Below are 144,179 nucleotides of genomic sequence, written 5' to 3' on the forward strand. Positions count from 1 at the left end.
ATGATAAGCCACAGGCCAGACTCAGGTATTCGATTTTTTGACAGGCCAGACTTAGGCTTGACAAAGTCTAGCTCGGCCTAGTCTATTCCCACCTATACCAATAAGCTACTAGACAAAAAAAATCAAATTAGATTTTATGAATAGTATACAATCAAACAGCGACACTTATCTTGGAACGGAATGAGTACACCAATCATAAAAATAAAATAAAAAATAAAAAAAGGAAAAGAAAAATAAAGAAAAGAAAGAAAACCAAGATGCTTTTATACATCTATTATAAAAGAAAAAAAGCCTCGTATGTACATCATGTAAACATATTAAAGGAAGATACTAATGTAATACCCTTTCTACCCTTCTTTATTTCTTCAATTTTTTCTCAAAAAACTAAATCTAAGGGCATAATTGTATATTTATAACATTTTATTTCAATATTATTTATGACATTTCATTTCAATATTAAAATTTAAAACAAGATACTAATACATTAAATTAAGATTATTTTTACTATTTATATGAAACTTATGTTTTTACTCATATATGAATAAGGTTGTCTATATTTTGATAATTTCTTCGAAACCTACATTTATACTCATATTAATATGAGGACATTTTTTTTTTTTGTGATTTCTATGAGACCTGATAGAAATTTAGCAAGTGTACTAAATTGCCGTCAAGTAGTTTCATGTAATTACTATTTCTCTTGATAATTTCATGTATGATAACAAATTACTCAAATTAGTTTCATGATTAGATTTAACATGATTGATTATGCCCAATGTCTTGGTAACATAATCCTCTCCCTTGATCATTAATCCCTAATTTCTTAGGATGATCGATGATCAATTGAGGAATATAAACTTTAATCCTTTAAATCTCAATTAACAATCCAAAATGTCTTAAGTGAAAGTCAATTGATCAATTATTCCTAGATCGATGATTCATTCACATTTTCATAGTAAAACAAATAATTGAAATCATCATACAATTGACCAAATCATATAAAGCATTAAGCATAAGTAATAATCAATAGAAACTAACTTCGTAATTCATTCGTCATATCAAATGACAATCACATTGTTCAAATCAAAAGTAATTAGAATCCCCTAAGGATCAATCATAAAGATTTTGCCAAACATGTTCAAATAAGAAATTACATTAACATGAGTGAAAGAAATCATCATTACAAGAAGGAATTAGATGTGTTTCTGTTGTAAAAATTGGACCTAATCACAATATTCATAATAATAAACAACATATTAATTTATGTAATTAAACAAATATGAATGATAATAAAATAAAATAGATATTATAGAACTAATCTATGATTGTTGTATATCGTTGTCGGCACTACCGCGAAGTAAGCAACCACCGAGTCTCAAATAGGGAGAATAGTAAACTATGAAATAATACCTGAGGCGTGCTGATCGCACAGTCCTTAAGGATTTATCCGCCTCATAAGCGCAAATCCCCCATGATTCAACAGGTCCTTCCCGAATATGAATCATATCCGAGGTGACAGAACTAGCAAGAAATAATTAAACACCGGTGATGTAATCCAGGAAGATAACTCAATTGTATGTGAAGAAGAAAATAATTTTCTAATTTTGTACTATACAATATTCACAGTGGCGGAGTTAGCCCAAAAAATTGAGGAGGGCTGCTATACATATAAATCGAATATCCTGAAAAAAAATTATTAAAAAAATAGCATATCATATTGAGAGTGTGTCTAATATGAATATCTCAAAATAGTCCAAAGATGGCCCATTACCAATTTTAATAATTAAATTTTTATAATATATTTTATGTCAATGTGTAAACTTGATACGTCTTGTATTTATATTTATAATATTATATGAAATCTCTCTAACAGAAAAATTAAAATTCTTTAACAAACGATTGATCAAACATGAATTTTTATACACTAAAACTTTATTTTCAATAAAAATTTGAGTATTTTTTTCTCAAAAAAAAAATTATTCGAATACTTTGACAAAATAAATTGTACATTTTAAAACATCTATAAATTATTAAACAACAAAACATTTGAAGGTAACCTTCAAAAAGTAAATGAGAAAGGATATTTGACTTATTAATAATAGAGAAAAAAATTCAGAACAATTTAAAAAAGATTAACAACCCTCTAAATAAGAATGTACACTTCCAAAAAGAGGGACCGAAAAGCTGTTACAGAATTGCGGGTCGTCTAACTAGCGGCGGTTAGAAACCCCCGCAAACCAGTAAGCAGAAAAACTACACAGTATTTGGACTAAAAGGTCTAGAGAAGATTTAACTTCAAATATAACAATAGTTTATGTCTTATAACTTATAAGTTAAAAGATCTGTTTGGTAATAGTTTTTTTAAGAAGAACTTATAGCTTATTTTTCAGACGTTATTTCAAGTAATTTATGGACTTATAGCCTATCATTTTTTCTTCCAATTTTAACCTTATAATTAAATATTAAATTCATTTTTATCCTTTAAAGTTTATTACAAATTAAAACAAAATTCGTATGTGGTGAGCTGCTTATGTGGTGGCGTTTGGATCTAGCACCGCCAGTGTATGGTTGATGCCGCGTGTGCATAGTTGAGATTTGTAGGATTCTTTTTGAGTCTCTGTTGGTGTCCAAATCTGTTGAAATTTGCGGGTTTCTTGTGTATCTGGTGACCTCTTCAGCGTCGGTGTTGACTGTTTGGAGGTGGTCTGCGAGCTGACACCTATCTACCTAGTTCTCATTCTACCGTTGTCCCATCAACTTTGCCTCACAGAGCTACAATATTTTTTGAATTTTGATGGTCTGATCACTTTTGATTCGAGATAAGGAGTTAGTGTCTAGTACGACTCTCTAGGTCGGGTTGATGTATTATATGGTGGTCTGAAAACTGAAGAGTGTCTTTCTAAGAATGATATTAGAAGTGAATCTCTTTTAGGTGATGTTTGTTTTGATATTTTCATTGCTATCCCGCTTATATACGACACATTTATTTTTATAATCTCTTTTATCGGTCTCCATTTATTTTGTACAGAGACCTGATTTTTTGTTAATAATATATTTAGCGTTGAAAAAAAAATCTCTGTGACTCATGTGCTACAATAATCTTTGCTATCCATTCATAGTTTTTTTCCCTCTCTTCAAAAGTATTTCTTTTAATTAATTTTTTTTCTTATAAATTATCAACTTTTGGATGAAGAATAGAAGAGGTGATTGAAAGGATGATACAATAGAGTATCTAATTTCTATAGTATATACCGTAGAGGGTAGAGACTATTTATGAGTAAATACTCTATTTGGTCCTAAATATAAAAAAAAATTATTTTTTAAATTCATTAAAAATTTAATGTATCTGATTCATAATAACATCTAAATATATTAGATCCATCTCACTTATATTTAGGACTGGAGGGAGTATACGAAACTCATAACAAGTTCTTTTAAAAAAAACATTTAAAAAGAATTTAAAAAGGTGTGGCAATTTATTTATGCTAAAAAAAGAATTACACAGGCCGATTTCTTTTGAGAAAAAGACAAATAAAGAAAAAAAGTATTTTTCTCGTTTAAAAAAGGTATAATTTGCAAAAGAGAGTCATGAGTCTAAACTTACAAGGCTATAAATACACACACAAACACCTTTTGCAATAAAACAAACAGTCTCAACACTCTTTCAATCTATTCCATCTCTCTCATTTTCAATCTCTTTCTCTTGAAGATCATGGAAGAAACCAAATCAAAGTTCAAGAGGATTTGTGTTTACTGTGGTAGCAGTTCAGGAAATAAACCTACTTACCAAGAAGCTGCTGTTGAACTAGGAAAAGAGCTGGTATATATATATGACTCAATTTTTTCTTCTTAATTATTGTCTTCTTTTTTTTTTCTTTCTTGAACTTGTTATTTTTGTGAGTTATACAACACTAACACTTTCATCAATAATTTTTTTCTTTCAAAAATTTCTTTTTCACACTTTTTTTTTGTGTGTGTGGTCAAATGCTGCATTCTCTCTATTTTTGATCATTTTTTTATATATATATTTTTTTTGCCTTTCCTTCTTGTTAGGCCCTTTTTGTTGTATTTCTTATTTATTTAATTTTTCTTGAAATAAAATTCTATAAAGTCTCAAATCTAGGTTAAGATTGTTGAAGAATGAGAAGATTGTTGTGTTTGTCATGAAAGAGAGAAATTGCTAGCTGGAATCTGTCTGTCACAGACAGTTGATCAGACTTCTTGCATGATCTAATTTTTTTTCTTATACCAGTAGTATAATCTATACATTTATTTTTAATATTCATACCATTTTTAATTTTTTTTATAATTTGTTGAAAATTAATAAAAAATCAAGAAATGCTTTGTGCACTTTTCTAGGAAAATGAACGTGCAAAGCTTTGTATCATTACACTATAAGGAGCGTGCTCTTAGGCTTTTACCATTTCCCACAATCTTCCATGATTTTTCCCTATAGCCAAGGAAGGGCTACCTATTTTGCAATATTAATCCCAAAATTTTAATTTTATTTTCCATTGACTACTACACTAAATCAATCAATCTACTTTTATATCAATATAAAAAGTAATTTTTTGTTTTTACTTTTTATTTTTTTTATGTAACCTAGTGGCTATCTGGGTTCGAGAACTGAGTATGCAATGTCTCTGCCAACGGAGCATGAACTATGCTCACGGCGACATTTTTTATTTTAATTTTAATTAATATTGTTTTTGGTTTTTATGTCATGATTATGATAGTGACACGTGTGAATTGGTTTGTGTGAAGGTTGAGAGAAGGATTGATTTGGTGTATGGAGGTGGTAGCGTAGGTCTGATGGGTCTTGTTTCTCAGGCAGTTCATGATGGTGGGCGCCATGTTCTTGGGTAATTACTTACTTCCTTCTCTCTCCTTAACCCATTATTTTTTTTTATCTTATTTTGATATTGATGTTGATGTTCATTATTTTTATCTATGTTAATAATTTTATCTTCTACTATAATTTATACACACATAAAAAAAAATTAAGTTAAAAAATATAGCTTCTTTGTTTTTGGCTAATATATGTTTTTCAACTATAAATTATTAGTCGTTACTATATTATTATAATGTTACGGTGGTTTTTCTTTTTGTTAAGACTTGAACTTGGAACATTTAGTTCAACTAAATTAACCAATTGAGCTACTCATCCTTACGGTTTTTGTCTATATCTATGTGTGTCACTGTCTATTGGAAGAACAAAGTTAATCATCTCATTGAATGCTATGTAGTGGGTAAAATCTTTCTATATGTTACCTATTGTCCCATGCCTGTTCCCTATGAAATTAATCATTTCAATGTAAGACATTATGGGGGATGGATCATAAAATATTGGAAGTGTGTGGGACAATTTTCAATTTAATTAACCCCATCAATAGAAGCTTCTAATGTAGGATGAAAGGGAGCATTATATTTTGGAGCGTAATAGAATATGTACATTATAGATTTGTTAAATAGGTGAGGTTTGATTTCTGACTTCTACGTATAGAAAAAAATTTGATTTGAAGGAGAAAATCCATCTTAATTGCCTAACACATTCTTCGACGAAAATTAATCACAAATAAACTCTGGTGGAAATTCTTTACTTATGACAAATAGTACTGTCTAATGTAGTTAATTTGGCCTTTTGTTACATTGTTAAGTTTTTAAAAAAGGGATGAAATTAAAAGTAATTATGCGTAACCTTTACTTATGGTTAGAAGCTTTTTGAGGACAATTGGATAAAAGGTGAATACCTTTTGGCTAATTTTTTTTTACAGAAAGGGACAGTAGAAAGTTCTTGCGCAGGAATTGGAGCCAATGTTAATTTTTGGCTTTTGCTTTTCACTTACATGTACTTTTTTTTGGTTACAGTAGAGAAAAACACTTGCATGTACTTTGAAAAATAGATAGACATATTTATAGTAACTCTTCTCTTTCATGTATCTTGTCTAACATTTGTTTTTTTGTTTAAATTAAACTTATTTTTTATCCATTAATTTAATTTTTTGTGAAATCACAATCATTATCTATTAAAAAAATATTGTTATCTTTTGTAATGTTTGACTAATGATGTATATTATGGACTTTGTTTATGCAGTGTTATCCCAAGAAGTCTCATGCCAAGAGAGGTAAAAAATTAAATCATTGTGTTAATGTGTCTCTTGCTTTTTATTATCAAATATAATGTGTCTCTTGCTAGTTGCTATTGGCTTGTCTTTTATGATGTACATTAAAGACATGCATTATTAATTTTATGAAGATTAATTAGTATCAATTGTCAGTGCTAAATAATTTCAAATGGCTTATGATATGTGTTAATTATAAATTATATAAATTATTAATTATATGATGGAAATTAATGTAGATAACTGGTGACCCTATTGGGGAAGTAAGAGCTGTATCTGATATGCACCAAAGGAAAGCTGAGATGGCTAGGCAAGCTGATGCCTTCATTGCCCTTCCTGGTATGAAATCTAGCCACACTATAGTAAAACACTATTTTTTATTTTTTATTTTTTAAATAACAATAGAAATTAGAGACAGAAAAAATAAATTTGGTTTGGACCTCAAAAATATTCAAAAGTGGACCCTTGAATTTTTAAAAGTGATTTCTAATTTTAGTAAATTATAATAAAATATTATTTTTGTCATCCATTTTAATTATTAAATTCATTTTTTATTTTTTATTAAAAGTTCTAAAGGTTTATCTTTGAACCATTTTGAACATCTATATTAGATACACCCTATTTTTTATATCATACATCAATGTTTTCTTAAAATAGTATTCCTTTTAATTTTTTGAGGTCCATATAGAATTCCCTAAAAGAAAGGGCATTATCATGTGAAGTGGGATATTCTCATGTGAAGTGGGATTCATAATTTGTTTAGATATGAAGGTTAATACTAAAATGTCTTATTATTTTGGAACATCAGGTGGATATGGAACCCTTGAAGAATTGCTGGAAATTATTACATGGGCTCAACTTGGAATCCACAGCAAACCGGTTAGAACTCATTTTCATTTTTTATTTTAACAATTTTTTTCTTAGAAAAAATAATACTCAATTTCACCATGACACTATTTTTGTAGCTTATTTTACCATATATTTTTATAATAAATAAAAATAAATATCAGTATGTAAAATAATGTTAGAATTATTTCGGTAAATATTTTTAAAATATACCAGCTTTTTATAATTTTAATAATTAAAGTTATGCATTATCATCTATTGCGGCACTTATTGCGAGACGGAAGAAATAGTAATTTTAAGTTTAAATTGTCTCTTTTTTTTGGTCAAATTACATGAGGCCGTTTTTCCTTCTAGTTATATTTTAGTAGTTAAGTGAGATCCTAATGACATCAATTAGTTACAAACTAATTAAGTTGACCCAAGTTTATAATAGACACACTATTTTTTTTAAAGTAAGTAATTAACTAGAGACATGCCTGAAAGGTGGGAATGAATAAAGTATCTTACTTAACTATTTATCTTTTTATAATCAAAACAAAAATTAACAAGCTTAACTTGCCTCTTGTGAACTCTCTGGAATCGAATTTATGTTACTTTATAAAATAGTATGAACAAGTCATATTCCATTTAATTAATGTTTGTCTTTTTAATTATTTAGACAGCACTTGCCTTAACCAACTTTGCCTCCTATCTATGATGCATAATATACGTATTTTATTCGTTGTTTCCATGTTTAAATATCATTGTTTTACGTAGGATGACATGTTGCTTACAAGTGCCTTTTTTATTTTGTGGTTAATTTTCTTAAATAATTAATTAATTATTGATGTTTTAATTTTCAGCATGATACATACATAACACTAGGAAGGAAGCTTCGTATATAATTGAACCGAAATATTGAGATTTAATTAATTTAAATTCACATGAGAAGATAGTACTTCAATTAAGATTTTGTTTAGTTTATCGTTGTCACATTACATTATGATGATTCTCCATTTGAATGGGAGAAAGATATGTCACAATAAAATAATTTAAAGAAATTAATTAAGCAACAACACAACAAATAAATTAACCGGTCAATGGAAGACCACAAGAAATAAGGATTTGGATATTCTTCTGTTAGCAACGTTTATAGGTAGATGTTAGATAAAGATTAGACGAATTTAAATTTAAATTTTCCGATTTTAATCACACGATCATAGTCATAGACAATGTGATGGTATCAAATGTATGTAATTATTTTTTTTTTTTGTCAAGAATTTCATTTTATAAGATAAATTAGTGCGAGTATCATAATTCGAACATAATTTCTGTATAATATATGGAATGTTCTTATCAACCGAGTTATATTTATGTAGACATAGTTTTTATAATTGTGATATTATTATATATAAAAAGTTATGTAATTTTTTTTTTTTTTTATAATTGTGACATTAGTGATTGATTGTTAATATTTTTTATATTTTATTTATGGTGTAGGTGGGCCTATTGAATGTGGATGGATTTTACAATTCATTGTTGTCTTTCATTGACAAGGCCGTTGATGAAGGCTTTATTTCACCAAAGGCACGTCGCATTATCGTGTCAGCATCCACAGCCAAAGAATTGGTTAGGGAATTAGAGGTGAGTGTTCAATTTCAATTTCATTCATTCCTTCCTCTATCTTATAACTAGCTCTTTCCTTCTTCATTATCACTTTAATAATTTTATTAAATTAATTAACAACTAACTTTCTTTCTTGCTTTAAAAGATACTAATAATAATGATGATGATAGTACTAGTAGTATTAGTTAATTAATTAATATTACATATTGCTAAAACAAGTGGGTCATTATGATGATGAACATTTAATGTTTTGTGAAGCAGGAACATGTACATGAACAAGATGAAGTTGTATCCAAGTTGGTGTGGGAAGAAAGACTAAATTACGTGCCCGAATCAGAAGTTGCCATGTGACTATGATCTATTTATATATATATATAACACTACTAGTGGGCATGCATGAATTAATTGATGGAAAATTAGTTTTTTTGGGTCCTTGTCTTTTTTTTGGGGTCTATTTTGAATGTATTTTGGGTACATAAAATAGTCATATATATGGGCATAGGAATCGTAGATAGTTGATACACTATCTTTTTGTTTTTCAAATTAATGTTGATGCCCCTAGTATACACTAAATTAGGGTAGTTGCAAATTATCAAGAAGAAAAATTCAATCACCAAGTTATGTTATATTATTGCTTTTGCAATTAAATGTGAATTATTCCTCCCTTCCTAGCTTAATATATACACTATTATTTGGAAAAATATCAACATTATTTGTTTCGATTTTTATCTTCCTTTGATTATTTATTTATTAAGATATTTTGGTGCAACACGTAGAATTGCCTGTTGGAAGGAAAAAAATCGTAACTAATAAAAAAAAAGTGGATTGATTTAGTTTTTACAACTTTTACGGGAAAAATTCGAATTAAATAGATGAGAATAGGTCAATAAATTCTAGCTCAACTGATAGAAATGTCGAAATTGCTAATGTCGGATGTTATGATCGGAGTTCGAACCCTTATTTCTCCACTTTGTGTGTGTGAATTTTTAACGACTTTGTCATTTCGTCTATCAATAACAAAAAAATCGTAATAAATATATAGCAATGTCACGTATATTTTAACTTGCTTAACTTAGATTTACAATTAAGGTCGAATGTGACTCATCCATATACTATGAAACATGTACACCTCTATGATTAGGCGTGTCGCGATGACCGACACGTGTGAGATAGTTCAGACTGGTGTCCAAAAACATAATTTTTTATTTACTTCGACATTTCTTTGATCGATGTCCGACACATGTAAGATATTTGTACAACACGTGTCGGATAATTTTTCCAAAAAAAAAATATATTTTTCTTTGCTTATATTCTCCTTAGGCACATATCAAACATATTTACAAGAGTTAAAGATGTATTGAAACAACAATATTGATCAATGATGGATTGAAGACATTACATTTTAATCAGTATTTTTAGTTTTTTCGATAGTAGATAGATAATAAAGGTAAAATACTATCATATCTTGATTTAATTTTTTTTAAGAAATAACTTTCTTAACTTAGATTTACACGTATATATTTTAATTTTTAATTTATATCTTTTATAAATATATAGCAATATCAATGTCCTATATTTTTTACATTAACAGTGTCTCGATGTCCTTGTTTGTGTCGCAGTGTCCGTGACGAAGTTCGTACTTCATAGTTCATATCCAATTAAATGCTCGTCACTCCTTATGCTACACCACCCTTAGTGGATAAATGAGCCCTTGCATGTGATGTACTATCCTCATTTTCACTAATGCACATCTTCGTGCATTCTCATGCCTACATATATGCATATGCACCCACTCTCAAGGTACATACATTCGATTCATACACACTCATGTATGGTAAAAAATTGTTGATATGTCAAATTTTAAGTAGAGAATATGACAAAAAAATGTATTATACTTGACCTAAGTTTTTTCCTATTATTTATTGGGAAAATAAAAAAAAAACTAATTGAAAAAAAAAAAAAGAGAAAAATCAAACTCAATTATGCAGACGGTTGTTTTAAGTTTTAAGACACGTGATCGGCAAGCCAAATCCATGATTTTAGTCCTTCTTCTGCTCCGTGAGGCAGGCAACTAATGTGATTGGCTCCTCCTGCCTGCTTGCAATCAAAAAGCTATTCTTTGAGATGTCAACTCGATCGAGCCTGCACTGCACCATATCCTGCCCTGATCAAAATCTTCATTGGCAGTTGTCAAATTTTACTGCTCCTAGTGGATTTTGTCAATGTGAGCGGAAATTGAAGAGTATAAATGTATAATTAATTTTAAAACAAATATATTTTGCAGGCTAATTTATTTATTTATAACTAGATGTTTGATGCATGCTTTCAAAAAAAAAATGTTTGGTCCATATTATCGTACGATTCTTTTAAAATTGGAGACATGATATTTTAATTTAATTGATCTTTTTTTTGTTAACATGTTAAGTTATATTAATTAACATTTAATTTGTAATAAAATTATAAATGTTACCCCTCCGATCTTTTTTATAAAAAATACTCAATTTTTTAGATTCATTAAGACCAAATATATTCATTATTGAATGAATACAATATCCTTTTACATAATACTACATTCGTCCCTAATTATAAGATTCTGTTTGACTACTTCACGTACGCCAATGCACAATATTGATGGCTAATATCTTTAATTGTTTATTAGTAAAAATTATAAAAAATTAATATTTTAAAAATACTAATCAAAATAAATTGAACAAGATCTTATATACTAATATTTACATTTATACTCCTATATTATTAAAAAAATACGGTCAAAACAAGATAAATGAATAATACATTTTTGTCAAACAGTGTCTTATAATTAGGGACGGAGGTAGTATACTTTTTTCTCCCCCTCAACCATAAACCATCTCTAAGAGTCGAAGACCAATGTTTTTTATCAATTGTTCAAAAGTTCTACTTAGGAGTGCATTTGCGAAAAGGTCTAGTAAATTATCACACGAACGAATTTGCTAAATTTTTATATCACCATTCTTCTGAAGATCACGAGTTAAAAAGAATTTAGGAGAAATATGTTTTGTTCGATCTCCTGTGTGGTAGCCCTCTTTATTCAATGAGCAATGCATGCAATATTATCTTCATAAATTATTGTTGCATTAATTCTTCCGGCCGGTAAACCACATGTGTTGAACTATAGATCTCAACCAAACACATTCTCGACTCTCCTCATGTAATGCTAAGAGTTCAGCATGATTTGATGATGTTGTTGTTATGGTTTGTTTTACATATCTCCATGAAATGACACCTGTTTGTGATCTACCATTATGAAGATCTAACAAATAACTTGCATTTGCATGACTTGTTAATTCTAATTTCAGCACATCTGAATAAAACAAACTCATATCCATTGTACCTCTAAGGTAACAAAGTATATGCTTAGCTCTGTTCCAATGTCTTCGTGTAGGTGAAGAACTATATCTTGCTAATAGATTGACAACAAAATGAAATATCAAGACGTGTATAATTAACAAGGTACATTAGTGCTCCAATTGCACTTAGATAAAGTACTTCAGGACCAAATATTTCTTCATCATCTTTTTGAGGTTTGAAAGGATTTTTCTCTATATCTAGTGATCGAACAATCACTAGAGTAGACAATGAATGAAATTTGTACATATAGAAACATTTTAACACTTTTGCAATATATGCGTCTTGATGCAAAAACATTCAATCATTCAAATGCTCAATTTGTAATTCTAGACATAACTTTGTCTTTCTCAATTCTTTCATCTCAAACTCTTTTTTTAAACAATTTATAGCTTTTGGAACACTACAAGAAAACATGTTATTCTTGACCAAACTTATTGAGGGCTAAAGGCCCTCAGTAATGTATTTGTGAGTTATTGGAGGCTCCCAGCCGTCAATAATGTATAAGGGCCGCCAGTAATGCATCTTGGAGGACGTAAAAATTCAAAACGGTCAAAATGAGCATTTGTGGCGGTCAAGGGCCGTCGGTAATGCGTCTTGAAGGACGGAAAATGTGTCAGCATTTACGACGGATGCAGGCCGTCAGTAATGCAAGGACCGTTGGAAATTTGTGGCGGTCAGGGGCCGTCAGTAATGCGTCTTGAAGGACGGAAAATGTGTCATACTTTACGACGGCTTCAGACCGTCAGTAATGGAAGGCCATTGGATATTTATGGCGGTCTGGGGCCGTCAGTAATGCTTGAATTATTCGAAAATTCAAATTTGACCGTTGGAAACATAACATTAATTCACTTCTCCTATTTATAACTCTTCAACAAATCCATTCTACTTCACTTCATTTTTACATTTCTATTCTCTCTCTAAATTTTCTCTAACTTCTCTCTTAAATTTCATACTTTCAACTTTCATATCTTCATCCAAAAAGTGGTAAGTGTTGTGTTTTACTTTTACAAAGTTAAAATTTTTGCTTTGTTATTTAAATGTATATGTTCTAATATTTGTTGTTTACCATTTTTATTAGCAAGTCTTATTCTCGTGGTCGTCGAAGGTTGTGGGTTAGGAGCGGAGTTCGTGGGCTAGGAGCGCGCCAATTAAGAATCTACTCGGCACCCAAGTAAGTAACGTAATTTTAATTTATAATACTTAGTGATAGTTTTTTTTTACCGTATACTTAGTAATAGTTATTAATTAGTATTTTGTAATTTGTTACTAACATTTTCTTATCACTATGTATAAAAATTATTGTTTTTGTAAAAAAAAATAAAACAAATATATTTAAATTTGATTATTTCGAAAATAGTAAAAAAAAAATTTAAAAAAGTTTTTTTTTTCTTTTAAAAAAACAGTATATTTATATTCTTTTTTTTAAAACCGAAATTTTTAAAAAATTCTTTTTTAAAAAAAAAATCTTAACAGTTAGTAATAGTTATTAATTAGTACTTGGTAATTTGTTACTAACATTTTATTATTACTATGTATAAAAATTATTGTTTTTGTAAAAAAAAATAAAAAAAGTATATTTAAATTTGAAAATTTCGAAAACAGCAAATATTTTTTTAAAAAAAAGAATTTATTTATTTTTTCAAAAAAATAGTATTTTGTGAAATAATAATCCATAAAAGAAAAATATTACATTTAAAAAAAGATAATATGTTAAAAGTCGGTAGTTTTGTCAACTAAAAAACTTAGTATTTTTTAGATTTAATAAACCATAAACATTAAAAATAAAATGTTAAAAGTTTATATTTGCGTCAAAAAATAAAAATAAAAAGTTAGTATTCTTTGAAATAATAAACAACACAACGGTAAATATGTAATATGTTATTGTTGAGTAGACATATATATGTCCAAAATACTTTTGAAAAATAAAGTACATTTAATACATTGATCTAATTATATATTAATTAAACTACGCAGATATGGATTTTACCAATCGTAATTGGATGTACGATAGACATAATCCTGGAAAGAGAGGACGAGTTAAAGAGGAATTTAAAATAGTGGTCGAAATGTTTATCAATACAGTAAAATATAATGACATTGTGATACGTGAAGGGAGAATTAGATGTCCGTGTGTACTTTGTCGATGTACAAGAATACGTAGCGAAGATGAAATTAGGTCTCATTTATATAAAAAGGGATTCCAACCTAATTATTGGGTTTGGTCAAGTCATGGCGAGGGATGTTCCACGAGTGTTCCCGTGAATCAAAATCGTGCTTCAAGCAGTGTTTTTCAGCCCGTTGTTGTTCCCGAATATTATCATCAGCATTATGATCCGTTAAATGAGATGGACAATATGATAACTAATGCCCTTGGGTTTAATACGACGATTTATGTGCCAAATGACGTCGACGACCCTGCTGATGATGAATATGACGCTGATGTTAACGTCGAGCGACCAAATGAGGAAGCCCAGCTATTTTTTTATCTTTTGAAAGAGACAAATACACCGTTGTGTGAAGGCTCTCGAGACTCAAAGTTAACGGTGTGTATTAGACTTTTGGGTATCAAGTCTGAATGTCTTGTTTCAGAATACACCATGGACTTGATAACGAAACTGATGTTGTATATAACAATAGACCACCCTCTTGATTTGCCAAAAAATTATTATGAAGCAAGACAATTGGTTGCAAAGTTAGGACTTGGAGCGAAGAGAATTGACTGTTGTGTTAACGGGTGTATGTTGTACTATAACAACGAATTTGGTGTAGCTGACGGTGCATTACTTGAATGTAAATTTTGTCAAGAACCAAGATATCGTGTAACAAGAAATTCACGGTCAGTCAGAAGGAAGCCAATCCCAAGAAAGGCGATGTTCTATTTACCCATAATACCAAGGTTACAAAGGTTGTATGCATCGATGCAAACTGCAGTAAAATGACATGGAATCGTGAAAACTATGAAAGGAGAAAAATGTCAAGTGAGTTGCGACATCCTTCTGATGGAATGGCTTGGAAGCATTTTGATCAAGTTTATCCCGAATTTGCTTCGGAGCCACGGAATGTCCGACTTGGGTTATGCTCAGATGGATTTACACCATATACTCAAGTATCAGCCACTCCATATTCATGTTGGCCTGTTCTGGTTACCCCGTACAATCTTCCTCCTGACATGTGCATGTCAAAACCTTACATGTTTTTAGCCGCTGTAATAGCGGACCCATCTAGTCCAACTGTTGGTATTGATATCTATTTACAACCTTTGATTGATGATTTGAAGAGATTGTGGAACGGTGTTGCGACGTATGATATCAATCAAAAACGAAATTTCAACAATGCATTGAAGGCCATCAACAATGCATTGAAATCCAAATTTCAAGCTCCATATCTAAATTGGACGGAGGTCAGAGCAGATGAACGTGGATATCAACAATTTTGGAATGGCTTCAGAGTATGTTATTATTTATAATTACTTTTTTATTGAATCAATTTTGTTACTAAACATATATATATATATATATATATATATATATGTGGGGGCTGCTAATTTAGACCCAGTTGGGTCTAAATTAGCAAGGTGCACCTTTTGAGTTGGACAAAAATATCCATTTTTTTAATTTTTGAAACAATAAAGCAAAAGGGGCACTTCTGTAATTTTCCTCTATTTCACACGCACCCCCATTTCTTTTCCCACCCCCAGGACACGTGGCAAGCTGTAAGCCACAAAAAACAGGCGCGTGCAACACACGCGCGGGGGGAGTGAGAATTTTTTTTGCATTGCATGGGACACGTGTCACTTCCTGGTGGCTCGCCTATTTTTTTCCATTTTATACTTTAAACTCGATTATTTCGTCGTAAATTAATTTTTTATTTTTTAATTTTTATACCAAAATTCATAATTTTTTTTTCTCTACAAATAGAGACTTGGTTTGTTTGATTTGGACACCGAAAAAAAAACACAATTTTTCACTACTTTAAACTCGATTATTTCGTCGTAAATTAATTTTTTATTTTTTATTTTTTATACCAAAATTCATAATTTTTTTTTCTCTTCAAATAGAGACTTGGTTCGTTTGATTTGGACACAGAAACAAAAAACTCAATTTTTCACTACCTTAATCTCATCAAATAACTAATAATCAACTTACTGAAACCATTTTACCAGCAAAATGGTTTCAGTTTACAACTCTCTGAAACCATTCTACCAGATAAATGGTTTCAGAAGCAAACACAATTAAATAATTACTCACTGAAACCATTCTACCAGTAAAATGGTTTCAGAATACAACTATGTGCAACCATTCTACAAGGTAAATGGTTTCAGAAGCAAATAACTAATAATCTACTTACTGAAACCATTCTACCAGCAAAATGGTTTCAGATTACAACTCTCTGAAACCATTGTACCAGATAAATGGTTTCAGAAGCAAACACAATTAATAAATTACTCACTGAAACCATTCTACCAGTAAAATGGTTTCAGAATACAACTATGTGCAACCATTCTACAAGCTAAATGGTTTCAGAAGCAAATAACTAATAATCAACTTACTGAAACCATTCTACCAGCAAAATGGTTTCAGATTACAACTCTCTGAAACCATTGTACCAGATAAATGGTTTCAGAAGCAAACATTAGTTTTTAATTATCGTTTTATCTCATTTAATTAACTAAAAATAGTTTCAGGTCTCCAAAAATTTCATAAAATATACCAAAAGTTCCAGAATATTATCTACTATTTTCCTGGTATAATGGTTTCAGTGGGTTGGTTGAGTTTAGAACACACACGTAACGTATTTAGTAAACAATAAAATGAGATTAAGGTAGTGAAAAATTGCGTTTTTTTTTTCGGTGTCCAAATCGAACGAACCAAATCTCTATTTGTAGGAAAAAAAAATTATGAATTTTGGTATAAAAAATAAAAAAAAAAAATTAATTTACGACGAAATAATCGAGTTTAAAGTAGTGAAAAATTGCGTTTTTTTTTCGGTGTCCAAATCAAACAAACCAAGTCTCTATTTGTAGAGAAAAAAAAATTATGAATTTTGGTATAAAATTAAAAAATAAAAAATTAATTTACGACGAAATAATCGAGTTTAAAGCATAAAATGGAAAAAATCAGGCAGACCCAGTCATATGCTGACACGTGGCTGCCTTTTTCAAAAGTAAAATTTTCTCTCTCCAGCTTATAATCTAGTGTGGCGCAGACAGGATGGTAGGATGATCTGGGCTGTCTGATCAATCAGACAGCCTTAATGAGATCACATCTTGGCTGTCTGATGGAAATCAACGGTCTGTAACCATGGTCCTTCCGTACGCGCGCGACACTGGATCCACGTCTATTAATTTTTAAGAAGGTGGGGGCGCGTGTCATTATTTTTTTTTATGTAAAATTACAGAAATGCCCCTGTTGCTCTATTCTTTCAAAAATTAAAAGAATGGTATTTTGGTCCAATTGAAAAGGTGCACCTTGCTAACTTAGACCTAACTAGGGTCTAAGTTAGAAAACCCCTATATATATATATATATATATATATATATATATATATATATATATATATATATATATATATAGGATGTATATATTATGAGAATGGTAAAGATATATGAGAATATGAGAATAAATAATAGCCATTGGATAAAAATTGAATGGGTAAGATTAAAAAACTCATTATGTGCCTCTCTTACTCTATTACAATTTCTTTTATACCCATTTTCCCTTTCAGTCTTCTTCATCGGTCACCGCAAGGATGATATCATGATATGTTGTTCACCATCACCACACCGGTGCATATCCAGGAAGGATATTCAACGCAACGATGATACGCTAGTCACCACCAGCACACCGGTGCAGATCTGGCACTAAGGACATTCTTTATCTGTTGCTAATTTATGTTATGCACCCATGTTTGTAGTTCCAGATCGGTCAGCCGCCTGAGATTGGCCGTCGACTCTTCGTTGTCCCTTTTACACCGCCACCATGTGTGGCTACTCTCTTTTTGTGTGTTAGAAATTTATTTTAATTCATTGATTTCTCATATGGTATCAAAATAGTTTGGATCTGCAATGGTTAATTTAATTTATTTTGTAATCATAGTTTGAAATTAGACAAATTGGATTGTTTCAAAACAGCTTGTAGTATTTGAGAGGGCTTGAATCAATATTTTGCATCAAAATTAAAAAAATAGAATGAGTAGTTGAGTACAAACAAGCACGCGTGAGATACCAGGAGGGAATTAATTTGCAGAAAAAAGTCAAGAGACAAGGTAAATAGAAACCGACATAGATGGAAATTGCGTTGAAGAAGACTAGGGAAGTTTTTACCATATAGGTAATATAACGTAAATAGAAACCGACTGTCTTTGTCGTACACCGCGGAACTTTTTACCGTTATTGACAATAGGAACCTTCGCCGCCTTCGCCGGCCGTTTAACAGATGATTCTCCGGCAGGTCTTTTTCTGTTGACGGTTGGTTTTACCGTGGTTTCGATTTCAATACGGTTTATAAAACGCTTTGTTCTGTTTCTGAAGAAAGGTTGTGTTTCTCTTTCATCGCCGGATGAGTCGGTTGCGTCTGGGTCGGTGACTGATATTCGTACACTGATTATAACTTTTTGGGAAAATGGATATAATTTAAAAGAAATAATAATAATAATTATTATTATAGAGTAAGAGAGGCACATAATGAGTTTTTTTAATCTTACCCGTCAATTTTTGATCCAATGGCTATTATTTCATTCTCATATTCTCATATATCTTTACCATTATCATAATATACATCCTCTATATATATATATATATATATATATATATATTTATTAACAATTTTTCTTTATTTTTCGTAGTCACAAGTAACTTGGCTAAATCACCACACAGCGACTATTGAGGCAATATTCAACAAAAAAGCCACCAAGCGTCTGTCGACCTTACTTTTTGAAGCACGAAAAAAGGTTAAAAAGGATCCTTCAAAACCACCACTCTGGCTCGCTGGTAATTCATACCCTCTGTTGCGCCTCAGATGGGAAGAGGAAGAGTATAAGACAAAATGTCAGAAGAACAAAAACAACAGAAATACTGATGAAGCCAATCGTGCATGTGTACACTCTGGAGGTTCGAAATCTGCCGGAACACTTCGCCTTGAGTTCATTCAACAATTTGGTCATCCACCCACCTTTACGGAAATGAATGAACTGATACACAAGTATGCAGAATCCGGTGAATGGACGGGGACAAGGGCGCAAGATGTTTCGATAAGTATTTATATATATTATTTATTATTTATTTCTTATAACATTATTTTTTAAACATTATAATTATATTTAAACATTATAATTAATTAATTATAATTATTTTTTAATTTATTGTAGAGGTTGACGCAAATTTTTGTTGAAGAATATAACGCCAACCAACAAAGATTACCACCTCATAGGCGAGATAGTGATGAGGTTCGTCGAAACAAGATTTCGTTGGCTTTTGTTAAGAATGCTGGTGGTGCGAATCGAGGTCACAAATTCGCTGCTGGGTCTACATCTTCTTTATATGAAAGTGACCCAAGTGGATTGAGAGATGTCAGTTACACATCTAGATCTAGTATGAGTACAAGACGCTCTCGGCCAGCTCAAAGAGAGGAAACCGATGATGAGTATCTAGCGCGAATGAGGGCCACGATTCGAGAAGAAGTTCGCGAAGAGTACGAAGCAACACTTGATGAGCGGGTGGACCAACGGGTTGAACTTCGTTTGCAGGAATTCTTTGCGCAGCAGAGGGCGGCGGGGGTTGGATCATCATCTCAGGGATCGGCACGACAAAATCAAAATGCCGGTGAACAAGAATATCGACCAGATTTGAATAACATGGTCAATTTGAATCAGCTGCCGGAGTACCGAGAGGGTGATCCAATACTGAGTATGAGCATAGAGGATATGAGTCAAATGCTTAATGATCCAGTTCATTTGTAATTTTTTGATCCTGTTGGGCAAACAAGTGGAAGCAGTAGTGGTGGAAGCGGTAGAAATAATCAACAAACTGCTTTCACCGAATATCATCGACAGAGATCATCAAATCTATATCAACAAGACTTCATAATCCCACATGACAACCCCAATCAACCCCAAGACAATTTCTTCCCGAATCAAGCCAACTTTGATCCCAATCAAGCCAGAAACTTCGTTCATAGGCCTGTGGCACGACCTCCTATGGCGCGACCGATACTCCCCCAGTAAGAATAATTGAGGGAGGTAGAGGCCGAGGCCAAGGAAGGCCGCGTGAGCCAACATACAGTGGCAAGGGGAAGCAACCACTAAATCAGCCTGACCGACCTTGATGTGTAATTTTAATTATCTGTTGATTTAATTAGTTGTATAACATAACGACAATTTATTATGTTTAATTGTTTTTTTTTGTGATGGTATGTTTAATTATGCTTGGTTGTAATGACAATATTATTGTTATGTTTAATTATGCTTATGTTAAGTATTTATATTATGCTTTTAATTAAATTTTAATATTTTTTTGTAAAAATAAAATTATATTTAATATTTTTTAATTATTTATTATGCAGTATATTTTTTTTAAAAAATTAAATTATTAAAACTAGAATTTTAAAAAAATAATTTAATAATTTAATTATTTAAAAATCAATATTATTAATATTGATTTTTTAAATAATTAAATAATTAATTTTTTATTTTTATTTTTAAATTAATACAACTTTACTGACGGCTGCAGTCCCCAGGAATTCACCCTCGAATTCCGTTATTGGCGGCTGCAGGCCGTCACAAATGTTCATTGTTTTTTGAATTTCGAATGGTCATTATAGGCGTCTCCAGGCCGTCAGTAACGTTATTGACGGTCCTGGGCCGCCAGTAATCAATACCGACGAGTTATTTGCAGAGGGCCCTTGGCCGTCAGTAATGCATGTAATTTTGACGAAAATTATGCATTATTGAGGGCTTTTGGCCGCCAGTAAAACCTTGTTTTCTAGTAGTGGAAGTTCTTTAGGAGTTCCAATAATATTTATATCATCAACATACACGAAAATTATAACAAATTCTTTTCCAATTTTTTTTATGAAGATACATGGACAAATGAAGCCATTTGTATATATCCTCTTTTAGCAAATATTCACTAAGGTGATTATATACCACATGTGTCCAGATTATTTTAGCTCGTAGAGAGACTTATTCAATTTGATGGAATAGTCTTCCCATATTCAGGACTATGTACCTCAGACAAATTAAATCCCTCGACAAGCTTCATGTAATTATCACTATTAAGTGATCCATATAAATAAGTTGTAACACCATCCATCATGTGCAATTTTGAATCCTTCATGTGCAACAAGACTAATTAAGTACCATAAAGTACTTGCATCCACTACAAGCATCATAGTTCAGATAAGTGGCGCGATACCGATACGATATCAATACGAAATTTTTTTCAAAATTCTCAATACGATACTAACATGATACGCTATTTAAAAATTAAATTTAAAATTAAATATATAAATGCACAATATATAAATATAACTAAAATTGCACATAATTAGTACTATAAAAAAAAGACATAATTAGTACTATATCTTAAGTTAATTTTCAAGAAGTAGTTTTCAACCTCTTCTCCTAGAATCTCTTTTTATACAATTTTGCACATTGAAAAAAAACTGTTTTTTATGGTTAAGAGCTTTAGTAAAAATGTGTTTGGCCCAACTTCTCATTTTAAAGAGAATAAAAAGCTAAAAAAAGTCGCTTCCAATCCCATTCCCAGCACGAATCTTCTGCAGCAAGTAGCTCTGCATGGTTAATTAATTAAACTTACACAAGTTTCAAACGTTGAAAGGTTGTTGAATACTTGAATGGTTGTTACCAAACTCAAAAACCACTATCAAACAATTCAACCATTCACTTTTCCCTTTTCCTTTTTCATTCTACAATGCAAAACACCAACACCATTTCTCAGCCTTCACATTCCACAACGAGATCTCATCGTTCGCTTCATTCTCATTCCTCTTCTCACCGTCACCATGTTCACCTCTTTCTGGCGATCCATCGATCGCTTCTCCGTTCAACACTTCAGGTAAGTTCAATCGTTAGTTAGGGTTTCATTTCAGTTTTTTATGCTCTGTTTTTTTCGTAATAAGTAATTTCTATTGCGCATTTTTAGGTTTTTCTTGTTTCTTGAGCATGAACTTTGTTTCGTGTAAATTGGATTGTTATGAATTTTTTTATGCTTATGGATTTTGGAATTTGATGTTGTTTCAGATGTGTAATTAGTGAATTGCAGAAAATCAAAGTTGTGAACGAGCATAACAGGGTAATTAATACAAGTGAATTTGTTTGTGCATTCCCTATTTTTAGAAAGAAAATCGAGGAAATCATCGAATTAGTCCATGATTATGTAAGACACTCTCAAATAGGCAACTGACTTTATGAATATTTCAAAAAGGTCGCCGACTCTATTTAACTTTCAAATTGGTCCCTATATTTAAACACTTACTATCAAACTTTCAAATTGGCCCCTATATTTAAACACTTACTATCAACTAAGTCCCTATATTTTACAACTTATCAATTTGGTCCTTAAAGGTTTTTCACTTATTCTTATTGTAGTCCCTAACATATTATTTGATGGACTAATATGAGTAAACGGTCAGAGACCTTTTTGAAATATTCATAAAGTCATACATCTATTCGAGAGTATTTTATGAAGTCAGGGACCAATTAATTGGTTTATTCAAAGAAAATTACAATGTAATTATGATTGCTGTTTTTTTTTTTGCAGGAATTTGTGGTTGATTTATTGCAGTGTATTGTGGAGATAGTAACCTATGGTGATAGACAAGATCCGTTGATTTTTGAGTATGAATTTGTCGTGGAAATTTTGTTTTTAAGATATTGTTGTTATTTTTGTGATGAAATTTCGGTAATTTGTGACTGATAGTAAACATTTAGATGTTTCATGGAGTACCAAGTGCTTGCGGAGTTTGTTCGCATGCTTAAGACCAATGAAAATTCAAAGATTGAGGCACCGCTGCTGCAGTATCTGAGCATAATGATTCAAAACATGGATAATGAACAAGCAATTTGTAAGATGGTTAATCTTTATTGATGTCTCTGGCTAAAACTCGTTAACTTCTAAGTCTTAGCTGTTTATACATAAATTGATATCCAAATGAAATATTCATTTTACAAAACAAAGTGTTACTCTGAAGGTTACTTACTATAAATTGGTATTTCATATTTGCATGTTGCAGACTATTGCTTCAGCAATGGTTATATTAACAGCATTATTTCACATCCCTACAAATTTGACGGGGGAGACTTAGCTTCGTACTATGTGTCTTTTCTAAGGTTTTGATTCTTTTTGGTTCTCATTATTTGTTGGAAGTCATTTATCTTTAATTCTTTATCGATAGAGACATGCAGTTATTAGTTCTACCTTTTTCTGCTAGTTTTCTCTTTTTTCGTTTTTACTTGGTTACCGAATAATATTCGGAAGGGTACAGATTGTGATTTTAATATTTTGCTTATGACATTTCTGTATCATAATTTAATCAGAAAGTATATTTTTTTTTTTGGTTTATTTCTTCATGCAGGGCAATTAGTGGTAAAATAAGTAAGGACACACTTTGCCTCCTTGTGAAGGTTCATGGGGTAAGCTAAAACACATAAATAGTTTTCTGGTGTATTTTAGATCAACATAGTTATCTTTTCACTCTTGAAAGGCACTTATTAGGCCACGATTTTCAACTTACATCAACGGGGATCTTACTTCATTAATCCAATATTGTCATTATCAAAGATACTTTAATAGTACATTCTAGTTGAGAAAGATATCAGTGAAAATTACATATGTGCTTCCTGCCTTGCATAGTGGTGTGTGAAACCTTTCACTTACTATTTGTGAACATGATGAAAGGGAGAAACCATTACTATTAGGTCTCTACTAGCATTAAATATATGCTAGTGAGAGAGTTTGTTAGTTTGATAGGTTAGTTGGATTGACATTGTTAGAAGAAATAAAACATGTTGTTTAAGTGGGAGATCTGTCTTGTCATTTAAGAAAATGTTGGGATCTTTAGGCTAGAGAGGTGCTGACCCTCAAAGTTCAACAATGTTGATTTAATCAGGGAGACTGTGCCTGTTCTCTCTAATAACATAACATACTAAGCTTCTATCAACCAGTAGCTGTGACCGTTGGGTAGTGCGTAACTGCGTATTGAAGGACTCAAAAAGTGTAAGGGTTAGACTTAGAAAAAATGAAGCAGCACATTCTTGGATAATTGGATAAGTAAGGAAATAGATTGCAAGTTTTAGGAGAAAATTAAAGGAAGAACATTTTGGTTCCAAGAAAAGGAAAGAGGATCTTGGGAGCTAGAATAGAAGGAAAAATGGAGGATTGAAAACCAATGACCAGGAATGCAGTGATGGAAGGGAATGGTGAAAAACAAAAACACCAGGGCTCCAGGAGACGCTGAGATGGAAATAGTTCTTGTCTTTTGAGAAATTGTTGAGGCCTTAGGTCTAGGATTGTGCAGATCTTTGTAGTTATACATTGTTGTTCTATAATAATAGAGATTATCTATGTCTTTTGTAGTTATCATCAACATTATTGTCAGTTAACTTGTGATGGAGATTTCTTTTTGTCCAGCTGAATTCAGCAAGGAATTTTTAAAGATTCTGTGTCAACATTCAACTGCAGGATGCTGTAGTCTCCTTTCCCTTGTACACAGAGGCTTTAAGATTTGCTCATCACGAGGAAAAGATGATTCAAACAGCAATACGTTCATTGGTTCTCAATATATGCAATGGTATGTGGCTGCTCTTTTACTTGGAACTTCCTATATGCATATGCTCTAGAGCAATCTGTTTCTAAATTTTACAATGCTTTTGTCTTGGTTCTACAGTTAGTGATGACATGGTATATCAATTTATATTGACTCCTCCAGTTTCCGAATATTTCTCTGACCTAGTTCATAGATTAAGAGATCTATGCTTCTGCTTAGACGTTATTCTCCATGATAAAGGGTATTTTCACTTTAACTTTTTTAAAGAGATAATTCTTGTTGCATATGCCCTTGGATACTTCTAACTTCTGAAGATCTAACTCGCTACTTTGAAGCAGGGAGATGGAGAATCAAAAAAGAAGAAATGGGCTGATTCTTCAATCTGATAAAATTGTGGACGAACTGTACTACTTCAAAGACATTCTTAGTGTTGGCAAGCCACATTTGACAGGACTGGTTACTGAAAATCTGCTGAATGGACTTGTGTTTCCTGTACTAATCTCATTACTAGTTTTGAAGAATAATGATGTAAGCTGAGAAGAATTCCTGTAAACTAGTCAACCTTTAATTTTAGTTTATCTTAGCTTTGTACCATCTCTAAATTGACTTTAATGTTCAAGTCTGTTAATGATGATCAGGTCGTTCCCGCCAAATCTTGAATATTTAATCTATAGTATATTGTATGGTAGAATGGGAATGCCTTCATTTGGTATTCAAAACTGCAGGGCTTGTTTACTTAGTGAAAACATTTTCTATCTTCATTTTCTAAAATTTGCATTAGTTTTACTTGTTAACAAGGAGAAAAGAGTCTTCAAGTGAACAATTATTTGCATTTCTGAAAACAATGAAAATGTCAAAAGGGTTATTTTCATTATTCCCTGAAGTGCATCATCCCTAACTAGTATTTATCTTCTCTCCATCACACTGACTCACTTTAAAAGTATTTTCTCTTTGCTAACAAATTAAACTAACAGAAATTTTAGGAAATGAACAAAAATCCCATAGTTCTGTTCTTGCTGGTGAAAACTCCTATATTATAGTTGCTGTTTTCACACGACTTTTATTTAAACTTTTTATCACATGATGTACTTATTCAAACATTATCTTTGCCCAGGAGTCAGGTTTATCTGCTGTCACTTCACTATATATTGTATCCCGCCTTCTTCAAGTTGTTGGTGGAAGAAGCATGATTAATAATGTGGCATGTGTCATATTCTTTTATCATTTTTTGAACTTAAATGTGAGAATTCGAAGTGATGGGAATGCTACTGATGGCCATGATGACATTAAACCTTTTGTAAAGTGCTTTAGTGAAATTGAAAGTACTATATGTTATGCTCCAGAGTTAAATGGAGCTGAGAGCATCACTGGGAACTATTTAGGTGCTCATGGGGAAGATGTCATGTCTGGTTTTAGTGCCGATGAAATTTGTTCCAAAAGGTTGGCATATTTGTTCTTCATATTTTGTCATTGTTATGTGTAAATTCCGTATAGACTTTATAGTGTTGAGATTGTTTTGTTATGTCTTCACTCTTTACAATCCATTACTTTCCTTTTGCTTGTGTATATATAATATGCCTGAAAGAAGATCCAGGGGAAAGTGTGGGAGATGAGATAAAAACTTTATTTCATATTGAAAGGGTCAGGTTACTGGAAGAATAGTGAATGTTGATAAAAGAAATTCCCAGATTAATAGTAATGCTGCAGAAGTAGTTGACCATTTATGTATTATGATCCTGGTAACCAAAGTGTACATATAATGAAGTTTCTATCGTTGCAGGAGAGGAATACTTGAATTTGTTTTCTCTGAGGATTGCAGCCTATTGTTGCCATCTGTATCTCTGTTGCTCATTTTGGCAGAAAGTAAAGGTATTTTTTTTTTTTTGAATTGGCAATTAATTTTATTAATCTCTAAAGCTCAAACTATGAACACAAAGAAGTATCGAAGGAAAGGCAGATACAAGATACAAAAGGAAACAAATACTACAAAACCGCAATGCACCACAAACATAAGGCACTAAGACACGAAAACACCAAATACACCAATAAACCAAACAGCAAGGTATATCAAAAGACACAAAATACAGACACACACAGCACAACAAACAGCAACAGGAGCACAACACAGCAGCAGCACAAGAACCACACAGCAGAAACTCATACCTCTGAAACCTGTACAATGACAACCCTGAATCAACATCGAGGCAAACAATTACACGGATCCCAACTTCACTCATAAAACATACTAGGGTGCAGCTTAAATTTTCCCGAGCTCCATTTCCACGACAATACTTTTATACTCTCCACCTCTAAATAATCCTTGTTACCGTTTGAAAAGCTAACATCATTCCTTGCCTTCCAAATTCCCCAAATAATCCTTGTTATTGTTATTTCCTTCAATTATGTATCCTAGCAATTGTCTTTTAGTACGTAACTGAATTATTTGTTTGTTGCTTTTTCATGCAAGTTTTGCAGATCTTGATTCTAGAATATCTCCAATGATAGGACTATATGGGACTGGGAATGTTATGGTAAGTATCCATTGAATTGAACTGAAAAGGATCATAAACTTTTAGAATGGCATACTACAGCACATTCATTTCCACACCATGTTAAGGATCATGTATATACTAGAAACGAAGTATTTTTTGCTGAATAAATGTTAGAATTCTTTAACCATGCTGAGATATCTGTAAGCAAGTACAATATTGCCTCCATACATATTCATTTATGACTTCTGTTCTTGCTTACTAACATATTTGAGGTGGACATGTTTCTCTTCAATTATCCTTTTAAAATTAGTTTTTTTTTTCCTTCCTAGTTAATAATCCTATTGTTGGGAAAATTATAAGAAAGGGGATCTTGGTAAAAATTGCATTAATTTTATTTCTTATTTTTTGTGTACAGAAATTGATTACAAAACATATATAGACTACACCAGTCCTGATTAAGGAATTAAAATATAATAAAAACTGTATAAATCATATTTAACCAAATATGTCCGAATTATTGAAACAAATCTCTACTAATTATATTACATACCACTCAACTATCTGAACAAATTTACCTATTGAATGGGTTAATTATTCACTTAATTCATTTTTACACAAATTATATTTACAGTAATTTTCCCTTGATTTTGTATATTTTTTTTGTCTACAAAGAAGTTGAGGATCGAAACCAGGACCTCTAACATACTACCCAAATCCCTCACTACTAAATATGATTTCCCTTGATTATTGAACTGAAAGCTGTTGGTGTTAGATGAACCATGCATTAAATATGATTTCTTTTTCTTTCATCTTCTTTGTCTGTTTCAGTTGCAAACTATATTTAAAGTAATTTTCCCTTGATTATTATTGAACTGAAAGCTGTTGGTGTTAAATGAACCATGCAATAAATATGATTTCTTTTTCTTTCATCTTCTTTGTCTGTTTCAGTTGCAAGCTAATGGTGCGTCAACTTCTAAGCCTGCGGATGGTAGTATCTTTAGATTTATGCCTATGGTATATGTAACAATGTTATTTTAAATCTCTTTAACAAAATTATTCTTTGTTATTATATTTGTTATGTAATTTTTATGTTGTTAAATTTGGTTCTGTATAGCGTACCAAATGATAACAAAATAACCAAGTCCTCTTAAATTTGACAGATTGTAAATGCCCTCCTGAAGGTTTTAGCTTTCCAGCAATCCCTCTCTGCAATGATGCAATGGCATGTTGGATGGTGCTTACGAAAGCTACTTAACTTCAACAGAGAGGGACTTAATAGTGATAATCTCCTCCTTTTCACTGTAAGTATTCAACAATTTCGAAAAGCCATAGTTTTGTGGCAATACATGATTTTTTTAAGGAATAACTTATCCATGCCATTATTAATTCCAAATATCAAATTGTATTTACACACTCAAAGTTTCTAAAGTTTTATAATTTCTAGTTTCCATTGGCAGACTTCATATGATCAGTCTCGTGCACGCTTTCTGAAAGAACTTGATGGAATTTGGTTTGATCATATTCCAGATGCTCTCAGAAATGAATGGGAAAGTTGTTTAAGAGGTATTTATAAGTTAGTATATGCTTAATATATGTATTGCATAACTTGATTTTTTTATCAGTTAGAAATTGCATAAATATTTTTGTAACAAAAAACAGGAAGTCAAAATTCTTGTTGAATCATTGACATGTTTATTTTTTGATTGTGTCCAATAGCATCCCTTAATTCAGGTAGCTAAGCCTGTCTGCTTGGATTAGGCGTGGTGGTTGTCGTGCTAACAAAAGATAAATTATCTTCGACAGATTATACATATTTTCCTCTAATGCTCATTCCTTATGTTGCATGCAGCTCTTGAACAATCTTCCCAATATAAAGATCCATTATTTATGTTGGAGCTTGTTCTTCACCAACAATCTACCAACGGTATTGTCATCTTTGCATGAACTATTCGTTTAATGAAATGGTATTTTCCGGTTGATATTAAACCGTATAAAGTACCGATTACGATTTCATCAAGAGTATATTGGTTGATGTCTATGACAGGAGAAACATCTTCATATTTTGCTTGGCAAAGGATGGATAATGCAATCAAGGTATTGTTATTTATTCTGTTCAATTGACTTTCATATTATTAGTTGGGTTTTTCTAACCTGTGCAATTGCACAGGATAAGCATGGGTATTTAATGCCTTGTTTTGTGAATTTTCCAAAACTCATGATGATTGAATTTTTTCTAAAAAATAGGGGGGAGAGAGAGAGAAAAAAAATTCACTCATCAATGAGTTTTGGAAAATCCACAAAACAAGGCATTAAATACTGATGCTTATCCTGTGCAATTGCACAGGTTAGAAAAACCCTTATTGGTTTTATTATTTCATCATTTCGTTACTTTCTACAAACACTGAATGGGTGCTTGTTTTCAATGCGGATAAGAAATTTAAATTGACTTTTACTTTTCACCTTTGTATTAACCATATTTACCAGGTACATCCCTGGTCTAGTGCTCAACATATGCTTTTTTGAATGGTAGATATTTTTCTAGTTGATTAGTCAAGCCATGAGAGTTCAAGTGATAGAGATCACATGTAATTACACATTGAATTCAAGCAATAAACCTATGATCAGATGAAATTGACAAATGCTTGAAATGTAATTGTAACCGGTAATCGGAAAGTACCACGAGTTCATGATTTGTGCATGTATTTTCCTGATTTTAAAGGCTGCTGTTAATTTCATATTGCATTTTAGTATCTCATCTCTAAAATTACTGAAGCAACTTCTGATATTTTATTCAGGCATTCATTCTTCACTTCCAGCTGAACACATTTATTTTCAAAAGTGTATTGGTTGAGAAGCCATTGTTGAACACTATTCCCAGTTCTACCAATGATTTTGGAGCAAACCGAACTTCAGATGTTTCATCTGCTAGCTTTGGGTCCAATGTTTCTTTGGGTGGGCATCATATATTTAAACTTGGTTGTGCCTTTGGCGTCAATTGTTATTTTTTGTTTAATTTCTAACGCTGTGTAACTTCTGCAGAATGTGGAATTCCATGTCGGATTGCATTTTCAAATTCTGAAATTAGGGATGTATATGTAATACCAATGGCATATGGAATGATCGGAAAGTTACTTCTTGCAGAGAAACACCCATTCCGCAGTCGACATGGAGTTGTGATTGCAATTGCTCCACTGGCAGGGTTATGTGTAAGTCGATGTTGTCTTAACATTTTGCTGGCCAAAGAATAGCTTCTGAAATTTTAATGTTTGATTATAATTTTGTTAAAAAGAGTGAAACTGTTTGATCTTATTGTCATGTGTTGCATTAAAGTTTATGTTGTTAAAAACCTCTACTTTTCTGTGTTTGATAGGTTCATTGAACCATCAACTGTACTAAATCAAAGGTGGAAAAACTATTACTAATACTTAATGACTTAAAATTTTGCTGCACCTCAGTTTTTTCTCTTTTAAAATTCATATATCAAGAAAAACAACCATATCATAGCTATTGATCTTTAGTTATTGAATGAGTCATGTTTTTATTTCTTCAGCATGTTTCATTTGCATTTTTTTCTTGTTTTTGATACAGCCTAAAATTGAAGTAGACCATCCCTCGTGGTTGCTTCTTCGAATAAGAAATTTTGACCCGCAGTTTTATACAATTAAAGCTAGAGAAAACAACCTGAGCATGCCTGATCAATTGAAAGATGGGAGATGGATTCTCGGTTTCCCGAATGCAAAAGCATGCGAGGAAGCTCAATTGGCGATTCTAAATGAAGTTACCAAGCAGAGATCAGCCGTGGAGTACATTCTTGATCCGTTACTTCAGAAAGATCTTGGATTAGCTGTAGACAAAGGTAGTTAAAGTTGTGGTAATGATTTACTGTGGCTTTACAATTCCCCCCCTCCCTCTTAGAATTTGTCTCTCACATTCTTCATATTGTTCCCTTTCTTAATTTTCTTATATTTGGGTTCTGTAAATAAGATAAAATTTATGCTGCATGTAATAACTGATATTTAAGTGTGCAATATTTTGTCAGATATGGGCCTTTAATTAGGGTAACAATAATAATGGGCCTTGTCGGTTCATATTAGTAGGTAGTTTTATTATTAGTAGGCAATTTTTATAGAAAATAACTTGCATATGTAACTGCAGTCTGCAGTTAGAGTAAGAATTAATTAATTAGGAGAATGAGAGGTATTGCCTATAAATAGAAGGGGTGTTTGAGAAAGGGGCCATTTTGGTATTGGGAGGCGGTGACCCTCGAAATTCTGTGATATCATTCTGTAGTTTATTTTAAATAATTGTTTATCTTATGTCATTTTACTATTTTAGCCTTGAGGGTTGTATTTAAAGGCATGATGCCTTATTTTAACGATCATTCAATATTCAACAAATTATCTTCTTCTCTAAAAAAACTCTTCCATTTAATATTATGTTTTGCATAATCTTTCTCATTTGTACCGAATTCTATTCAAACCATTGGAATTTCTACTTTGAGACTTAATTCTACCGGTTCGTCCCTAGAATCTATTTTATCGGTTACAATTGGTATCAAAGCATATTTCTTGAGCATATATGTTTCTAACAGATGTTTATCAGATTTCATGTAGAAATGTGATTGTTTGCAATACTTGAATACAAAGTTTCTGTAATTCCTTTAAATATTTGGCTGCTATCAATGGAGAAAAAAAATACTAACTTTAACAACTAATTACTAACTTTCTAACTTTGACAGTTTGAAAAATAAAATAAAATTGGCTGCTATCATTTTCACTGTCCACTGTCTAGTATTACATTTTAATGTTAGCATAGGTTTTGATTCTGTACTCTGATCTCCAGTATGTTTGCCCCTTTGGTATGCTGGATCTTAAAGTAACTCCTGTATTTACTAACCCAAAATTACATACATTCAATATTACACAGTCGAATTTAAAATAAAATAATACATTAGTCTAATTTATGGTGATATTGAAAAACAAATTGGATACCACTAATTTCCTTCCCTTCCGATCTATTGCATCTTTTATAATAGAGTTCATTTGCACCCACCGTGGAATTTTATACACTTATCAATAAATATATCCATTTGATCATGTTTTTTTGTTAACAAGGTATTTCTGCACACAATTGCGACTATCTTGAAGTAGTTGAATAATTCCATTTGGTCTTCAACTCTTGAATAATTCCAAGTAGTTGAACAATTGCGACTATCTTGAATTGCTAAATCACGTTCATCATTGCAAAGCAAATGACATGCCAACCCAAAGACCGGTATTGATACTTACACCGCTCCTTCGTCTTTAATGTTTACATCCTCTAATACCTTCACTGCATCTTTTATTACTGTCATTACGCAAGGCATTGTCTTCCTCTTGATTGAATTTGTTTGCATTATCCCTTACCGTATAACTTATACAAAAAATCATAGAGATACTACTAGGAATGTATATATTTGACAACATTTATATAATCTAACGAATTCTTTTAAATTATCCCTTGCTACAAGACTCGTCACAAAATATAGGGATACTCTATAGGAGGTTATATATACAACATTCATTAACCAAATTGAAAAATCTACCTACATTTACAGAAACACTAATTATAAAAAATTTAAACCAAAAAGATACATTCCAAATACGAACTACACATATGAACTAAATTGACAAATTTCGACCAAAAAATATTTGGTTTTTGAAGAGCAAAGTAAAAACTTTCCTTGATCCAAACTAGGTTTAGCGAGAAGAGGTTTTGTTATTGTGAACAAGGAGGGACAAAAGACTATTGTTATTTAGGAGATTTACTTTTGTCACCCTACCCCATTTCTCGTGCGCCCTATGAATTTATCAAAATACCTTTGTCCTCTACTTAGGTAGTGAATTTTATCCGCCGCTTAAGTAGAGGATGAGTAAAATTTTCATGATTTTCCAACACCTAAGATTTAACACCCTCCAAAGACACCCTACCATGAATTTTTGGCTTTCTTCATCCACCATTTAAGTAACGGACATATAGTTTCAACCTATTCGTTACTTAAGTAACCGACGGTCCTAACATATATAAGGAACACACCCACCTTCCCCCTCATTCTTGTCAGTTTCAAAAACAAAGAAAAACCTCCAAATTTTTCTTTTGAGACTTTGTATCAAGAAGCAATTTGAGCTAAGTCATTTGCCTCTTGATTTTCAATTCGAGGTACATGTTCCATGTCAACATAGTCGAAACATTTTAACAAAAAGAATTTGCAGTAACAAAATATTTCATTAAGTGTTCTTTAATGCACTTATATTCCTTTGTTAATTGTTTCACAATTAACTTTGAATCTCCTCTTATTATGATATTCTTTACCCCCAAGTCAAGCAAAATTTCAAGATATGCTATATTACGGCTTCATATTCAACCTCATTATTGGAGCAATGACCTTTGATTTTGTATTTGAACTTAGTTGGGATTTTAGATGGAGAGATAATGAAATCCCAATTTCAGTTCCATCTTTATGTATAGAACCATCAAAATATAATTTCTAAGATTCTGTATCCACATAACTTGGTGATGCTTCAAGTGCTGAATGATCAACAATAAGGTCAGCAACAATTTGGCCTTTAATGGCTTTCAAAGGCTGATAAATTAGTGAATATTCAGTAAGTGCTAAAGCCCATTTTCCAATTCGACTGTGCAATATTGGTTTCAACAACATGTGTTTAATTACGTCAAAATGAGAATAACCGTAAACATCAACAACTTTTATATAATGCTTAAGTTTTGTACAAGAGAAATACAAACAAAACAAAGCTTTTCTATTGGACTATATCTAGTTTCAGCATCATTTAGGACTCGACTAAGGTAATATATGGCCTTTTCAACGTCATTGTCATCTTCTTGAGCAAGCATGCTTCATATGGTCGAATTAGATGTTGATATATACAACTTCATCAATTTATTTCGACGGGGAAACATTAAAATATGAGACTTTGTTGAGTATTCTTTAATCTCATCGAAAGCTTTTTGGTGATCTTCATCCCCTTTGAAGTTGTCTTCCCTTTTGAGTTGAAGTAATGACGAAAAAACTTGAGTTTTGCCACTTAGGTTTGATATGAACCTCCTCAAAAATTTTATCTTCCCCAACAAAGAATGAAGTTGTTTCTTTGTCGAGGGAGGCTTGGTTTCCAATATTGCCTTTGTCTTGTTTTGGTTTATTTCAATGCATTTTTTATGCACCATAAAACCAAGGAAATCTCCTGGCAGTTCTGATGAATTTACTTTTCAGCAGACTCTCAATTTCCTCTTTGATCTTTGACATGATGTATGGTGCAAACATTCTTGGCAGTTGTTTCACTGACTTTTCCCTAGTTTAATTGTCAATTTTAATTCTACCATTTTCTACTAAACCTAGGCATCTCATTGTAATCCCAAGCAAAGCAATCCTTAAATTCTTTAACAAGTTCAATCATTTTGGTCTTTAGACCTGAATTGATCTTAGCATTAATGCATGTTAGCCTTTTTACGGAGCCATCTCCAAGATCAATATCTTGGAAAGGATATTGAGCTTTCATTTTCTTAGTCGTATTCATTGGATCTTTTTCAAATCCTAGAAGTTCGTCATCATAAATGCAATCACGCCTTAAAGTTTCCGGCATTTCTTTGCCATGATTAATATTATTGGCTTCAACAACCATTTTTTGTTTCAATTCGGCTTCGAAAGTCGCTTTAATTTTGTTTCAACCATATAAGCTGAAATCTTTGCCCAAGGATTGAGCTTAAACATACAAGTCTTCATACATCCCACCCTGTTAGTGGGATCTTGCCCTCCTTTGAGGACTCATCTTCAATTTCCTCCCTCTCCCAAATGAAACCATGGGTTTGGTGGAGAATGATTGAATGATATAACATTATCAGATGGGGCAAATACAACATTTTGTTCCTCACATGGCACAATGTTCGCCAGAGTTTTGTCAAAGGTTTGTTTGGTGATTTGGTCTACTTTTGTTAAGAAGCTCTGATCTGCTTCTATGTTTTCCACAAGACCGCTTCTCTCCGTATGGTTAATCTTTGATGGAGAGTTAAAGGCACAACACCGACTCCATGGATCCACTACCTTCTTAGAAATAAATTATAATTTGCCTTTGAAGGCACTACCAGGAATAAAGTGGGTCTAATAGTGCTAACCACAACATATTGCCTCCATGGAGAATCTAGTTTTGCCTTCATAATTTGAGAGGACAATGTTATGGGGGGACAAATCAGTGTCATATTTGCCTATATTTCTCAGTAGAGAATGAAGGCATAAGGTTTACAGTAGCACCAACATCAATCAGAACTTTATTTATCCCTACATTATTAACTTTAGCTTGGATAAATTGGGGTTTTAAGTTGTTCTTCATACCTTCGTTTGGCTTTTCAAGAAGAGCTTGTTCTCTTCGACACAACTATTGTTCATGCCATGATACCAAACTGATGATGATATTTTAGAGCCAGAAGCTGATTTCAACGACAGTTTGCTATTATGTCGAAGAGCAACAAACTCTTTTTGAAAGCCAAATGAAGGTATGGAGAACCACTTGAAACTGCTGTTTATCCAAGCTAAAGTTAATAATGTAGGGATAAAATAAGTTCTAATTGATGGTGGTGCTGCTGTACACCTTATGCCACATTCTCTACTGAGAAAAATAGGCAAATATGACACTGATTTGTCCCCCCATAACATTGTCCTCTCAAATTTATGAAGGGAAACTTGGATTTTCCATGGAGGCAACTCGGGTCAATATTGATGTGGGTAACACATCACTGTTAGACGCACTTTATTCTTGGTAGTGCCTTCAAAGGCAAATTATAACTTACTGCTAGGAAGGGAGTGAATCCATGGAGTAAGTGTTGTGCCTTCAACTCTCCATCAAAGATTAACCATATGGAGAGAAAATAGTATTGTAGAAGACATAGAAGCAGGTCAGAGCTTCTTCTTACCACAAGTAGACCAAATCACCAAACAAACCTTCGACAAAGACCCGATGAACATTGTGCCATGTGGGAAACAAAATGCAGCATTTGCCCCATCTGACAATGTATATCATTCAATCAAACTCCACCCAACCCATGGTTATCATTTGAGAGAGGGTGGAAATTGAAGACGAGTCCTCAGAGGAGGGTACGATCCCACTAACAAGGTGAGAGATGTATGAGCCCAATCATTGGGCAAATATTTCAGCTTATATGGCCGAAAACAAAATTCAAGCGGCTTTAAAAGCCAGATTGCAACAAAAAATGGCTGTCAAAGCCAATAATATTAATCATGACAAAGAAATGCTAGAAACTCAAAGACTTGATTGCATTTATGATGTCGAACCTCTATGATTTGAAAAAGATCCAATGAATTCGACTAAGAAAATGCAAGCTCAAGATCCTTTACAAGAATTTGATCTTGGAGATGGCTCGGTAAAAAGGCTAACATACATTAGTGCTAAGATCAATTCAGAAAAATGAGATGCCTGGGTTAAGCAGAAAAATGGTAGAATTAAAATTGCCAATTCGACCAAGGAAAAAGCCGGTGAACCAACTGCCAAGAAGATTTGCACTAGAGATCATGTCAAAGATCAAAGAGGAAGAGGAAATTAGGAGGCTGCTGAAAAGTGAATTCATCAGAACTGCCAGGTATGTCGAATGGTTAAATTGATGAAGTTGTATATATCAGCATATGATTCGACCATAGGAAGCATGCTTGCCCACGATGACAATGACTTTGAAAAGGGCATATATTATCTTCGTCGAGTCCTAAATGATGCTGAAACTAGATATAGTATAATAGAAAAGTTTTGTCTTTGTTTGTATTTCTCTTGTACATAACTTAAGCATTATATAAATCCTGTTGATGTTTATGTTTATTGTCATTTTAACGTAATTAAACACATGTTGAAACCGATATTGCACAATCAAATTGGAAAATGGGCTTTAGCACTTACTGAATACTCACTAACTTATTAGCCTTTGAAATCCAAAGGCCAAATTGTTGCTGATTTTGATTATTTCTCCATGATAAACATGGAACTCGAATTGGGATTTTGATTATTTCTCCATCTAAAATCCCGACTAAGTTAAAATACAAAATCCAAGGTCATTGCTCCAATAATGAGGCTGAATATATGAAGCCTTAATAGTAGGTCTTGAAATTTTTGTTGACTTGGGAGCCTCAATATGAAACCTATTTGTAGTCAATGTTTGAAGGATTTTGAGATTTACAACAAGAGGGATAGATTGCATCAAAGACCTTAAGTAGTGGTGATTGCGGTAATGGTTTGAAAAAGGAAGGTCTTAGCCTTCTTCAATCCTCATCTCTCTCCATCTTCTCATTTTGATAACATTACTATCATTAATAAACCTACTTCAACCGAGAAGCGTTGTACATGTGTCTAGATCTTATTTAGTGATGGTACTATGTAGCCCGTTGCAAAGTCATTGAGTCAAAGTTGAATTTGAATTTAGAATTTTTATTTTTCATTTAATAGAGAATAACTTTATATGATGTAGTCGTTGCAGATGATCCAAATCCAAACTCTATACCTTATCTAATTCTCTTCCCCAATATGAATTTAGGGTGCAAACCATAATTTGAAAAACTTCAAGACCTCCAACCTAAAATCTACCAACATTTCACGTCATTTTCTTTTAATATATGGTGAAACAATGTAAGAAATGGATGTTGTCTTTTAAGATTCCTATAAAGAATTTCCTTTATTACATATGGATGAACTCCATCACATTGGTTACCACAAGATTAACTCACCACAACCCCATTTTGTGCACCCAAAGTATCTGTATATACAAATAGCCCGCCATGAAGTGCCTAGATTCGATTCTTATTCTGAGGTTAAGCACAGATAACACGAGGTAGAGTAATCATTTGTATTCCTGATGATATACCCGCTTTCTTCCTAATAAATAAATCACAAGTGCATATCATATATTTAGGCATAAAATAATAAGAAACTTTTGCGGAAAAAAAGTGTTTGGTACGTAATTCCATCACCTTTACATTAACAAGGCTGTCATGTCAAAATTGGAGCAACTTTTTCTTCCTCATTCTAGCCTTTATAGCTGCCCATCCTGCCCAATACTATTAACTAATTAATCTTGTATTCCCTCTATTCCCTAGTAATATCTCATGAATATGCTCTATTTTGACACATAAATTTGATATTAATATTCAACACCAATTTAGATGGTTATTATAGTAGACATATGTTAATTACTCTTCACCATTTCTAATTATACGACCATATTTTTAAAGAGATATATTTATTACTCTTTTTTCAAATACTAATCTTATTTGTAGTAGCGGATTCAGGACCCTGGTTCAGGGGGTGCAAAAATTTTAATTTTTTTTGTATTAATCCTTTGATTTTCAGAGAAAGAGGACCCGAGTAATTCATAATTCGACCGCGAAATAAGTAAAGTCGAAGAAAAAAATTAATTTCATCATAGATTAAACTCGAGTTCTCTTGAACGATTCATTTTAGGAGCGCTCACTAATCACTTAAACTAAGTGTCTTACTTAATTTAATACTATATAATATGAGTAATTAATTAATATATATACCAATGTTGCAACTATATAAGTCTATAAGTAATACACATCTCCTTCTATATAATTTGTTGGTTAAAGTTTGCATTGTTAAGACATAGGTTCTACTTCAACCTAACAATACTTTGAAAAAGATGTAATATTAGGGAAAAATATACGAAAAATTAAAGATTGCTTGTCAATTTGTCAGCAAAAAAAGATGAAAAGACTAATGGTCAGTCTGTACAACTACAAACAGATCACTTTATTAACCAATGAGACACAAAATTGGGGCACAAAGGTAAACAATTCGGTCCACAGTGCAAAGAAAAATTTTCAGGGGGTGCAAAGTATAAACAATATAGGATATTAGGTGTAATTTCCCAAAATTCAGGGTGTGCAGGTGCACCCCCTGGTTGCACACTGGATCCGCCCCTGCTTATTTGCATTGAAATATAAAACATCAAACATTGAATACATTTACCACAAAGGGATAGTAACACCAACGAGTGCAGCTTTGCTCCTTTTCTATAAGCTCCATTTATTCAAAGTTGATTGCTCATATGATTAACATGTGGCAGAAACAAATCAAAGGGTTGAGATTAAAGCTTAGAACTAATTAATTATTAATTACTATTATTTTAAGAAACACTTGTCGTCCACTTTTTTCTCTGAACTAATTAACATTGTTCCTTCTTCTCCACTCACCGCGCCGCCGCTGCTTCCCTCTACATCCATCCTAACGGCGGTGGCGTTCTTTCTTTTTTACCTTCTGCTTTTCACTGTCTCATCACCTACCACTTCGCTACGTCGGCATCGTTCCTAAATCGCATCGAATTGGTAGACAAACAACACTAATAAGCTGTTATTTTTTTTGAAATTGGACACTAATAAGTTGTGGATCTATCTAATCCCTTCCTCTCTTCTTCTCACATTTTCTATAAAATTTGTTTGAAATCTTATTAGTTTAAGAAATTTTGCTGGAAAAAAACAGATAAAAAATTTTAGTTCCAGTGGCAGTAGCCTTGGTCTGAGAATTTTTAACAATCATTCAAGCATCTTCATATTTTCTTGAAATTTTTTTAAAAAGGTTTTATTAAAAGAATGAGACACCATAGGTGATGAAGATGAAAAGATGTATCAGAGAAACTAAAGAGAGGAAGCAGAAAGACGAACGCCACCGGACAGAGAGAACTCCGCCGTTGCGATGGACGGTGAGGGACGGGCGGAGGCGAGAGGGAGAGGAAGAAGCAGAGATGGAACGAATGAAACAAGAAGAAAGGAGGGGCGTGTTGCTTTGTTATTTTGTTTTTTATTAAACAAATACAATTAATTAATCTCAGCTTTTGATTTTGTTTTTGCCACATGTCTCTTATCAGTGCAATCAAAAGAAGTAAAAGGAGCTTATAGAAAAGGAGCAAAGCTGCACTCAACACCAACACACATTTCATACAAATTTATTATTCCAACAATTTATCCTTTTTTTTTTGACTAAATACAATTTATCTTAATACCCTTTATTATCAATGAATATAACAAAATGACACAATTTATTAACAATCTATTTTTTTTTATAAGATATAAGTAATTCACTTTTATATTATTTATTTATGGACTGTTACAGAATAAAGATGGCAAGTATATTTGGGGTTTCTACGGGTCTACTGCGATGCAGAATATTTTTTTTGCCGAGATTATGGCAATATGGTACGGTTTGAAGCTGTGTTGGGAACGTGGTTTTCGTAAGGTGCTTTGCTGCTCTGATTCATTACTCTCTGTTAATTTAATTAAGAAAGGGGTTACAACACATCATCGTTTAGCGAATGAGATTTATTGTATTCGAAAGCTGCTAGCTAATGATTGGGAGGTGATTCTTACTCATACTCTTCGTGAGGGAAATGCGTGTGCTGATGTGTTGGCTAAGTTAGGTGCTAACTCTGACTCGCCATTGGTGAATGTTCCTACTCCTCCTAGAGATCTGGTTAAGCCACTCTGGGATGATGCTTGGGGTGTAGAGTTTATTAGGGAGTGATCCTTTGTTGGCTTTTTCTTTATTTTTTCTCTTATGTAACCAAAAAATATTATTTATTTATAATCAACTTTGAAGCCACAATCAAATAGCTCCTACAATACCTCAACAAATTTTTTTTTTATGTGTATTTCACAATACTTTATCATAAGATATCTACAAAAGAAAAAATTATAGAGCCAACTTGCCCGGCAGATTGCTTCATTGAATAAAAGAGTTAAAGAAACGTTCCATAGGACTATGAAACATACTACAAAACCTCGTTGGATACTTACATATTTGCTTTCTGCCACATGGCCACGTAGAGGTCGAAGATGCTTATTTGAAGTTCAAAAAGCATAAAATGAGCGTCCCTTTTGAGTAGATAATGCCATATTTTACTTTTAATATTGCTTTATGAGAGACTACTTTACTTTAAGAAAAAGTTGAGAGCATATTAATATTTGAGCTCTAATTAAATGTGTTTGAATGGAAATCAAGAGGGGTGTGTTTTGATTGTGAAAGAAGAGAAAAGATAGTAATGTACCTTTCACATTGCCACAAATCTTATGGTGTCCAAATACATCAAGAGATCAACACTTACGTTTTTTATGGTGTTGGGTCATCACGAGGGGGCAGCCGGGGGATCATCCACATTGGGCTTAAGAACAACTCTACAAGTGAGTTGGACACCACACTCTTACCCAAAACCTTAAGGTGTTAGGTTTATGGGTCATCTCACTTATAAAGTGTTCAACCTCCACTTTTCTAAGCAATGTGGGACTTAACCACTCACACTTGCCACAACAATCTCCCCCTCAAGTGTGAGTCCATCCACTCTTGGATATGCTCCCCCTCAAGCGGAAGCTTTCTTCATCCTACACTTGTACCGCCGTAAGCCACACTGCTCCACGGGACTCGCCGCTTGACCACCTTTGTCAGGAAGACTTTCGATACAAGGAGCCAGTTCAACCCTTTGTCGAACCATCGGCTCTGATACCACTGTTGGGTCATCACGAGGGGGCAGCCGGGGGATCATCCACATTGGGCTTAAGAACAACTCTACAAGTGAGTTGGACACCACACTCTTACCCAAAACCTTAAGGTGTTAGGTTTATGGGTCATCTCACTTATAAAGTGTTCAACCTCCACTTTTCTAAGCAATGTGGGACTTAACCACTCACACTTGCCACAACATATGGATTATATAAAGGAAGCGATTTTAATATTCACTAATTTAGAGATCAAAAAGAAAATGCTATTGGATCGGGTGGGTAGCTCAACTAGTTTGAGCTAAGGATGAAAGAAATTAAAGAGTAAAGGGTTTAGGATTGCAGTCCTGACGAGGTGAAAGAAAAAAAATGTTATTATTTTATTTTATTATCATTTTTAAGAATTTAATTTATATGCGCCGTCAGTGTAAAATTATTTTACACATGCATTTAATAATATATTGACACATCATGTATGGTATTTAAAACATATGATGTGTCACATTCATTAAATGATGTGGCAATGCATTATTGGATGTATGTGTAAAGAATCTTTACACCGACAGTGCACAACAATTAAACACATTTTTAATGGCAGTATTGTTAGTTATTATGTTAGTTTTTTTACTTACCATGACTCGAACCTGAACCTCCAACTCCTTAACCCTTCGTTCAACCAACGCAACCAGTTGAGCTACCTATCCCACCCCGAAAAATGCTATTATGCTGTAAATGTAACTCAGTTGGTAGCCACCAGAGATATTATTGAGGGGTTGTGGTTCGAACTCCGGGTTCTTCACTTCTTGATACTTAGAAGTATGTGAGTTTAATCATTAGACTAGACAATATATATTTTTTATTTTGTTTATAAGTTTTTTTTTTTTTCAAAAAAAAAAAGAAGTTAATAAACTGGCCCTTAGGATAACTTTTTTATTTTCATATGCATAACAATAACCCTTTATTTCAAAAATAAAAAGTTAAACCGTTAGTATTAGTGGGGTAGAAAAAGATGGAAATATTAGGTGCTTGTAAGTGTATATATTCTTGTGTCTTTTTTGTTCAAACACTTCTTTTCTAGCTAGCATAAGAGAGTGCTATGTGTGTTCAAATAATTTGGTGCCACCCTCTTTGCAAGTCTTTTTAGGCCAACAAAGATAGAAGATACTTTTTGACTTAAAAAATGCTCCATTACTAGTTATAGCCACAGTAAATGCTTGTGCTCGTCACTCACACCCTAACCAAAAGCACAAGATACTTTATAAACAGTTTGTAGATTTGGTTTACCTGTTAACAGATTCATTTTTGGGTTGTAAATGTAAATTCTATAAGCATCTACATAATTACTTTTTGTAGTTGCTCTAGTCACGTGAATTGCAAACAATAGTCATGCCTAAAGGAACTTACCATTGAAGTTTTATACTTGGTTAATTTAGTTGCAGTAAATGGAGTTAACAAAGAATTAGTGCATGCATGGAGTTTTAGGTTCAATTCTCATCGACTTATAAACAAAAATAGAAAGAAAAAAGAATTAGTGCATGCATGATGTTTAAATTTATTGTGAGTTTCGTGAAATTAGGCATGTACATGGTTTTAGCAATACCATTGAAGTTTCGATAAAATTATAACAATATCATAAATTTTTCAAGCTCACCGTGAATTTGAACTTGCACTAAATTAAAAAAAGAAATACATACTTCTGTTATTTGGTCAATGTTGTCCACATTAGGTTTTGCAATGACAAAATTGATTTTGAATGAATTGATTATATAAAATTAATTTAGATTAAAAACGAATTGAATATATAAATTTGAGTTGAATGATTAAGCTAGTTCAACATTAAAAATTAATGTAGATGCAAAAATTCTAACTTAACACAATCAATTTTCTACAAGAATATCCAAACACATCAACATCAATTTTACAATTTATTAAATTTGTTTCGTACAAAAGTGGAACCAAACATTCACGTATTCTTATTTCTTATCATAATTTTTTACCAAATTTCAATGATAAAATGTACAATTCTATTTCAAATGGTTCAAACTGACAATTACAATGTCTTAATATTTGAGCTCCAAAATATTGAAGACATATCTAAACGTAGACATTTCCATATGTTGCTTAAGGACCTGAATCTCCTCTAGTAGGAGGAGCATACAGTTTACCGCAGTAATAGATCTCAACTGTTGATTATATAGATTGTACTGTTCAAATTAGGTATAAAAAAATTAAGTATAAAGCAATCGTAACCGTCGATTGTTAATCGGACGGTCCCAATCTATTACAGTGCAAGATGCTGTAACAACGGGAAATCTAAACCCGTTGCTTAAGTGGGTTTGTACTGTTTCTAGCATTGAGTGCTCATCAACTAGTCATCCATTATAACATCAACTATCCTATCATTGTTAGATCATTAATTGTCTTTTTTTTCCTTTCTTTCTAGTAGTGATGTTACTCAACATGTTTTCATTAACATGATGCTTTCTTTCAAAATGACATGCATGGATTGAAATTATATATAACTGACTGATTCACACATTAATGATACGTCATGGGTCATTGCACAAAACTAGTAAAAGTGAAGTACATGATTGAGGATTGAAAGGGAGGTATCTGTGTTCGAAAATATATTCTCTGATTGATTTCTTTTTCGTGAACACCTAGATAGATGGAAGAAGAGCACTTTGTGGGTGGGTGGGTGCTATATGTGCATGCTCTGCTTTCTATGTAAAAAAAGCCAATATTCAAGAATTGAAAACTTATGCCTCCAACATAAATTTGACACAACTATCCATGATATGTGCAATGCCTTTGTAATTTTTCACTCCTCTTAGGAATCTGGCTTGAGTTGTAAGATGAGCACTATCTCTACTTATAAATTTATGTTCAGACCATTTATTATCCGACATGAGACTATTGATACACTCTCTTGGTAGGTCGTCCAATAGCAGATGATTCAATAGATCAGGAAGGAGACTTTTTTTGATACCGTCTTAGAATTTTCGGTTGAACCTCAACTTAACTCTACCCTATAAAACCAACTGAAGGTGAGAACTTTCGTTTTGTAAGATTGAATTAGCCCAACCCAAATTTTAAGACAGGATACTTCTTTTGATCGGATTTTGTGGTTTAAAATTAAAAAAAATCAACTATCAATGAAATCTATGGTCCAAAATGTTGATACATTTGAAAAAAAAATATATAACTTCAAAATGAGTTTATAAGTGAGAGATATCTCACATCTAGTAAGCTGATTTTGTACTAAACACGTTTCAGAGTTAGATAATTTTGTTCATAATTCTCTATATATAAGTGCAAAAATGATGTAACTTTAAGAAATTAATGGAAAGAGAAAGAATAACAAGTGGGAATAATAGAGGCCAGGAAGAGAATGTTGGTGTTTGAATAGATCCCCATGCAACATGATGACTTATCAAAGGCGTCTGTAGTTAGTTTATAGTTACACTTACAGAGGGACGGGGACGGACATAGGGAGGGCAAGTAGGGGCTGAGCCCCCCCAACTACTGTTTGGTGTAAAACATGTACCCATAATATAGTAATTGTAACAATTTACTTTAAAATATTTTGATAATATATATTATACACTACTAAAGTCCAAATTCAACTAAGTTAGTTTTGATTGTTTGCTACAAGTGAGAGATTATTTTCTGCTATGAAGATTGTGAAAAATAGGTTGAGACCAAGATAGAAAATGAATTTCAAACTAATTATGTGATTACTTACACCGAGAGAAAAATTGCTAAAAAATTTAATACAAATTCAGTTATTGATGAATTTTATGATATAGAGCAATGTCGTGTACAATTTAGATAAACAATATGATGTATTTTTTATTTTTTATTGAGTATATTTAAATACTATTATAATTATTATTTATTTAATATTTATTATTTAGTTATTCCACCCTCCATTTTATAAATTTCTGGATCCGTCCCTACTTACAACAATTTTAATGGGTACAAAAAAAAAAAAAGTGACTTCAACCCTTTATTCCCATGTTGCCTTTGGGTCTGGAAGAAAATCGTACACATTTGGCCATTCCTTGGCTCAAATGTAAGACTACAGTGAGGCCCCATTCTCTTTTCAGACCCTCGATTTTGGCATTCTCATAGAAAAAGATGCTATTTTTCGATCATTAAGGGAACATATCATTTACATTAGGTTTAAGAATAATTATATAGGAGAGAATGGAGGATCTTCTCTATCGGGCTTATGAGCGATTAGGGGAGTCAATGTACACATTGAGCTAAATAACAATTACACAAGTGTGTTGGACACCACATCTTACCCAAAATTTTAAGACATTGAGTTTATGAGTCCATCACTTATAAAATATTCAACCTCAATTTTTTCAAGCAACATGTTTGGTAGACAACTTATAGGAGTCAATATTTCTTGGGAGAGAAAATGATGATTTGAGTATAATGTAATAGATTGGTTATGTGTATGTTTGGTTTCAATTCTGGAGCATCCAGAATTGATTCTGGACGTGTAGAATTGATTCTGACTTGTTTGGTTTCTCAAAAGTAGAATTGATTCTGCCTCCAGAATTGATTCTACTTGAAGCTAGAAATCGTAGCTTCTGATTCTAGAATTGATTTTTACACTCAAATTTTTTGTTCAACTCACTTTTTCATGAATATATCCAAACATAAACCACTTCAGCTTAAAATCAATTTTGGCCAGAATCAATTTTACAGAATCAATTCTGCCAAAATCAATTCTCTCCGCCGCAGAACCAAACACACGCTATGTAATAAGAAGATCTAAAGATAAAATGAAATGTTGAATGAGTGTCTTAGAATATGGGGTCTACACACAAAGAAATTCAAATTCAAGTATGCTAGTCTATGGAGAAAGAAGATTTTATTTTCTATGAAACGTAATTGTTTATTTACTAGGGATCAAATTCAAGTATGCACATGACCCGTCATATTTTATTTTTATCGAAACCTTATTAGGTGTACAATCAAACATCTGGGTCAGGCAGGCCTAGTATACCAAAACTTGAGTACGGCTATGAACGGCCAAGTTCAAAATTTCAAATAGAGCTCGGAATACAGGAACATGATCGTAACAAATCGCTAATAGATTTCTCCTTCCTATTTTTGCACCAACATCATGAAATTGTTCTTTAGATGGAACACATCAATCACTTTACAAAAAAAATTGCTCTACTTGAACACTTTTTCTTTAAATCTTTTATATATTGTGAAGAGAATAAAATGATTTTTGTTATAATAACTTGTAATTTTATTTTTTTTTCAATTCAAACTGAACTTTTGTTATGGTACATCTTTTATCAATTGGTGTGATTTGTTATTATTAAGTATATATTGATTGATATTGATATATATATATATATAATTCTAAATGCAAAATAGAAGAATTCTTTCATACCCATGATTAGTTGGTACTTAACTTTTTCCTCTCTTGAAAAAGAAGAAACAACTAAGTAAAACATTAAGCATATATAGAAGAGAAAGTGCCCCCACTTACAAATACCAAAAACTTTTATACAAAAAAAATTTGTTGAATGAAAGAGAGAGAAACAAGACAAAGCTAAGTTGCCTTTGATATACTTACTGGTGAAATAGTCCTACTTGTCAGCACATGCAATCCACTTTCTATAACAAAATCCACTTCGGACCCCAAATTTATTACCTCACCCACAAGTAAAGCACAATACACACACACCTCCCTTAAATTTCACACACTTAGCTTCCTCTATAACTCCTCTCCTCTTTCTCTCCTATACTCCTTTTAGACCAAACCACCATCTTTTTCATCTTTCATATTCTAATCTCAATGTTCTAAACAAACAAAGTTTCATTCAAAAACAATTAGTGATATCAAAACAAAACCTAGCTTCCTACCAAACTATCTTATTATATACCAAAAACTCCTTTTGGTTCTTCATCACCCTAAGTTTCGTCCTTCTATCCTACTTCTTAGTCTTTCTCCATATATTATCATTCTCTCAATCCAAAAATGAACACCATCTTACATGATCCAAGATATATACCAACTAGATGATTATCCCTTCAAATTTCACTATTAATTTCTAGCTTCTCTTCTCTTTTACTTTACTTACCTTATAGAAGATAAAGATGAGAACAGGAAACTGTTCTTTGCAACAAGGCCTAACTACAGAGGCTGCAAACATAGTAAAGCAAGCAATAACCCTAGCAAAGCGTCGCGGCCATGCTCAAGTAACACCACTTCATGTAGCAAACACTATGCTTAGTGTTACAAATGGTTTATTAAGAACAGCTTGTCTTCAATCTCACTCTCACCCTCTTCAATGTAAAGCTTTAGAGCTTTGCTTCAATGTCGCACTCAATCGTTTGCCTGCGACAACTTCTAACCCTATGTTAGGTTCTCATCATTCTCAATCACAGTCTCAGTATCCTTCTATCTCAAATGCTTTGGTTGCCGCTTTTAAGCGCGCTCAAGCTCATCAGCGCCGTGGATCGATTGAGAATCAACAACAACCGCTTTTGACTGTGAAGATCGAGCTTGAACAACTCATTATTTCAATTTTGGATGATCCTAGTGTTAGTAGGGTTATGAGAGAAGCTGGGTTTAATAGTACTCAAGTTAAAACCAATGTTGAACAAGCTGTTTCTTTGGAAAACACTTCTTCTCATGTGAGTGGAAAATCAAAGGAAAACAATAATCAAGACAAAGTTTCCAACAAAGCATTGGTATTGGATCCAATTAGGGTTGAGGATATCAATTGTGTTGTTGATAACTTGAAGATGAATCAAAGAAAAAGTATTGTTGTTGTTGGAGAGTGTGTAACTAATCTTGAAGGTGTAGTTAAAGGAGTGATGGAAAAATTTGATAAAGGAGATGTTGATGAATCACTTAAAGATGTCAAGTTTATTTCTCTTTCTCTTTGTGATTTTGGTAATGTTTCAAGGCTAGAGGTTGAAGAAAAAGTTGAAGAGCTTAAGGGACTTGCAAAAAAGAGTTTTCATGGAAAAGGATATGTTTTGTATCTTGGTGATCTTAAATGGTTGTTTGATTATAAGAAACAACAAGGGATTAGTGGTTATTATTGTTCTATTGATCACTTGGTAATGGAGATAGGAAAATTAGTTAATGGTGTTGGAGAATGTGGAAAGTTTTGGTTGATGTGTGTTGCAACTTTTCAAGCTTACATGAGATGTAAAAATGGACAACCATCACTTGAGACTATTTGGAATCTTCATCCTATCACTATTCCAACTGGAAGCTTGAGATTGAGTCTCATTACTCACAGGTAAAATTAACATGCAATTTGGTAAAGTTCGAAATATATGTTTTTTTTTTTGGTCTAAACCCTCCTGTTTTTAGAGTTAATTCAATCGAAAAGTAAATAAAATCTGATCGATAATTGTTTGAGTCAGGATTTAAACTCCGATGGTAAAGTTTGATATCAATAATTGTAACTGTGGTGTATGGCTTTATTTCTATCTTTACTTTTACTTGAAAAACTGTTTCCTAGCCTTCTTTGGATGAATGATTATCTATCTCAAAATGGACATTGGAAAAGGGATAAATAATTGAATTGTCTTTTGCTTTTTAAAGGTTAAAACTTCATAAACCAAAAATGTCAAGCAAAATAAGTAAAAAATGTTTTAGTTTTTTCCCTTCTATTTTACTTTTTTTTTTCTTGTATATTAGAAGGGAAAAAATGACAAAAGATATTACAAGTTTGTGCACTGAAACCAGAGACATGTCAGTCATTATAGTGTTGCTTTTTGATAGATTAGAACAAACTATGAAAGAGGCTTTTCTTTTAGATATTTATTATATAAATAATATTTTTAAAAAGATTATTTTTCACATAGCCTATATAAAGTTTTTTCACCAATAATATGAATCAAAAAATGTTTATTTAATTTTTTACACTCTTGTACCATATATACTATATCAAATTTTGAAACATGGAAAGAAATAAATTGATAATCTTATTAGTCGGTTTTTAGACTGAATATTAAGTGTTAAAAAAATTGATAATTAATCTTATGATATCATTATTTCTCCTTTTGTTCTTAGTGGTTTAGAAAATGAGTCAACAAACGAGAATGCTGAGAATAGAACAAGCTGGCTATTACATGAAGGAGTGGGAGATGATCAAATAATTCAAAAGCAACAACAACAAGTTGCTTATTTTGCAGAAACTTCAACAAAAATTGACAAAGAAGTTCGAAGCCTGCAGAGAATGAATTCTTGTAAAAGTGATTCATCAAGTTCAAGTCTTCCTGCATGGCTGCAACAATACAAAAATGAGAATAAAAGAATCACCTACAATGATCAGGTCTCATCATCATCACAATCATATTATCATTGCATAGCAATTATTTTTACCATGCATCACAATTTTTTTTTTGAAAATATGACTTTAATTAGTCAAAAAATGTAAAACATTTATATGGACCATTTTTAATAAATTTTGCTAAAATATTATATTTATTTTCCTTTTTATTTATGATAAAATATTATATTTGGAGGTTCAAATATCATAATCCCTTGTTATGTTACTTCTTTTTCAGCAAACATGTAATAAATTAAATGATGAAACATAAAGGAATTATCTCTCTTAAATTGTAAACGTAAAACTATAAACATACCAATGGTGAAAGAAGTTAAAACTATTATCAACTTTCTTAATTTCTACCATTTAGAGACAAAGTTATTATAAACTCCAATAATATTATTATTGAAACTCAACTTATTTAGCTATTATAAAAATTGTTTAGTAATATGAAAATGAACTTTTATTGTATATTTTATCAGAATGTTCAAGTGGGAGAGCTTTGCAAAAGGTGGAGCTCTATGTGTGGTTCAATCCAAAAACAACCCTATCATTGTGATGATAAAATCCTCACATTATCTTCAGCATCACCTTCTTCATCCACTTCAGGTTTTTCCTATGAGCAACAACAACATCCTAATGTTTCACAAAGCGATCGCGACCACCATTTTTGGATCTCTCAAAGTGGAAGCAAATCGAACGAACCATCTAACCCTAATTCAAATTCTTCTAGCGACCTTATGCAAATGGAGCAACTAAACAACTTCAAAGAACTCAATTTAGAGAACATGAAAACTCTATGCAATGCTTTGGAGAAAAAAGTTCCATGGCAAAAAGATATAATACCGGAAATTGCAAGCACGGTTTTGCAATGCCGGTCAGGTTTGGTAAAAAGAAAAGGAAAAGTGAGAAACAATGATGATGATGTTAAAGAAGAAACATGGTTGTTTTTCCAAGGTGTTGATTTGAAAGCTAAAGAAAAAATAGCAAAAGAACTTGCTAGGGTTGTTTTTGGATCCTACAATAATTTCATTTCAATATCACTTAGTAGCTTTGCTTCAACAAGAGATGATTCAAGTGAGGAAAGTAGAAACAAAAGATCAAGAGATGAAGCAAGTTGTAGTTACATTGAAAGATTTGGTGATGCAATGTCAAATAATCCTCATAGAGTGTTTTTAGTTGAAGATATAGAACAAGTAGATTATTTTTCACAACTTGGTTTCAAAAGGGCTATTGAAAAAGGAAGAGTTTTGGATTCAATTGGTGAAGAGGTTGGGTTTTGTGATGCTATTATTATTCTAAGTTGTGAAACTTTTAGTTCAAGATCAAGAGTTTGTTCTCCTAAAGAAAGATCCACTCAAGAAGACAAAGATGATGATGATGTTAATGTTGCTAATTTGGAAGAGACAAATTCTTATGTTTCCTTGGATTTGAATGTTTCTATTGATGATGATTACAATGAGGATGATCAGTTGGTGGATGAAATCGGGCTACTTGAATCTGTAGACAGAAAGATTCTCTTCAAAATTCAAGAATAATTATCATGAAATTTTCATGAACTATCAATCTTCTTTTTGTCTCCTTTTCTAGCTAGGCATCTCTTAATTCTCTTTGTTAATCCTAATGTTTTTTTTTTATAAGTAGCCTAGTACTAGTCACTAGAATTTAAAACGTGAAGAAGTGAAGAATTATGAACTCCCGTATCTTTCTATTCTTAGACATTATTTTCTTTTCCTTTAATTTTATTATGTAACTACATGTATATTTTGGAAGGTATATCAATATCTTTGTCACAAGAATTTAGAACTTTTTAAGAAATCGTTTTTTTGTTAGCCTTTAGAGCTTTATATCAACTATATAACTACGTGTATATTAATTATGTAACTACATGAATATTTTTAGCTTTAGTTTTATTATGTAATTGATGTATTTAGTTTATATTAAAGATAAAATACATCAGTTATTTAATAAATTAAAAAAAAAAATTGTTTATATACTTAAGGTGGAGGGGGTAGTTTTAATTACTTTTATACTCTTCATATTTACTAACAATGTATTTGGTTGTGAATTTGATAAAACTTTCTAATATTATATTTTCTTTTTATAAGCAATGTTAATTGTTAGTATTACAATGTTATGTTAGTTTTTTTCCTCCTTTGCCAGGATTTTTCCTCCTTTCCTCCTGTTCCTTAACCCTTAGCTCAACTAGCTTAACCAGTTGAGCTACCCATCCAACCCACTTTTTAATACTATATGATGTTTAGAGCAAAATTAGTAGTAACCAATAACTAAAGTTACCCATAACATTAATGACACAAAAATAAAAGATAAAAGAGAAAAACAACACGACAATATTTATTTAAAACAGTTCGATCGAAATATATTTTGATCTGTATATGTCGATCTATATATTTTGGCACAACCGTAACGACATAGTATGGAATGACAATGCTAGAATGTCAAGTCAAGTTGGACAGGCTGCTTATGATCAGTTTAATCTCAATAAGTGATTTTCGCATAACCAAGTTTTTTAGTTTTTTCTTTTGTTGTGATTTTAGTCATCTAAGTGCGGCAGTGTGTTGGTCGTCGTCCGATTGGTGCGGCGTTTTGGATTATCCGTCGTGTTACGGTGTTTGTTTAGTTCATATTGTAAGATCAATTTCAATCAATTGCAGATTCAATCAATGATTTAGACGTCAACGTTGCAGATCAGGAAGCATGGACATTCTGGTGACTTTAAATTTATCATATTACTTGTAAGCATTTTGCCGTTGTATGTTATTAACTTGGATGCTGTGAGTTTGTTCACAGATTCATCCTTTTTCGTTTTTAGCGAAGTTGAATTTGTATTTGCATCTGATGTATTCTATCAATTATTGGAATGAATGAACATCTTATTTTTAGTCAAAAAAAAAAAAAAAACAGTTCAATCGAAATTGACCTACATTTGGGAGAACGAGCAACAAGAGTTTCTTATACGGTTACAAGAAATTAGCCTTCAACAATGATCCCTAAGTTTTACCTTTTTCCTAGTCTCTTCTCTTGAACAAGAGACTCAATCATTTGAATTCACTAAGATTTATAGAATGATTCTCAACCCAAAGTTTTCCCACAAAAGCATTCAACGTTTAGCCTTTTATCTCCCAAGAATTCTCTCTTTTGATACACCCAGTTTGCCTCTCAATTCTACCACACAAATTGATTAGAAATCGTTTTTATTCACCCAAATGTTTGGTTTTGTGTTTGAGTTAACACAAAGTCATTATTAGGATTCTATAACTCTCATCAGAGAGAATATTAAAATTATATATATCATGATATTGATAATGCATATTTAGTTGATTTAAAACACGTTCTAACGACTCTCAATTAAAGTGGATATTGAATCTGATCTAATTGGTTCAAGGCTTTTTCTGAATATATTCTTTTGAATATTGAAAATGTCTATTCGCTTTTATTTTAATTTCTCTCTTCTAAAGAAACTACTTATTTTCACTACAAGAAAAATGTCACTTTGCGACACTTAGGTTGCAACAACTTGACTATAACCGTCGCAATGTGTTAATTTTAAAAAATTTGCAACGGTTTATGCGACACTTAGCTCAACCGTCGCAATATTTTGGCTTTTTAAAGCTTCCATTAGTGCCCATTGAAATTTTTGGCTCTCACTCACTTAATACCAAAAAATAAAAACACATACACAAAAAAAGTGAAAAAACACATTTCATTGAGAAATCCCTAAATCCCAAAACACTGTCTTCATCGTTCCCGCCGCCACCACACTCACACTCCGGCGCAACTTTCTTCATCGTTCCCTTCAAGAGAAGTGAATGAGTTCATCATTCTCTCCAATCGTTCTCTTAAGGTATCAAAACTCACTCTCTCCAATCTCTTTACTGTTCCCGTCGAGAGAAGTAAGATCTGTCGTTCTTCCAAAACTCGACTGCTCTGTCTATCTAACATCCACCTCCATCACCAAGAATCAAGTCTCAAATTTTAGTTTCATGCCTCTTTTCTCTATTTGGCAAAGAATCTCCACAAACCTAAACCCCAATTCCGAAATTTTCCCAATTCCTCCATTATTAGTTCATGCATGTACGAATTAAGGCTTCAAACTCTCATTTCATACCAAAAGGAAAGTCAAGGTATGAATAAAATTTGATTCTTGTTTTCCTCTTGTTCTTTCACCATTGAACCCCCAAATTCTCTTTGTATTTGATGCCTTATTTTTCCAAAATTCAGAATCCTTTTTCACGGCTTGTATTCATGAGTTTTACTATGGGTTGGAGCATTTCAAGTATTGGAGGTAATCTAGGTAAAATTCGTATGGACCTATGACTAGTATTTCTGTCATAACTTTCACTCTGTAATCCAGATTTGAACGATTGCTGAATTTTCAGAATCTAGACGAAATTTCCTTCAGTTTAGTCACTCATTTCATAGCATTTGGTTTAGTAACGAGCTCTGAAAACTCGTTTGAAGTTGGGTTTCTGATGCTGTGAAAATTGCAGGATTTTCCCGATGGGTTTTACTCGCTCAAGCCGCACAAACGGGTAACTGAAGCTTGAAGTTTCGTTTTCCTTTTAAGTTCCAGAAGTTCCCTTGACACATGAGGTTGGAAGTTTGGATTGAAAAGAATTATAAGACGAGATTCAATTGGAGCACTAGAATAGATTGGAGAACAAGCTTTTGATGTAGACTATGTTGTGGTTGTAATAATCAAGTGTTGAGAGAGGTGAGTTCCATAGCTAGAAATCCTTACCAATATTAGTCTCCCCACTATTCTCATGGAGAATTGGGTTTACGGGTAGTTAGAATTAGAATCTATTTCATGAGAAATTGCACTTTGATGAGATTGCCCCTTTAGATTAGTTCTCTCAAATTGTATAGATTTAATGCATGTTGTTTATGAATCTTGGTGACTTCCCTTGTCCTTGTTGTGCTACTAACTGTTGGCCTAAATTGTCACTAAAATGCATCTAGAGTAAGGCTAGGACTGTGTGAGGATAATGGTACAAACTGAATTTTTTTGCAGGAAACGGGTCACCTGGGCATTCTGCCCTCTGCGTCAGGGGCGTGGACCACTGCGCTGGAAGCGCAAATAACAGTGTTTCCCAGACTGTTCCTGCGCCTGGAGTTACATCCAGCAGCCCCGTTTGCATTGTTTTGCATTTCCGGATGCTTTTGGGACACCGTAATGTCCCTAATGGAATAAGATCATATAGGAATGAAAAATATAGTAGTTAGCTTAATAAATTGCATAGGTTGGGTAGGGAAAACAAACTGAATACTATGGACTAGATGTATTATAAGTTAATTCAGGACAGGTAAGAATATTGACAGTTGATCTTGAAATGTAGTGGACTTTGGGCCACAAGTGTTAGATTTCTAATGCTAAATGTCTATGATGAATAATATGTTAAGTTGTGGTCTATAAGGCACCAGAAAGGCTTCCTTATGTAGGAGTTGGAGCTGGATTGAAATTCTATATAGAATTTCACACAACGATAAGATGAGGTATGACCATACGCTTTAGCCCTGATATGATAGGGAATTTAGCCGGGTATGTAAGGGAATGGTTCGAGACTACTCACCTCGAATTATTCCGTAAAATCAACTCAGACAAATAATTGTGTCACACTTTATTTGCATTATACCGAAAATAATCGTGAAATGAATATGTATATGTTTATGTAATTGATCAACTGTCAGGACAAAAGATATTAGTACCACCCTAAGATAGGTGGGATTCACTGAGGCTTTATGTCTCATCCCACTCCTTTTTATTTTTTTCAGATAAGCAGATTAAACGAGTCAGGGGTAAGAAGAAACTACGGATTGAAGATGGAAGATTTTATTACATTAGTTTCTTCCTTGCTTTGTTAGATTAGTCTGATAGATATGTCTGATGATTATTTACCATTGTGTAATGGAACTTTCATTTCCTTGTACCTGATATAGAATTTAGGTACTTGTTTCTTTTGAACAAGCTATTCTATAAATTTTAATGTATCTGAACCTCAATTATGTATATCTTGGTCAATATTCTAGACATTTGACATTTGGATGTTACAAGGAGGTCATTGAACTTATATAGTTTTACTGTGCTTATGTTATTGAAAATCATAATCCGTTTCCATGTTGATATTTGAAGGTAGGGAATCCTCTTATGGAGTTAAATATGTTCTCAATTCAAGAGCAGAGTTCTTATGGTTCCATGGACTGATTTCAAATTCTGCTTTCAAATGTTAAGGTGTGTACATTACTTTGTAATCGTTTAACAGAACTTTCATGTTTATTAAACTTTATTGTGAGAATCCTTTATTTACAAATGGTGAGATAGTACTAATTTCCCAGTCTATCATAATTGTTAAATGACAAAAGTCAAATAGTTTTATTAATTGCATAGTATATGGCTGTCCCATTTTATATCAAGCATACTTTTGTTAATTTTGTTCTACCATCAAAGAAGAATTTTGCAGGGTATATGTAGTGGTTTACTTTCTTCATTCCCAACATGAATTCTATTATAGGGTAAATATTAACTTTGAGTTGTTTTGGACCTTAATTTTAATGTGAAGGATGAGAAGCCAACCAACTGGTAGTTTGCAGAATCTGTTCAGATGAAGGGGAAACCAATCACACATAACACAAATTGCTATGGTTAGATAAAATTTGTAAATTTCCATCTCCTTTTAACACTTACATTAAATAATGCTCTATTACTTCCATCTCCTTTTAATATTTCTCTAATAGTAGTGATAATAGTATATCCTCTTATGGTATGATTTTAGCTCTTTGTATATTATGATTGACCTTTTCATCTCTTTCTTATTAATTTCACTTAATTGTTTCTTTACTACACTATTGTGATTTATTTTCTGTTATAGTATGTTATTGCTGCTGCTGCATAAGTTTATGGTTTGTGTGCTTCTCACTATGTTTTTGGTTGTTTCGCAGTTCTGTTTCTAAAGTCTGAATGCGAACCCTCTGCGAGACCACCGTGAGACCATGCAAAAGTTGTTTGCTACCACACCATCACTATTTTCAATCAATGGCTCCAGTTGTAGTGGGAGATGTGATTCCAGACGGAGCTTAATTTTGTTGCCCTTATTTGTTGTCATTTGTGTGTGTGCGCTATAGGTCCGGGGTTTTTAATGATTGAGTCCATTCGTTTTTTTAAGTATCCTAATATATATTTATGTTTTTCCAGGTAACCGAATAAGAAAAGTCAAGAGATGGTAGCACTAATCAAGGATTATGAAGCAACATCATGTACCAGGGAATGTTTAGATATTTTAAGAACTTATTTTGCCATAAGGGAATGTTTTGTATGTTTAACCACTATACTAATGTTTATGTTTTAGTTTTTCAATGTTTGAACTACATTGATTTTTTTTCCGTTTGGAACTTCAAGATTATGGATGTTGTCACTACTTAATGAATTATGGATGTTAAGTCACTAAATGAATTATATAAATGAGATTAAGTTATTTATATTTATATATTTGTGCATTTTAATTTATTTACTCTTGTATGGATATGTATCTATTATTTAATAAGCCATTAAAATGTTTTAAATTATTATATATTTTTTTTATAAAAAAAAATAGTTTGCGACGGTTTTGAAACCGTTGCAAGTTCTGGTATTAAATTCAGCTATTAAATCCAGTCTTACGTGGGAATAAACATTGCGACAGTTTGAAACTATTGTAACGACGGTTTTCAAAACTGTTGCAAAGTTCTCTTGCGACACACAAATCAGCAACGGTTTGCTAACTGTCGCAGATGTACAATTGCGACAGTTTCAACCGTTGCAAACTGCAATTTTGACTGTCGCAAAGCACCTTTTTTCTTGTAGTGTTTCTATAATCACATATTTTGAACCATTGACATTGACATTCCAATAAGTAGTTAACTACTTAACTTTACAAAATGTAGATATATTCATTCTACAGCTTTGTTCTTTATGAAAATCTATCCTATGTGGATGTTTCTTAGAATCATTAGATCCTTTTCATTTTGCCAACTTCATCAGTTTGAATGAAGTTATTATATAATGCTGGAGATATAGTTGTTGAGAAGAGATTTGTTTGAATAGTGCAAAGAGATGTTGCAATCATATAAGGAGTTTTTTTTTTTTTTTTTTTTCCTTTTTTTTTCTTCAAGTAGTCCAGTGACTAGAAATTTCACTCTTAAAGCGGATAAGTGGGATGATCAAGGTTCGAATCTCAGCCCCCTGCATATAAAATGTAATGTCTCTGCTAACTGAGCTAAGCTCATGATTAATTATAGGACAAGGAGTCTGCTTTTGTTTCTCTAAAAATATTTCGTCCGTCCAATGTTGGACTTTATTAAAATAATAATAAAATAAAAAAATCTCTAAAAATAAAAAGGTAGAATTGCAAACAAATTCACAATATTCAAGTTAATAACATAAAACAACTCCATTTAAAAAAATAAAAAATAAAACGATTTACTCATAGCTATAAATAGTGTGATTACTATGTAAATCAATAGTTGATCGAACACCGCACATGACAGGAAAGCAAATGAACATCCCACGAAGACGTGAAAGCAAATGAGCACCACACATGAAGACATAAATCAAATAACGTCACACTGAGATAACGAAACAACAACAAAATAAACCTAATCTATGTGAAAACCAGTTATTTAGATTAAATTAGATGACAAAAAATGCACATGGGTGATTTCAAGTACAAATAAGACACAAAATCATCCCTTCTCAATGAAAAAAGATGAAGAAAAACTTAAAAAGAAAGAATAACTTATCTCTCGAAAATAACTAGGGCCGAATTCATTTATCTTATGCAATAGTTATTGAATGGCCAATGGTGAAACATGATCCGATTGTTAATTAGATTGATAAAATTTGACCACTTTTCATATTCTATTCCAATTAGATTTTTCTACCCTAACCTTATAATTTAAGAGTATTTATCTAATAATTAATGAGAATAAGTCATATGCTTGTGAAGTAAAAATTGATTAAATTAAGTTAATTGTGTGGTTCAACATGCAAATTTACTTATGTAACGTAACTTGTTCTCATTAATTATGAATTAAAAAAAAATTATAAATAAATATTTTCAAATTATCAAAAGGTAGTGTAGGCCTCAAGATCGAATTATCAAAATTTCGATTGTATTAATTATCAAAAGTATGATCCATAGCGTAAGGGTTGTGCAAATTAGAAGCAACTTTTTTTAATTTGGAAATTAGAAAGTAAGATCTTCACTAAGATATATCAAAAGAGCACAACTTTTTATGCTTTGTGTTATGCATTTTGCAAAAGAATAACTTTTTTCCTTTAATTTTCGTAACCCAACATTCTCTCATCTTTGGAAAGCAAGAAAAGGTTGCGGTTTATGGGTTTAAAATATATAAATAAATATATTTAGAGATTAATAAATATATATTAGGAAAAAGATAGATAAGCATATATTTTTTTAATAACTATAGTATAAACTATAAGCATATATTCTTTAAATCCTTAAAGTTGTTATTACTTTCGAATCGCTAAAAGATCATTATCTTCTCTACTTTAATTGAAACCCTTGAGCATAAGTATAGAATTTGTCGCTTATATGGCTTTTTAAAAGATGGATTAATGTAATCTGCGGTGGACAAAAGTGGGGTTTGATTTGCTAATGCCTTCTCTTCTACCTTTTACACGTTTCTATTTTGAGATAAATTTACATAATAGACACATACAGTTGTGGAACACGTCCAACCTAACCGCTAAATTTTTATTTAAAAAAAAAAGAAGAAGCCATCACATAACACACCTTAGGTTATTCGTAAAAAAAAAAAACACACACACACTTTGAATTAGCCGTGTTTTCTCTTCAAAGTTTCTTTTTATTAGAAAAATAAAACCGCGATAATGCTCTCTATTTTTACATGGATAACTTTAAATTGATAGATGAAATTCCACTACACTCACTCAAAATCAAGGTTATCAAAACCGGACCGAACCGGCCGGTCGGACCGGTCGGGCCGTGAACCGGTCATGAAAACGGTTCGGTTTTGAGCAAAAAACGGATAGGAAAACGACCGGCAAAAAAACGTGTGAACCGGGGTTGGACCGGGTCGAACCGGCGAACCGGCCGAGCGGTTTTGCAGTTTTTTTTAAAAATAAAAAATAAAATAGGGCAAAACGACGTCGTTTTAATTTTTTTTTTATAAAAAAATCTGAAACAAAACAACGACGTCGTAAGAATAGGAAAGAATTTTGTTTTTCATCTATTTTTCATTTGGTTTGAATTATTAATTTTATTTTATTTTGACTTGTGATATTTTATCTTTTTAATATGTGAAATTATGAAATATTGAGCAATTATTCATATATATTTATTTATATATTAATTAAAAAATATATTTAATTAAAAACGGTTCGACCCCGATTGAACCCGATCCGACCAATTGAACCTTGAACCGGTGAGCTCGCCGGTTCGATGACCGGTCCGGTTCTGACAACCTTGCTCAAAATATAGTAACTAAAAACTAAAAGTGACATTTTTTCTTGAGATATTGATTATTTTGTTACATATATGTCACTCATTGTAAATACAGTATTTTTTTTTTACTGAAGTAAATAGAGTACTTATTTTGAAGAAAAAAATACAAAATATTAAATTGTGGTGCAATTATATTTAAGTCTTTTATTAAACTTAAATATTTTGTGACAGCCATTAAATTGTATATTTGTAAATATATAATAGTATTATGTTTAGCTTATATGTGAGAGGGGCCATGACTCATGTCTGCCCCTTCCTAGATTATTCATGCAGATAAATAAATCTACATCTACAATATGTTAACAATAGATGAAAAAATAAGGTAATTAAAGAGAAAGAGGTTAGAATGTACTAATAATATTATATCAAATATACTAATAACTTAAGTCTTCTTTGGTTATTTGGAAGGTGTGAATGGTTACAAGCTATGAAAAATGGAACTTGGAGGATTAAAATTGGCATAATTATAGTTTTAATTAGTTCCCCTATATCCGTCACAAATCAATCTCTCAAATTTAAAATCACTCAGTTTTGGTAGTTTAATTCATCATAATTTTGTACTTAAAAAAAATATTAAAATGGAGCGACCAATTTTGTGAGCGAGTGAAAATAGGGGGATTAAAATTGTAATTAGACCTTAATGATAATAAATTGGGATGCTAGACTCGCATGGTGATAAGTGAAATGATAAGGAGAATTGAGACTGATATACAAGGGTGGTGAAAATTCAATTTGAGGTGAAATCTTTCCCTAGTGAGACAAGGGATATCATCAAGTTATAGTGGAAGACAACCAATTGGATAACAAGTGACAATAGATACGAAAAATTTACAACAATTGTTAAACCAAAGCAATATTACTATGCAAACATGGTGAAAATTGAGAAAAAAATGGATAAATTTAAGGACGAAATTAGTAAGTTGTTGTGGCAAGTGTGAGTTAGTCTCATATTGCTTAGAAAAGTGACGGTTGAACACTTTATAAGTAAGAGGACCCATAAACCTAACACCTTAAAGTTTTAGGTTAAAGTGTGGTGTCCAACTCATTTGTAGAGTTGTTCTTGAACCTAATGTGGATGATTCCCGACTGCCCCATCGTGATCCAACAAGTTGTAAAATATAAAGATTTAATTGATAGCAAGTGATTAAATGTTAAATATAAGAACCAATTTGAGAGCTAATATTAAAATAAAAAACTCTTTTGAAATAATCATCTTTTAATTTGTGTTGTTCTAATTTGAGACACGTACTGTTGGGGTCAATGCTCCAGGACCACAGGAGAAGGGGACACCATATCTTCACCAAAAACCTTAAAGCATTAGGTTAATGAATCACCTCACCTATAAATCCAACATTATTCCCATTCATATATAATCGATGTGGGACTTAACCACTCACACTTGAAATCCAACAAACTCCCCCGAAGTGTGAGTTCCCACATCCTATAGTTGATCCAATGTCAGGATCCACTCCCGCCCCCACCGAGCCGAACCATGACTCTGATACCACTTGTTGGGGGAGTCAGGGGGAGTTCGGGAGAAACAATGGGGTCAATGCTTCAGGACCACAAGATAGAGAGACACCACGTCTCCACCCAAAACCTTAAGACATTAGGTTAATGGATCACCTCACTTATAAATCCAACATTCTCCCCATTCATAGTCGATGTGCTGATGCAATCACGGTTTATGAGAAAATGTTATTGGGAATAACAAATATAGAGAAAAATAAAAGAACACAATCACAACACAAGAATGCAATGTGGAAACTCCAAAATCGGAGAAAAAATCACGTCCATTGTCAAAACCGACAGCTAGAGAATATCACTATGTGAAAATTGTTACAACACATAGATTTTACTCTCAACCATCTCATGACCCCAGTACACCCACACTCTCCAAATTAAATATTTGAACTACATCTCACAATACTCTAAAACAAGAGCATGGTAAGAGAAAAAATACATGCAAATATAAACTTAAAGTGTTTATAGGTGCTACTGCTTGGTGTATTGAAACACGAAACTTGAAGTCATATACCATTGAACTCTTCCACTTTTCATTTCTCTAAGCAATGTGATACTTCTCCAATATAATTTCTTTTTGACCTTTTTTTTTCTTTCCTTCATTAGCAATGTAGGACTTACATTGCAATCAATTCCAACACTTACGAATTATCAATTTCTATTTTGTATGGTATATTTATACAAATATATTATTTGAATATTAAAATATTTTACATGTATATATGACACTGTATGTACATATCTTGATATTTTTCTACTTTTTATCTTTTGTATATTTTCTACACATTTTTAAAAATACACGCAGAAATAAAAAAGACAACTTATTTAATAAATATTATAATGTGCAAACATGATTTCTCATATTTATATGTTGTAAGGTCAAATCAAATCCAATGGTTCCACTAAAATGGTGTGGTGTACGTGCTCTTGTTGCATAAGGACAATTACATAACCCGTTGTCTCAAAGTAGGAGGATGATATAATAAAGAGAGTGCGTCACAAATTTGAAGGGCCCAAGATGATGGACTAAACTTGTGTCATAAGTTATATGTTGGTTGGATAAACATACAAGGTATAATTAGCATTTTAAATTTTGTAGGAGCCAATCACTTCATTATTACCTTATTTCCTTTCTTTTCATACCTTGTGAGAGTCATTGTGTGCTTTTATACTTTATAGACCTTTTTTTTTTCTAACAAACGCAAAATTGAAATAGCTAAATCACTTTTTAAAAACTCTTATCATGTATCTTTCTCAAGATATGTGTTTTATCTACCTGGCTTTTTCTTGTTCAAATAATGTTGCCAACTCTTAAATTGGACATGTTGCCTTTCATGTCACATATTTCTCATAAAAAGTTCTCTTAAATATTCTCTATGAACTTTGTGCAATATCATGGCATATAATTTAAAAAGTGGCACATCAGGATGATTAACATTGATTGGATGTGGTATTACAAACTAACATGATTATTTAGTTAAAAAATAGTTAAATTCATAATAGTCTAAATAGTTAAATTCATACACTATAATTGTGGAGATGCGAGAAATTTGGAGTTCGAGTCTCGTCCTCTTCAATAAAGTTCCTTATAGTCGGAGTTAGTTCAAAATTGGGACCTCAATAAACAAAAAAATTTAGAGGCCCATTAAGCCATGATCTGTATCGTTCCAATTTTATCGAATGTTCCCGAAGGAACTCGTCATTTTATGAGCTTATTCCGATAAGCTAACTCTAAACCTAATCATTTTTCCTCTCTTTTTATTGCAGTTTTATATTAAAAAAAATTAATTTGTCTACAGTAAGAATCGAACCCACATCCTTTGTTTACAATAAAAGTTTTCAACCACTAGAGCATGTGCTTCAATTGTAATTAAAGTTAAAAATCCTAATATGTTAACCTAATCTCTTATCTCTTATATTTTAAGCTTATTCCGATAAGCTAACCCTAAACCTAATTATTTTCTCTATCTTTTTATTGCAGTTTTATATTAAAAAAAAAAATTTGTCTACAGTGGGAATCGAACTCGCATCCTTTGCTTATAATAAAGTTTTTCAACCACTAGAACATGTGCTTCAATTGTGATTAAAGTTAAAAATCCTAATTGGCAAAATTACATTGCAGGTCATTTATCTTATTTTTTGTCCTTTATTTTTTTTTTGTAACATTTTTGTCTGTTATTATTTTTTATTTGTAACATTTAGGTCCTTTATTTTTTATAAATAAATAAGATAAGACCAAAGTGTTACAAAAAAAGATTAAAGTGTTACAAATAAAAAAGATAAATGACCAAAGTGTTACAAATAAAAGATAAATGATCAAAATATTACAAAAAAAGATAAAGGACCAAAGTGTTACAAAAAAAAAAGATAAAGGACCTGCAGTGTAATTTTGTCATCATAATATGTTAACCTAATATTAAATGCATTTATAATCTTCTTTTATATATTTTAAGCTTATTCCATTACGCGGACCCTAAACCTAATCTTTTTCCCACTCATTTTCCCTCTCTTTTTGTTGCAGTTTTAAATTAAAAAAAAAAATAAACATTAAATTTGTCTACGGTGAGAATCAAACATGCATCATTTGCTTACAATAAAGTTTTTATAAAATACCTTTTAATATTAAAATTTTCTTTTGTTATTTATTACATATTAGGCTAATTAGACTTGTAATCGGCCAAAAAATCGGCCAAAAGCCCAAAAATCGATTTTTGGGTTTTTCGGTCGATTTTAGGGTTTATAGTCGATTTTTGGGTTTTTTGCCGATTTTAGGTTTTTCGGCCGATTTTTTGGGTTTAGGGTCGATTTTTGGGTTTTTGATTAATTTTTTGGGTTTTCAGCCGATTTTAGAGTTTATAGTCGATTTTAGGGCTTTTGGTCGATTTTAGGTTTTCAGCCGATTTATGGTTTTTGACCGATTTTAGGTTTTTCCGTCGATTTTTTCGGTTTTTCGGTCAATTTTTGGGTTTAGGGTCGATTTTACAATTGATGGAATTTTAACACTTTATCCAAACACTGGAATTTGAAAATCAAGAGAATTCAATTGAATCAATTGAATAAAATCCCTTGAATTTCTAGAATCCCTCCTCCAAACACACTCTTAAGTCACATCACAAAATAAAACACAATTTACGAAATCCTATTTTATTTAATACAGTAGTGGAAAGAAGGTGACACAGCCATGTGCCAGATGTTCAAGATTATTTGTTCAAATCCTTAATTACGGTGCTATTTTTTCTTTTGCAAATCAACACATAATTTGCTTATTTTTTTCTTAGTATTTGTAAGCAAATATATCTGTATATATAACTTTCCAAAATTTCTAATGCTCGTCACAATGGATAATCTCAACCAATGGAGTATTGTGAGAATTGGAAGTTGATAGGAAAAGATTATGATGAGTTCAATTTTCGCATATTTATAATTTACCATGTGTGATAAATTTAAGATGTTTTACTGCCATTTCTAATTCTACTATTAGTCGCGTAAAGGATGTTTTACCGAATTTTTCTCTTTCCACCTTCGCTATTTCTCTTCTACATCCTTTTTTTCATTTTTGCCCTTCTATAAAAAATTTTAAATGTGTTTTTCGAAGTTTTTCTATGTCAAATTGAAGAAAAAAAAATCGGAAAACACATTCCGAAGTTTTTTCGAAGGCAAAAAAAATTCAGAAAACGCGTTCCGAAATATTTATCCAAAGATAAAAATGGAAACTCGAGGGGTAAAAAAGACACACTGGGGATGAGATGAGAAAAATTCCTAGTTGTAAAATTGTAGATAAAGAAAATCTCTACACGATATGATAGAGCCTTTTGGAATTAAAATAGCATTTTAACAAAGTTTTGATCGTCCAAAAGAGATACGTGATTCCTTATGAAGTGAAGAACATAAGGCATATCGAATACATTCCAAATCATACGTTTTTTAAACAAAAGGCATTAATTAAAGAGATGAAGATCCTTTCCAAGGAATAAGATGCTCCTACTTTGGCAATTGGCATCTACAAAAGACAACGATTTAGAATGGAGACAAAGTTTCAACACACATTTAATTTGAACCTTTAATTTCGCATACTTTAAGAAAGGAAAATCATTTCGTTCTTTTCTTTCATATCACTGTCCAACTTCTCTTATATCTTGTTCTATGTTTTTTTTTTTTTTTTATCTAGTGTTTTTTCCACATGTTTTGCATGAAAGTAAGGGAAAGTCTAGGATCCAAAATCTCTTATACTCTAGTAAACACACATAATATTCTTCTTTTTTAGGATATATGCTTTTGATGAACATATCATTTGAAAGTGATGATGAGAATGAGGGATCCAAGGCACTTTCATCTTATATAAGATCACGACGATGGAGGTACCACCACACCATGCATATGCATATGCATGCATGCTTTTATTCTTTGTGTGTGACTGTGGTCTCTATGTAGAAATTATTAAAGAGATGGTCAAAAGATGATATACATGTGCTAGCTTGTGGGGGGTAAATACGGCAATATCTTTGAATTATATTTATATATAATCTCCAAGTTTGTTGCTTTTGATGTTTGTTTGATCATTTTCCTTAAATGCGTACATGTGTATGTGTTGATAATAGGAAAGAGGGGATGATTTTTTTTTTCAGCATCAATTTAATTCGGTTCGTGGGTCAATTATGACATCAAGTAGTTTCAGTTAAGAGGGGATGATTTCTCTCCAAACATGATCAATTGGAGTATCTTATCATAAATAGTTTAATTTCCATTTAATTTGGATCCTTTAACAATTTGGATAGTGTTGAACATTTGCACGTGTGTGTATAAAAAAATACATGTATAAAGAAGTTAAATTCTTTAAATAGTTATTAGTTAGCTCGCATGATTTATCTTTACGATGGTACAAATGTTATGTTAGGATTCGTTGAAGAGTCTGGGTCAATGCTGCAGGACCACAAGAGAGGAAGCTCTGTCGTATCTTTACGTAAAACCTTTAACTTTAGTTTTTTGGGTCATACATATCGCTTATAAATACAACATTCTTTTCATTGGAATTCACTTCCCCTCCACCAAGCCGAACCATGACTCTGATACTACTTGTTAAAGAGTGTGGAGGAGCTTCACAAGTAATAACGGGTCAGTGATCCAGGACCATAAGAGAGGCAGATGTCACATCTCCACCCAAAACTTTAAGTCATTAGATTCATGAGTTATCTGTTATATATTCGACATTTCTCTCATTCTTAGTCGATGTAAGAACGATTTGAAACCCTAGCCACTTTATGCATTCTCTTTCTATGGATTCTCAACATTAACATGGTATCAAAGAATTGGTTGATTCTATTAGGACTTGGAAGTTTGATGACTAGTCTTAATCTCTTCAATAAGGTTCTGTTTGTTTCTTTCCTTCAATTTTTTATTATACTTCTCAAACTTGAATGAAAATTGTTACGTGTTGTTTGGGAGTGGATTTGTTTAGAAGCCTTGACACTTTTTGATTTAGTTTATTAAGTGTGTATTTTGGAACTGTTCGTGATTGCTACTTGATACGCAATACACATACCAGGAGCAAATTTGTGATTTGTTGTTCTTTTCCTTTCCTCGACAAACTATTGTTTTTGTTTTCTTTGGTTCTTTCATAGTTTATTGCAATGGTTAGTGATAAGGATGATTCTCTTCAATCTATTAGTGTCTAATTGAAAGGACCAAATTATCCTTATTGAAGTTATGTAATGAGAATTTTTTTGAAAGGAAAAAGGGTGTGGAGTTATGTTGATGGAACCTCTGTTAAGCCCACTGATAAAAAAGATGAAGCAAAGTATGCAAAAGAGTTAGGTACATGGGAGGCCAGTAATTCGAAGATTATTACTTGGATCAATAATTCTGTTTCTCAGTCAATAGATATACAATTAGCAAAATACGATACTGCTAAAGAAGTTTGGGACCATTTGGAATGGTTATATAAACAGTCTAATTTTGCTAAACATTATCAGTTGGAAAGTGACATTAGAGCTCTTAAGCAAAATAATATGAGCATTCAAGAATTTTATTCGGCTATAAATAATTTGTGGGACCAATTGGCTCTCATGGAACCGGATGAATTAAAAGCTGTCAAAGCATACCTTGACCATAGAGAAGAGCAACGATTAGTTCAATTTTTTATGGCTCTTCGTGACGAATTTGAGGCCTTGCATGGGGGTATTCTACATCGTACTCCTCTTCCCAAGGTTGACTCGGTTGTTAATGAACTGTTTGCAGAATAAATTTGACTCAAGTCTCACTCTCTTTCGCATTTGGATAAAGAAATTCATACATCTCCATTTGTTTGTGCTGCTCCTTTTAACAAAGGAAAACCTCAAGGGAGGGTTGGTGTTGGTATTGATGAATGTGCCTTTTGCAAGCAAAAGGGGCATTGGAAATCAAACTGTCCGCAATTGATGAAAGCAGGAAGAAACAATTTTAAGGCTCCCTCTTCCAATGTTGCTGCGGCTACTTCTTCTATTGTTGCTCCTCCGTCCGTTAATTCTGGTATTGGTTCTGCATACCCATCTGAGACTAATTCACATGTATTTGATCTTGCTGAGTAGTTTCAAAAGTTTCTCGCAACTCAGCCACATGCTATGTTTGCCTCCTCTATCAAAGGTTTGAATCCCTCTAGCTTGTCAGATATATCTTCTTCCATATGGATTTTGGATTATGGTGCATCACATCACATGTCATATGATCATAAGTCATTTGTGTCCTTAAATCCTAAATCATCTATGTCGGTCTTGACTGCTGATGGCACTCATATGCCAATTAGCAGGCATTGGGTCTGTCTCCACAACTAACTTGTCTTTATCTAATGTATATTATATTCTTAACCTTACTTTGAGTCTTATTTTTGTTAGTCAATTATGTGATTCTGGTTATTCAGTTGTGTTTTCTTTCACTTCTTGTTATGTGCAGGATCAACAATCCGGGAGGAAGATTGGGACAGGCCGTAGACAAGGGGGACTTTATATTTTGGATGAGTTGAGAGTTCCAGATACTGCAGCCTCAGTGTCTCCTTCGACTGTTCATTTATCATCTTTTCGTTTAAATTCGTCTTCTAGTAGCTTTTATTTATGGCATTTTCGCCTTGGACATATTTCTGCCTCTAGATTAAAGTACTTGGCTTCTACCGGAGCTTTAGGAAAGTTGCAAACTAGTGATATTTCTGATTGTTGTGGTTGCAAACATGCAAAATTTTCTGCTTTGCCCTTTAATAAAAGTACTTTTGTTTCTAATGCACCTTTTGATTTAGTTCATTCTGATGTGTGGGGTTCATCATTGGTTCTTACCAAAGATCTAGATATTATGTATGTTTTATTGATGATTATAGTCGTTATTGTTGGGTTTATCTTATGAAAAATCGTTCAGAATTTTATGATATTTATCGTATGTTTCGTGCTATGGTTAAAACTCAACATAATGTTGTGATAAAGTGTTTTCGTTGTGATCAAGGTGGCGAGTATACTTCTAATAAATTCTTTGAGCTGCTTGCTTATGATGGTACTATTCACCAGACTTCATGTACCGATACTCCTCAATAAAATGGCGTTGCCGAAAGAAAGCATCGTCATATTGTTGAAACTGTTCGTTCTCTTTTGTTGTCTACAACAGTTCCAAGTGAATTTTGGGGTGAAGCAATTCGTACAGCTGTCCATGTCATTAATAGAATTCCATCATCTGTCACTTCAGGTTTGTCTCCATTTGAGGTTTTGTATGGTCATGCTCCTGATTATTCTTATTTAAAAGTATTTGGTTCTATTTGTTTTGTTCTTCTTCCACAAGTTGAATGTAGTAAATTGTGTCCTCGCTCTGCAATATGTGTTTTTCTTGGTTATGGGGATGGTCAAAAGGGTTATCTTTGTTATAATTCTATTAATAAAAAATTGTATGTTTCTCGTCATGTTGTGTTTCTTGAGCACATACCATTTTACTCTCTTTCTTCTGAATCACATACTTCTACCTGGTCTGAGTTTGCTCATATTGATCCTTTTGCCTGTGATGATGATATTTCTAGTGATTGTACTATTGAGAATTGCAGGACTGACACTATTGCCACTCCAGATACAAATGCTCATTTGTCCCCACGACTATCCAACAACCTCTTGCGACTGTTGATCCCACGCCATCCACAACCACTTCTCCTCGTTATCCTTGTCGTGATCGTAAGTCTACTCAATTGCCTGATTTTGTTTATTCCACTTATTCCCCTAATTTTGCCTCTTTTCTAACCTCAATTCACAATTTGTTTGAGCCATCTTCCTATAAAGAAGTTATTCTTGATCCTCTTTGGCAGCAGGCTTTGGTAGAGGAACTTGCTGCTTTGCATAAGACAAATACTTGGGATTTAGTACCTTTTTCACCAGGAAAACGTGCTATTGGGTCTCGTTGGGTATTCAAGATCAAAACCAAATCTGATGGGTCGGTTGAGCGATACAAAGCTCGTCTTGTTGCTAAGGGTTTCTCTCAACAGTATGGCATGGATTATGAAGAAACATTTGCTCACGTGGCCAAGATGACTACTATTTGTACTCTTATTGTTGTTGCTTCTGTTCGTCAATGGAATATTTTTCAAATGGATGTTAAAAATGCATTTCCAAATGGATTTTATATGGTACCTCCACCAGGTCTTGAAGAAAGCTTTATATGGTATGAAACAAGCTCCACGAGCTTGGTTTGAGAAGTTTTCTACCGTAATTCCATCTCTTGGGTTCCGCTCTAGTGATCATGATTCTGCTTTATTTCTTAGGACCAGTTCTCATGGTCGTATTCTATTATCCCTATATGTTGATGATATGATTATTACAGGTGATGATGTTAATGGGATTGATGAGTTAAAATTACAGTTAGCTAAATTTTTTGAGATGAAGGATTTAGGCACTCTTCGATATTGTTTGGGGATTGAGGTTGCATACTCCCCTAGAGGTTATCTTCTTTCGCAATCTAAATATATTGCCAACATTCTTGAACAAGCTCGTATTTCTGATACTAGATCGGCAGATAGCCCTCATGAGCTCAATGTGAAATATGCTCCCTCTGATGGCGTTCTTTTATCGGATCCCACATTTTATCGTACTTTGGTTGGCAGCTTGGTGTATCTTACTATTACCAGGCCAGATATTGCTTATGAAGTGCACATTGTCAGTCAGTTTGTTGTTTCTCCTACTACAATGCATTGGGCAGCTGTTCTTCGCATTCTTCATTATCTTCGAGGAACTCAATTTCAGAGTCTTCTTTTTCCTTCATCTTCTTCTTTGGAGTTACATGCTTACTCTGATGCAGATTGAGCTGGTGATCCCACTGAGATCGTGCTATGGTCACTACCACTTCGGAGATAGTGTGGTTACGTTGGCTTCTTTCTGATATGGGTGTTTCTCTGTCTAAACCTACTCCTATGTATTGTGATAATAAAAGTGCCATTCAAATTGCTCATAACTCGGTCTTTCATGAACACACCAAACACATTGAGATTGATTGTCACCTCACTCGTCATCATCTTCAACATGGCACTATCACTTTACCATTTGTTTCTTCCTCCTTGCAGATTGCTGACTTGTTCACGAAAACGTATTCTATTAAACGTTTTCATTTCTTCATTGACAAACTCTCGATGCTTGTTATTAATGCATCATGAGTTTGAGGGAGGATGTTACATAATATATAAATAATATATTATATTAAGGGTAGTTTACTCTTTTATACTCTAGTATTTATACCTTTCTATTGTTTTGTACTCTAAGACTTTTTGGTTGTTTCTAATGAAACCCACAAATAAACATGCAAAGCTAAATAAGCAATGCAATAAGAGATCAAGGTACGGGGGTTAATTATGCAAAGGGAAGGTATTAGCACCCTAAGCATCTATAGTACTCTATAGGAACCTCTTGTAATATATATATGTTTTTGGCTAAAAATTGTTTGCTTGTAAATGATTGGGGGGATAAGAAAAGAAATATGTTTTTATTAATTTTTTATTTGGAAAGACTTGAAAGTCTTATGCCTACGTACCAATGAAGAATCAAAACCTCGTAGTTCGGGGTAAAAATAACAAAGTGGTTTGTTTGATTGTTTTTAGGAGAAGAGACAAATTGTCATCTTAAGTTAAGACTCCTTTAATCCACCACAAACATGATGAAGATAGATCTTTGCTTCACAATAGGGAAGTACTCCAACTTGGATATAAAATCAACAAGTATGCCACTAACTCTCCTATGTGGAAAAGAATCAATATCTTTCGATCAAATGTTATGGAGAATTTGAATTTTCAACCATAGAAGACTCGTGTCTAAACTCTTTGAGAAAAGAGTTTTAAAGTCAAAAGCCAAGTGGCAAAAAGGTTTGAGTGAGTTTTGTATATTTTAGTCTTTTGAAAATGTTTGGATATGCTTAAGTGTGTTAAAGCATTTATTGAAAAAAAAAAAGTTGAAAATCTTTTGACGAAAGTCAAGGTTTCTTAAAAGGGATTCTATTTTTTTGAAGATTAATTTTTTTTTTAATGTTTTGGTTTTTGAAAGTCTAAAAGAACAAAGATAGACAAGTAAACATGTAAGAATGACATAATGACATAAAGTCAATGAAACAATCTCTTCCCTTGAATCTAAACACAAGTATCATAAAGATAGAATCAAAGATAACATGTCATGATATAATGTTGGGATCAAGGTATTTGAAGCATGTTATGATTCATTCAAACACATGCATTTAATATATTTTTTGGGTATTTTCTTGGAAAATAAAATAAACATATTTTTGGATGTTTTTAATAATATATATGGGAATAAAAGAAATAAACATAAATAAAATAAAGGGTTTTAAAAAAAAGGTAGGGTAGAGTGTTGAACCCATGACGTCTGCATCGTATTAAACTACCCATAAGTGATATAAGTATTAAACTAGCCATTTAATGTTTACAGACCAACTGTACCAACGGGTATTTCGTGTTAAATTACCCAGAAATGATATAAGTATTAAACTAGCATTTAAAAGTTGAAAATCGCGCGCACTGCATTGTCCCCTACCTTCAACTCAAAACAACAACTTCCATGGTTAAAAAATCGTGTTTCTTCATTGTCTCACCAAATTTGACATGTGAATATACCATTTTGCTCAGAATTTAATGAGGATTATGAATATACACTTAACTTTTATTAATCTTTTATTAATTCTTACTCAAAAATTCTAATTTGCAGATTAAAGTAAGAACCCTAAAACCTTCAAACACAAATTAAATATTATTCAAGAACAATCAGAACTCATGATCATAGGGCTTTCAATTACCACATCATGGAATACATTTTTTCTTGACGAATAATTCAATAATAATGCATGTATGATGAAGTTCAAAGTCACGAAACTTGGAGGAAATGCAAGTTTCGAAAGTAAGATTTTTGAAAGTGTAGTAATGGATTTTTTGAGTGAATTTTGTGTATTTTTGTGGATGTTTGTTCAGAGGCTTGAGGGGCTTTTATAGAGGTTTCAATGTGTCTCCGGAAGTAAACGAGATTGGGTTTGGTTGGATTCCAATGCTAGTTTGTACATCAAGTTTCAAAAGTGGTTGAAAAAGCTTTGTAGTTCCATGGTGAAAATGGCTCGATTCATGGACAATAGGGTGGCTTTTTCTGAGTTTAGGGAGTTTCTTTTGAGCCTTGAGATGGATTGTGATCAAAGGAAACAATAACAAAGCTCAATGCATGAGTTGTTGGAGAAAAACAAGCTTTACAAAATGTCAATGGAACTTTATGCAAAAAGTGCTACAAAAAGGACATGTAATTTGAACAATGCTTAAAACACTTGGATAATGCACTAAAAGTCTGTGTAAAACATCAGTTTTGCTGAGATTTAGAAGCAACATAGGCCTATAAAGCAGGATTAGAATGTTGGATTTAGTTTGATCAAGAAACTTGACATGATTATGGACCCATAAATCAGCTTCACCATGGTCACTTCATCTCTTCGAAACTTGGTTCGCAAGCTAGATAAATTCATTCTCTTTATTTCCATGGAAAGAGAGCATGACACACTACAACTGTGATGTTGAACACTGGAGTTGAATCATCCTGGATCAAGTAGAAAACTGGCCATGCAAAATCCAAATTGTCGCTGAAAACACTTGGAAAAAATTCCTAAGTTCCTGGCTATTTTCACAACTATGAATCCTCAACTTTGATACTTCGTATCTTTCAATTCCCATGCGCGTTTGGTTTAATATTTCCACAATAATGAATTATGCCATGTTACCTTCACATATCACCCTCTAGCATGAAAAATGATTGCTTGAATTGATCACAAATTGTCCATAAAGTCATACACTTGGTAAGGTCAAAACTCTCAGAAAAAATTCTAAATGTTGAGATTTTCAACAACTTGGAGAATCAACTTTGGTCATCAACTTTAAGCATTGTAAAGATCCTTTTGACTTCAAATATTTTTACCACATTTCAAGCTGCCACGAGAGCTTTCCAAAGAGTCTTTTGTTTGCAAATTTATGATACTCGAGGAAGAAGATATGATCTTGATAAGTTGGCTCCATAAACATGAAATTTTCTATACTTGGAAAAATTTCAAAACCCTAGTCTTTGATTTTTTTGGAACCTTTTCCTGACTTTCTTGATTCAAAATCATGTCTTACCAAAGAGACAAGCACAACAAGATATCTTGTATTTTATTTTTATTAATGATGCATGAGAATATGAGGTGAGATCTTAGGTCAAAAATTGGGGTATTACAACGAGCATTACTAGAAATTTGTTGTTTTCTTGCGGATTTGGATAAATAAATCCGCAGGAAATACGTTTCATGCGAATTTCCTACGGATTCGGGAAACATGATTCCGAGGGACATTCTGCAAGAAACATGATTCCGCAGCAAAATCTGCAGGAACTTTCCGAAGATAATTTTTTTATTATACAATAAAAATGAATATTTTTTATTTTTTACAAAATCAAATTGAATATTAAAAAACCATTTAATTAAATTATTAATCTACGAGTATCCTAACATTAAATCATCAAAGTCAATAGTCAAGTTACAATTAAATCATCAATGTCCTAATCATTAACATCATAATTTAATTTACAAATAAAAAAGTCTTCATCAAATTGTCCTTATCATTAATTAAGTTCTTCAAATTCATTGGTGTCTTCTCCATTAAAGTCTTCAAATTCATTGTTGACATCTTCCATAAGGTCTTCCTCAAATTCATTGTCGCCGTATGAATTTTTCATTGTTAGCTATCCCACAAATCCAAGTTGCATAAAAAAAGAGAGCTTTTTTATAACCCTTTTTCTTTGTTTCTATTTTTGTGAATTTTTCTAATCTGAGTTTATGATGGTTATTCCTAATTTTCTGAATTAATTATCTTTTCTATTTATAAGGGTCAATTAGGTTTACTTCCTCCCAAAGTCATAAAAATTACTTATCTCTTTATTCCACTAATTTTCTACATATTTACTAATTACTATTCATATTTATAACACCCCCCCCCCCCCCCCCCCCCCACCCCCAAAAAAAAAAAAACTATTTGGGCTCTCTTTTCACACCTCCCCCTCTCATTTCTCTAATTTTTCCTATTCAAATCACTTCCTACACCCCACTCTTCTACTAATAGCTCATTTTATCCTCTAACATTACTTATCTTATTTATAAGGGTCAATTAGGTTTACTTCCTCCCAATGTCATAAAAATCCCTTATCTCTTTATTCTACTAATTTTCTACAGATTTACTATTTATATACCCCCATTCATTTGGGCTCTCTTTTCACACCTCCCCTATCTATTCTCTAATTTTTCGCGCCTCACAAAGCTCGAAATTTATTTTGGCGTTTATTTCGAGGTTGTCCCCCGACGCGAGTCTGACTATATCAACAACGTGTGGATTTTGAGGTACACTTCCCTACATGTGAGAATACGACTAAAGATGACCTCCACGTCTTTTTCGACTGCAGTCGAAAAAGACGTGAAGGTCAACAGGGTATTGTCCTTGATAATAATATGTATCAGCAGGGTATTGTCGCAGAAAGCATGTTTGCAATGTGCTGCAATGAAGACCGAGCCACAATGGGTCGAGTTGCAACACTTCTTTGGAGCATTTGGCATCACCAAAATGATGTAGTTTGGAATGACAATCTCACCTCACCAAACCATGTCGGGCGAATTTCATATAACACATGGAATGATTGGTTTGCTGTTCATCATCTGAATCATGATGAAAACCATATTCCTGAGTCCCCTACTACTGATAGATGGGAAAAACCTCGCATTGGTTGGGTGAAATGTAATGTTGATGCGGCTTTATATGTTGATAACTTTATGGCTGCTTTCATGCAGAGACAACAAGCCACCCTGTCAACGGTGGAAGGCGAAGCATGGACGCTCTTGCAGGCAATGAAGGAAGCCAATCATAGAGGTCTGGATAGGGTTCAATATGAAAGTGACTCACAGGTGTTGATAGAAGCTATTCAAACCAGGCGTTGTGATAATTCAGAATTTAGTTTAATTGTTGATGACATTATCCAACTCTTGTGCTAATTTCCGTAGATTTGAGATTATTCCCATATGTAGTGAACAGTTACTAGTTAATGAAATGCGATAAGTTTATTTGATTAAAAAAAATTCCACTTCCTACACCCAACTCTTCTACTAATAACTCATTTTATCCTTTAACATTATTTTTCTTCTTTTCTTCTTTTCTTACTTTTTTTTTTTTTTTATAATTCTTCTATTCTTACTTTAATTGCTAACTTAAATAAACTCTAATTTATCGTTTCTCTTATTAAATCAATACCTCTACCCCACTAAATAAATCGATTAACACATAAATACATTAAAATTAAATGTATTCTAATAAAATAATTATTTTTAAAAATTGGGGTGTTACATATGTCAACTTAGTTGGGAATACTAGAGATGCCAACTTAGTTGAGATTACTACATATTTCTTGATATCTAAACACTCTTAATTTATAAAAAAAAAAATTAACAAAATTAGGATAAAATAATAACAAATAATTAAAATAATTTTTATAGTTAAAATTTATAGTTAAATTTTTATAGTTAACAAATAATTACTCAAATTTATAGTTAAAATTTGAATTGAAATACAAAAAGATAAAATAATAACAAATAATTAAAATAATTTTTAAAAATAATTTTTAAAGATAAAATAAAATATAAAAAAATATAATATACGACCAATTCCAACACCTGCATTTTTTGATATAATATGAAATAGTTAGGTTTAGTTTAGACAAAACTAAAAAACGTGATATTTTGGAGGAAACAAAATATCATTTTTCATCCCAACTAATACTATAAAACTATCAGCCATAAGAAATGTTATTTAAACATATTTTTCTAAAAAAATTACAACAAAAGCACATTTTTAATTTTTTTTAATATTTTTTGTGTTTCGATAACCGTGTTGTGAATAAAGAAAATACGATATCGTATTTTATATAGATTTGTGATGTTGATATAACATATCTCATCTACCAGTGTCACCTTTTATACCTTAATTAGCAAAAACGTGACATTGCAACACTTCTATTAGGGCACTAACAACTCCAAACACGTACTCTATTTTCTTTTTCTTTTTTTATATCAAAATCTCCCGAGGCATGTAAAATTACAACTTTGTTACAATATTATCATTATCATTTAAAAGTTTTAACTCTTAGTTCGAAAGATCAGTTTGATTTATATAAAAATAAGTATTATTTAATTGATCATGTGGTGTGGGCTCTGCCCCTTTATGTAAAATAAATAGAATTTGATCATGTGACTAGAAATTCTACCTCTAAAATGGACAAGTGAAGTGTTCGAAATTCAAATTCAGTATCTACATATAAAATGTGATGGTCCTACCAACTGAGCTAAATTCAAGAAGAGAATAAAAATTTGAATAATATTTGTCTCGAATAATTTTTTGTGGAGAAAAATAATATTGTTTTTTTTTAACAGCAAATATATTATTAACAAAGTTTCTGCACAACACGACCAGAGATCGGTATAAAAGTAACTACATAACATGACGCCATATAAAAATAATATTGTTTTGATATTTTAGATGATGTGTATTTGAGAAAAAAAAATTGTTTTGTGAATTGGTTTTAACATTTTTTTTTCCAATTATTTACCTCCGATTTGTTCAATTTGTGAGGAAAATAGCGCGGTTCAATTTCTTATTTTTTAGCATATTAAAGTTATTTAGTGTTTGAAAAGTTGAAATAGATCTAAATTGTTTTTTTTAATATAAATCTATATGTGGTACCCACAACACAACTAACTTATAATCAACTTTTAATATACATGCATATGATTTATTTTTATTTTTAATATACATGCATATAAATATCCTCAAATTATAAAAGGATAGTTTAGAAAAAACTTGTAGCCTTATAGTAAATTAGTAGTGTCATTTAAACTCCAACCCTTATATATAAAAACGTGCTACCAACTAATAAAACTATTCCCTCTAATCTTTTTTTTTTTTTGAGGGGAAAGAATATATATTGAAATATTAATCAGGAATTACAAAACCTTTATCTTTTTGGATAAAAGGCTAAATGCATGTGGGTACACAATTGCTCCACTCACAATCGGGCTCATGTTCGGCCCATTCTCTAATCCTTATTAATATGATAAATAGTCACGTTTTATCGATCGTTAATTGGTTCAGTGATGATTGATGCTGAACTTGATAGGGAGAACCACAGTTCGATTTTCCGCAACTGCGATCGGGAGGGGACTGAAACCACTTGATGTCAGAACTGACCCGCAAACCAGATTAAACTGATGGTGAAAAAAAATAGTCACTTTTTAAATACATTGAAATATTTATGTATTTAAAAACTGAACGTTTTTTTTTTTGAAGGAACTAAACTATTTCTTATATCAAGGACGAAAATGAGTATACTCAAAGAAATAGATCCTAATGCTTTTAATAAGAATCGTACATCCTCTCATTTTTTTCAATTTTCAAACTTTTTTTTATTGTTACAGATGTCTTTTTATATTCATAAACTGTTGTGCTAATTTTTTTTTGTATTACATTGTTATCTTGTAAAGTTCATATAATTTTTTGAATTAACGTTGTTATTTTTTTTTTTATAGAAAATCAACGTTGTTACTTACTTTGTACCTGTATCATATTAGTTAGTATTTATATGCACTATTATATTTTTTAAAAATATCATTAAGTTTGTTACGTTATAACTTATAATACAAGAGTTTTTTTTTTACAATATTAGTATTAGTACAAGATCTTTATACTTATAAATAAATATTACTTTTTTTGTACAATATTAGTATCAGTACAATGTTTTTTTTGTTAATAATTATCAAAAAATTCTTTTAAATATATTTATAGGTAATTTAAACTTATAAATATTATTTTTGGGTTAGATCAATCATAAAAATTGAGAAAATATTGTTGATATATAGGTTAATTCGCACCAAGTAGCTATAAAATTGTCAGACTATACATGAAAATTATAAAGATAAAAAAGTAAATTAGTTTTAAAATCTCTTCCCTCCCCCTCTTGAACCAAACATATATCTAATTAAAATCCTTCACCTCCCCTCCCCTTCATTCTTTTGAACCAAACATATGTGTAAGTACAAATTTCACCTCCCTTCCTCTTCATTACAATACCTCCCCTATGTTGAACCAAACAGACCCTTATTGACTCAATTTTTCTTTTCCATAAAATCATCATTTTGTAATTTTCCTATTTCACCCCTACACTTAGTTAATTTGTTGCCGTTTGGTAGCAAAACGACAAGCCGATTCAACCACCACATACACAAAATCAAATAACCAAACCAACGGTATCTCATGCGTGCGTTTCATTTCATCATCACTCACTATGATGGGTCTAAACAAGTTCGGAGCAACAATCACAATACTAACGGCCGTTACTCTAACAGCTCTCGCCGTCGAGATCCTCTACGTTTTATTCAAACGCCGTCGCCGACTCCGTCCACGTGTTCGTGCAGAGCCTCTAGAACCTTCTCTTCCAATTTCATCATCATCTTCACCGATCGAAAGACAATATTGCGAAAGTGAGCTTGACGAAGAGCTTGAGAATCACATCGCGAAGTATCGGAGTTATTACGGTCCTTCGAGAGTGTTGTTCACGATCAAGGAAGAAGAAAGAGAAGGAGTTGAATCTGAGAATGGTTCGGAATGTAGTAGTGTTGTAACGGTGAAGAAAGCTTTGGCCGTGAGGAACACGCGTATGAATGAGAATGTGGTTGTTGTTGTTGATGGCGATGATGAAGAAGTTGTTGCGACGGTTGAAGAGTTGATGAGTGAAACGACGCCGTATTCTACTCCTTGTGCTACTTCTCCTTATTATACACCACAGTCTTCGCCTACGCGCGGAAATGGATGATGAAATGAAAATTGATTAGTCATGTATTGTTGATTGAAATTAGGTAAATAATTAAGAACATTAATTTTGTTTTTTCTGTTACTAATTTAAATTTAAATCGAGTAGTTTTAAGTTGTTTTGTTAGATTTAAATTTTTTTTTTGTCATGTACTCAAGTGGATGGACCCACACTTTACGAGAAAGTTGAAAATTTCAGTTCGAACTCGAAAAATCATGTCACTGATAGAGTTACACTACGCATGAGAAAGTGATTAGACTCACTAAGTCTGAGAAAGTGAGAAATCTAGGTTCGAACTCAGATATTTCAAATAATGTTATTGATAGTTATCAACTGAGTGAGTTATTAAGAAGTTTTAATGATACTCATTGTTCTTCATTGTTGTCACACTCACTCGCTCTGCTCTGTATTTGCTTGCAAATTCAAAAATGAGATTAATATTATGGTTGTTTTGTTATTGTAATTTACTATATTAAATGCGGTTTACCTGCTGATATTTAAATTAATAAGTGCTTGTTATTATGTTCCTATCTACGTTTTGATTTAAAGGTGACAACAATGAACGGTCACGTTCTTCTTGTTTGCTTTTTGTATACATCTGTCTATTCAATGCACTTTATTAATTATGAAAAGAAGACTCGTTGTATGCTTTTCCTTTTCTATGTTCTGATTTTTGTTCAGCTGTTTCATTGTTTCTTTATAATTTTTTTGAGTTAAAGGACTTGTCATTATAGTTTTGTAAGTGAGGGTGGGTCTTGGTCTTGGGGGCCGACAAGATGGTATTGCGGAGAAAATACTAAGATGCTTTCTCATCCGACTCTCGTCTTTCTTTTCTACTATTGAATTTCTGTTTTTGTCTTTGGGGTACTTCGGTTTGTATGAACCGAATTATTTTGTCATGCTCAAAAATTTCGGTTAATAAGAACCGAAATTTTGTGTTCCAATTTTTTTTCCAAATTTCCTGCATAAACTCAGCATCAGACCCTCAACTTTCACAATTTATTTGAAATACTAAACGATGTTCGATTTGAGTAAACGGCCACTCGTTGGAAAGCTTAGGGTGTCAAGATTACAAATATAATTTTTGTTTTGAGGGTTAACTATCCAATTGGTTCAGTTTGACCAAATAATGGGTACTGGTACAGAAACATAGCAGAAACTTTTTTCAAACTTGTAGGTAGATTTTCTCATACTATACTTAATGAAATTTAACAATTCTGGTGTTAATCCTGTAGTAAATTTTGTCTTCTTTACACTAGGTTAAAAATCATTAGCATACGACTTATATTTAGAGAGATATGCTAAATTTACCACATGTAGCTCAACATAAATTTTCACATAAATCTTTCTAATTTTCTTAACATTTATGTTATTTCGATTTATATAAACCGAATTTTTTAGGGTATAAAAAAAAGGCGGGTTCGGGAAAGAAACATCAAATACTAATCCATTTTTTAAGGTGGGTCTCTGTCCTCATCATTCTTCTTTGAGAGTTGTTACACACACCTATATGATATTCAATGACATTCTCATAAAGGAGATTATGAAAATGTGTACGATAAACAAAATGTTTATGGGACAATGTTTGGTATTTTGGATACTGCTTTGAGCAATTGGACTTCGGTGTGTTCACGTATTCGAGATATTGGTGGTCGTTGATGCGTTGTTGAAAATATGTACAATATGTGTGGACCACCAATATGTTTGGTCCACACATATTGTACATATTTGACCATGACACAGTGTGGTATAATGGAATTTCAAACATGTGTTCATGTTCAAATATGTACAATATGTGCAATATGTGTGTTCATGCATTCAACATATTGGTGGTCGTAGATTTAGGTGTTGTTTAAAATGTGTATGATAAAAAAATTGCTTATGGATAGTGCTCCTAGCAATTGGATTTCTCCGCATTCACGCATTGATGATCGTCTATTTAGATTAGACTATTCATATTTAATCTCGTTATTTTTTTTGAACTGTCTTATCTTAATCGAACAAACAAGTACATGAATGCATCTTTTTCGCTAATTGTAAGGATTTCAACTTCACAAATCAAATGTTTAGATTTTTCTACATTGCCTCTTGGTTTTTCTACACAACCTCTTAACAACCAATGAGATGCATATAAAGTAAAGTTTGTTAAAAGTTAGTTGTAGATAGCACATACAAATCTACTTATGTTGTTTGTTTTAATTGGTTGTTAGACAAATACTCAAATTATTCGGGGTGGGGGGGAGTGTAGGTCTGACCCAATGTTTATGATAGGTATTCAAACACATAAAAGATGAGATGGGTATACTTATCCATTTTAAGAAAATGTAGGGGTGTGGTTGAAAGGTGTAGGTGTGTAGGAGTAATGTTTACTTTCTTAGTTTTGGCAAATTTTTGGTACTCAAGTTTTACATACAAAGCATTAATAGTTAGTTGTCCAATCAAATTAAGCATTCATTTTGAGGACGGGTTTAGTTAGCTTGGTACATAGGGAGGGACTTCTTTTCCAATTAGTAAAGCCTTATCCACCCACGGCACTCCCTTGATTGGTATTTTTTCTTGATGAAGTAAGATAGTTAGGAAAGATACCGGGAAAACATGTAATATAAATATTAATCGATTAGTGAGTAAGTTACTACGTAATTAGAAGTTAGTTACAACTCTATTAAGAGAAGGTTAGTAGATTTGGTTGTTGATTCTCTACTAGTTCCATACATAGAACATCTGTTATATTTATTTTGCCTCCCCATGTGTATATCTTGTGTAGGGGTGGCAAAATAGGTCAAATTCGTCGGGCAGACACATTTAACCCGTCATTTTTGGCAGGTCGAATCTAGGTTTTTGGCTTTTGTGTCTTAAGTTGGTCTGTCCCGCCTAATCCGCTAAGAAAATGGTCTGGAGCGTGGTAGGTTGAGTTGGCCCGTTGGCATTTTTATTTTTATTTTTTTATAGGACTTGAAATGAAAAATAAAGGACAGGGTTGAACTCTACGGATGAATTTAATCCATTGTTATGCTTATGGTAGAGCTTATACAGGTCCGGCCTAGACACATGTGCAACATGTGCTGTGGCATCGGGCCTCAATTTTTGTTGTAGTAGAGTAGTAGTATTAATAAATTAGGGGTGCAAAATTTAATATATTACAGCAAACTGCAAAAGTCCGATTGTCAGGTCCATAATCTCTTTTACTGAGTAGTAATATTAATAAATTAGGGGTGCAAAATTTAATACATTACTTAATTGACGAATTATGTAGGTTTAGTGTGCATAACCTGCAACTGTTGTAGCAGATCGCGAGCCAGCCGTATGGACACACCTACTGGATGCTCGATTTCCTCCCATATTTTTTCATGTAATCGATTTTTTTAGGCACAAGTGATCAAGAAATCTCGTCCGCTAACAATGGCGAGTGACAAATTGTACTTGTAAGTTGTAACATCAATAAGACTTAAATATGAAAATGGTACCTGCAATTACAGCTTGTTTTGATTTTAGCCCCTGCAAAAAAAAAGTTTGATTTTAGTCCCTGCAAAATACCAAAACTTTTAAAAAGGTCATTGAGGTGAATTTTTGGCTGACATATCAAGTAATTGATGATTTGACAGATGCTGACTAGGATTTTTGACGACGTGGAATTAACATGTCATTTTCATTTAAAAATAAAAAATTTTGAAAAATAGAAATAGAAACTTAATATACTTACCAAATAAAAAATTAATATATTAGATTTAAAAAAAATTATCAAATAGAAGAAAGAAATCACAAATGTACAAAAAAAAATCACGTAAAGAGGAAAAAATGCAGAGAAGAATGGGGCAAAAATTAGGGTTCCTGAATCAAAGCTGCGATTGAAGGACAAATCACACAAAGAGGAAAGAAGATGTCGAGTAGCAAAGGTGGTAGCAGAGGTGGTTCGTCTTCTTCAAGAAGCAAACTCAACAGTCGAATCCTACACAAAATCCTACGCGAAGAGCAGATCCAATCGCAGTCATTGATTCTACACGAAATTACTAAAACGAAATTGAGGAAGATAAACAAAAACAAACAGTAGAATAACTCACGAAGAAGAACTCTGCGATTTGAAGATGAACAGAAACTACGTTTTTTTCTTTACGTGATTTTTTTCTTCTATTTGATATTTTTTTAAAAATTTAATTTAGTTTTAAATCTAATATATTAATTTTTTTTGGTAAGTGTATTATTAAGTTTCTATTTCTATTTTTCAATTTTTTTTAAATGAAAATGACATGTTAATTCCACGTCGTCAAAAATTCTAGTCAGCATCTTCCAAATCATCAATTACTTGACATGACAGCCAAAAATTCACCCCAAGGACCTTTTTAAAAGTTTTGGTATTTTGCAGAGACTAAAATCAAACTTTTTTTTTGCAGGGGCTAAAATCAAAACAACCGTAATTGCAGGGACTGTTTTCATATTTAAACAATTAAACCCATCAATAATTGTGTTCGAGGAATGTTGCAAATGATTTTGTTTACCCAAAGGAAAAAGCTAAATATAGCGAATTTTATTCTTGTGGAATCAACAAATCTTCATATGATTGTATGCATTGCAATAAGTCAATTAACATTGATAAAAATTTAATAATTTTATTGTTTTTATTTTAGGGCGTCGTCATGTTGCCAAAAATGTTTTCATCGGATTTTGGTGAAACCGTGAATCGTTATGCTACACTAATTGATCCAAAAGGAAATCAATTTGACATTTTAGTTGAAAAAATTAATGGTAATGTATATTTAACACATGGATGACATGTGTTGCGTGATTTTTATAACATCCAGTATGGTGCTTGGGTGATTTTGTTATACACCGGGATGAGTCAGTTTGGACTGATTTTGAAGGATAAATTTGATTGTCTTATTCATCCACCTAAGTTCACTCCTCCTATGAAATTTAATTTGGATAAATTTAATGTTACATCATATTTTCCTGATCGTCTGACAGAATCAACTGACCACCTATCGTTTTCGCACAATGGCTCCAATTTGGCGTTAAAATTTAAAAAGAAATTGGCTGATTGTGATGTGAAAATCGGATTTTTGGTGAGTTTTTTGTTTTTTTATATATTTACTAACTATTTTATTTTTATTTGTAGATGGTGGAATGTAACGGTTTTAGTCAATTAACATTACATAAAAATATTAATTCTTTGATGTTAGTTGATGATAACAACAACACATGGAACTACATTCTTATTTGCAATTATTATTATATATATATTTTTTTTAATATCATATATGTTGGTGTACAAAACCCGTGCGATAGCACGAGTCGGTGACTAGTGTTTTATAACCATTAGATACTACTTGGTGTTGATCCACTTTGATTTTTATTTATTTTTAAATTGCAAAAAACAGTTACAATCCACATGCCCAATCCAATTCTTGGACTAGTTTCATAGATATATTTTTTTTTGAGAGAGACTAGTTTCATAGATTTGAACCTTCAAATATTGAACTATTGGTAACTAATGAAAGACATTAAGTTTGTTTGGTTAAAAAAAAAAAAATCCACATGCCAAACCACACCATATCTCTCTTTTTTTTTCCATTCAAACCAAATGAACTTAATATAACATTTCTCAATTTTACATACGCAAACATGTTTTCCGGAAAAAAATTTATTTTAGTTTTCTATCAATATTTTTAAAATATATAAGAATTTGATCTATACAATAAAGTTAATTAGGATGCACAGCATAATCCTTCTCTCGAAAGTTCTCTGCAACTAGAATTGAATTTATATTCACTTAATCACATCTAAATCTACAATTTGAGTTAGCACAAGAAATTTGACTTCCTAATACATTTGGATTTTTGAAAAAAAGTTCAAATGCTCCCTTATATTCATTCATGTTTAATTATCAAAGACAATTACAAACACAACCATTTGTCAAAACCTAAGAATTAACAAAGAGCTCAAAATAATAGAGAAAATAACAAATATAAATCACCTAACGGAATAACCACCATTTGTCATCCCAATCACAATTAGTGGCTAGAAATTCATTGCCGGATTTCAAAGGAACCTGCAAATCACAACGAACCATAGGATTCCCTTCCCATGTCTTGAACAAACCAAGTGTAAACCTTGCTTTAAGCAAAATCTTAACAACAATTGCATAAACTCCGTTTTTCGTCTCTTTATCCAGTTCCAAAATCTGATCAGAACTTAAAGGAATCACTTTCTGACCTCTAAAAACTGCATTCAAGAAACTTGTATTCTTATGACTCTGAAAGAATTTTCCAAAAGTTTGAGAACCAAACTTAACATCCTTATAAAATGCAAGCATTTCGATGTTATTGTAGTAGATACCAACTCTTCGATTAGGATTTCTTATCGCGATTTTGATGGAAAGATCATAGTGAAGTGTGTTGTTGTTTCTGAAATTGAATTGAGTAAGGGATGTATCAGTTGCAGTGAATTTTATGTAGTTTGGACGAACGATAAGCCAGAAGAGAACCGCGAATATTACTACTGCAATGATGATGTTGCAGATTATGCTTAAGACGTAGTTGAAAAAGTAGCCAATACAGCTACAGAGACATTTGCAGCAACAGTTGAAACAGCCGCAGAGACATCTGCTGCAGCAGCAACTGTCGCCATTGTTACTGCTATGTCGGGGGTAGGATTTCGTCGCCATGAGATTCTTTGGAGAAGAGAAGAATCATTCAAATTTTCAAGAAGTTGGCAATGTTATTTATGTGATGTGAAACGAAGATTGAACTTAAATATTGGAAATGCAAGAGAGGGTATAAATGGAATTTTGTTTCTTTGTGTAACTTGCAACAAGTTAGTGGGATTGTGTGTGCAGGAGGGAGTAACTGGTGTAACTGTCTCTGCTGAGAAAATGGATTCACGGGACAAATATTAATACTCTTGTGCATGTTATTTAAAATAATGAGTTAAAATATGGACCGTTAGTAGAATAGTGTAAACATTTTGTATGCGGCAAACATAACATGATCTCTACTTAGTAGAATAGCAGTTATGAAAGATTACAGTGTTGTTGCATTGTCATTGAAGATGATTGTTTGCAAGTGTATAATATGAGTCTGCCTCTTCTAACTTCTAAGTGTATAATATGATTTGTTATAAAAAGGTTTATAATATGATAAAAAACAATTTGTTTATATAGTTCAACAAATTTTTTCTTTTGTCTGTAAATGGGATAATAAACACTACGTAAAGTTCAAAAGTATAAATAGAAGATCTTGAATTCAAATTCTAAATATCACGAATATCCGGTGTTAGAATCAAAAAGTGAAAATGCAAAGTCAGTTACTTGCATCAGGAGCAACAACTTAGTTAGTATTTATTTCTTCTAGTTAGTTACGATTTGGATCATTGGCACGGGGCAGTCAGTTTCATTTTGGACAGACAATTGACTAAGGTACATCACTTGTGTGGACTCAATGAACCTTCCAACGGCTCCTAATTTTCTCACAACCAAAGTATCCTCTTTTATTCACTAGGTAGTATTGCCAAGAGAAGCTTTGACCGATAGCTTGGTTTGGATCACCTCACATGATGGAATTTTAAATGCACAGGCAGCATATAATTATCTATACACACATGTAATTACAATTTAGTGGACTACTTGGATTTGGCTTAAATTTGTTCCTCCTTCATCTTCTTTTGTGGTTGGAGATGCTTATGTTGGGGTTAATTGCAATGTAAGTCCCACATTGCTTAGAAAGGTAAAGAGTGGAGGAGTTCAAAGCTATATATAGAGACCTCAACAATAACACTTGTAAACATTTAAGTTTATATTTGTGTTTTTTTCTTTTCTCTAATGCTCTTGTTTAAGAGTATTTGAGATGTAGTTCAAATATCTACTTTGGAGATTGTGGGTGTACTAGGGTCATGAGATGGTTGAGAGTGAGTCTATGTGTTGTAACAATTTTCACATAGTGTTTATTCTCTGGTTGTCGGTTTAGACAACGACTGTGGTTTTTTCTCCGGTTTGGAGTTTGCACGTTATATTCTTGTGTTGTGATTGTTGGTATTGATTGCAATGTAAGTCCCACATTGCTAATGAAGAAAAAAAAAAGTCAAAGAAATTATATTGAAGAAGTCCCACATCGCTTAGAATAGTGAAGCAATGAGGGAATCAAGGCTATATAGTTCTTTGTTTATAATTGCACCAAGCAGTAACACTTATATTGGGGCATGGGGGTGATTGAGAGTGAAGTCTATGTGTTGTAACAATTTTCACATAGTATTTATTCTCTGGTTGTCGGTTTTGACAACGACCGTGGTTTTTTCTCTGATTTGGAGTTTCCACGTTATATTCTTGTGTTGTTGATTGCGTTCTTTTATTTTCTCTATGCCGATTTTTCCCAACAGTGATTGCATTATTTTATTTTCTCTATGCGTGGCTATATACGGTGGTGTCCGTCTTTGTTCTTTGTTTATCGAATTTCAAAACAACTCCACATTTATTTCTCAGTTGCCAGTTTGCTGCACAGTTCTGACATATTGGCTAGGCACATTGTTTGGAAATCATTTTGATTGCACCACTGTAGAAATTGTATTCAAGAGGTGCAAAAACTCTTGGAGTGAGCATGTTCATAATCTTGCTTTGGCAGCCATCACATGCTTCGGTTATTTCACTTGTTCTTTGGAGAGCACCTTTGGTTTTTTGGTTGAAAGTTAAACGAACGGGTCTGTATTGAGTAATCCTCATTTTCTGCTGCTTGTGGAGGAATTTTTTGCGACAAATTGGCTTCTTTTAAGGGCTGTTTTGTGCAGAAATTGGACACAGTTTCAGTTACGTATGCGGAGATCGTTGCCATCATTTTGGCCATGGAGCTGGCGCATAGTAAAGGTTGGTATGATGTTTGGATTGAGAGTGATTAATTCACACGCGGCTCTTTGCGCTTTTACCAATCATGATCACCTCACATATTTTCTAAGAAGGAAATTCTTGCGTCGATAGTCTTTTGCTAATCATGGACACTCTATTGTAAGTTTCACTTGGTGGAGTACGTTACCTCAATTTCTCAAGAGGATGTTTCAATATTGAATTTTTTTATTTTATTTTCACCATCAGTTTAATTTATTTTGGAGGTCAGTTCTGACATCAAGTGGTTTCAGTTCTCTCCCGATTAAATTTTAGTTTGTTTTGAATGTACTACAAATTATTAATATATTAATATTAATTTAAATAAATAAATAAATAAATAGTAGTACTAATATTATTTTTTAGTAAAAAGAAAAGAAGAAAGGTACTAGTGTGTTTGTCTGGTGCCTTACTAAACAAAATGAACCATTCCACATTTCCACCCGTTCAGTTCAGACAAAACAAATCCCAAAATCGCATTCTTTTTCTATTCTCTCCCACACCCAAAACAACAAAACCCTATTCTCTTCGATTTCTATACACTATCAGCTTCTTCGATTCCTATACACTATCAGCTTCTTCGATTCCATTCCCTTCATTTACCAATTGTTAACCAAACTCATCTTTCTTTCTTTTCCTTCTTCGCTCACACTTGTTGATTAAGACGACGTCGTTACGTTACCTTCGTCAATCTCTATCTCGTGTCGTGTGTGTCTCTAGGGTTAATTTTCCCTTCTTCAACCTCTGTCAAGTGTCAACAAACAAGTGCTTTTTCCACACTCTTCGTTAACCACCGTGTGATTTCGTTTAGGGTTAATTCCCTTCAATTTATAATCAAAGATTTCAAGAAAGAAAGAAACAACGACCACTTATCTCATCGCTCACAGAGATTAAATTTCTCTTTGTAGTCTTCGTTAATATCTTCTCTTGTTCATCGATTCTGTTCGATTCAGTTTCGTATTTGGGAATTACAGAGAAAAAAACCAGAATTTGAATTCAAATCAAGAAAAGGAAGGTTCGAAATTATTACGGGAATCTCGTCTTCGCTGTCTTCTCAGTATCTTTGATTTCTCAGGGTTTCACATTCACTGATTCACTTGACGGTAAATTTTTTATCTTTTCTTGAATTTTGAAATTTGAAATTTGAAAAATCAATATCAATATTTGAAATTTGAAAAATCAATATTTGAAATTTGATTAAAATTGCATTCTGCATTCTGATGCCATTTCCAAGATTTCTAGAAATAGGTAATTGTTTGTTTTGTTATCTTTGAATCTAATTAACTTTCAAGATAATATTGAAAAACATTATGCTATTAGGGTTCTTGATAATATTGTGCAGGCAAGAAAATCTATCTATGCTTTCTGAATTAATTTCACTCGCATATGCATATATTCTGTGATTGAATTAGTAGGGTTTAAAATAGCCGCAGTCCGTGAAATCACGGTCTCAGAAACAACGCCGTCATGTTGCGACCTAAGTTGTTGTGAGGCTTAGATTTTGTATATGTGAGAAACAAAAAATTCCCATGCTTGAGCATGACCTCAAATCAAATTAAATTAAATTAATTTTGTTATAGGTCACAAAAAATGTAGAAGTGATGTAGAATGCTAACATGTGTTCGAATTGACATAACACTTTATTGATTTGATTCCATAAAGAAAAAATGCAACTTTGTGAAGAATGTGGATTGGACCTTCCTTTCAATATGTCAAAGAAAACAAAGGATTTGACTCCCAGTGGTCAACTCCTATGTAAAACATGTGCTAGGGTTTGTGTAACTTATCTTTTGCTTCTAACAATATATATTTAATTCTGAAATGGAGGTTTACACATTACACCGCCACACTTGATATCTATCTAATTGTTTTATTCTGATTTTTATTATCTGTTTCTTGAAGAATCTTGGAAGCACTGATTATTTCTGCCCTGCTTCTGAAGTTAAGTTTAATTTTGAATTATCTGATTCCGAAAAATCACATACAAAAAAGTCAAGGGTTTGTGTTTTTTCTCTACACCCCCTATTTGTATCCTAACTCAGTAATTCCATGTAACTATCTGATCAAGCTTATCCGATTTAAGAGTCAACCATGTTTGCCATTTTAACATATTTCTTTAAGTTTTTGAAGAAACGTCATTTTGTTTTGCTTCTTGTAGTTTGTATTTTTGACTATATTGGAGGGTTTTTGTATAGATGAAACAAAAACAATGGGCAGCTAGTACTTCCAAAGAAGGTCATTGTTCTTTGCAATGATGTGGAAGGAATATATTTTCCAAGCCTTCACTTGTAAGCATAAACTCCTTCACTGCTTACCTTTCTGCAAGGTACCTTTTAAATCCTTCCGTTGTTATACTGCTATATGTATATAGATGGGTTGAAGATTGTGACTACAACAAAATTATATTATGTGTCAGGTAATATAGCATCCTCAGTTTATTATAAATATGCAAACCATGAAAACTACGGATTAGAAAAAGTTTCTGCACTAGTCTAAAGATTGTATAGTTGATAAACGTAATGAATTCATGAATATTTGGTCAGTTAACAATAGACTTAATTTATGTCCATGTCTTGAAATATTTCTTATGCTTTTCATTTACATTTATGGAAATCTGTTATTTTGTCCAGCCTTATCAGTGAGACCAGGGACAACAAAACCATCCTAAAACTATTTTTTTTTCTTTCTTATTTTGCAACCTTGAACTATCAAGAAAGATTTGTTTGTTTTTCTTTTTTTTTTACCCTATGATGATGAATGGCATTGCAATTGATATGAAAAATGTGTCATTATATATATTTTACAGATGTCAACTAGCTGTTCATCAAGAATGCTGTGGAGCAAGAAATGTTCGACACTTTACATCATGGGTTTGTAAAGCTTGTGAAACACCAGACATCACACGAGAGTGTTGTCTTTGCCTCGTAAAAGGTGTGTGTCTTCCACAATATTTTAGATGTATTGTATTATGTATGTTACTCGTTTATTTGTATGAGCTATATCTCCCCCCATGTATATATATTTTTGAAATTACTCTCAAGATTATTATAAACTTTCATATGCAATGCATGTATTAATAAATCTTGCTTTTTTTACTTTTGACTGTAGCATTTAGGATAATATCATGTAGATTTGGTTAGTTTTTTTTTTTTTTTTTTAACTTTTTTTCATTATTAGTGTGTATGATCTTATTATCTGAAATTTATTGTTGGACACATAGGTTGTGCTCTAAAGCCTACTGATGTTGGTCCACTATGGGTTCATGTCACTTCACTCACTTGTGTCTGGTTTCGACCTGAAGTTTCTTTTGCTAGTGATGAGTTAATGGAGCCTGCTTTGGGTATCTTGAGTATTCCATCAAATTCTTTTGTGAAGGTAAGGTATTTGAAGCTCTTCTTTTGCCTATGCAGAAAATGTACTTCTATATTATTTTCAAAAGAAGTATAGTTTGATATTATCACTCACTAATGTGTATATTTTATCATGATAAAATAAAGTAAAGTTAGATAAATTTTTCCCCAAACAAAAATATAGTAATGGTGTTCACGCCTACCTAATGTTAGTCATCAATTGATGTAGTTTACTCTTTGCATAATTTACACTTAAGTTACATCATTACTTAACGACCTCGGCTCCAGTCCAGATTTCTTAACACGAATATCTTTTTGTTTTGTTTTGTTCATTTCAATTCAATCTAAAGTTGTATTAGTTCAATTTCAGATTTGTGTTATTTGTAAGCAAATCCATGGTTCATTCACACAATGTGTCAAGTGTTCCACATGTTTCATTGCCATGTGTGCATGAAGGGCTGATTATCGCATAGTGGTGAGGCTTCATTTAGATTGAATTGGTTTGCATTTGCATAAGTTTTGTTGATATGTTCTAATATGTACTTTCATTTAATTTAATTTAAAACAGGTTTAGTGCCACTTTTAATTAATATTGTCCAGGTTTATGCAAACATGATTTAGCTTTAATTAATATACTGTTTGGTGATTGGTTACAATTATTCATTAGACCCCTGTCTAAAACTTTACCAATCAGATTAAAAAGTTACTTTCATGTTGTAAGAAGAAAAACAAGGATCATAATCTTGATTTTGAAGGTTTTGATGGAAAATATGTTTTCACCTAGAAATTAAAATTAACATCATTCCTTGTATAACAATTTGCATACGTTTATGGTGATAGTATCTTGTTTGGTCCAATTGCAATATTGTCACCAAGATCCTTACTATAAAAAAAATCGCATAAATCATTTTAAGATAATCTTTAAGCATTCTGAGAGTTTAGAATTTTATATTGGGATTTGGCTTTCAATGTAAATTCTGAGAGTTTATAATCTTTAAGCATTCTGAGAGTTTAGAATATTATATTGGGATTTGGCTTTCAATGTAAATTTATATATCCTTTTAAGAGTAAATCCTTAAGTTGGCCCTTCAAAGTTTACACATATTACCCCATTAGTCTATTAAAATTTCAATCAGCAAATTATTCTCTCAATAGTCTAAAATGTTACTATACTACTTAGTCTTCCAAAAAAATGTGTCACCAAATTTTGTCTCTCACTTAGCTAAAATGTGATCATATTTGCCCGTGTGAAGAACTAGAGTGGTAACAGAGCTAATTTGGTGATACAAGGTTGAATTTTGAGCCTGGGGAACTAATTGTTGACAGGTTTTGGAAAGCTAAAACATTAAGATCTTTAGTGAACATGTTCGACTGATTTTTATACATGGCTAAGCTTTGTGATGAATTGTAAACATGGAGGACCAACGTCATAGTTTACTCGTCATTTCAAAAACCCTATCGGAATACATGTTATTTGTAAAGGTGGCTTGCGATAAAAAATGCCGGGTGCTCGCTTGAAGTTTAATTTAAATATGGAATCTGATGGCAATAATAATTTATAAAAAAACTACTTGATATTGCAGTCCACGCTTCAATATTATTCTGTATCATGGCTGATTATAATTTATGATCTGTGAAATAGTTATTGACTTTTGTTATCTGTAATTGCAGTTGCATTGTTCAAAGAAAAATGGTAAACAGACAACAATAATGGTTTCTTATTGTGCATATCACAGGTATGAAATCCTTAATTATGACAATATTATTTCTTTGTTGTCCTTTTCCTTTAGGTAGTTCGTTTTTAACAAATTACAAAACATCAGTGTTTTTGGAATTATATGGGTATGAGTGTATTTGAATTCATCTCGCTCTTGTTTTAGCTTTTCATCTTTGTGATTCCTATATTTCTTGCAGGGCTTCCTATCCAGACACTGTTTTGATTGTACAAACACCTCATTGGGTCATTCCAACTACAACCCTTACCCAAAATATGATAAAAGTTGGGTAAAGATTAATTTCATCGAACATAATAAAGGTAGAAGAAACTCATCTAGCAGATAATACCGAACAAGGTCCTTTTTCTGCTGCTAAGTGCTGAATCTTTGTAAGAACAAACCACCCAAAAAAGGTACCTTGGAAAATATTTTTGTTCTTGGTGATTATTTTTTTATTATCTCTGTTATTTATTTTATACTTTTGAGTTTCGGCCTTAGTTGCGGCCAATCTGTGGTATGTTAGTGCTCCACTTTGATAAATTGAGATGAATATATTATGGCTCATTGACCGTAGACAATATGGGAACATACGATGACCACCGTCTTTTGTTGAGAAACATGTTTATGACGACCCTTAATCGAATAAGAATAGAAAGCCTACATGGTTTTAAATTCAATAAAATAGAATGACCTTGATGGAAAATATGATATTTGAACCTATACGGTTCGATAAAATGGGATTATCATGGTACTTTGACCCAATGAGATGATTAAATTTGGTAAATTGAATTGACGGTGTCGATAAAATGGGATTATGGTGGTACTTTGACCCAATGTGATGGTTAAATTTGGTAAATTGAGTTGACGGTATAAAATAGATGGTACTTTGACCCAAAGAGATGGTTAAATTTCGTAAATTGAATTGACGGTTTCGATGAAATGGGATTATGATGGTACTTTGACCCAATGTGATGGTTAAATTTGGTAAATTGAATTGATGGTATAAAATATATGGATTGTATTGTTTCTCGGTGACCCTATCAGAAATTATGATATTTGAACCTATTCGGTTCAAAATTGGAGGTTGCCTTCAACTTCAAAAAAATTGAATTGACTGTATCGTTTGTTGGAATGATGAATTTTTTATCGGTGAATCATTAAATATGCAGCTCACTCAAGGTATGCTACTATACTTTGTAACTATTGTTAATTTGACTCTTTAATCACTACTACATCTTTGTCTTTGAGCAAACAGACACCTTGTTATGATTGAGAGCCTAAAGTGAATATGTAGTCATTTCAATTTACCCGATACCATGAATGAACTTCATTTCTTTTATCAGTTGTTCATATGAAAATAGTATGATGCGAATGCAAATTGATGGTTTATATGCATGTTTAATATGAACATTTATTCATAAGTTAAAATGCTTGTCTTGATGTCCCTTTCTGGTATGAGAATTTAAAACTTTATATGGAAATATAAAGTTGAAATTGATGGTTTTGTGGCTAGATAACTATTGATGCTATGCTAATTTTGATATATCAACTTATATAATTTAAATTTGATAAATTGAGTTGAATATATTTTGGTCAATGACCGTGGACGAAATTGGAAAATACGATGACCATGAATGGCTGTCTTTGTTGAGAAACATGCTTATGACGACACTTAATCGAATGATAATGGAAACCCTACATGGTTTTAAATCAAATAAAATAGGATGAGCCTGATGGAAATTTGACCCTATAAGATGGTTAAATTTGGTAAATTGAATTGACGGTTTCGATAAAATGGGATTATGATGGTACTTTTGACCCAATGTAATGGTTAAATTTGGTAAATTTAATTGTCGGTATAACATATATGGATTGTATTGTGTCTCGGTGACCCTATCAGAAATTATGATATTTGAACCTACTCGGTTCTAAATTGAAGGTTGCCTTAAACTTAAAAAAAAATTCAATTGATGGTATCGATTGTTGGAATGACGAATTTTTTATCGGTGAATCATTAAATATGCCGCTCACTCAAGGTATGCTATACTTTGTAACTATTGTTAATTTGACTCTTCAATCACTACTACATCTTTATGTTGAGCAATCAGACACCTTGTTATGACTGTGAGCCTAAAATGAATATGTAGTCCTTTGATTTTACCCGATACCATGTATGAACTTCTTTTATCAGTTGTTCATATGAAAATAGTATGATACGATTGCAAATTGATGGATTTTATGCATGTTTAATATGAACATTGATTCATAAGTTAAAATGCTTTTCTTGATGTCCCTGCATGAGAATTGAAAACTTTATCTGTAAATATAAAGTTGAAATTGATGGTTTTGTGGCTAGATAACTGTTAAAGCTAGCTAATTTTGATATATCAGCTTATATGATCTAAATTTTATAAATTGAGATGAATATATTGTGGCTCATTGACCGTGGACGAAATGGGAAAATACGGTAACCATGAATGGCTGTCTCTGTTGAGAAACATGCTTATAACGACACTTAATCGAATGAGAATAGAAAACCTACATGGTTTTAAATCAAATAAATTAGGATGACCCTGATGGAAAATATGATATTTGAACTTATAAGGTTCTATAAAATGGGACTGTGATGGTAATTTGACCCAATGAGATGGTTAAATTTGGTAAATTGAATTGACGGCTTCGATTAAATGCAATATGATGGTACTTTGACGCAATGAGATGGTTAAATTTGGTAAATTGAATTGACGGTTTCGATGAAATGGGATTATGATGGTACTTCGACCCAATGTGATGGTTAAATTTGGTAAATTGAATTGACGGTATACATATATGGATTGTATTGTGTCTCGGTGACCCTATCAGAAATTATGATATTTGTACCTATTCGGTTTTAAACTGGATGTTGCCGTAAACAACAAAAAAATTGAATTGACGATATCGATTGTTGGAATGATGATTTTTTGATCGGTGAATCATTAAATATGCCGCTCACTCAAGGTATGCTACTATACTTTGTAACTATTGTTAATTGGACTCTCTAATCACTACTGCATCTTTATGTTGAACAATCAGAGACCTTGTTATGATTGAGAGCCTAAAATAAATACGTAGTCCTTTCAATTTACCCGATGCCATGTATGAACTTGATTTCTTTTATCAGTTGTTCATATGAAAATAGTATGATACGATTGCAAATTGATGGATTATATGCATGTTTAATATGAACATTTATTCATATGGTTAAATGCTTGTCTTGATGTCCCTTTCTGGTATGAGAATTGAAAATTTTATCTGTGAATATAAAGTTGAAATTGATGGTTTTGTGGCTAGATAACTTTTGATGCTATGCTAAATTTGATATGTCAGCTTATATGATCTAAATTTGATAAATTGAGATGAATATATTGGGGTCAATCACCGTGGACGAAACGGGAAAATACGATGACCATGAATGGCTGTCTTTTGTTGAGAAACATGTCTATGACGACCCTTAATCGAATAAGAATAGAAAACCTACATGGTTTTAAATTCTATAAAAAAGAATGACCCTGATGGAAAATATGATATTTGAACTTATACGGTTCTATAAAATGGGATTGTGAAGGTAATTTGACCCAATGAGATGGTTAAATTTGGTAAATTGAATTGACGGTTTCGATTAAATGTGGTTATGATGGTACTTTGACCCAATGAGATGGTTAAATTTGGTAAATTGAATTGACGGTTTCGATGAAATGGGATTATGATGGTACTTTGACCCAATGTGATGGTTAAATTTGGTAAATTGAATTGACCATATACATATATGGATTGTATTGTGTCTCGGTGACCCTATCAGAAATTATGATATTTGAACCTATTCGGTTTTTAACTGGATGTTGCCTTAAACTTCAAAAAAAAATTGAATTGACGATATCGATTGTTGGAATGATGATTTTTTGATCGGTGAATCATTAAATATGCCGCTCACTCAAGGTATGCTACTATACTTTGTAACTATTGTTAATTTGACTCTCTAATCACTACTGCATCTTTATGTTGAGCAATCAGAGACCTTGTTATGATCGTGAGCCTAAAATAAATACGTAGTCCTTTCAATTTACCTGATAGCATGTATGAACTTGATTTCTTTTATCAGTTGTTCATATGAAAATAGTAAGATATGAATGCAAACTTTATCTGTTTATATGCATGTTAAATATGAATATTTATTCATAACTTAAAATGCTTGTCTTGTTGTCCCTTTCTGGCATGAGAATTGAAAACTTTATCTGTAAATATAAAGTTGAAATTGATGGTGTTGTGGCTAGATAACTTTTGATGCTATGCTGATTTTGATATATCAGCTTATATGATCTAAATTATATAAATTGAGATGAATATATTGTGGCTCAATGACCGTGGACGAAATGGGAAAATACGATGACCATGAATGGCTGTCTCTGTTGAGAAACATGCTTATGACGACACTTAATCGAAAGAGAATAGAAAACCTACATGGTTTTAAATCAAATAAAATAGGATGACCCTGATGGAAAATATGATATTTGAACTTATAAGGTTCTATAAAATGGGACTGTGATGGTAATTTGAGCAATAAGATGGTCAAATTTGGTAAATTGAATTGACGGTGTCGATAAAATGGGATTATGATGGTACTTTGACCCAATGTGATGGTTAAATTTGGTAAATTGAATTGACGGTATAACATATGGATTGTATTGTGTCTTGGTGACCCTACCAGAAATTATGATATTTGAACCTATTCGGTTTTAAACTGGATGTTGCCTTAAACTTCAAAAAAAATTGAATTGACGATATCGATTGTTGGAATGATGATTTTTTGATCGGTGAATCATTAAATATGCCGCTCACTCAAGGTATGCTACTATACTTTGTAACTATTGTTAATTTGACTCTCTAATCACTACTGCATCTTTATGTTGAGCAATCAGAGACCTTGTTATGATCGTGAGCCTAAAATAAATACGTAGTCCTTTCAATTTACCTGATAGCATGTATGAACTTGATTTCTTTTATCAGTTGTTCATATGAAAATAGTAAGATATGAATGCATATTGATGGTTTATATGCATGTTTAATATGAATATTTATTCATAACTTAAAATGCTTGTCTTGATGTCCCTTTCTGGCATGAGAATTGAAAACTTTATCTGTAAATATAAAGTTGAAATTGATGGTGTTGTGGCTAGATAACTTTTGATGCTATGCTGATTTTGATATATCAGCTTATATGATCTAAATTATATAAATTGAGATGAATATATTGTGGCTCAATGACCGTGGACGAAATGGGAAAATACGATGACCATGAATGGCTGTCTCTGTTGAGAAACATGCTTATGACGACACTTAATCGAATGAGAATAGAAAACCTACATGGTTTTAAATCAAATAAAATAGGTTGACCCTGATGGAAAATATGATATTTGAACTTATAAGGTTCTATAAAATGGGACTGTGATGGTAATTTGAGCAATAAGATGGTTAAATTTGGTAAATTTAATTGACGGTGTCGATAAAATGGGATTATGATGGTACTTTGACCCAATGTGATGGTTAAATTTGGTAAATTGAATTGACGGTATAACATATGGATTGTATTGTGTCTCGGTGACCCTACCAGAAATTATGATATTTGAACCTATTCGGTTCTAAATTGAAGGTTGCCTTAAACTTACAAAAAAATTGAATTGACGGTATCGATTGTTGGAATGACGAATTTTTGATCGGTGAATCATTAAATATGCCGCTCACTCAAGGTATGCTACTATACGTTATAACTATTGTTAATTTGACTCTTTAATCTCTACTACATCTTTATGTTGAGCAATCAGACACCTTGTTATGATTCAGAGCCTAAAATGAATACGTAGTTCTTTCAATTTACCCGATACCATGTGTGAACTTGATTTCTTTTATCAGTTGTTCATATGAAAATAGTATGATACGATTGCAAATTGATGGATTATATGCATGTTTAATATGATCATTTATTCATAAGTTAAAATGCTTGTCTTGATGTCCCTTTCTGGTATGAGAATTGGAAACTTTATCTGTAAATATAAAGTTGAAATTGATGGTTTTGTGGCTAGATAACTGTTGATGCTGCGCTAATTTTGATATATCAGCTTATATGATCTAAATTATATAAATTGAGATGAATATATTGTGGCTTAATGACCGTGGACGAAATGGGAAAATACGATGACCATGAATGGCTGTCTCTGTTGAGAAACATGGTTATGATGACACTTAATCAAATGAAAATAGAAAACCTACATGTTTTTAAATAAAATAAAATTGGATGACCCTGATGGAAAATATGATATTTGAACTTATAAGGTTCTATAAAATGGGATTGTGATGGTTAAATTTGGTAAATTGAATTGACGGTATAAAATAGATGGTACTTTGACCCAATGAGATGGTTAAATTTGGTAAATTGAATTGACGGTTTCGTTGAAATGAGATTATAATGGTACTTTGACCCAATGTGATGGTTAAATTTGGTAAATTGAATTGACGGTATAACATATATGGATTGTATTGTGTCTTGGTGACCCTATCAGAAATTATGATATTTGAACCTATTCGGTTCTAAATTGAAGGTTGCCTTAAAATTATAAAAACATTGAATTGACCTATAGATTGTTGGAATAACGAATTTTTGGTCGGTGAATCATTAAATATGCCGCTCACTCAAGGTATGCTACTATACTTTATAACTATTGTTAATTTGACTCTTTAATCTCTACATCTTTATGTTGATCAATCAGACACCTTGTTATGATTCAGAGCCTAAAATGAATACGTAGTCCTTTCAATTTACCTGATACCATGTATGAACTTGATTTCTTTTATCAGTTGTTCATATGAAAATAGTATGATACAATTGCAAATTGATGGATTATATGCATGTTTAATATGAACATTTATTCATAAGGTAAAATGCTTGTCTTGATGTCCCTTTCTGGTATGAGAATTGAAAACTTTATCTGTGAATATAAAGTTGAAATTGATGGTTTTGTGGCTAGATAACTTTTGATGCTATGCTAAATTTGATATATCAGCTTATATGATCAAAATTTGATAAATTGAGATGAATATATTGTGGCTCAGTCACCGTGGACGAAACGGGAAAATACGATGACCATGAATGGTTGTCTTTTGTTGAGAAACATTTCTATGACGACCCTTAATCGAATAAGAATAGAAAACCTACATAGTTTTAAATTCTATAAAAAAGAATGACCCTGATGGAAAATATGATATTTGAACTTATACGGTTCTATAAAATGGGATTGTGATGGTAATTTGACCCAATGAGATGGTTAAATTTGGTAAATTGAATTGACGGTTTCGATTAAATGCGGTTATGATGGTACTTTGACCCAATGAGATGGTTAAATTTGGTAAATTGAATTGACGGTTTCGATAAAATGGGATTATGATGGTACTTTGACCCAATGTGATGGTTAAATTTGGTAAATTGAATTGACGGTATAACATATATGGATTGTATTGTGTCTCGGTGACCCTAGCAGAAATTATGATATTTGAACCTATTCAGTTTTAAACTGGATGTTGCCTTAAACTTCAAAAAAATTGAATTGACGGTATCGATTGTTGGAATGATGATTTTTTTATCGGTGAATCATTAAATATGCCGCTCACTCAAGGTATGCTACTATACTTTGTAACTATTGTTAATTTGACTCTCTAATCATTACTGCATCTTTATGTTGAGCAATCAGAGACCTTGTTATGATTGAGAGCCTAAAATAAATACGCAGTCCTTTCAATTTACCTGATAGCATGTATGAACTTGATTTCTTTTATCAGTTGTTCATATGAAAATAGAATGATATGAATGCAAATTGATGGTTTATATGCATGTTTAATATGAACATTTATTCATAAGTTAAAATGCTTGTCTTGTTGTCCCTTTTTGGTATGAGAATTGAAAACTTTCTGTGAATATAAAGTTGAAATTGATGGTGTTGTGGCTAGATAACTTTTGATGCTATGCTAAATTTGATTTATCAACTTATATGATCTAAATTAAATTGAGATGAATATATTGTGGCTCAATGACCATGGACGAAATGGGAAAATACGATGACCATGTTTATGACGACCCTTAATCGAATGAGAGTTGAAAACCTACATGGTTTGAAATCCTATAAAATAGGATGACCCTGATGGAAAATATGATATTTGAACCTATACAGTTCGATAAAATGGGATTATGATGGTACTTTGACCCAATGAGATGGTTAAATTTGGTAAGTTGAATTGACGGTTTGGTATGCTAACTTCTCCAGATATGAATTAGAAAATGCTCTGAGTAATGTCATAATGCACTATATTAGAAAATCAAGAGTTTAAATTCTTCGAAAAATCTCTGTGATTCTTTAAGTAGTAATGCAAGCAAGATTCAAAATCAAAATGAAAAACTTTTGAAAATTAACTTGTCCTTAAAACAAGAATGTGCTTGCAGGAAATCTCAAAATATTTATGAATCTGCTTTATTGGAATTTGTTAGAAAGAATGTTGACAGAAGCAATATTACTTCTATGATCTATGATGTTTGCATAAACAAGGTGAAGGGATAGGTTACTTCTGTGGAAAATCTAATCTATCACCCTGTCCTAACAAAATACCACTCAATCTTTATTCTACCTTTGAATTAGGAAATGATCAGGAAAGGAGCTTGAATGTCTCAGAGGTTAGCTCTGAAGTTGACTCAGAACCTGAGTTTCAGAGTACTTTAGAAGCTAAAATGTTCTGAAGCTTAATCTCTGATGAAATCGAAATCTAAGACAATCAGGTCAAAGAGACTGAAGAAGTCAGAGACTAAAGCTGAAAGAATGAAAAATCTAAGACACTCAAAATCCTTTGGAAAAAGGTCATTCAAAATCCAAAATACAAAGGAAGAATAAAGAGCTCCGATGCAGGAATTCATTCAAAAGATCCAAAGGCTCTGAGAAGAACAGTGCTGGAATCTAGTGGACACTCCAAGCTAAACTCAACAAATGGTAGAAGCAGGGAAAGCTATGGAAGCAGCTCAAAACGAAGTCTACATTAAGGTATGAATGGTTCCTATCTTTATCCAAAAGAATCTAGACAAGCTAGTTGGAAGCTTTCTATCTCAAGGTCATTCATCATGATTTTGATGATCTAAGATAACAGAACTTCTCTCCTTAAGAACCTCTGAAAAGAGTATCTAAAGGTAACATGTTCTGATAAAAATCTTATTTTAACGATTCTCTGAAACTCTGATGAACGAACTCTGATATTGATAAGCAGAAGCTTTTAGAAGCTTGTTGAAGCCTAAACGCTTGTCTGCTTACATGTCATAAGAGTTAAAAATCTTCTAGCACGTGTCTAGGTCTCAATTGGATAAAGAGCAGTTAATAATGCAGTTCTGTCATTTATGTCCTTTTCAATTTTTGCGCTTCCCTATTTGGTTAATTATTAACTTTTTATGAATACGCACTGAGTACACTCTCACACACCTCACTACGAACACTTGAACTTCTCTAAACCTCCAGCAAACTTTCTTTCTTTCTCAAATTAGCAAAACGCTACCTAAACCTTCATCAATGGAATCCTCTTCTGCATCTTCAAAACAAATTTCACGTGATCTTACTGGAACTCCTGACAAGGGATTTAAGGATGTTAAGAATTCCATGTCGACTAATCAAGTGGGTGATGTCAACTGTGTGAAGTTTCAAAGCTTCAATCTTCAAGAAGTTACAAAAGTATTTGTCAAATAACCGATTATCCCAAAAGCTTAAGCTTTTAGGATAGAGCCATATTAATGGTGTTATATTATTTCTAACACGCCCGCTCACGCAAGAGCCCACTTGGGCTTGAAACGTGGATAATGCATAGGCCCACCTACCATATGCTTAAATTCCACTTTTCAATTAGAAAGTGAGAGGAGCGGGCATCAAACTCTAGACCACTTAGTCATAGAGGCTCTGATACTATGTCAAATAACCGATTATCCCAAAAACTTAAGCTGTTAGGATAGAGTCATATCAATGATTTTATATTATTTCTAACATGTTAAGAAGTCCCACATCGGTTGCGATATGACCTGACTAAGCGTTTATAAATTAGAGACAATTCTCACTTTATAAGCCGGTTTTGTAGGGTTGAGTTAGGCCCAATACCCAATTCTAAGATGGTATCAGAGCCTCTCCCCGATCCGTTGGGCCACCTGTTATCAGGTTTCCGCTATCGGACCACCCATCGTTTATATCCACGCATCGAGCCCAATAGTGCTGGGCGTGAGGGGGTGTGTTAAGAAGTCTGATAGGATCCAATTTAGTAATCTAACCAAAATCAGTAAGGAAACAATAGAAATAGGGAAATTGACTGAATATTATTTCTGTAAAACCAATTAGAGTTCAAATGAGATCTAATTGTGAAGTACAATGGAATAGTAAGAAAAATAACAATGAATGAAAAACATAAACCGAGTAATTCGAGCTACTCAAGGTCTCCACATGCATATAAGCATCTAAAATTCAGACATGATTGACTACAATGATGAATCCATTATAAATAGTACTCAGATCTTCATTCTCTCTCTGCCATCTGTATCATTAATAGTATTAATAGTAGTCAACTATGTTTTCTCTCTCTGCCATCTGCATCATTATTAATGAGAAATCAACTCTATTTTCTCTCTCTGCTATCTGTCCCCCACATCCCTTATTCACTGCAATAGAATTATTCTCCTACATTATTCTTGCCACGTCTCATAGTAAAAACTCTATCGAAACTATCAATTCCTCCCCCTTCAAAACTCTCCTTGACCTCAAGGAGAAATCCTGGATACTCTTTCCTCAACTTATCTGCTAATTCCCAAGAATTTTCAAAGTCTGGTAGACCCTTCCACTTCACCAACACTTCTACTTCTCTTGCTTCATTCCTTCTGGTATCCATAGCGTCTTCAGGTTCTGGTGCTAACTGCCAGTCCTCGTTCATACAGCTAGGCAGGGGTTCTTTAGTAATGAAACATGGAAAACTGGGTGGACTTTACTATCTTCTGGTAGCTTTAACTTATAAGCTACTTCCCCTATCTTCTGCAGAATCTCATAAGGACCATAATATCTAGGACTTAGTTTCTGATTAAACCTCTTAGCCAATTTCTGCAACTTGTAAGGTTGAATTTTTAGATACACCATATCACCAATCTGAAATTCAACCTCTCTTCTATGCTTATTGGCTTGGCTTCTCATCATATCTTGAGCCTTAAGCAACTGCTCATGCATCTCTTTCAAAGCTACATTCCTCTCAGCAGTTAACATGTTAACCTCCTCTACTGCGCATAGTTGCACATCACCTTTCACCAACATTGGTGGACTTCTGCCATAAAGAGCCTCAAAAGGAGTGGATTTAAGTGAAGCATGATAATTGGTGTTATACCAATATTCGGCCCACGATAACCACTTAGGCCATTGTTTTGGTTGTCTACAAGTTAAGCATCTCAAATATGTCTCTACACATCTATTTACCACCTCAGTTTGGCCATCTGACTGTGGATGGTAAGCACTGCTGTACTTCAATTTTGTACCAGCCTGTTTAAATAGTTCTGCCCAGAATGTGCTCAAAAAAACTCTGTCTCTATCTGACACTATGGATTTTGGGAATCCATGCAATTTCACTACTTCTTTAATAAAGATTTCAGCTATGTCCTTAGCAGTATAAGGATGACTCACTAGGATGAAGTGAGCATATTTAGTCAATCTGTCTACCACTACCATTATTGTATCAATGCCATGTACCTTAGGTAGTCCTCCAATGAAGTCCATGGAGATATCAGACCAAACCTGTGTAGGAATTGGCAATGGTTGTAACAGACCTCCTGGGCTCAGAGTTTGATACTTGTTCCTTTGACAGGTCTCACAAGCTTGTACATACTCTTGAATTCTTCTTCTCATCCCTTCCCAATAAACAATACTAGCCAATTTCTTATAAGTCCTCAGATATCCAGAATGTCCACTAGGGGATGTATCATGAAATTCATGTAGTAACCAAGGAATTCTAGGAGACTGCTTTGGAATAACCACCCTTCCTTCATGATATAATCTACCACCCTTCAACTGGTAACCAGGATGACTAAGGGGATCTCCCACCAAGGCTTGAATCAGTCCCCTAAGTTTCTCATCTTGCTGCACTTCTTCTTCTAAACCATCCCAAGCCTCACACTGCATAGTTGTGATAGTGTTGTACTGCATCTGCCTGGACAATGCATCAGCCACATTGTTCTCTTTTCCTGGTTTATATTTAATGTCAAAATCAAAGCCTAATAGCTTTGCAATCCACTTCTGTTGGTCTTCCCCCATGCTCTTTTGTTCAGTAATGTATTTCAGACTCTTCTGATCAGTGTGAATTTGAAAATGTCTCCCCAACAGATAGGGCCTCCACTTCTGCACTGCCGCCACTATAGCTATCAACTCCCTCTCATAGACTGACTTCTGTTGTGCTCTTTCAGATAAAGTCTGACTCATATAAGCTATTGGCCTTCCTTCTTGCATCAACACTGCCCCAATACCTTTACCCGATGCATCTGTCTCTACGATAAATTCTTTGTTGAAATCTGGCATTGCTAATACTGGTATAGTAGTCATTGCCTGCTTGAGTTGATCAAATGCTAATTGAGCTTCTTCATTCCATTTAAAATTATCTTTCTTCAATAACTGGGTCAAGGGCCAGGCTATCTTGCTGCAACTCTTCACAAATTTTCTATAGTAACCAGTCAAACCTAAGAATCCCCCAAACTCTTAAGTTCCTTGGGAATAGGCCATTTCAACATATCTTCAATTTTTTTAGGGTCAGCAGACACCCCTCTGCCTGAGATTAAGTGACCTAAGTACTCGATCTCGTCTTGGCCAAATGAACATTTCTTCTTATTAGCAAATAACTTGTGGGTTTTTAGAACTTGCAGAATTTCTTTTAAATGCTTCACATGCTCATTCTGGTTGGTACTATAGATCAAAATATCATCAAAAAACACCAAAACAAATTTTCTCAAATAAGTCCTCAATACTTCATTCATCAAAGCTTGGAAGGTTGAAGGAGTATTGGTAAGGCCAAAAGGCATAACCAAATACTCATAATGACCTTCATGAGTCCTAAAAGTTGTTTTGGCAATGTCATTCTCCCTCATCCTAATTTGATGGTACCCAGACTTGAGGTCTAACTTGGAAAATATAACTGCACCACCTAATTCATCCAAGAGTTCATCTATAACTGAAATTGGAAATTTATTTGGGACAGTTACCTTGTTTAGGGCTCTGTAATCAGTACAAAATCTCCACCCTCCATCTTTCTTTTTCATCAGTAAAATTGGGCTTGAAAATGGACTTGTACTATGCCTTATGATCCCAACTTGCATCATCTCCTTCACAATCTTTTCTATCTCATTCTTCTGGTAGTATGGGTACCTATATGGCCTCAAATTAGGAATATTAGCATCTGGTTTGAGCAGAATAGCATGGTCATGCTCCCTTATTGGTGGTAACCCAGAGGGCATATTAAACACTTAAGCAAATTCCCCAATTATCTTCTCCCATTCATACACATCTTCGTCTGCTGAGGGTACTGTTTTGACCTCCATTAAAGTATGGATATAGAATCCTATACCCTCATTTGACAGAGCCTTAATCATTGCCTTCCAAGTAGCTTGGCTGTTACACATAGCTGGATCCCCTTAAATGGTGTACTTCTGCCCATCTACTTCACATTTCAAGCACAAGTCTCCAAAATTAGCTTCTATGTTTCCCAAACTAGCCAACCAATCCATTCCCAGTACCATTTCTGAACCACTTAGCTCCATTAGGAAAAAATGTTGTTTGAAATTTACCCCTTGAATCTGGAATTGCAGCTCTTCACACACACCTTGATTCTTCACCTTCTCACCATTGCCTACTTCAACAACATAAGTAGGTGTGTTCTTCAGATTCAGTCCTAACTCCTCCACCAATCTGGTTGCTATGAAGTTGCTAGTAGCACCATAATCAATCAATGTGAGGACCCTTCTGTTACCATTCATCACCTAGACTTTGAAAGACTTGTTTGAAGTAAGTCCTTCCTTGCTATGTAATGATAGCTTCAGAGTCTTTAATTCCACCTCTACTTCATTATGCTTCTCTTCCTCCTCTACCGCAGGTACTTCTTCATCACTACTCCAATCACACAACCTCAAATTCATATGTTTGAATTTGCACATGTGATCTCTACCCCATTTCTCACCACATTTGAAACACAACCCTCTCTTGTGTCTGTCTTCAAGCTCAGCCGAACTCAAGCTCTTTCCTTTCCATTTATAACCACTACTAGTTCCACTCCTCTCCACCTCCTTCTTAGTTCCACCAAAATCCCCAGGATCTCTAAACTTGGTGGTGCTGCTTCTATCCTTCCCTTCAGCCTTTTCTCTACCTCCAATACCTCTCTTCAACAATGCTTCATTCTTTTCCTCCAATAATAAAGCACGATCCATGAGTTCAGCTAAGTCCTGACACTCAAATTCTATCAACATCTCAATGGGTGCAACATCACCCTTTCTTCCCTTCTAATGGGTGCAATCAACATCTCAAATTTTTCTCTATATTCCATAACTGTCCCTCTCTGTTTCAGATTCAACAAGGGTCCTAACGGATTTTGCAAAATCCCTTGTTGAAATCGTCGTATCAGGGCGATTTTGAACTCATCCCACGCTCGCGATGGAGTTTGCTCCTCCCACCATTGAAACCAGTTAAGAGCTTTCTCCTCCAAGGCAATCACTGCAGCATCTAATTTCTCGTGCACCCTTACGCCATTCAGACGAAAATAACTCTCAATACGTACTAGCCACCCATACGCATCATCACCTTTGAAAATTGGAATCTCCAACTTCCTCTGATTTCCCTGATACCGATGCGTGTGGCTAACACCACCTCGCGACGCCGTACTCCGGTCGCTATCATCGTCCTCTGTCCGTGGTGACCCCCGACGGTGAGGTCGTCCTCGCCGGTGTCGTGGACGTGTTTGTTGATCCACCAACATCGCACGAATCTGTTCCATGGTCGCTTCCAACGATCCAAGTCTCTGCTCGACTGAATCTGATCTAACGCCTTCCATTTCGCAAATGGATCAACCAACTCTTGATACCAAATTGATAGGATCCAATTTAGTAATCTAACCAAAATCAGTAAGGAAACAATAGAAATAGGGAAATTGACTGAATATTATTTCTGTAAAACCAATTAGAGTTCAAATGGGATCTAATTGTAAAGTACAATGGAATAGTAAGAAAAATAACAATGAATGAAAAACATAAACTGAGTAATTCGAGCTACTCAGGGTCTCCACATGCATATAAGCATCTAAAATTCAGACATGATTGACTACAATGATGAATCCATTATAAATAGTGCTCAGATCTTCATTCTCTCTCTGTCATCTGTATCATTAATAGTATTAATAATAGTCAACTATGTTTTCTCTCTCTGCCATCTGCATCATTATTAGTGAGAAATCAACTTTATTTTCTCTCTGCTATCTGTCCCCCACATCCCTTATTCACTGCAACAGAATTATTCTCCTACATTATTCTTGCCACGTCTCCTAGTAAAAACTCTATCGAAACTATCAAAGTCCCACATCGGTTGCGATATGGCCTGACTAAGTGTTTATAAACTAGAGACAATCCTCACTTTGACTAAGTGTTTATAAACTATAGGCAATCCTCTAAGAGTATCTTCCAGGAGATATTGTTCCTATCGATTCGAGTATAGATTTCTCTGGATCTAAGAAAAGAAAAGAAGCTGAGGTTTTAGAAAGGAAATCAGCCAAGAAGGAAAAGCTTTGGAGATATGAGCACTGATGTATCTGAAATCAGGACAAGAGAGAAGAATAACAAGAGGTCTGCATGTATTGGTTCTGGAACAGAATCTAAAGAAGTGTCTTTAGCGTCAAGGAAGAAGTTAAAAATTGAAGGCTCTAAGGATGTTCAGAACCAGAATCTTGAAGGTAATCTTCCTGACATCATCTCAAGTAATCCTTTAGAAGTCGTCTTAATCCTAGCATAGGAATGACCAAGCTCCTTCAAACCATTTCTCCAAATTTTGTCTCCAATGTCATTTCATTATCAACCTTTGTTTTGACAGAAAATCAGCTAAGCTCTGACACTTCAATCAACCAATCCTTCCTTGATTATCCACAACTTGACCATATGCAATTGAATCATGATCAAGTGAGTCAGACTGTTAACGTATTTAACCCTCTCAGCTAACTTCACCTCTGACTTGTGATCGGGGCGGACCCAGACATGAATTATCAGTGGGGCTAAATTTTTTTAGCATTACTGGAAAAAATTTATCACCATCCTAATAATTTAGTTAAACAACAAACAATATATGAAATTACTACTAATACAACATGTATATTCAAAAAAAGAAGATCAACAAATCAAAAATCCAGAAAATTTTTCTATTAAAAAAAAAAACAACAAATTATATCCAAAAAAATTACAAAATTCTTGGAAACAAAAGGCTATAACTTATTGAATATATGTTAAATCATACATATTACTATTGTTTGATACTTCACAAGATTCTACCTTGGACCAAAATATATAGAACCCAAAATTATACTAGCTTAGATTATTTTGATAAACTAATTCAATTAGCTTATAACTTATGGAGTAATTTTTATTCCAATTTTACTCGTATCATCTTACTTGAAAAAATTAAACCTATTGTTTTATGTTAGTTAAATAGTTAATTTTACTCAATACTATAAATTCAATTAGTCATCCACTATTTTTTTTTTTTGACAAACTAAATCAAAGTTGATTATTATAAAAATAAAGTATATAACTTAAAATCATACATTACGTATAACTAAGGATTTGAAATTAACAATAATAGATTATAAACTAATATTTGCAATAATATTTAAACTAATGTGTACCAAGAAATATACAATTATTAATAATAAATTCTAAACTAATATTTACATTAATATTTGTATGAATATGTAAAAAGAATAAATTAAAATTATTTATAAAATTATTATTATTATTATTTTTCGAAAAAATTTGGGCCGGGCTGGTGTGGCTTTAGCCATAACAAACCTCGCACAGGTCCGCCCCTGTATGAATTGATATTATCTGATAATGTCCCTGATCAAGCCTTTCTTAGCCATCCACGTGAATCAATTTCCACTGAACCTTCATCTTTGGAATCTATCCCAAAACCTCTTGAGCTTCTAAAAGGCCTAACAATCCTTGACTCTTCTCAAAATTCCAAATCTCCTTCAATTAAGCCTTACAACCTAGTTCTGACCTCTGAACCAAAACTGAAGCTTCTCAAGAACTTAATTGATAATGATGTCAGAAGGTTAATCAAATTGAAGAAGGATCATTTTATCTTGCCTCAAGTGTTAAAGGAAGGGATGGAGGCCATTAAATCAAGTCTCTGGAAGAAACAAAGGAAAGGCTGTTATGAAGTCTAAAATTTCTTCTTTGCCAAGAAGCATTCACTCAGAATTGTAGGAAGAAGGATGGTTCAACAACTATCTTGCCTCAAGTTTAAGCTGTTAGGATAGAGTCACGTCAATAATTTTATATTATTTCTAACATGCTCCCTCACGCAAGAGCCCACCTGGGCTTGAAGCGCGGATAATGCATAAGCCCAACAACCATATGCTTAAATTCCACTTTTTAATTAAAAAGTGAGGGGAGCGTGGATCGACCTCTAGACCATTTAGTTCTAGAGACTCTCATACCATGTCAAATAATCGATTATCCCAAAAGTTTAAGCTGTTAGGATAACCGATCTCCGTAACAAATACTTGTCCTAAAATCTAAATGGTGGGCTTGAAAAAATATAATACTGAGGCCCTGGGCTAGGGGCCTGGTTACCCTGGCCCAAAACCGGGTCCGGTGAAGAAAATAAGTAATGTATAGCTGATTCTGAGATAATCAAAGAAAACAGATCATGACTCTCAAAGCATATTGGACTCTATACGACGAGACTGACTCTGGACTAGGGGATTGGTTATTATACATAAGCTATCCTTATGCACCATGCATAAGTTACTTAGTGCACCCCCCAAATTACTTGTGCACCCCCCAAATTACTAGCACACCCCCAAATTTCTCATGCACCCCCCAAATTACTTGTGCACCCCCAAATTTCTCATGCACCCCCAAATTTCTCATGCACCCCCAAAATTTCTCGCACACCCCCAATATGACTTTTGCCCCCCAATTTTATTTTTTTGGTCCCCTCCACATTTCTAGCCTAAACCATTTTGTTGTGGGAATGGTTTCAGAGATATGCACTCCAAAACCATTAAGTGTATAAGATGGTTTTAGAGTACAACCCTATAATTAGAATACAAACAATAATTGTGATTTGAAACCATTTAACCAACATAATGGTTTCCAGAATTTTTAAAACCATATAAACACACATAAAACCATTTTACAATACAAATGGTTTCAGTGTATAACTATCTGAAACCATTTAACCAACATAATGGTTTCCAGAATTTTTAAAACCATAAAAACACAGATAAAACCATTTTACAATACAAATGGTTTCAGTGTATAACTATCTGAAACCATTTAACCAGCATAATGGTTTCCAAAATTTTTGAAACCATAAAAACACACATAAAACCATTTTACAATACAAATGGTTTTAGTGTATAACTATCTGAAACCATTTAACTGGTTTTAAATAATGATTATAATTGTACCAAAAAAAAACAATTATGATTCTAATTATAGGTTGTACTTCAAAACCATCTTATGCACTTAATGGTTTTGGAGTGTATATTTTTGAAACCATTCCCACAGCAAAATGGTTTAGGCTTGAAATATGGGGGATTAAAAAAAAATTGGGCGCACAAGTCATCTGGGGGTGCGTGAAAATTTTTGGGGGGTGCGCTAGAAATTTGGGGGGTGCGCGAGAAATTTGGGGGTGCACGAGTAATTTGGGGGGTGCACGAGAAATTTGGGGGTGCGCGAGTAATTTGGGGGGTACGTGAGAAATTTGGGGGGTGTGAGTGTGTGAGTTGAGATTGGCTAGGATTATTACATGTGGATGCTCAATCTAATGGATGTTATTGACTTATGTACCATGCATAAGGATTACACTTATGTATAATAACTTCTCCCTCTGGACTAGGTGAAGACTCTGGACGAGTGAAGTTCTGATCTGTCACTACCACGAGCTTATAGACTCTGAGCAGAAGTTCAACATATTTCAAAAGCAAAGAATCTCAATCTCAAATAATGAAAGAAATAAGAAAAAGATCTGATCAAGCTTCAAATTAATTATCTACATGAAGTCAACAATCAAACAAAGAGACATTGGAAGAATATCTAAAGCAATCAATGCACAAGAATTGTTTCCTTGTTTCCTTATGAACACTAGACAAGGAAACTAAATAAAAAAAGCATTGCAACGGCGCTCACTTGAAGACTTGCGATTATGCAATCAAAGCAAACGCTATCAAATCAAGTCTAACGGTAACATTCCTTCAAGTAGCTATAAAAGAACACGAAGAAAAAGTGCAGAAGTGCATACATACATACTTGCACATACATTCTTTATTCTTCTGTATATCTTTGTACAATACACTTAGCATTGTAAATTATCTAAGTGTCTGAGCTTAACTTATATTTGTGTAAGCTGCTTAAGAAAAAGCAATCTTGTAAAACACAAAAGGAAATTGCAATCAACGGTTGTTGAATTCCTTGAGGGATTAAGGTTAGTTAGCTGCCTCAAGAAGTCATTGACAGGTAGTCAATGAGGTTGTGTAATCTATAAAGATTAGTGGATTAAGCTTAAGTTTGTAGGTTTAAAGAAGACATTCATTGTACACTCTTAAGCGAAGAGTATCCAAGAGAAGCAAGCGCGTTGAAACGCCTTTGAAGAATCCTGCCAACAAGTCTTAAGAAACAGACTCTGCATGTTCTGCCTCTGAAGTCCAGGCTCTAAAGCAATGCCTTTGGGACGTCAGCCTCTAAGTGAGCATACCCTTGGTGTTGTTACCTGTAACACAAAACCCATTATTTAAGTAATTCTATCTTTATTAAATCTTTTTCAAAATTACAATTTAATTTATAGAATATTTGTTCTAGGTATTACACTCCTCTTTACAAAATAAAACTAACATGATTACTTAGTAAAAACTCATTTTATACAATATAAATTCCCTTATAAAAGATACATTTTTCCAATATAAATACATAAGTCATGAATGACTCTATATACTAAATACAACCCTCCTTCCCGTGTCACAATCAGAGCGGAGCTTCACTAAAGACTTGAACAATGATACACACATATCCTGTAAATCTGGACCCCCAACGGTCCAGCACATAACACATAAAAGAGAGTTAGAAATCATACTCAAATAATATCCATGTGTAAGTAAATAAACTTAACACTTCATCATATTCTAACTCATTAACATTCTTCATTTTCAATTACTCATGAATACCACATAATTGAAATAAAACTTCATTTATAATCATCAAACAATTAATGTCTAACACATATAGACAATTCATCAACAAGTACAAATAATGTCACTTATCTATCATCATATAGGCAAATACATCAAACAATTTCAATTATGTGTCACATACCAATTATCATATAATGTACACATAAACTAATGCAAATCTAATGCTTCAACTTCATGCTATGTCATCCTAGACATTTCTAATGCATGTGGTACCATCTTCTTTATTATAGTATCCCACCTCTAATATCTTCTTTATCGGATAAATATAATCTGATATCCTTCGTTATTGGAATATCCAATATCACATATATTCATGAATGCGTGTATGTATTTCATAAATTCACTCACAATCATTTTAATTAGCATTAAACTCTTCCTTTACTAATGTGGAACACTATCCAACATTACTTCTTTATTAAGATAACATTATACCTTAATATCCTTCTTTATTAGAATAATATAATTCTAATATCCTTCTTTATTAAGTTGATTAACACCTTAATATACGTCTTTGACATTTTAACAAACATCATCAACACAATCAACAACAATTATATTCCACACATATAATCAACAATTCATCACAATACAATTAATCATGGTTATAAACACCTAATTGTATGTTCGAATACCCTACTCACATGTTACAAGTGCCCTAATGCACTCAAAACAATTAACAAAAAGTTGCAGTCCTAGTATTATTCGTTGAGCGAACCCGTGGCGAGCAGTGGCGAATTGTTCGCCACCAGTTCGCTGAGCGAACTCGTGGCAAGGTCTCTTGACAGAAAATCTCAAACTTCGCGTTTTTCACTCCAATTTACCCAAAAATCCCATTTTTCATGTTATAAACCCCAAATAAATTTGTTTTCATGCTCATAACACTTATATAATCATAAAAGGACGGATTAATTCTCAGATCTACATCATAAACATCGAAAAAGTAAGGATTTACCACTTTTGAGTAAAAAGCTCAAGAACACAACTCTTGCTCAAACATAAACAAATACCCAATTTTAACTCACAAATTCGTTCATACTACATGTTAAAAGTATATTAAACATGTTATGAACATTCTCTATCATTTTCTTTAAGAAAATCATCCAAAAATCCAAACGAAAATGGGGTGGAGAAAGTTCGGGTACGGAGAAATCGACATTCTCCTCGTATCACTCACGAATATGAAATCTACTCTCTTACCTTAATCCGACGAAAGCTCGACGATTGCTCTTTGAATCTCTTGCTCGACGATGAGCTTTCTCTCTCTTCCAAGGTTTATATATGGGCGCCCCCCACTCTTGTGCCAAGGCCCATTGGGCCTAAAGCCCACTTGCTCAGCTCTACTCGCGTTAACTCTCACAAACTCGTGCGTTAACTAAAGTTCTCGATAAATAACTTAAAGTTACTATCTTACTTAAAAACCACGTCACCAAATAATTAAACACTTAAATAGTGAATAATAAATTTTGGTCGTTACATTATCTTGTAAAGAGCAGAAGGTGTCTTTAAGGTTCTGACTTGTATAAAGGATAAAGCGGAAAAGCAACTGTCTAGTCCATTGTACTTTCCTGTTTTGGAAGTTAACAATTGTACAAAGAAGAAAGGATCAGTTATTAACCAAAGAGCAAAACTTCAACACGACCGTCGCAAAGACAAAGTCCAACAACTATCTGCAACTCACAAGGCTCAAGGCAATGCTCCTACGACGACTTCTCCAACGGATACATTTCTTCAACGGTCTCATTCTCAGTGCCTCTATATAGAAGACACCAGTTGAAGAAGAACAATCAGACTTACAACATTTGAACAGCCAAAACTCTGTTAAAATCTAATCCTGTCTGTAACAACTTTGAATTCAAAAAGTTGTCATCTAGAATTAAGTGTTCTTAGAAGTCTTGGAACCGCGCTTAAATTGCGAGCACCTCTGATTGTATATCAAGTGTTCATTTGTAATCTTTCTTAACATTGGTCAAGTTAGAAGAAGTCTCTTGTACATGATACTTGAGCAAAGGAAGTCTCTTGCAGTTGTGCTTGAGCAAAGGGAAGTCTTTTGTACGTGGTACTTGAGCAAGGAAGTCCTATGTCGATGTCTGGGTAAGGAAGTCCTGAGTAGGTGTACTTGGGTAACGAAATCCTTAGCAAGGTGCTAGGGCATTTGTAATCGATAGCGATTATAGTGAACTCTTATGTGTGTCAAAGGCATGAGACTCTACTCTCGTTAGTGGGAGGAACCAGTATAAAAATTGTCGTGTGTTTTCTTCTCTCTATCTTGTGTTTGATATTTCTGCTGCATACTCTGGTTATTGTTCATCAAACACCTGCATCTTCAAAGAAAAAGAAAACAAAGAACACTCAATTCAACCCCCTCTTCTTATGTTTTTCTCACCTTCAAATGATACTTCACTGGATTCTTCTCATTTGTTCTATATCATTTTAATTCCGACAACAACACTTGGAACCCATTGGGTCTGGAAAAACTCAATTAAACTCAATTGATAGGGAAAGGACAAGTGTTAGCGGCTTCTGTCCAAAAAAGTCGGATTGTTCCATGACCATTCTTGGTTTAAGTGGCGGTCCTTTCATAGTTAAAAATTGACGAGTGTTTTGATTTTCTTTTTAAAAAAACACATTAACTTGCCAAAACATTTCATTGAAATGGACAACTAATGTTTTTAATCTGAAAATTTTACTGTGATTAATGTAGGAAACGAAATAGAGAGTAGAATGTTTGGTTTATTTTTTATTTTAGGCGATTAGAGTTTCAATTCATAGGATATACAAGCCTTTTTATGATTGAAACTAAGCATTTTTTTTTGTCAAGAACTATGCATATTTTTGCACAACTATCAATTAAATTTAAATTGGAAGATTTGATGTTTTCTACAATTGATGAGCTTCTGTTTTCATGGTGGTGAGGTGATGGAGGTTTGTGTGTTATTTTTGGTTTAAAGTAAGTAAAAAAGTGTGGTTGTGAGATAGAAAGGAGACATAGAAGAACAAAATTTCTCCATTTGTCCATTCATAAGGTGGTGCCTCATCTTCAAAATTTCTCATCCTGGATCATGCTCCAATCCATCCAACAATTTTCTTCTCCACCTAGTGAGCAAGTCTTCTTATATAGTCACTGAAACTATGGTAATAAAATATAGACACAATGACAAAAAAATCTAAATGTACTTATTTTTCTTCAAATATAATAGCTAGAATTCTATTTTTAAGCTGAACTAGATATTTCACCCGTGCGATGCACGGGTATCACACAGGTGAATATTATGGATTTTGTTGTAACAACACATTTTTTATTTGATTGAATAATTCATATATAAACTTACATAATATATCTGATATATTGTTGTGAACAAATAATAACAAAAGAGAAACTAATTATGAGTATATAAACAATTAAGAGAGAAGTTAATAGACAAACATGATATGAAGAAAAATCAACAACTTAAATTCACATTATACTTTTCAAATAGTAATATTAATAACAATGAGATGATGAATAGAAAGGAGATTAAATTAAAATAAATACAAAGCAAACACAACTTTGTTTTTCCAAGACAACTTGAAAAAGCATGATAAAGAAATAAAATGGAATAGGTTATCTATGAATTCAAACAAAAGGTTAAATATGTTAATTGTTCTTCAAAAGGAGTAATCTCATTTTTGACCGAATATTAAACAAATTTAATTTCTCGAAGTATTATAAGAGATGTAATAATCTTCAAAAAATTTAACTACATATCACGTGCGTGGTTCATTTGATTAACAACTTATTATCTTCTTCCAATTTATCCCTGAAAATTCTTCTTTTTTTTCATCTTAACATTCTTCATAAGCTCATTGTCCATTCTAGAACCGTTGAAGTGGCCCTCCATCTATCAAGTCATAAGTTAATGAAATTGAAAGAAAAAAAATTACTCTCATTTGAAGTAAGACAAGTTAAGACACTTAGAAATAATGTACTCTGTAACTTGTAGTAGCTGCCTTCCTTTTTTGCACCAATAGCAGTTATCCACTCCCTACACTTAGCTAAAATGCTCTTAAAGTTCTACATTATGCAGGAAAATAAACTGCAATAAAAAACACTCTCCAATACAAAAACTTTGTTTTTTCAAACAAAGCATTTAAGTTGAAACCAACAAATACATCGAAAACCACAAATTTATAAAAAAGAATATAGAACTCAAAATTACAAATAAATTGCTAAATGAAATAAAATATTAAACTAAAATATCTTACAAAAATATGTTCATTACGAAACTTACAAAGAAAAGACCACCAAGTACACAAATTATATATATATATATATATATATATATATATATATATATATATATATATATATATATATATATATATATATATATATATATATATATATAGAGTCAGGATCCGTTGACACCAACTAGTTTGACACCAAATGTTACACCTCTCAATAACGTTTTAACCGATATAAATTTTATAAAATCCACCGTTGGATTGAAAGTTTACATCATATAGATCATTTGTGTAAAATTTCAAATAAATCCAAAATCATTTGATATGTTATTGAGATACATCAAAATTAACGGTTTTTGTATTTTTTTAAATGCCGTTAATCTTTATGTGTCTCAATAGCATATCAAATGATTTTGGATTTGTCTGAAATTTTACACAAATGATCTATATGATGTAAACTTTCAATCCAACGGTGGATTTTATAAAATTTATATCGGTTAAAACGTTATTGAGAGGTGTAACATTTGGTGTCAAACTAGTTGGTGTCAACGGATCCTGACTCATATATATATATATATATATATATATATATATATATATATATAAACTCCAAACATTGGATATTGAATAAAAAAAATTCAATCTAAGACATTAGAAGTTTTCTGAATGCAATGTTGAAATTGTGGTGTGAGTAATCCATCACTAAAAACATCCGTGCATTGCACGGGTTAAATTGCTTGATTAGTTGTTTCAAAAAAATAGTTTGATTATTAGTATAGTAGTGAGTAATGTGGAAAAATAACGTGGGAGTTTGTGGATAAAAAGAAGAAAAAAAAAGTGGGAGAAGTAACAAATAAAGTGGGGGTTTTGTGTTTGCAATTGGACATTTAACTCATATATTGATTATGTGTTGGTTACAAAATATATCAAAATAATTGATATGGCTTAGTGGTAAATGTAATAAGAAGTATAACTAAAAGGTCAAGGGTTCACCAATCGCTAGTTGGTTCAGTGGTTATTGACACTGAACTTGGTAGGGAGGACCGCGGTTCGATCCCCTGCAACTGCGATTGGGAGGGGGCTAGAACCACTTGATGCCAGAACTGACCCCCTCGAACCAGATTAAAGTGATGATGAAAGCCAAAAAAAAAGGTCAAGGGTTCGAATCTTACTGAGTAATTTTTTAGCATTTTAATATGAATTATTAGGGTTAGGATTAAGGTTAAATTAGGGTTACATGAAGACTTTATAACTTATATATATATATATATATATATATATATGGGGGCTGCTAACTTAGACCCAGTTGGGTCTAAGTTAGCAAGGTGCACCTTTTCAGTTGGACAAAAATACCCATTTTTTTATTTTTGAAAGAATAGAGCAACAGGGGCATTTCTGTAATTTACCCAACAGTACACGCGCCCCCACCTTCTTTTCCCACCCCCCAGGACACGTGGCAGCGTGTTATTGGACAAAATCCAAGCGCGTGCATCACACGCGCCGACAGACGCGCGTGGCTGCAGCCCTAACGCGGAGAGAGAAACTTTTTAAAAAGGAAAGGCCACGTGTCAGCATATGATTGGATGCGTTAATTTTTTTCCATTTAATACTTTAAACTCAATTATTTCGTCGTAAATTAATTTTTTATTTTTTATTTTTTATACCAAAATTCATAATTTTTTTTTCTCTACAAATAGAGACTTGGTTCGTTTGATTTGGACACAGAAAAAAAAACCCAATTTTTCACTACCTAAATCTCATTTTTCACTACCTTACATCAACTCACTTAAACCATTCTACTAGGAAAATGGTTTCAGAGTACAAATCTCTGAAACCATTCTACATGCTAAATGGTTTCAGAAGCAAATAACTAATAATCAACTTACTGAAATCATTCTACCAGCAAAATGGTTTCAGATTACAACTCTCTGAAACCATTGTACCAGATAAATGGTTTCAGAAGCAAACACAATTAATAAATTACTCACTGAAACCATTCTACCAGTAAAATGGTTTCAGAATACAACTATGTGCAACCATTCTACAAGCTAAATGGTTTCAGAAGCAAATAACTAATAATCAAATTACTGAAACTATTCTACCAGCAAAATGGTTTCAGATTACAACTCTCTGAAACCATTGTACCAGATAAATGGTTTCAGAAGCAAACACAATTAATAAATTACTCATTGAAACCATTCTACCAGTAAAATGGTTTCAGAATACAACTATGTGCAACCATTCTACCAGTAAAATGGTTTCAGAAGCAAACATTAGTTTTTAATTACCGTTTTATCTCATTTAATTAACTAAAAATAGTTTTAGGTCTCCAAAAATTTCATAAAATATACCAAAAGTTCCAGAATATTATCTACTATTTTCCTGGTATAATGGTTTCAGTGAGTTGGTTGAGTGGTGCGTGTTAAATTACAACACACAAGTAACGTATTTAGTAGACAAAAAATGAGATTAACGTAGTGAAAAATTGCGTTTTTTTTCTGTGTCCAAATCAAACGAACCAAGTCTCTATTTGTAGACAAAAAAAAAATTATGAATTTTGGTATAAAAATAAAAAAATAAAAAATTAATTTACAACGAAATAATTGAGTTCAAAGTATTAAATGAACAAAAATCATGCCCAGCCAACCATTGTGTGACACGTGTCCTACTTTTAAAAAGCAAATTTTTCTCTCTCCAGGTTGTAATCCAGTGTGGCGCAGGCGCTGGAATCTGATGGATCAGGATGATCTGGGCTGTCTGATTGATCAGACAGTCTTGATGAGATCAGATCTTGGCTGTCTGATGGAAATCAACGGTCTGTAACCATGGTCCTTCGGTACGCGCGCGACACTGGATCCGCGTCTATTAATGGTTTCCGAAGGTGGGGCGCGTGTATATGGTTGGTAAAATTACAGAAATGCCCCTGTTGCTCTATTCTTTCAAAAATTAAAAGAATGGGTATTTTGGTCCAATTGAAAAGGTGCACCATGCTAACTTAGACCTAACTAGGGTCTAAGTTAGAAAACCCCTATATATATATATATATATATATATAAAGATAAGTGGAGTATCTAAAATTTAAACTCCAACTAATGTAATGTTCTTACCTGGGGCCGTTCACCCATGAGTCTCTATAATAATAGTTATATATTTTTAATATTCGTTAAATATCAAATGTGTATTTATAGATTAGTAGTAACCTCTATTGTTTTTTAGTGCAAGATCCTTGGTTCAAATCCCTACAATGTCTTTTTTCCTTTCATGATTTTAGTTCTAATGTCTCTTTTTGATGTTACGATGATTATTTTTTTATGTTAATTACAATTTAAATAGAGAATATTTCTTTTTGCATTTTTTTTAGGAATCATTTTTAATATTCGAACAGAACTCTAAATAGTCGGGGATTGTCATGTTCTTACCAATTGAGTTATATTTACGGAACTGAAGATTTATATTTTGTGATCATCCAAAAATAATTCATAATGTTGACGCTCAGAAGATAGCCACATAGAAATTTCTCTATTTTAAAAAATAAAACAAAACTTCACATAGTAAAGTAAGTTATGGGTACCAAAAGTTCAAAGTAAACTTCTCTTTGTACCAAATAAAACAGAGCCAGCTTCTCTTCGGTAGGGTGCTTACTGGCTCTTCACACATATTAACAACAGAAATGGGAGAGGAAGATTGAATTATTCCGATCAACATTTTACACTCAAATTTACAAAGATTTTGCCTTCATCAAAATAGTGTAAAAGGATTCTAAAACGATGCTATTCAGGAAGGGAGGCCTTTAAAAGCCATAACCATAAGGCATAATGCATTTAGATTTAGCTTCCCAACACCAATTGAGGATTCCAAACAGAAGTCAACAGAATTTGACTTCGGAGTGGCAAACACCTTACCGCTAAGAGCGGCGGTGCAGCAGAATCCACCCTAGGCGCTAGCAATTGCAAGTAACAAGTTCAAAGTTTTTTTTATAGAGAATCATGTAATAAAAAGTTGTAATTGTAACATTGAATATGAAATTGTTGTGTGTGAGGAAAGTTGCAAACCCTGATGAATAAACTTAATACACCTTACCATTTCTTTTTCAACCAAATCATACCAAATCAACTTAATACACCTTCAATCATATCTTCCAGAATAAATAAACTTAATAGTTTAATTTCCTATCTACAACTTTAGCAAAACAATCACAAATTTGAGTTTGAGATGCATAAATCCCTCACCATAACATCTTGAAACTTGAAAGTCCTCTTCAACTCAAATTGAATTTATATTCTCATCAAATTCAAAATAACAAACAATCACATACTATGAAGTATGGACACATTATTACAACTGTCGGTGTCGTGCCGGTGTCGGACACCGACACCGGAACACGCCACGCCTAATTCGAGAAGTGTTTTGTGCTTCATAGCATATTCATAATCCGTAACAACCTCAAAACAAGAGAATTAAAAATTGACAAAGAATTTAAAAATTGAATAGTAAACTATAATATGAAACAAGTACTAGTAAATCAATAACAGCAATACTAATAGTGCAATATTAATATGAAATTATAATCTTCATTACATAGAAATCCTCTAGGAGCATAACAATGATACAATGAAAAATAAAATTCACCTAAAAATTTCAATTAAAAAAACACGAAAATTAGCGTTTGAAAATATGAGATTTAATGGAACAATTTCCACTTATAATCCCAATCACAATCAGTAGCTTGAAACCCATTACCCACCAATGTTCCATTGCTTGATTTCAGAGGAATCTTCAAATCACAATGAACCTTAGGTTTAGCTTTCCCACTCTTAAACAAACCCAATTTAAACCTCACATTAAGCAAAAGCTTCACATTAATATCAAAAACACCATCATTCTTTTCTTTCTCAAACTCCGAAAGCTGTTTTGAACTCAAAGGAACAACTTGTTGACCTTTAAAATTAGGGTTCAAGAAACTCGTATTCTTATGATGCTGAAAGAATTGACCTAAAGTTTGAGAACCAAACCTAACATCTTTATAAAACGCAAGCGTTTCGATGTTATCGTAATAGATACCAACTCTCCGATTAGGGTTTCGGATCGTGATGTTAACGGCAAGATCGTAGTGAAGTGTGTTGTTGTTTGTGAAATTGAATTGAGTAAGAGATGCATCTGTGACAGTGAAATTGACGACGTTAGGTCGAACGATTAGCCAGAAGAGGAAACCGAGGATTACGATGATGATGATGATTGTGGTGAGGATTTTGCAGATTATGCTTAAGATGCAGTTGAAGATGCAACCGCAACAGCCTCTGAAACAGCCGCAGAGACAGCTGCAGAAGCCGCAACCGTCGTCGTTGCGGTGGCGGCGGGGTTTTTGCTGTGGCGGTGGAATCGATGGACCGTAGTAAGCGCCGTTGAGTTGGTTACCGGCCATGTTTAACTGATTCAAATATTTTCGAAACTTTGGTAAAGTGATTATTGAGAAGTGAAATGAAAGAGTGGAAAAATATATAATAAAATATCGATGGGAGTGTCAGTGAGGGTATAAAGGGAATTTTGATACTGTTTGTTTGTTTCGAGTAAGTTGTAACGTTAATAATGTGATATAGTGGAGGTGCGTGCGTTTGAAGAGAATAGGAATAGAATAAGCGCGTTAAGTGATAAGCATTTTCCTTTCAAGTTCAACAGAAACCAACCACTGATATTGAGGAAAAGGAAAAATTGTGATGGGAATCAATGGGAAAAATTGATGAGCGAAGATAGAAGAAAAATTGGTTTTGCTTTTAAGGATATATTTTCATTTTTATTTTGGGAAAATCGTATTAGTTAAGAGAACAATAAAACAAACTTGATAATTCATCCAAAACAAAAAAAGAAACAAACTTGATAAGATCAAATAGAGTTATTATTGGCTTTTGGCTTAAACAATATTTATTGATAATCAAAGAGTTATTGGCTTTTGGCTTGGACCAATCTTTTATTGCAAGTTAATATTCTTTAAACCCTGAATGCGCCGAATCAATGTATGAATCTTTACTGTTAATGATGCAATTTCTTGTTGTCATATCGACTAACACCTTTGAATCACTATCAACCATAGTTTTAAAACCCGGACCGGTGATCGACCCGGTCGTAGCATTGGGTCACTGGTCGGACTAGTGGGTCACTGGTCTGACCGCACGACTATTGACCCGGTCTATAAGTATATAAAAAAAAATATTTATGACTTGAATTTGATTGCTATAAAATTTAATAAAAAAAGTCTTTTAATTTTTTTTAATAAATATTCATATAACTAAAATAAAACACAAAAGCTTCTCATTATAATTTTTTTATTTTGATTCTAATATCTACATCATATTTTGTAATGTACATTTTGTTTTGATGCAAACAATAATTATATAGATAGAAATGAAAATATACAATAACTGTGATAAAGAATTAACAATATGAATGAATGACATGCAAAGGTTGGTTAAAAGAAAATGGAGACAAAAGTTAATTAAAATAAATAAATAGAATGGTTTTTTTTTCCAGGAAAAAAAAAAGAAAAGAAGAAGAATGGTCAAATGGCGTCATTTAAAAAAAATAATAATAAGCTCAGGATAATTAGTAGTAATATCATATACAACAAGTATAAAAAAAAGTGAGTTTTATAAAGATATATACTAGTTTAGATAATGCTTTATCAGACAAATTAATTTGGCTTGATGGTAAAGTTTGAAGTGAAAGTATGGGAAGGTCATGGGTTCTACACTCTCCAGCAACATCTGGCAATTTTTTAAATTATTTCTTTCATCTCACACCGGTTCGGTTCAGTCTGGTTCGTGGGCGGTTTGCACTGGTTCGCGGTTCAACCGCTGAACCGGCCGGTTACTAGCGGGTTTCAATGGGTTAGTTGCAGAACTGGTTCTGTTGTTTGACCGAGCCGGCTACATTAACGGTTCCCGGCCGAACCGGCCGGTCCGGTCCGGTTTTTAAAACAGTGCTATCAACTTGAAGGTGGGTAATTCTTTGTCCCCATGCCAAATTATACATGCCCCATATTTTTGGATAGAGTGCATATCAAGTTATGAGTTTGCTGGGCATAACTAACTAAACATATCTCGAAGAAGACCACCATATCCTAAAAGGTTAACTGAGCTTTTGTGTGTCATCACATCATAGGCCTAGGTCGAACTAGGCTTTGCCAAGCCTGAGTCTGGCCTGTCAAAAACTCGAAGGCCTGAGCCTAACTTGTGGCCTATCATAGACTTAATTTTTAGGTCTGAGTCTGCCCTTTTGAAAGTCTGATACGGCTTGTTAGCTTGTTTAAAAGTCTTTTTCATATGAACATATTTAAATAAATAATTTTGTATTTATTTTTAAATATACTTATGAACGAATAAATCAATGTTCGTTTTCTTATTAAAAAAAAAAACCAATGTTCCTTTTGATATTTAACATGACATTTTAGAGAATTTGATTATATATGTCAATATATTTCAATTCAAGTTTATATTAAACATTTATACATGTTAAAAATAAATGTAGATTAATATATTTTTTTTTTGACAAATGTAGATTAATAAACTTAAACTAATTAAAAAGTTAATAGATTTATAATTTAATCAAAGTACAAATTTTAATATATAAATAATAATCAGAGTAAAAATATTATTCATATTAAGTTAAATAGGCTGGCCTAGTAGGCCTCAAAGACATTTTTAATGGCCTACGAGCTGACCTTTTAGCTAAATAGACTTGTAAAAAGGTCTTGGCCTACTCTATTTAAAAAAATATGCTGGCCTGACCTGAGCCTGTATAGGCTATCACATGTTGTGTTTGACTCAACCCTCCAAATGTCAATTTTAGACTATAAATAGTACTTCCTCTGAGACAAAATATAAGTCAAATTCACCTTTTTATATTCATTGCATAATTAATATATTTAATTATGCAATGAACATAAAAAGCGAATTTTGCTTATATTTTATCATAGACGGAGTACCATTTTGTTGAGGCCAACCAGTGACATGTACATCACCTGCCTTCATGAGAATCATATTTGTTGGACAACATCATTGATAACCGCAATCTTCAAGGCGTCTATCTCATCCTAAATTTTTCTCTCCTCCTCTACAACAGATAAAACGGTCTTAGTAGACAATATCTTTTGTGTAGTCTCCTCACGAGACATCTGATCTTCCTCCAAACCCTCCACTTGTTTCTCTAACCTTTCCAGCGCAACCTCTAATACATGAGTTTGAAGGTCATTTGCCTTTTCAAGCTCAACTCATTTGCAGACAAATCTTTCTTCATAGCATCAACTCTGGACATACGACCTTCTCTTCCTCAACTTTTATGGACATGTTCCTCGTCATTCATGAAATCCTGGTTAACCAACATCATGACACATCTCAGACTTATTGGTACAAGTTATTAAGCAAAAGTATCTAAGGAGGATATTTAAACTCCTTCTGGTTTACAAACTAGTTTGGAGTGGCATTCTTGTTAATCAAGTGTTTTATGTTGATATACGCCCATGCCTTTGGAGCAGTTTACAAAGATGGCAATGGACATTTAAACTCACTATATCCCATACCTTTGGAGATGAAGGAAAGATTGAATTTTATTCCTATCAGTCTGAAGGGTAATCTTAATGGGATCTAAACCGCCCGGGACGTATATTATTGGCTTAATCGGAATACTTTCTCTGTTAATCCCATAAGTGTTGTTTCTTGGTCCTGGCTAAGACCCTTGATGACGGATCGTCACACTCTCTAACCCATGCCTATTTTAGCAACATTAGATGCATTTTAGTAGGTTTTTATCAATAAATATAAGAGAAATCTAATCATAAGCTTGATTACTTGTTTTGCAAGAAAACAGGAAAAATTGCAGGAAAGTGCTGATTTTCACTACGCTGGGGGCGTAGCCCATCACGCGCCGCGTGATGGGGATCACAGGGAGCCAAGTTTTTCACTCTGATCACGCGCGGCGTGATACCTGACCACGCGCGGCGTAAAACCTTGTTCAAGAAGTGGATTGCTCTCTGACTTGATCACGCGCCGCGTGATACCGTTACCACGCGCGGCGTAGTTGATGGATCTGCAACCACGCGCGGCGTGATAGATCTGGCGCGCGGCGTGGTTGCGTTCAGTATATATGGTTTCTGCATAATTCTGTTAGGTGGTTGGAAAATTCTGCAATATTCATCTATTCTCTGATTTTGGAAGCATCAAGATCCAGATCAAGGACTCCGTAGGATAGCTCCGAGCACCTCAATAGCATGGATTTTCAAGCCATGAAGTTGAAGCGAGGACGCGAAGCAAGCAACATGAGGAGCTAAGCTTCTTTTGGAGGTAGGATCTAGGATAATCTAGGATGTAGATGAATTATTTGTAATCTGCTATATGTAAGAATGTACTCTGTTCATGGTGTTGATTCAATGCAAATCTATGTTTAATGCTTTATAATCCTTCATTAGTGTTGTAATGATTTCGAGTTAAGTCACGTGCGAGAGTATTGATTTAATTTCTGAACTGAATTGCATTGAGCACTCGAGTGTTTCCGGTCGAGAGATTGAGACATAGAGTGTAGCGAACGATCGACGCGCTTTCATATCATTCGTTGTAGGTAGCTTCCGCCCGAGAGATCGGGGGAGTATCGACAACGAATAGAGTGGATTTTGACAAGAGATTGCGATTCACTAATTTGTTGATCTAGTTGTGAACACTTGAGTAGATTCCTTTGATATAGTAGATTGCATGTGATTTAGCTATAGACTAGGTGATTCCGATGATTCTACCTCGCTTTTCCATTATATCAAAGCACGTTTTCTAACAATTCATCACTCAACATACCCCCAATTTATGTGTATTTCTTGCATAATGTTTATGAACACTATTAGACTAGTTTAATCACATAATCCCTGTGGATCGATATTTTTATTACTACGTGGTAATTCGTTCACTTGCGAAAATATCTTCAAGTTTTTGGCGCCGTTGCCGGGGATTGTGATTGATTCGACAAGGCAATAGTGTTCATATTTTCTGTGTTTTCCTTATTTTTCTGTCTTATATTTTTTCTACCGGAGCGTTCTACTTGTGTGTTTCCTTGTGCATGCGGAGGACAGGTCCCATTGAGCTGGAAGTCGATCCTGAGATTGAGAAAACAGCAAGAGCAAATCGTAAAGCGGAAGGAAGGCATGTTTGAATCATACAATCAAGAGGCACTCTTAACTAGTTGCAAGTTCAATAATGTCTTTCTACAAATCATTACCAAACAACTAGAAGCTCAATGTTTGGTGCAAGCAACCTCTCAAAATAATCCTCATTTCAACACCTTCAATCTTGGAGTGAAGAATCACATGAATTGTTCTTATGGAGCTAATCTGAATCAAGCATTTCCTCAAGATCAACATTTTGAAGATCACCTTGAATCTTTTGAAGATACTCTTATCTTAGCCATGAAGATGACTCAAGGCAATTTTGAGGTGATGAAGGCAAACCAAGAAGTGTCAAGCAAACGTCATGAAGCCTCCATCAAAAATCTCGAAAACCAAATGGGTCAATTAGCAAGGCAAGTCTCTTCTCTACAAACTCAAAGTAGATTTTGTGGAGACACCACGGATCCTCGTAATGAAAGTTGTAATTCCATTAATTTGAGGAGTAGAGAAGTTTCATCACCGGAAGTAGTGGAGAATCCTACGAAGGATGAGAGTAAAAATGGTGTAGTTGAAAAGATGAGGGATGGTGTAGTTGAAAATAGAAAAGAAAATAAGAAAGAAGAAAAAAATAAGGAAGAAAAAGCTTATGAGGGAGAAGTTGAAAAGAGAGTGGAGCATGAGTCTAGTGCCAAGAAAGGCAAGAAACCTCTTGTGAAAGACCCCGAGTTTCAAGTTCCTTCACCATATGCTAGAATGCCTTATCTTAGGATGAAGAGGGTCAAGAACCAAGACCTTGAATTTTGTGGAGTGGTATCCGAATGTTTCAAAGTGGAAGTGCTAGAGGAAGTGGTAAAAGATGGGAAGGAAGAAGAGTGGGATCATGAGATTGAAATTTTTCTTCAAAACTTGGATAACCCCCTAGAAGAGGAGAAAGAGCCAAAGGCGATAAAAAAGCCACCGGAATTGAAAGAACTTCCTCCTAAATGGAAGTATGTGTTTTTGGGTGGCGACTCTAGGAAACCCATGATCATAAGTGATTTGCTCACTCCACTAGAAGAGAATGACTTGTTAAAAGAAGCGGAGAAAGTGAATGACGACCTAGGATGGGACTTGGATGGTGTGGTTCCTATCTATTGTTTGTACAGGGTGGCCAAAGAAGAAGAGCCCAATCCGGTTGTTAATCCTCAAAAGTCTTCCACTTCAACATTGAAAGCTTCGGTGAAGAAAGGTTCTAAGAAATCTCCATCACGGTCTAGTAAGAAGGAAAGAACCAATTTGAAGGCCAAATGGGAAGGTCTCAAGAGTGATTCGGGAAGCGTGAAATCATTACTATTTGATATTAATATTGCTCCTTTGAATGAAGAGAACAAGAGGAGCCGGGTTGAATCAAAGTTGAAGTATCCACCCTAACTTGTGATGATGAAGCGTCAAGCTAATGACGAGAAAGAAGCGCTTCATGGGAGGCAACCCATGAGTTTACGGTCCTTTCTTCCCTTTCACTCTTATGCTACTTTATGAATAATTGTTTGATGTTCCTTTGAATTGGCTGGATGAATGTACTTTAAACTCTGAATTTGAATCTTTTTATGTTTGATTGTGGAATTTCTTTTACCTTTGGAATTTGTTTCGATATCTTGGCATGTTCTTTTTATTTACTTGAGTATCAATTGCTTGATTCTATCCGTGTGTGATTTGTGATACTTTCAGTGCAATTGTTTGTTGCACTCATGTGATCAAGAGGCAAAGGAAGGGAACGCACACTTTTTGACCGGTTCTTTGATTCGACCCAACCGAGAGGTATTGAGCCAAACACTCCTTTTCCTTCTATGTGTGATATCCACTCATCTATTGTCTCTCGATTTTGCTTGTCGTCTTTTTATTTGATTGGTACTTTTGTAGCACACACGAGGCATGTTCCTTGGTACCTTTGAGCCTTTCTATCCACCCTTACATATAATTATCCTTTGCTTAACCAATTTGAGCTGAAAAAGAAAATGTTATTTTGCACAACCTTAAGAAATTTTTGATGAAAAAAAGGAATGACTTTCTTGGAGGTTAGGCACCTAATTAGTGGTTGATGCGCATTGCTCACCACTAAGTTTGGGGTTGCTCTTTGGAATTAGCAACATATAAAGTTTGGGGTGAGGGTACTAGAGAACTTACAAAAAGTTTTTGGGTAAAAAAAAAAAAAAAATTGGAAATTGTTCAAAGATTCAAGGCTTTAGAGAAAGATATGTTGAAAAGAAATGAAAAAAGAGATGAATGTGAAAATAAAAAAATAGAAAAGAAGTACTAAACGAAGTGATAGCCTTGAATTCAAAAGAATTGCAAAACTTTGTTGATGATTTAACAATGTTCTCTAGTCCACTATTTTTCAAAAAGAATAAGGGTTAGTATGAAAATGTTCTTTGACTAATAGGGGGATCTAACTCCAAGTTTTTCTACTACTTATCCAAAAATGTCACCATCCACCCTAGCCAAGCCACGTTATAACCCTAAAAGACCTCTAATGTGTGTGCACAAAGTGAACCGAATGAATTCTTAGACTACTTGCAAAATTAATGTTGACTTGCATTGATGTGTTGATTTGAGTGAAGTACCAAAAACTGAAGAGTGCATGTAAGTAGTGTGATGAGATCTTAGAGCCTTGGTTGAAAAGTGTGAACTACTTGAAAATGTCTTGCGGGAACGATGGTGCAGTTGAGCATTGTTTGCAGGTGGATCATTGATCATCAGGTGAGTCTCACGTATGTATGATTCGAGTGAATTTAAGGAAAATGCCAAGGTCTTGACACAAAAGCTTGAGGTAAAAGTTGTTTCCTTGAGGACAAGGAAAGGTTTAAGTTTGGGGTTGTGATGACGGATCGTCACACTCTCTAATCCATGCCTATTTTAGCAACATTAGATGCATTTTAGTAGGTTTTTAGCAATAAATATAAGAGAAATCTAATCATAAGCTTGATTACTTGTTTTGCAAGAAAACAGGAAAAATTGCAGGAAAGTGCTGATTTTCACTACGCTGGGGGCGTAGCCCATCACGCGCCGCGTGATGGGGATCACAGGGAGCCAAGTTTTTCACTCTGATCACGCGCGGCGTGATACCTGACCACGCGCGGCGTAAAGCCTTGTTCAAGAAGTGGATTGCTCTCTGACTTGATCACGCGCCGCGTGATACCGTTACCACGCGCGGCGTAGTTGATGGATCTGCAACCACGCGCGGCGTGATAGATCTGGCGCGCGGCGTGGTTGCGTTCAGTATATATGGTTTCTGCATAATTCTGTTAGGTGGTTGGAAAATTCTGCAATATTCATCTATTCTCTGATTTCGGAAGCATCAAGATCCAGATCAAGGACTCCGTAGGATAGCTCCGAGCACCTCAATAGCATGGATTCTCAAGCCATGAAGTTGAAGCGAGGACGCGAAGCAAGCAACATGAGGAGCTAAGCTTCTTTTGGAGGTAGGATCTAGGATAATCTAGGATGTAGATGAATTATTTGTAATCTGCTATATGTAAGAATGTACTCTGTTCATGGTGTTGATTCAATGCAAATCTATGTTTAATGCTTTATAATCCTTCATTAGTGTTGTAATGATTTCGAGTTAAGTCACGTGCGAGAGTATTGATTTAATTTCTGAACTGAATTGCATTGAGCACTCGAGTACCTACAACAAAAGTGTGTTTTAGCTTCAAAAATTTTAGCGTCAGCCACGACACGGACGCTACAAGCGTCCCCATTGTGTCTGTTAGGCGGACTCTACATCTTTTTTCAATTTAATTTAAATTTTTAATGAGGCATTAAATATAGCGTCTGCCAAAGCAGACGTTACTTAGAAGCTAAAGAAATTAAAAATACAAAAATATGTTAGTGTCTATAATGGCAGACGCTAAATAGACCAAATTAAGAAAAAAAAAATTACAGTATATTATAAAACACTTAAATTAATAAAAATATTAGTTTTCGCCAACAATTATCTTTCCTCTCTGATGAACTAACCCTCAATCTCACAAACCCTCAATCTCATTAAACTCTCTTCAGTTCCCAACTTCTCAAATTTCACACAAATCCGCAATCTAAGCCAACTCTTTTCTCAATCGAACCCGATTTTGCTAAATTGGATAATCTTTTTCCTATAATGTTCACGTTCTAGGGATTTGCTTTTCTCCCTGAATCATCATCTCTACGATAGTACTGCAATCCAATCCAACGCCATCTGAAGTGCTTGATATATAGCAGGGTCTTCAGACCCGGCCATTTCCCAAGTCGCTGCTGCAGCCAGCCACCAGGAACCCGTCGGAGTCGCGAAAGGTAGGTAGCTCCCAAACCCCATCGGCCTCTCTTGCCAGCGAGGTTAGCATCACAATTAATCTTGATAATACTGCTAATAGAAACAAGTAGGATTGTGTTGCTGATACTCAGTTAGCAGTTTCATATTCCTTCATACTTTCTAAAGTAGCAGCCGCTGCTGTATTCGTAGATTATTTGAGTTTGTATTTGTACACAGCAATTTCTGGTGAAGGAATATCACTAATTTTTTTATTTATTTATTTTCTGAATTTCAGCATAAGCATCGTTATCTGGTGTTTCTGTTCAACTCATGCAAGTCCTTTACTACTTGTTGTAAACTTTCAATAACAACTTTCAACTATGGCGCTTTCCGGAACTGCCTTATCCTTCAATGTAAGCTTCTCATTGTTTTAAACCTTAAAACTTTGCTTCTTTTTCTTATTATTTTTTTTAGCCGAATTTAGAAGTCTCTTTTATAGGTTCTTTAAAATCACCACTTTAGAGTATTTGTGTGTTGATCAACGATAAATTGATTTAAAACTTCCTGGATTTAATATAGATTCAATTCAACTACTTGAAATGGAAATTTTGGAATGATTTATAAGTTTTTTTTTTTGTCAGTAACCTAGTGGCTAGAAATTTCATTATTTAAGGTGAATAAGTGGGTTGTCCGGGGGTTCGAACTACGGCCCCTACATATAAACTGCGATGTCCCTGCCAATTGAGCTAAGCTCACGAGGAAGAAATGATTTATAACTCTAATCGATTGAATGTTAGTATTTTGTTTACCTAGAATTTCGTTGAATGATTGAAAAAAGGGTGACCTTTTTATGAATTTTACTTAAGGAAATTGTACTTCATGAAATGCTGAGGAATAAAGATGAAGTTATGTTTTCCCTTTCAATCTTGATTAATTTTGAGTTTTTTTCATGAAGGGACTTTCTTCTACTCTCAAGGAGTTTAATTTCTCGCCGGGTTTGTTCATGAATAGTTTTAACAAGCGACATCATGTTTGTCTGTCATCCTTTGAGCCAAATAGGTTGGTTTTTGGAAAAAGTGAAAGAGGAAACCAACTATCTATTTCTCCTAATCAATGCCTCAAGTTTCAAATGAGAAGATTAGGTAAGTTTCTTTTGCTTCAACCCTTAAAAATCAATTCAGGGCTCTTTTTGTATAATATTATAATTGAGTAAATCGTCATTTTAGTTCCTAAATGTGTAAAGTTGTGTTTACTATAGTCTTTGAATGTATTGGAATTGAAATTACAAAAACATCATCGATTATGTTTTTTGTTAGTGATTTTGTGGACTAAACTTATTAAGAGGAGACATTTAAGGACTATTCTAACTAATGAAAGACACATTAGTGGATCAAACTCTCTAAGGACAGACAAATCCAGGGATGTTTTTGTAACTGTAATACATTCAAGCAATATAGTGAGAGCCCTTGACACGTTCAAGGACCTAAACAACTGTTTATTATAGTTTGTGTCTAGTGAACGAGCATAGAAATTGTTGAGGAGAATTATGCTAAAGCGGCAGAAATAAGAGATACTCTAAAAAGCCTTCATAAAGATAGCAAGACAGAAGTGCTTGGAGCAAACAACAAGTTTTATAATTCATTCAGGAATGGTGACCTTGCAGCTATGCAAGCAATGTGGGCGAAAAGGGACGAGGTATGCTGTGTTCATCCTGGTTTGAAAGGAATTTCCGGTTACGATGATGTTATTGAGAGCTGGAATTTTGTATGGGCTAACTATGAATTTCCCTCTCTGATGAACTAACCCTCAATCTCACAAACCCTCAATCTCATTAAACTCTCTTCAGTTCCCAACTACACAAATCCACAATCTAAGCCAACTCTTTTCTCAATCGAACCCGATTTTGTTCACGAACCCATTCACCAATCTTTCTCTACCTCAGAATCTGTGTTCAACCTGCGTTCACTAATATTGTTGGATCCGTGTTTCTCTTGAATAGCTTCAATCTCCGTGCGCTTTTTTTTTTATCAGGTTTGGCGAAAGAGAAGATTGGTGGATTTAGAAATTGTCACCACATATGAAACGAAGAACCCTAAAATCAAAGGAATTGGAAATTGATAGTCACGGAAACTTCTCTCAACTCGCTAATTCTCTCCGTCGTTCAGTCATCATTTCACTGCCGATGACTCCTCCTTCAATTGGTATATCTCAATCTTGCTCCCTCATCTCGATCTCTAATCTTCTGAGTTCACTGACTGTATTTTCTTTGTTTACGTCTATTTTTTCCTCCTTAGCTAACCGTGTATTTGGATGATGGTGGGTTGAACAAATTCTCCCTCCCACTATTGATTGTTTTGATTGGCTACCATTTACAAGCTAACTTTCATTTTATTATAGTATATTGTATTCAAATTCTGATGAATTGAAGTGTTTCTAATTTAACCACACCCATTTTAACCAATTTTTTTCGATTCTTATGAAAAACTAATGATAGACATTGACTTAAGCCTTCAAAGTTTGTACCTACTTTGTGCTTAAAACTGAAATTGGTTTTATATATGCAGGTAAACCCTATGAATCTTGTGTCCAGGAACAAAAAGATACAAGATATTTCAATCTTGAAGGGTCATTGCCAAGACCTTCTTGCTTCCATGCAGGTGATTTTTTATTGTTATTCTACTTCAATGCATTTTAGTGGGTTCTATATGTAGAATTGGATTTTAATTATGTTAGGTGGTCGTGTCTTTATTGGTTGTCCATAGCTACATGGTGTTTTCTTTGGTAATAATATAGATATGTGTGTGTTTGTGTGTGTGAAATGGAAACAAGAGCTAGGATTTGTGTTTGGATCTTGAGTTGTGCATGATTTTCTTTGAATTTGGATGACTTTTGATGTGCTTGCATGATGGCTAAGTTATCCAATTTATGTTTAAGATTTATTTTAGTTTAAGGGAATTTTTCTTTTGAATCGTTTAAAAATGCACAAGATCAACCAATAAGAAGCTTGTTGTTGCATTATCTTTAGATAATAATTACACATATATGTACTTGCATATAATTATCTACCTCTATGACAAAAATACTTAAAAGATTTACTTACCAATATATGGCTTTTTATTATCTATCTCTATGCATTATCTCTTTAAAGTGTTGATGAAGATCTGACTTACCAGTTTCAGATTTACTTACCAATATATGGCTTTTTATTATAAAATTAGTTTACCATAGGGAATATATTAATATGTTCTCCAAGAGTGTAAGAAACCTTTTATAAGTATTGCATGTAACACTCTTAATTTTTAGTAAATGTGTCCATAAACACTTTGAATTTGATCTGTTCCTCAAATCAAATGGACCGATCTCTTGAAGAGAAAATTTTACAATTGGTCAGTATAGAGAAAAAACTCCTAAATTTTATTCATACTTATACTTACAAATCATGGGCACATATTGTTTAATTGTTTACTTGCACATGATATTGCATGTTAGTTTTGCTAGTGGCATAGTGTTGATATTATTGAAGGCTTAAATTTTGGCATTTTCAACAAATATTACTAATCTTACCAAGAGGCTAATAACGTATTAGTAAAGAAGTTGAGTTTGATTATCTTTGATAATAACTTGGTATTTACTCTTTGTTATGTAAATTGAAATTATAGCATTTTTGGGAAAGTCATAAGCCACTAAGCTTACCTTGCCACACTCACTAGTCTTCTATACTCACTTTGAAACTGAATTTATAATTTCTAGCTGCTGGATTTATTGATTTTTCAATTTTCATTTTCATAAAATATGCTGGTACATTTTATGTAGTGGGAATTTTGATTGAATATTTGAATGCTTAAATATGCAGGACAGACATCTGGAACATTTGAGTCAATTGACACAAAATGAAGACAGTCGAAGAAGATGATGAAATTAAGTTGCACATCATTGCCACTATTTCAGCACTTGTACCAAAATATCTTGCTTATGCTAGATTGGTATAATTGAATCTTTTAGCATCTATATATGTACAATTGATATGCAATCATTTACATAGGTCGAAGGTAGGTGAATTTCTATTAAACCGGTGTATTTAAAGTTTTCCTAGATTCATAGGCATATTGGTCCAAGGATGCAGTATGAGTTATACTAATGACATTATTTTTGTCGCATTTCTAAGTTATCAATTGTATAAATACAATTGTGTTCTTGGCTTTCTTTTATGCCTTTGACTCTTTATCTTTGGTTTTGATGACCTTAATGAGTACATTGGTAGAGATTTTATGATTGTTATCTTTGGTTTTGATATTTTAATGAATATATTGGTAGAGATTTTATGGTTGTGAGAAATTATGGTCGAAAACTATGAAAGATAATAATTTTTTGATGTATTTTTAGAAATACAGGATAGGTTCCTTTCTAGGATGAGTTTTTAAAATTAAAAAATAAAAAACAAAAGCGTCTGCTTTAGCGGACGCTATATAATTCAGAAACTAAAATATAGCATCTATTTAGAGCAGACGCTACATTTAGCGTCTGTCAAGCGGACTCTAAGTGTGACGTTTTATAACACCAATATATATGTGTAGCGTCACCCAAAAATCGAAGCTACTAGCGTCTGCCTCATAAGCATGTCACTAGCTTCCGCTTAGCATCTAACGGGACGGACGCCAAATAGCGTCTGCTGGACGCAACTGTCTAGCTTCGGGCATTTAAGTGTCTGCCACGATGTAGACGCTAAGCTGACGCTAAGTACCTTGTAGCGTCCGCTTTTTGCCATTTAGCGTCTCTTTTTGGCCGACGCTCCAAAGCAGTTTTCTTGTTGGTACAAGTTATTAAGCAAAAGTATCTAAGGAGGATATTTAAACTCCTTCTGGTTTACAAACTAGTTTGGAGTGGCATTCTTGTTAATCAAGTGTTTTATGTTGATATACGCCCATGCCTTTGGAGCAGTTTACAAAGATGGCAATGGACATTTAAACTCACTATATCCCATACCTTTGGAGATGAAGGAAAGATTGAATTTTATTCCTATCAGTCTGAAGGGTAATCTTAATGGGATCTAAACCGCCCGGGACGTATATTATTGGCTTAATCGGAATACTTTCTCTATTAATCCCATAAGTGTTGTTTCTTGGTCCTGGCTAAGACCCTTGATGACGGATCGTCACACTCTCTAATCCATGCCTATTTTAGCAACATTAGATGCATTTTAGTAGGTTTTTAGCAATAAATATAAGAGAAATCTAATCATAAGCTTGATTACTTGTTTTGCAAGAAAACAGGAAAAATTGCAGGAAAGTGCTGATTTTCACTACGCTGGGGGCGTAGCCCATCACGCGCCGCGTGATGGGGATCACAGGGAGCCAAGTTTTTCACTCTGATCACGCGCGGCGTGATACCTGACCACGCGCGGCGTAAAGCCTTGTTCAAGAAGTGGATTGCTCTCTGACTTGATCACGCGCCGCGTGATACCGTTACCACGCGCGGCGTAGTTGATGGATCTGCAACCACGCGCGGCGTGATAGATCTGGCGCGCGGCGTGGTTGCGTTCAGTATATATGGTTTCTGCATAATTCTGTTAGGTGGTTGGAAAATTCTGCAATATTCATCTATTCTCTGATTTTGGAAGCATCAAGATCCAGATCAAGGACTCCGTAGGATAGCTCCGAGCACCTCAATAGCATGGATTTTCAAGCCATGAAGTTGAAGCGAGGACGCGAAGCAAGCAACATGAGGAGCTAAGCTTCTTTTGGAGGTAGGATCTAGGATAATCTAGGATGTAGATGAATTATTTGTAATCTGCTATATGTAAGAATGTACTCTGTTCATGGTGTTGATTCAATGCAAATCTATGTTTAATGCTTTATAATCCTTCATTAGTGTTGTAATGATTTCGAGTTAAGTCACGTGCGAGAGTATTGATTTAATTTCTGAACTGAATTGCATTGAGCACTCGAGTGTTTCCGGTCGAGAGATTGAGACATAGAGTGTAGCGAACGATCGACGCGCTTTCATATCATTCGTTGTAGGTAGCTTCCGCCCGAGAGATCGGGGGAGTATCGACAACGAATAGAGTGGATTTTGACAAGAGATTGCGATTCACTAATTTGTTGATCTAGTTGTGAACACTTGAGTAGATTCCTTTGATATAGTAGATTGCATGTGATTTAGCTATAGACTAGGTGATTCTGATGATTCTACCTCGCTTTTCCATTATATCAAAGCACGTTTTCTAACAATTCATCACTCAACATACCCCCAATTTATGTGTATTTCTTGCATAATGTTTATGAACACTATTAGACTAGTTTAATCACACAATCCCTGTGGATCGATATTTTTATTACTACGTGGTAATTCGTTCACTTGCGAAAATATCATCAACCCTTACCATCACCGAAAAAAACTAAATTCTTCATCTGGACTTTGATTCATAATTCTATCTATACTCGAGAAATGTTAACTCATTGAGGCATTCTCCATGATAACCTGTGTCCTAGGTGTAATATTCATGCTGAAACCACTCTCCACTGCTTAAGAGATTGTGATTTTGTCCAAACCATTTGGAAATCTATTGGTTGCTCAGAGCAAATTTTCATCCAAGGGGATGATTCTTACGAATGGTTATGGTATGGCCTTCGTTGGAGGGCTAGGAATGCTCTGTGCTTGGATAGTGAGCTTGTCCCGCAATTTTCTCTCAAGATGCGTATAATGTACTATGCTCCTTTGCTTAAAAATTGTCGCTTTAATGAACACGAGACAACGTTACCAAAGCTTGTGAGATGGAATGCTCTTGGTGGCACCAGCATGATTTTGAATGTGGACGGAAGCAGTATTGGCAATCCTCGTATTTTCGGATTTAGGGGGTTGATTCGCAATGCAAATGGAGCTTGGGTACATGGCTTCTTTGGAAACCCTGGAGTAAAAAACATCCTTCATGCAGAGCTTATGGAAATTTAGAAAGGTCTTTTTTTAGCTTAGGAGTTGTACATTAAGGATTTGTGGTGTTATTCCGACTTCGTGACGACGATTAAATAAATTACCAAACCCGTTGATGAGTGGCAACATTATGCAGCCATCCTCAACAACATCAAGGACATCATAAATAGAGATTAATTGGCAGGTCTCAATCCTCCACACCTTCTGAGAGGGCAACACATACGCCAACTATTTAGCTAAGCATGGTGCTAACAAGAGGCAAAGAAACAAGAGGCAAAAACAAGATGCTGGTGGGACTTGATTCTATAGATAATTTCCTTTATTAGTAAAATCCAAAATATTGCAAAAACAAGAGGCAAAGAATACATTTAAAATGGCACGACCCAGCCCAACCATTAGTTAATGTAAAAAAAACCAAGGGCAAAGAATGAACAATACGTTGAAATATTTTAATAAAATTCAAAATATTACAAAAATAAAAGGAAAAATAACAGTCCATACAAAAGGAATAGAAAAATAAAAATCCATTCAACAAAGAAATGATGCCCGTGAAATGATGGTCCTCACAAATTAACAACACATGTGGTGGGTTCAAATGCATCCATGACCTTAGTCCCATTATTAGAACCAAAAGGAACATCAAGACCACATTTAATGTTACCCTTTGTATCATCATCTCCAGTAATATCACCAAGCTTAAACCTGATCCTAAAGTACAACTTCACATCAATATGAAAAACTCCAACTTTCTTATCACGCTCAATGTTAGAAACCTGATCATGATCAAAAACCACAACACGTTGTCCAGAGAAAACACCACTCATACTATTCGTTTTTTTAGTGTCTTGACGGAAGGAATTCAAATATGTTATAACATCCGTTGAAGGGAACTTAATTCCTTCATAGGACACATATCCCTCCACTTTATCGTAGATGATGCCAAGTTTTTTGTTTGGGTTATGGGCCGTGAAATTGAGCACGAGGTTGTAACTGAGGGTGTAGTTGTGGTAGTTAAATTCAGTTAGCTTGGCTTCTTTGACACTAAATTTGAAGGAGCGGGGTTGAACAATGAAGAAGAAAATGAGGAGTGCGAGACCTATGAGGACGATTATTGCTACGATGAGCTTCCAAATTACGCCAAAGAGGCAACAACAGCATCTTCTACAACAGTTATGGGGTTGCGCTTCCGCCATATAAATGATGTAGTCGAGCCAAGGAGAAAATTAGGAAATTTTGATAAACTGTTATAGAAAAGTTTATAGAAGCAAATGAATGAAGTGTGTTTTGTGGTGAGTGGTGAGTGGTGAGTGGAATGAAGTATTATAAGTATGTAATAGTGGGATAAAGGACGTTGAAAAATATATTGAAAAGTTCAGAATTGGTGTGCTTGTTATCTTTGTATGTAATCCACTTGATATCGAAGATAGCAGCTTGTACTGTTCACGTGTAGTTGAACCATGAATTAGTCACTCCTTCCCAAATATATGTTACCCCCAAATTAAAGATTATAGATAATTTTGTATGTTAGTAAAAAAGAAGATAATTTTGTATGAAAAATGAAATTTATAATTATGTTATAAAAATAATATTTTATTAATAAAATGAGAAAGTAAAATATAAAGAGGTTATACTATATAAAAAAGAAAAGAGATTATAAAAAACAAAAGAGATAATAAAAAACGTTAATGGTCGATGATATCATAAAACAATATATAAGAAATAGTATATGGGTTTATTTGGATTGATTTATTTTTGATCTTATGCAAAATAATTTATACAAACAAATAAAAACAAATATAGTTTATAAAAAAATAATTTATAAAGATACAATTTTTATTGATAAAAATTTATAAATTAACATAAAAATTTATTTATTTACATAAATTATTTTCATAACATCAAAAATAAATCAAATATAAAGGGCCCCATATTCCACCAAAGAAAGACCGGGGTTAATTATTGTTATGATGAAAGTAGGCACACTACAGACCACACAACATAGTGTCTGAGCCCAACTCGGTGCAGATCGTCGGAATTTCAGACCAATCTTATTTTTAGCTCTTAATGCTTAAACTCAACATTATAAAGAACTACTACGTACTATTGTGTCATGTACATGCCAAAATTGGACATTCAAATCTATATAAACCATAGTAGAGCATATGAAAAATCATTAAACAATTTTTCTTTATCACGAAGGAGTACAAAGTAATTACTCCAATGAGTAACAAACCAATCAAGTTATATGATCAAACAACAATTAAAAAAAAGGCAAGCTCTTTGGCTAATAATACAAACTAAATTCAAATTGTTGAAATTCATACAAATCCACCAAAATAACATAAACTAAGTTTAAATTCTTCGAAACAAAGTAAAGTTCAAATTCTTTAACATAAGAAAAAAAAAAAAAGTAAATTTAAATTCTTTATAACAAGTCATGAACTTATAAACTTATTCAGAGTTTTTTTTTTTTTTTTTATTAATTTTATTTTTATTCAGAACTTTAATAATGTTACATACTTACTTATATATTTTTTAATTTTTTTATTTATTAAAGTTTATTTGGGTTTACGGGCCGTCTGTGACCCATTCGGGCTAGCCCATATTTTAAACATGTTTTATCGGGCCAGGTAAAAAACCCGGGAAAATTCGGACTAGAATTTTAAGGCGCTAAAAAAAAGATTATGGTTATATAGTGAAATTTTTTTTCTACCCCTACATTTATTTCTTTATCCCAACATATTTTAAAATATTTTCAATCTATCCTTATATATTGTGTTGATATGTTAAAAGTGTGCTGGTATCTTAAAAGTGCGCTAATAGTGACATATACACTATATAAATGTTTATTCTATGACTAGCTTAATTGTTAAACATCTTGACACTAATGCTCATATAAAACTATTTAACTATAATAACGATTTCGGTGTATAACGCCATGAAACCATTTAACTAGACTAATAATTTCAGTGTATAACGGTATGAAACCATTTTTGCTGCGGAATGGTTTCAAAGAGTTGTTCTCCAAAAACATATTTAATACTTAATAAAAATTGTGAAATAAATTTAAATTTTTAAGACGATATAAAACTGGAGAGAGTGAGGTATCCCCAACCGTTCCAAATAATTCAAAATACCCTAAATAAAATTTTGGGAAAATTTTATTAATATCTGACATTTATAAAAGCATATTTACCTCATTTAATTAACTAAAAATAGTTTCAGGTCTCAGAAAAATACCTAATTGGTCCCAAAATTCCGAGAAAATTATTTACTATTTTTCTGTAAAAACAATAAAAAAATTTGGAGTCTCCTTGGCACCGCACGCGCCCCCAGTGAGAGTGAGCGTGGAGGCGAGTCACGGTTCATCATCTTCCTCACCCATTTTCTGCAGAAACGGGCCGCGTCGACCCGGTTCGTCGACCCGATTCGTTCTCCCTCAATAATCAACGAAACTCGACGTTCTTTATACCGTTTTGATCGTCGTTCGATTTTATGAATGTTTCCGGTATTAATTTTCAAAATCGGTGATCGAATCGCATATAAAATGTGGCC

The 144,179-nt window shown here is 33.1% G+C and overlaps 7 protein-coding genes and 3 long non-coding RNA genes across 22 annotated transcripts; 7 read left to right on the top strand and 3 right to left on the bottom strand.

Annotated features, from left to right (window-relative positions):
* The first annotated feature begins 3,618 nt into the window (after positions 1-3,618).
* On the top strand, positions 3,619-9,236 carry LOC123903288 (cytokinin riboside 5'-monophosphate phosphoribohydrolase LOG7-like). Its single transcript, XM_045953238.1, has 7 exons — positions 3,619-3,820; positions 4,765-4,862; positions 6,095-6,125; positions 6,362-6,461; positions 6,931-7,001; positions 8,448-8,591; positions 8,835-9,236. Exons 1-7 carry the CDS (start codon positions 3,713-3,715, stop codon positions 8,922-8,924), a joined length of 642 nt encoding a protein of 213 aa, XP_045809194.1. The 5' UTR covers positions 3,619-3,712; the 3' UTR covers positions 8,925-9,236.
* Positions 9,237-21,581: 12,345 nt separating this feature from the next.
* On the top strand, positions 21,582-31,568 carry LOC123903289 (protein TRANSPARENT TESTA 9-like). 7 transcript variants are annotated; one of them, XM_045953240.1, is made up of 20 exons: positions 21,582-22,032; positions 22,218-22,269; positions 22,738-22,814; positions 22,908-23,041; positions 23,210-23,306; positions 23,552-23,609; positions 24,658-24,766; positions 24,863-24,983; positions 25,081-25,270; positions 25,857-26,182; positions 26,523-26,611; positions 27,218-27,273; positions 28,183-28,248; positions 28,395-28,535; positions 28,692-28,797; positions 29,084-29,158; positions 29,279-29,328; positions 30,030-30,186; positions 30,274-30,440; positions 30,823-31,568. In XM_045953240.1, exons 1-20 carry the CDS (start codon positions 21,812-21,814, stop codon positions 31,096-31,098), a joined length of 2,568 nt encoding a protein of 855 aa, XP_045809196.1. In that variant the 5' UTR covers positions 21,582-21,811; the 3' UTR covers positions 31,099-31,568. The 7 variants fall into 7 exon arrangements, 6 of the variants coding, with proteins under 6 accessions (XP_045809196.1, XP_045809195.1, XP_045809200.1 ...); XM_045953239.1 differs by having other exon boundaries at positions 21,711-22,032; positions 25,078-25,270; XR_006807884.1 differs by lacking the exon at positions 30,030-30,186 and having other exon boundaries at positions 21,711-22,032; positions 25,078-25,270; positions 30,823-30,961.
* Positions 31,569-40,484: 8,916 nt separating this feature from the next.
* LOC123896019 lies at positions 40,485-40,820 on the top strand. Its single transcript, XM_045946474.1, has one exon. The coding sequence runs from the start codon at positions 40,485-40,487 to the stop codon at positions 40,818-40,820; it is 336 nt and encodes a 111-aa protein (XP_045802430.1).
* Positions 40,821-47,175: 6,355 nt separating this feature from the next.
* Positions 47,176-52,456, top strand: LOC123903290 (protein SMAX1-LIKE 3). The gene is made up of 3 exons (XM_045953245.1): positions 47,176-49,077; positions 49,857-50,118; positions 50,598-52,456. Exons 1-3 carry the CDS (start codon positions 47,921-47,923, stop codon positions 51,651-51,653), a joined length of 2,475 nt encoding a protein of 824 aa, XP_045809201.1. The 5' UTR covers positions 47,176-47,920; the 3' UTR covers positions 51,654-52,456.
* Positions 52,457-53,614: 1,158 nt separating this feature from the next.
* LOC123903291 lies at positions 53,615-57,618 on the top strand. 5 transcript variants are annotated; one of them, XR_006807889.1, is made up of 7 exons: positions 53,619-54,260; positions 54,358-54,430; positions 54,627-55,632; positions 55,912-55,935; positions 56,270-56,368; positions 56,697-56,778; positions 57,076-57,618. It is a non-coding gene; the product is annotated as an uncharacterized LOC123903291 (long non-coding RNA). The 5 variants fall into 5 exon arrangements; XR_006807886.1 differs by having other exon boundaries at positions 53,617-54,260; positions 55,912-56,368; XR_006807888.1 differs by lacking the exon at positions 55,912-55,935.
* Positions 57,619-86,546: 28,928 nt separating this feature from the next.
* On the bottom strand, positions 86,547-87,199 carry LOC123896029 (NDR1/HIN1-like protein 3). The gene is made up of 2 exons (XM_045946483.1): positions 87,105-87,199; positions 86,547-86,976 (listed from the first exon to the last, which is right to left on the bottom strand). Exons 1-2 carry the CDS (start codon positions 87,197-87,199, stop codon positions 86,547-86,549), a joined length of 525 nt encoding a protein of 174 aa, XP_045802439.1.
* Positions 87,200-89,875: 2,676 nt separating this feature from the next.
* LOC123903293 lies at positions 89,876-95,120 on the top strand. 2 transcript variants are annotated; one of them, XR_006807890.1, is made up of 7 exons: positions 89,876-90,541; positions 91,634-91,764; positions 92,245-92,369; positions 92,659-92,813; positions 93,159-93,263; positions 94,460-94,524; positions 94,703-95,120. It is a non-coding gene; the product is annotated as an uncharacterized LOC123903293 (long non-coding RNA). The 2 variants fall into 2 exon arrangements; XR_006807891.1 differs by having other exon boundaries at positions 89,996-90,541; positions 91,341-91,764.
* A 28,710-nt stretch (positions 95,121-123,830) lies between these two features.
* On the bottom strand, positions 123,831-125,019 carry LOC123903294 (NDR1/HIN1-like protein 3). The gene has a single exon (XM_045953246.1). It carries the CDS (start codon positions 124,712-124,714, stop codon positions 123,974-123,976), a length of 741 nt encoding a protein of 246 aa, XP_045809202.1. The 5' UTR covers positions 124,715-125,019; the 3' UTR covers positions 123,831-123,973.
* An 8,561-nt stretch (positions 125,020-133,580) lies between these two features.
* LOC123903295 lies at positions 133,581-134,944 on the top strand. Of its 2 annotated transcripts, none has more exons than XR_006807892.1 (3): positions 133,581-133,738; positions 133,993-134,110; positions 134,653-134,944. It is a non-coding gene; the product is annotated as an uncharacterized LOC123903295 (long non-coding RNA). The 2 variants fall into 2 exon arrangements; XR_006807893.1 differs by lacking the exon at positions 133,581-133,738 and adding an exon at positions 133,767-133,780.
* Positions 134,945-141,065: 6,121 nt separating this feature from the next.
* LOC123903296 (NDR1/HIN1-like protein 10) lies at positions 141,066-141,940 on the bottom strand. The gene has a single exon (XM_045953248.1). It carries the CDS (start codon positions 141,815-141,817, stop codon positions 141,188-141,190), a length of 630 nt encoding a protein of 209 aa, XP_045809204.1. The 5' UTR covers positions 141,818-141,940; the 3' UTR covers positions 141,066-141,187.
* Between the last annotated feature and the right edge of the window lie 2,239 nt (positions 141,941-144,179).

Source organism: Trifolium pratense, linkage group LG1, assembly GCF_020283565.1.
Source record: "Trifolium pratense cultivar HEN17-A07 linkage group LG1, ARS_RC_1.1, whole genome shotgun sequence".
NCBI lineage: Eukaryota > Viridiplantae > Streptophyta > Magnoliopsida > Fabales > Fabaceae > Trifolium > Trifolium pratense.

Bases quoted from the DNA above. Each gene is read 5' to 3' on its own strand.
- LOC123903290 (XM_045953245.1), top strand. From the start codon at position 47,921: ATGAGAACAGGAAACTGTTCTTTGCAACAAGGCCTAACTACAGAGGCT. The intron at 49,078-49,856 runs GTAAAATTAACA...TTTTGTTCTTAG, and splicing joins TTGAGTCTCATTACTCACAG to TGGTTTAGAAAATGAGTCAA. The intron at 50,119-50,597 runs GTCTCATCATCA...ATATTTTATCAG, and splicing joins GAATCACCTACAATGATCAG to AATGTTCAAGTGGGAGAGCT.
- LOC123896029 (XM_045946483.1), bottom strand. From the start codon at position 87,199: ATGGCGACAGTTGCTGCTGCAGCAGATGTCTCTGCGGCTGTTTCAACT. The intron at 86,977-87,104 runs GTCTTAAGCATA...ATTCAATTTCAG, and splicing joins TTGGCTACTTTTTCAACTAC to AAACAACAACACACTTCACT.
- LOC123903289 (XM_045953239.1), top strand. From the start codon at position 21,812: ATGGTTGTTACCAAACTCAAAAACCACTATCAAACAATTCAACCATTC. The intron at 27,274-28,182 runs GTAAGTATCCAT...TGTCTGTTTCAG, and splicing joins ATGGGACTGGGAATGTTATG to TTGCAAGCTAATGGTGCGTC. The intron at 28,536-28,691 runs GTAAGTATTCAA...TTCCATTGGCAG, and splicing joins ATAATCTCCTCCTTTTCACT to ACTTCATATGATCAGTCTCG.
- LOC123903288 (XM_045953238.1), top strand. From the start codon at position 3,713: ATGGAAGAAACCAAATCAAAGTTCAAGAGGATTTGTGTTTACTGTGGT. The intron at 3,821-4,764 runs GTATATATATAT...GTTTGTGTGAAG, and splicing joins TTGAACTAGGAAAAGAGCTG to GTTGAGAGAAGGATTGATTT. The intron at 7,002-8,447 runs GTTAGAACTCAT...TTTATGGTGTAG, and splicing joins TTGGAATCCACAGCAAACCG to GTGGGCCTATTGAATGTGGA.
- LOC123903294 (XM_045953246.1), bottom strand. From the start codon at position 124,714: ATGGCCGGTAACCAACTCAACGGCGCTTACTACGGTCCATCGATTCCA.
- LOC123903296 (XM_045953248.1), bottom strand. From the start codon at position 141,817: ATGGCGGAAGCGCAACCCCATAACTGTTGTAGAAGATGCTGTTGTTGC.
- LOC123896019 (XM_045946474.1), top strand. From the start codon at position 40,485: ATGGCAATATGGTACGGTTTGAAGCTGTGTTGGGAACGTGGTTTTCGT.